This window comes from Paramisgurnus dabryanus, chromosome 6 (genome assembly GCF_030506205.2).
Source record: "Paramisgurnus dabryanus chromosome 6, PD_genome_1.1, whole genome shotgun sequence".
Lineage (NCBI taxonomy): Eukaryota > Metazoa > Chordata > Actinopteri > Cypriniformes > Cobitidae > Paramisgurnus > Paramisgurnus dabryanus.
In genome coordinates, this window is record NC_133342.1 from 27,850,862 (window position 1) to 27,979,130 (window position 128,269).

Sequence of the window (128,269 nt, forward strand, 5' to 3'; positions counted from 1 at the left end):
GTAATACATTTATAATACATCCAAAAAAATAAAATATTTAAACCCATGACCAGGGCTAAAAGCCCATTTGCGTAGATAACACCATGCTCTTCCACTGAGCTGTACAGAAGAATTTCCTTATTCATTTATTTATTTATTTACATATTTTGTTAGTCAGTCAGTTAGTCAGTCAGTTAGTTAATACCTTGCATTAGCAATATTTATGGGTGCAATTTATACTAAAAAAGAAACTCTGAACACTCTGAAAACAAATGGTGCTTAATAGCACAAGTGGTTAACTGGCTCTTAATCATAGAGGAACCATTTTAAGTGCCATATGGCACCTATGTAGCAAGCAACTGTGTAGAACCTGTGTATGGTGCTCCGTAGAATCATAAGTGGTGCTATATTAACCAATATGGTTCTTCGTAGGTGGTATAGATGCTATGATTACGAGTTTTAGTGTAATTTAGCACCATTTTTTTATGTGTGTGTGTGGCTTAAAAGCAAATGCCAAATGCATACATTTGTTTGTTTTGTTTTGTTTTGTTATTTAAATGTATGTTTTATTTTATTTTGGTTAATTACAAATAGTTTTTGGGGTTTCTTAACTTTTTGTAGTGTTTAAGTTTGTTGAATGTTTTAAAGAAGAATAAAACTCAGTCATTTGTTACCAGACCAGAAACTGACAATCGAAATAACAAGTGAATTTCTAAAGCCTATGACCCTTGATTAGCTTTACTACCCTAAATTTATCATAAATGCTGATGACTCTCTGTTTTTATTAAGCAATTTTGGACAATAAGTTTTCGGCTTAAGACACTCAATGTTTTTTTTTTATTAACTGGGTTTACCCTTACGAAAATTAACCATGGTTTTATTATGGTAAAAGTGTAGTAACCATGGTTTTTTGGTGTATTTATTACTATCAGAAAAATCATGGTTTTACTACACTAACTATGGTTTAACTATGGTTTTTGAAAACCATGATTGTCAAAACCATGGTAATTTTGTAGTTACTATGGTTTTACTACAGTAACCATGGTTTTTTGGTTTTAACTGTAGTAAAACCAGGGTTAATTTTCATACCTCCTTAATACAGTTTAGGGGTTTGTTTTGCACTTTAATGTCACTAATCGCAAAGCCCACTCTTAATTTTCATACAGGGGAAAGTCCATTAAAATAGATTAGTGTGTCTAGATGGCATAATCTGATGGAGTCTGCTTAAACAGCATAATCCCTAAACCCGAAATACACTTCCCTGTGTATCCCCGGCCTTGGTGAAGCAGTCACAACAGCAGACTCTAGGTATGTGTCCTCCCCCTCACAGACAGCGTTGCTTCTACTGTAAGAGTCTGCCCTCAGGGCAAGCCAATATGGCTCTTTAATTAATCTGTTTAGTCCTCATCATCAGCAGAGTAGGCTACATGCTAACTATGGTGCTTTTAGTTGTGTTTTTACAGCATGGGGATTTCTGATCGACATTTTGTTGGCTGTCTAAATGCCTTTGTTATTTAATAGAGCTGAGTAGTTGAAATTGAGAGCCATTAAGATGAATAACATATGCATCAATGAGCATCACTCAGGCGCGAATAACAACATAACAAGCACCTTAAATAAAGAGATCATGTTTTTAGTTATTTTGTGTGTGAGTTTGTATGACATTGAAATGCTTGTAGTCAATATGCAACTTGTCAGAGTGTATATATATATATATATATATATATATATATATGCTGTACTATATTACACAATAATATATTTAAATAACATACCTACAATATCAAAATTAGGTTTTATTTGGATGTGCTTCAATATCAATTTATGGTCAGTGTCTATATGTTTCTCTATCCTGAACACAACTTATGACAATTAAATGATACAATTAGCGATACTTATACACTCTCAGAAAAAAAGTTACAAAAGCTGTTACTTTTAAGAAAAGAGTTCAAATTGGTACCTCAAAGATCCTGCTATCAAATGTATACATATCTGTACATAAATGGTACATATTACAACCTTTTTAGTTGTGACGCAGCTTTTATTCTGAGAGTGTTGAAGTTAAGAAATTATATATGCTTATATTTATTACATATGCTTATATATTTTATGTAAAATGTAAATCATTTACTTTTGAATTATTCTTTCTTATATTAATTCACTTCCATCCAGTTCCACTTGTTAGTGGTTATTGTAAACAGGTTTGTGTCATATTGCATCAGAATCACAGGCAGACATAACTGCACAGAAAATGAATGGTATATTTTTGTTGTCAAGTCAAGCAACAAATTCCATAAGACATGGCCCACCAGCTGACAATGGAAATCAGCCTTAATTCATTTAGTGTGATTCAGCACTTCACCAAAGCCTTGGGGCCCCAGCACTGAACTGGGCAGAGCCATAGAGTGAATGGGGTGCATGTCGTCACACTGCGGACTCCATTCATGGGAATCATGGAATAATCACACTAATTTAAGATAATTATTCTGTAAATGGTGTTCTTGGACAAAACAACATGGTCATTATCTTAATGTTTTGACACTAATTTATGCATTGCTCTACAGACGTCAACAAGACAATCTACAATATAAATAGATAGATAATAGAATAATAAGCTATTTAGAGGATGCTCTGGTTAGTATGCACACAGTGGTTCAGTTTTATAGGGAGCCCTAATATTTACCATGTCAACAAATTAAACCAGTGCCACTGCAAAAAAAATATTATTATTGTTTTTTCAAAGAGCATGTAGGCCTTATTAAGAAGTCAATAGACTGATCTGATGTTATATGATTAAACTCTGCGCATATTTTGATGTACATCATTATTAATGTTACTGTAATGTTAATAAAGTTACATCACCCCAACAGTTTAGCAAGTTTGTTTTCTGCTGCCCTCTATTGGTTATGATACATCTCAACCTGCAAATAGGGAGGTCACACATGTATCTTTATGGGGCGGTTTCCAAGACAGGGCTTATGATAGTCCCAGACTAAAATGAGTGTTTGAGCTGCCTTTAAAATCACCTTGTACTGACATATCTTAAAATATATCCATGCCATTGTTTGGTCTCAAGATGCACACCAGTATTTGTTGTAATGTTTGTAAAAACTACTTAAATGTCCTAGTAAGGCCTAGTCCAGGATTAATCTAAACTTTGTCTGGGAAACCACCCCTAAAGGTATACACATTAAATATAGCCTAAATAAATAAATTAAATGTTTCTTATCGATATGTAGGATATATCTCTGCCAGGTCCTCTTCTGTTGTACTTAATGTTGCTTAGTATGGATTACACTTTTTAAACCAATATTTGTTTTAACCCTTTTGCCTTTTTCAGACACTCAGAACTCCAAAACATCGTGATGAAGTAATTTTGGTTTTGTTTTCCTTAAAGCTCAATTGTGGATTCTTTATTTACATCCCAATTAATTTGTTATCGATAGGCACAGCAGTAATGAGAGTATCACAGTAATCCCTGTATTTACTAAACAGTGGAAAATGGGTCAGCAGACTGACAAGCCTGTTTATTGGCAGGCTGCCAATTTTTCCTTTCAAGTATATTATAAAAAAATGTCAATAATTATTATTAATACTTTAACAATTGTTTTAAACTTTACTAAAATAACTTAACAATATAAGTCAAACTTTTAGGGTCACCTGATGCTAAAATCTTTTGATCTGAAGAATGCTTAGATGTTTGACAGGTTATCTGTTTATTTTACAGAATTTTCTGTTAACCCTAAAAAGCAATGCAGGAAAAATTCAAAGTAAAACAGCTGTAAAATATCTTTTTCTGAAAATTTATTTTTCTATTTTTCATTTTTTTTTTCTTTTGATCATAGATAAGAACATATCCTTAAAAAGCATCCAAACCTCAAGAAGCTGGAATTTACAGCCAAAGGGGTCTACTTATAAAGATCCTATAACCCATTTTAATTGTTTTCTCACAATGCAATTCCCAAAAGTTCCATTTGTGCTATTCTGCAGTTATGTGTTCACAATTATGTGGATAATTAAAAAATGAGTAAGTGATCCTAAGCAAAGTGTAAAGGCGACACAGACATCATACCCCATGGGATCTAATCAGAGCCAAACTGGTTAAGAACCCATAACAAGACATGGCAGAGTCCTTAGAGAACACACCACTGGGAGGGAGAGCGGGCACTATTACCAACAAATGGCCTCCGGTGACATAAGCTATAAAGCTTCTGAATAATCAGAGAAATTAATTAGTTAGAGTTGGCAGCATATGACAGAGGTTTAAAATGGCATATGGCATAAGTTTGATTATTAGTGGGGCTTTAGTGTTACCCTGGAGAAAGTAAAAAACATCCAGACCTAGACAGAACTCAATAACATGTATCTCCTCTTCATGGGAACAGAGGCTTTGTTTGATCCTACTGATATTTTATGTTTTATAAAACTGCATAAGTTAAGTTTGGCTATGTCTGGTTGTTTTCTCTAGAGGGCAGTAACTGACCATGCGTGATATCTCTTTTTAGACTTTATTCCAATGATCTTCTAAAAAGTATTGTCTTGATTTATGTATAATAATCATAGTCATAGTCATAATGAAATGTGCTATTAATTTACAGTAGCTTGCAAAAAAAAAACATGATGTTAATTAAACAATGTTGCATCCTGGAGGATGATGTCATTAAGGAACTAGCTTTTGTTAGTTGTAGGGAAATTACTTAAGACCAAGAGATGATCAGAGTTTGTCTGGTTAAAACAAGTGGGCCCTTTAGCCACAGGCGATTATAAAAACAATATAAAAAATACTTCTTGTCTTGCAATTGGCAAGTGTCATTACAAACAAAACATTATTTACTGTATAATTTTTCTCTATGTAATTTAGGCGATATACTGTACCCAATACTCTTCTGTCCAACTGTGTGTTCTATGAGCCTCAAGGTCACAGTTCTGTTATTTCTCTATGAATGCGTATCATCCCTCTGGGAATTAGTTATCCTGTAATGCTTTAACATCAAACTGTGCCAAGAACCTACCCAATGAGCTGAGATCTGCTAAAGCTAATGACTCCTAAGCACAAAGTAAGTCTCCAGTGACTGATTATGAAAACAGTGTGCCAAGAGGAACGTAATTTAAATGTTGCTCATCGATGGACCCAAAGCTTTGTCACTGGGGGCTATTAAAGAGAAATAAATAACTGCATCTTCTCTGTGGAAGACTTTAAACTTTACTGATTGCACTAATTTAAGTGAATTCCTACCCAGAATAACACAAAACAAATATTTAATTTAAATTCTCCAAAATAAACTTAATATTAAATAAAATAATTAATTTTAAATGTTTAATTCTCCTCATACTGTAGAAATGCCCAAATGTATTGTGTTTGAATTCTGGTCCCCAGCACAGGATTTCAGTGTCCCTGTAGGGTTTTTAGTCAGTTTAACTGGGAGACAAAGCTAAAGTTTGCAATTCTAAAGCAGTACCAAACTAGCACTGACCACAGCAAAAATAGAAATAAACATTAATGTTGTTCTGCTTATTGTTGCACCAGTGTGTGCACATCTAGACTTAAGTTTAGTTTGGGACTTGCTGTTTCAAACTGTATTGACCTTTATTGATGTGGGTCTAAAAGAAGGAGATGTGTCCACCTCATTTGTGATGATGGACGCAATGTTCCTGTGAAGACCTATGTCCTTTTTGCCCCTTTTGTGTCTGACAGAACTGTGTGAGTCACACCCTTTGCTTGGATCCGATGAACTTTGGGAGCCTCATAAGACCTTCCAACATATAAATCCTACAACTATTCATGTGGACAGGGTGATTATTTCAAAATGCATAGACAGTTTACTTAAACTTTTAAAAAGTCTTTTTAGGTTAATGGTGACTGAAATGGTTTTCTCTCTCCAGCCACACAGTCTGTACTTGCTGCAGTTGTCTGTGATCACAGGTCTGTGGGAGAGAACATCAGACGCATGGACATTAATGCAGGCTGAGTAGGAGTAAACATCAAAGACAAAAATGAAAGTGGGGGAGAGTGACCTGGACTTGGCATTAAGGTCCAGTTAATTTAAAATGGACTTCCTTGGCTTTTCTAAGCACACAAGGCTCAACTTACTGAGAGACCACCTGCAAACCAACTCCTACAGCAATCTCACTGCAATATCTTGGAGAGCTGTGGTTATTAGATTAGTGAGACCTATAGTACTGCTTTTTGTTCAATGGGAATTTGTTTATTTTCCATAGCTTCAGTATTAAAGGGATAGTTCACCCAAAAATGAAAACTCTGTCATCATTTGCTCACTTTCATGTTGTTACACACCCATATGAATTTCTTTGTTCTGATGAACACAAAAGAAGATATTTTGAGAAATGTTTGTAACCAAACTGTTTGTGGACCCCATTCACTTCCGAAGAATACTAAGTAAATGGGTCCATGAATGATTTGATTACAAACATTTTTCAAAATATCTTCCTTTGTGTTTATCAGAACAAAGAAAATGTAGTTGCTAAACTGATCTCTTGAACAAATGCCTCATCGAAAATAACAAATGTTTTGGTTTCCTAGGTAATCTATGTGTTGTTTTTTTACGTTTAAAGTACTTTGTGGTTATTTATTATTAGCGGAGTTTACCGGAAGTTACGTGCGGACCGCGACAGCCGCTTGTTTATGTTGTTACTGCTGAAACCGTCTATACAGGTTTGTAACAACATGAGCCTGAGTAAATGATGACAGAATTTTCATTTTTGTGTGAACTATCCCTTTAATGCAGCCTACTTTAGCACAAATTACTTATAGGCATTGGTAACTAGTTCAGCTGGTGTGGTTTATGCTAACATTAAAGGTGATGTAAGCCTCAGGGATGAATCAATCCTTAAACAATAAACTTCTGTATTGAAATACTTATTTTCCAGAAGATAAGTTTTGTTTCAAGTTTAAATTGTCAAGTGTAAAGAGTATTTACATACAGTACAAGTAAATTAGCATGTAATGTGTGTGCAGAATGTCTTTACATGTCCAGATGTATACACTTTAAAAAGTGAAGTTGGTTCAATTGATAACAGCTATTAAATTTAGGTTTATTCAATTTACCTAAAGCCAACTACTAAACTCCTTTACCTAAAGTAAAGTGAAACTAAAGCAAAAGTAAAGTCACATTTTTAAGTGTTACCAACTGAAGTAATTTTTTTAAGTTGATCCAACTTTTCACTTTTTACAGTGTGTTGTCTGTTAAAAGTAATGAATGCAAATCCTGTAAAAAGAAATGTGATAAAGACATGGCTGTTTTAGTTTCTGGGCTATTTGATAATTGCATTTCTGAGTATACAGAAAAGGTGGACCTTATTTTGCATTATTAAATTATAAGCAAAATAAAGACATGCAGCTTTTATTCTTTAGTGTCAGTTTGTTTCTGTAAGCTTAAATTGAAGGATACAGGTCTCTGTTTTATCCCTAACAACAGATGTCACAATGAGACACTTGAGAAGGGTAAACATGCAATATTTTCTAAGCCAATCTGCTCCTCCACTTTTACTCAGGGAAGTCAACGTTACTCTCACCTACGACATTTCATCCCCAGAAGATAATGAGGTCTCTGTTTTATCTTGTGGGTATAAAGGTGACATTTATATTATCATGGCTAATGGAGAAGAAACACTTGGAGGACTACAGTGACACTGTTTTCCTCCCCAGCGAGCTCCTTTCACCAATGTGCCCTTTTCTCTCCTACAGAGCTGGACTCTCGCTGGACTTTACTCAGCTACCTGTGAAAAGAAAATCAATAACCCATAAGCAGCTCTGAAGCCCATAGTCACTTACTTCCGTTCAACATCAATATGCTACAGTATATCCCCCTACACACACACACACACACACACACACACACACACACACACACACACACACACACACACACACACACACACACACACACACACACACACACACACACACACACATACTTTAAGTGCAAAGTCAGTCAAAAATCAGTCAAATGTGTGTGTGTGTGTGTGTGTGCGTGCGTGCGTGCGTGCGTGCGTGCGTGCGTGCGTGCGTGCGTGTGTGTGTGTGCGTGTGCGTACCCTTTGGCTCCTATCAAAGGCAAAACCAAATGAACAGGAGGAAAACTCATTTCCTGATAACTTAGTGAAGGATGAAGCCTGGGCTGTCCCATAAAGAAGAAATCTCAAAGTAGAAAAAAGCTGACAGTCATCATGAAAGGTAAGTTCTAGATTTAGAGAAGCTGTTTTGTAGTTATGCATGTTGGTTTGAAATAGCTCATTTGTTGCCCACTGACTAGTTAGACCAACCCTTATGTAACCCCTGAATGCTCTAATATATTTGGTGTGGTTCTCTGAACTTGCCATACATGAGTGTGGTATTGTCTCACTGACTGAAGCACAGTGTATACATTAATGTGACTTCTATAGTCAAAGTCAAATTATTATGATAAAGATTTTTAAGGTTTCCTCTATATCTGCCATAAGTTGTATAGTCCCACCCAAATTTCATGTCTTGGTGCATTAAGGTGGCATTTGTATAGCTTTTTATATTTCTTTACATATTTAATAATCTCATTTGGTCAGATTTAGTCTTTGTCAGGTTTTATGGTTGACCTTTAACTAAAAGGAGTTTTGAAGAATCAAAAATAGTTTTTCTGTGGCAGTACCGCAAAGAACCATTTTAGCACCTTTTTAAGAGTGTAAGGGCTAGAGAGCATCAGTAATATGTTTTAAAGAAACAAAATACGTTGTTTCTGTGCCCTTTATGTAACCCCATAGTAAATAAAAAATCAGACAGTGAGTTTTGTTATTCATGCGACAGCTCAATGACAGCAGAGCTGATGGCCAGTCTGTTCTGACAGGATTGCTGAAGGTGTACTGTTGAATAAAATAATCTTTACATCATTGCAGAAAACGCTGTGTTTTCACAAGTCTGTTGGCTTTCATTCTCAGACCTCAGGTCTGCTCTCATGCGGACCAAGGGTGGGCTGAAAATAAACACATTATAGCCATTTTATTCCTGTTCTTCAAAGAACCATGACAGTATAAACTACTACCATGAACATCATCTGACTATGATAAGACTGTGAAGTTAGCTAAACTATATGGATAAATTGTGTGGTTAAGATAATGATATGGATTGTCTTCCCTTTAACCTATACATTCTTAAAAATGCTGGGTTGTTTTCAGCGTTGGGTCAAAAAGGAACATATATATGTAATTTAGCCTATGCTGGGTTGTTTCAACTCAAAATGCTTGGTTGTTTAAACAAATTGTTGGGTCAAATAGAAACATTTTCTGGGTTTTCCCTTTTTGACCTAACTCTGGGCTGAAACCCAGCATTTTGTGTATGATAAAAACATTGTTTAGCCACAAGTGGTGGCTCATAACTGCTCATTCGAGGGGCGCAAATTCAAAATAAGTGTTCGGAGTGTCATGTGTGTTTCAAAATATGTGTTTGTTGCGTCATGTAAACCATGTGCATCACATGTTATGTCAAAATAAGTGCCTGCTGCACACACGTCAAAAACTTTTATGATTAAAGAGATGCTCACGTTCACAAAATACACGCAAGACACTCCCTTAACAGTAAACTCTGATTACACATGAGATTATGTGAGGATCTGGCAAACACGAGCATCTCTTATCATAATAATAATAATAATAGATGCACATATGATCACGCGACACGCCAAACACATATTTTAAAATTACAAACTACACACATGACGGGCTATATACATGTTGTGACGTACTTCGCATCGAGCGCCCTCGAAAAAAGAAGTCACCGGCCGCCACTGATAGCCACAGAATATGTTATCTGTGAAATACCTTGTACAGCAAAAATGTTTCCTTATGACCTCAAATTCCCCTTACCGAGTGTTTAAAAAAGACGCCAAATTAAGTGATCTGCAGAGTAAGATCTGCTGCTACAGTATTACTTGGGCTAAATCACAGGATATATGTCACAAGTATTTTTTTATAATGCAAACAATGCTGCTTTACAAGGTGTGCAAATTGGTTTATGAACCTGTTAAGTTGTTTATGTGCTCAAAATTATCATAATTATAACTGCAAACATATTACTCCTGATGATAAATTGACTGACCAATGATGTCATCAGTCTTTCCCATCAATTCTTCTGGTTTGCTGTGTAGTTATTCCGGACGGAAAAGACTAATGGCTCAAATCGGCAGTTGCGGCATAAATGCTTTGCTGAAATATGTTTTTTGCTATGTGTAACAGCAACAGTTGTTCTGCATCTCCGTTTCTCTTTGTTGCTGATTAACTGATGTTTTCAAATGTTTACTGACAAGTACCATATCAATTCATTATTGAAAAGTGGACAATTACCTTCAATTACCTTTAAAAAATGTTTGTTTAACATTGTCCAGGTAATGACAAATGTACAGTATGTCAATTTAAATGGAGTGAGAAAAACACATAAGGAGCATCTATTTTGATCGCTTGGAGTGATGTTATACGAGTACGTTGTCACATAGGTGTTATATACTGGAAGCTTCCATTATATTAGAACCATTTTTGTTTCCCCAAAGAACCGTTCACTTAAATGTTCCTAAAATATTTTTTCTTACCTTTTAATAGTGTAAAGAGACATTTTTTTACTGTGAGAAATAGAAAGTTCTTCTGTTCTTATAACAATAGTCAAAGTTCAATTAAAAGTTTGTAAAATAAAATGTAAAATATTATTTTTGCTATTAATTATTTTTAGAGAAAATGCTTCTCAGAAGCCAAAAAACTGCTTTCTTTTTTGCCTTCTCAATCTCTCACATGAATAAGCATTGTTATTCCTGTTTAACTAGTAAAGCATTTACCATGATTGTAAATGTAAAAGTTGTGGGTTCAATTACCAGGGAACACACATATAGTACTAATAAAATGCATACCTAGACAGACAAAGCGACAGACAGATTTACCTTGTACCTGTTCTCATCCTTCCAGTGCAAAAGCACATGTCCTCACTACAGTTTATGACTCGTAAAATAATATAATATAATCAAATAATATGAGCAAGGGAAGGTGGGAAGCACGTTGCTGCCATATACTGTAGTAGACAGCGTATCACAGCCCCACACATATAGTAAATCTCTCTCACTCTGGTTTTTCTTCTTTCTCTCTTTCTCCCTGCCCGGGTGTGTGCCTTAGTCGTGGCTCTGGTCTGCATGCACAGCAGTAGCAAGGCAACTGTCAAACAGCGATCATCTCTGCTTAAGAGAAAGATTACCTCTGCATCAAGAGTGCTGTGTTTTACCAGAAACAGCACAAGCAGCTTAAAACCTGATGCTCGGTTGCCGCTGGATTATTAGCAGGATCATTTCTCCGAACCATGAGAAGTGATGCATGATGTGTGTTTCTGAAACATGACCTTTCTTCATCTTTGCTCTCAAAAGTGTCTCTTAATCCTTGCAGATGGCTCTATCCAAGGACTGCTTTAAAGGTGACAGCAGATTTGCTCTCCAGCATTCTTCAGAACAAGAAGAAACCATGAATTTCATCAAGGAAGATCAACAAATCAATTAGTTGGATGTCAGCTTAGGTGCACAGTTTGGACAGGTGAAGGTGTTCAGGAGTGTGCCATTGCAGGAGGAGTTGGAGAGCTTGGAGAAATCCCTCAAGCTAAAGGAGAATTTGGAGAGATGTCCAAACCTTCACGTCTGGTCAAACCTTCCAAGCAGTCCCGAAAGGAACCCTCAGGGAATCGATCACACATGCTGGTAGTTGGAGAAAGATTAATGAGGGCTGGCAGTGAGGGCAATTTGGTGAGATCCAGATCGTCCAAGCAGCAACAGCTGTCACCTAAAGTGGATTCCAATTCAGATACAGGTATTACCCAACATGTGTCGCATGCTTATTGCAAACTGTCATTGAGTTGTCTTTATCAGTGGCTAAAATGAATCATTTGATTCACAAATAGTTTGTCTTAAGCACCTTAATCTGTCACATTACTAATTATACATTTTTATTTTTATTATTTACACACATGACATGCATGCATACAACATGCTTAAAGCTTGTGTAAATCTAATGGGTGTAGTCTATCCATTAAATGACAGTACTGTGCTGTTGTATTGTATTTCTGCCTGCAGTACATAACTAGACTTGTATGGTTTGTCTGATGCCCTCTATATACAGGGGGATTAAAACTGTTCGCTCTGTGTAGTACATTCCTCTCATCATCAAATTCTCTCACATCACTTGATCTTATCTGTGCAAAAAAGCAACCCTCAGCTAGATTTACAAACTGTAAAGCAAGCCTAATCCAGCTTTCATGTTGAAAAAAGCACAGTGTTTTATCTGTTAGTCATTTAATTTTTAAGTCACAGTCATGTGTTTGAATCACTTTTACAATAAGTGGTTTTATTATGATATTAAAGCTACAGTCCTTAACGTTTGCCTCTCTATCGCCATCTCTGTTCAAAACATAATATTGCTGATTACTTCATGTCCTTGTGGTGGGTTGAAGCATAGACATTATATACGTAGACACCTCGTAGACTGAGCTGCCTATTGGAGCTGACGTATCGGGCGGTCGCCATCTTGGATGGGTCTCCAGTGCGCTCCCTTGCATTCATTTCTAATGAGGAATAATCATAACTCCCCTAATTTTTTACCGGATTTTAACACGGTTTGAGTTGTTATAAGCGGCAGAGATTTAGTTATGATACAGGACGCTGCCACACATTGAAAAATACTGTTTTCATCCTAAAATACTTTGTATTATGCTCTTTAAGTATGGCATATTGACAGAGGCAGACACTACTTAAGTGTTTTACTTTCTACATAAAAGTAAATTTTCAAGTATCTGTATTTTATCAGTGTTTATTTTGGAAAACTTATATTCCAAAGAATATTATCATAATTTTTACTCCACTACATTTCATAATTTCAATTTTTTGGTTTATATTTAATATTTAAGTACATTAAACATCTACTTTTTTACTTTTACTTAAGTAAAATATACTTTAGTACAAAATGTTTATGTAATTTTTACGTATTTGGGTATTTTATGTAATTAGGTATTAAATAAATGTTAATATGAATGAATTGAGAATGAATTGGCTGTGAGAATTTTCATTCCTATGGCGGTCGCGCTACTGAAGCGCCATCTAGTGGCTGTTTCCAAAAACGAATCAGAGTTTCCCCTCTTGTTCTTCTATGAGCTTTAACGACTCTATCAAAACAAAACCCTCGCGTTTTATAGCAACTTCCCATTGCCTCCTCATGCCTGTATCACTGGGAAACCTTCAAATCTGAAGAAAAAACAGTGAGAGATCATGAGAGAGAGTACCAGTTCCTGCTGAACATTGACATAATATTATAAATAATAACGTAAAATAACCAAAATGATTGTTCAATCTTACTTGTGAAATGTAATCCCATGTGATCTGGAATCAATACTGCGCCGGTTATTGCAACCGTAAGCTGCACAAAATACGGCCATAGTATGGCTTTCTTTCCGTTAACTCCCATTGACTCTGATGCTAGCGTACAGTGAGGAGACCCATCCAATATGGCGCCGGCGCTTGATGCGTTCCAGCACGTCATGAGGTGTCTACGTATATAATGTCTATGGGTTGAAGTTAAATGATGTCATACTGACATGTCCCATAAAATTGCTCAAATTAAGAATCATTATTATTAGCTTACAGAACTTTAATATCGTGAATCGGGAGACCGTTTTGAAGACTAACTTTTTATGTACTGAATTTTGCATGTTTTTATCAAAAAAGTTACAGATTGCATCTTTAATGTCAAAACATTAAGCAGGGTTAAAATGGGGTGTAATAAGTTTTTTTATTAAACGGCAGTTCTGGTTCTTCATTCTAATTGGTTGAAACGCGTTCTAAGCCGTGATAAAATACCCACGGTTCAGACCGCATTACATAAGTATCACTGCACCACTTTTGCTGCGTACTGATTTATGAAAATAAACACCACAGTCTTTAATCACATTTTTTATTTGTGTACAATTGCACAATTAATGGAGATATCCAGATAAATGTCAATAAATATTGTTGAGTCATTTCGTCAATAAAGAGAAAACGTTATAAAGAGAAACTCCCTGAGGAGTTTCTACCTGAAATTCATATTTCCGCTATCCACTGGGTGGCGATCCCAACTTAAACACTGACGCATTCACTCTAAACTAAAAACACTGTGTAAGAAGTTTTGATCAGGCTCTGAATCTGATCTCTTACAAAAGTTCTTCACAAAAATGGAATTATCTCCGCTTATAGCTGAAAATTTGAGAGGTGATAAGAGAACAAATTAAGGTAGGATGAAACAGGTTTTTTGTTGTTGTTTAAAAGCGGATGGTCTGTTCTTTCATTTGATATTTTATGTTTATTTAAAGAAGATAATTTTCTGTAAGGCATTAAACTAAAACTGACTGGTAACTTAAAAAAAAAAAAAAAACGCTGGAAGGGAAAAGAGTTCAGCATGCTTCCAACCATATTTGATCATCACTTCAACAGTTGCACTATATAAATGTTAATCTATAAATTAGATTTATAAAAATAAACACCACAGTCTTTAATCATATTTTTATTGTGTCTTTGCTGCGTCTGTGTTGGTTGTGAACTGCGCTCTGTTTCAGCCACACTTGATTCTGAGGAACTACTTTGTATGGCGGAAGAGTAATATTTGTACTAATATAATTACAACTTATTTGTGTTGTATTTAATGAAATCCTCCTATGCATATGAAATAACCGTTTTATAAACACAATAAGTCCCGCGAAGCAGTGTTACAGTGCATTTTATAACAGCTAAGGGGGTTTTAGGCACTCCGCTTCGCTCCACTCCTAACAACGCCCCTTAGCTGTTATAAAATGCACTGGTAACCCCACTGCTTCGTGGGGTTTATTGCTTTAGTTTACACTACCAAAAGCAAAAAGTTCCTAATGACGTTTCTGTGTTCTTATTTACATTTAAAATGAGTTGGTTGACTGTTATTTTTTACAAAAGCACTCCAAAAAAAAATCTGTGATGTTCAGAGAGAAGTAACATTCATGGGGCTGTTGTCTTAGAAGTTTTGACAGTTTGGTTGGGCAAATGTTCAAAGGAACTGTCATCGATCTAATTGGGACGGTCAAGAAACCACATGGTAGCTAATGGGCACATGGAGCTCTAGTTCACAATTCAATTTACATCAAATCTGAGAATGTTTTATTTAATAATTGTGCTGTACTTCAATGCACTTTAAAAATGTTGAGTTGTTGGGTAAATATCGCAAACCCAAATGAACCTAAGAATGTCCATATTTAACCCTATAATGGATCTTGATTATTTTTTATATTTTTTTATTTACTTTTTATTTGACATTTATTTTGTTTCAGTAATCGTCTGTGCATACATTCCCATGTTTCCATAACATGTACTGTAATTGCATTGTATGTGTTTAGTTGCAGTTATGTGTGATTTGTATATAGGGCTTATTTATATTATCAATTCCCGGGGAGCTTCTTTCTTATGAATGATTTTCTCTCACACTGCTCAGAGAGGTATGAGAGGCAGATTTACAGTCTCAGACTGAAGGCAAAGCCTCATAACCGCTGTACCCTGCTGTCACACATTCCCTTCATCAGGTCGGTTGTCCCGTAGACAGCATCAGTCTAGCAACACTGCTGTAGATATATGACATTTGCACAAGCAAAGAATCCAACACTACATGGACTCCTATACCCTAAGAGGGTCCAACGGTGCTGAAAAGATTCTTCTTAAAACCTGCAGCACCACAAGCCTAAATAAGCAACACCCAGAGCAACCTCATGTGCACTGAACCGCAGTTTACTACAGTTATAAAATTAGTTCCAATTGACATTATTTTGCAAAAGATGCACCAGTCATTATTAATGTTACTTAAGATGGTGCAAGTGATTTATGTTTTGAAATACTGAACAAAAAAATTGTTCTATTTCGTGTTTAATATCAGTAAAATTTGAGTACTGAGATATCTGTTTTATAACAGTAAAAGAGTCCAAACTTTATGGGTTGTTGGGGACGTTTTCATCCACTTTGTTTTTTTTTACCTTAATTTGGCCACAACATTTTCTGTGTTTCAGCAAATGGTTTTCATTTTGGTGTCAAATCTTATATTGAGACATATTTTGGGATTTTTAAAAAAAACTGTCATTATAATAAAATTCAATGGTGCAAAAACAGCCATGAACAGCAAATAAGGGAGAAAAAAAATAAAATATGATGCTGCACAAAAACTAACAATGCATCAAAGCCAGTGTTTTTACTAATCTTTGACATGCCCAAGACTGTGATTAAGTAGGTAATAGGTCAAAAAATCCAGTCCACAATCACTTTTTGGAAATTTTGTTTGTTTTTTGCAACATGATCTCACAAAAAATTTTGTGTTATAGTCACGCGTATTTGCCTTGAGCTCAAAAGTCTTTTTCTATAAATAGTTTCTCGAGTCCGTGGCACAACTTTCTTTTTCATGTCATTTTAAATGTTGTTTTCTCATTTCCCCCCTATTTTTGAATCATTGTCGCTTGGGTTTGGGGTTAGATTTGGGGTTGGGTTAGGATGTACTTTTATTGGTTTTTAACATGTTTTTCTTCCGCTTTTATTCTTGCCTCGGGTTGGGGTTATAGTTGGAGTTTGGGTTAGGATGTCAAAAAATGTAACAGAAAGTGATTCTAACCCCAAGCAACAATGGTAAGAAAATAGGAAAAAAACAATGAGAAAACAATACACAAGCGAAAAAGAAAGTCGTGCAACGGACATGAAAAACTTAGCCTGATCTCACAAAATACGTGAAATAGTCACGCATTATTTTGCTCAGTTTTGCGTGACATTGTCACGTATTTCCACCATATTACGTGCCCCTGCCACGACTTTCTTTTCCGTGACAGTTTCACGTATTGGTTACTCAACTGTTTTTCCTATTTTCTTACAATTGTCGCTTCGGTCCTCCTCTCCCCTTTGTATTGTAAAATGTAAATTAAATGGGTTAAATGGCATAAACATATAATATAAATGGTGTCCATGATAAAATCTAACATTGAACGGCATCTTTAGGCAAACTGCATGAGCATTTCGACACTTGCAGCTGTGTGCTGTGCTAATACCTTTCATTATCACAAAATACACAGTCTATAAAATATGGTTTGATGTTCTCCTAGATTAGTGGAAGGAATGAGAAATGTGTTTTAAAACAAAGTGATATTAATCATAATTATAGGTCACCGTTGGAGGAGTGTGTGTAGAAATGGCCTGCTTGGTTGGAGATAATTTAAATGGTGTGATTACATTGGCCTGCTTTTCAGCAGAAATAGGGAAGTATCCTCCATATAATTTTTCAAAAAATCTTAAAGGAACAAGTAGACCTTTTGGGACTTTAGCTTATTTACCGTATTAGAGTAAGATACATACCTTTTTCATCTCCGTACATGTCGTAACTCTGTCTGACGCACCCACCGCTAGCCTAGCTTAGCACAAGACTGGAAGTCTTCGACCAAGCAGCAGTGCTTCACCTTCGGAGAATATAGTTCCCAATAGGTATACAGTTAAAATGTGGCTGTGTCTCATATGACCTTATTATTTGTACATGCTGTATACAAATCACAACACATAAATAGGAAAATGTTGGTGTTATTTTGTCACTTATTGGGAGCAGTATGCTAGCTGGAGCCATTTACATCCAGTCTTTCTGCTAAGCTAAGCTAGCAGTGGGTGCGTCAGACGGAGGTAAAAAAGGTATGTTTGGACTTATCTAACTCTGAGGAATACGGTGAATAAGCTAAAGTCCCAAAAAGTTGGTGTGTTCATTTTTTATTTTTTGTTAATCTCTGCTGTTTTAAGAAATAATTTTCTTTAAGAGAGAGTGTTAAATCCACAGACTTTACCTGGATGAGACGCATAGCATAAAACATAATAACATCAAAGCTGGAAATTGCTCACTATCTGTCTTAGTATATGTTTAATAGAGACATTTTCATTCTGCAAGTCAACTGAACTTAAATTTTCATTAGTTATATAACCTCCCTGCATCTGTCTTTAAATCACTAATTTAATGGAGGAATAATTAAGCCAGATCTTTATGTGTCATTACATCAGCCTAATCTGCAGCAAGCGGTGCAGCTGACATCACTGTGATCTCACGCAGAATGTGTGCTTGTCTTGTCCCGTTCCTCTCAAATGCCCTGTCCAACCTCATTTTTGTCCCCTTCACCAGCTTGTCAGCTTGGTCTTGCTATTTTTCACATCTTTGAAGAAACATTTTCCACAACTCAGAAAACATCCACAGCACAAACTCTTCAACAAAAACACAAAGAGCTTGTTGGAATTGATGAAGGTGAATAATGAATGCAAATTTTCCTGCGTTGACACTAACATTCCTGTCATTTAGTGGCATGTTCTGCATGAAACAACTACACTGGACTGCTTTACACACAGGTTTCCTTCTGCTTGCAATTTTCTGATAGTGATTTGTTGTAATTGCTGCTTTTGGCATGCATTCAGCCTAATCCCTAATCTTGCAGGTTTTCCAGTAGAGTATGTTGTAGCCGAACACAGCAATATGTCTACACTCACAGCCATCAGAATAAGGCCTGATATAGTTCAGAAAACTTAAAGATTCAGAAAACATCAAACTGAGATTAATGCAATAATTCAACTCAAGGTATAAATGGGTTTGTGTAACGTTGGGTCAGATGTCAGCCTCCAGCTTTACCTCAACTCTCTCTTGAACACACGTACATTTATAAAGTTTGAAAAAATTTATGAAATATATGTTTTTCCTCACAAAAACCCATCAATTTGTCTCGTAAGGTATTAAAAGGGCACATATTGTGCAAAATTGTACTTTAAAAAAATCCACCCACTCTTTTTTAATCCCCATTAAACTAAAGCAGTGTCATTAGATATTTTGATTCTCTTGTTAATGTGACATCACACTGACAGTATGCTTACATATCTGTTGTCAGGCAGTCACAGTTGAATATGAGGAGCCAAATGTCTTCCTCATTTGTTAGACAAGCATTTTTACTTTGTAAATATCAAATTTAAGTAAAACAACAATATTCACTATCTTGTATTGTGTTTTATTTTTAATACTCCTTCATCTGTCTAAAATGATGAACCTAAATGTTATTTTTTGTGTTAATAACTTATTTATTGCATGCATTAAGCAGAGAAGTAATGTCATTTTTTATTTGACTGAATCTGTCCTTTTAGATTATTGTAACAAACTGTCAAATGACAAAAGCATCTTGTAATTATCTTTAAATGATAACACTTATTTGCTTTAACTTCTGCCAAGTATCCCAGATCTAAAGTCTTTGTCTTGAGCAAGCCACACCATTCTTTCTAGATGTTCGGTTTCCTCGTTTCTTGGTTCCAGCTTTTTTATTTATTGGCTCTCAAAACCTTCTTAACTGTCTTAAAAAAGGTAAAGTCTGGGTAAAGGTCATTTAATTGTGATACTTTTTAAAAGATATCTTTACTGTAGACACATGAGTCAAAGGGTATAATCACAGGCGTTTTTAGCCGGGGATAAATTCAGCTTTTCAGGATTTAAATCACGAGAATTGTCCCTAGGTTAATAGACTGCCCAGAATTGCTGGTAATTTAGTACACTGCCTATAAACAAGCTGGTGGGTGTGGTGTGGTGTCATATCTTGGCCAGGTTCCCTCCTGCAGGCTCTCTTAACCACCACCTCATCTCACACAACCCCATTTCACGTCTCTGTGCTTGTTTTACACTGTTGAACAAGGTCTTAGGCGTAAAGATCTTTCTCTTGACCATAATGAATTTTTCCTCTTCTATTCTGTGCTATTTGTGATGTGTGCTGTACGCCCTCACTGAGAGTTTAGTGAAGCATCAAAGCACAGCAGTCCAGAGGACCCTGCTCCAGGGCACAAGTGAACTAGATCAATCAGCTTGGTTTTGTCAACCCAAGAGATTTTTCCACCGCCTTCGCTACATCTGTGTCCCTCTATGCACTGTGCTGCTCTTCCTTAAAGTCATGCTTATAGGTGTTTTGGCAGCCTTTGCATCGTAAGAATCTTTTAGGTTTCCTAAAATTCATGAGACTTTAGTCTGGATTTCACAGACAGGGTCATATATCCTTTAAAAAGTGTTATTTCAGAAAACAAAAACATATCTGGACAGAATAGCTTAGTAACACGGATTTGCATTATCCAGCCAAAGTCTAAAGAAGTTTGGTGAGGATGCCTTTGTATCCTAGAGACTCTGGTGTATTTAAACCGTCAGCAGTAACCTTGGAAAAAGAACAGCGTTTGAGAAGAGCTCCCAAATCTGGCACTGACTGGTTAAATAAACTGACCAGTGCAGCACAGAGGTTTTTATTTGTGTTACTATTGTCTGTCTAATAGTGCTGAAAGGGAATTAGCTAAAAATGTTATGTCCTCCAGGCAGGCCTTCATATAAATGTCAGTTGTGTCCATGGACTGTTCATTTTGACTTTTGTTATCAACATTCTTTCTTAGAAATGTTAAAGGAAAACACCACCGTTTTTCAATATTTTACTATGTTCTTACCTCAACTTAGACAAATTAATACATACCTATCTTTTTTTAATGCGTGCACTTAATCTTTGTACAGCGCGTCGTGAATGTGTTAGCATTTAGCCTAGCCCCATTCATTCCTTAGGATCCAAACAGTGATGAATTTAGAAGCCACCAAACACTTCCATGTTTGCCCTATTTAAAGACTCTTACATGAGTAAGTATGGTGGCAAAAAATAAAACGTGGCGATTTTTTCAGCGGATAAAAAATGAGAACTATATTGTATGGGGGAAGAGCACTTAAGCCCAATTTATAGTCGTGCATAAGCTCTACGGCGTTGCCAAGTTGAGGAGTGATTTACCTCAAACTGCAACAAAAGTCACTGTTTATTTATTTCCGTCTTCTCAAATCATACACAAGTTGCTGTTTCTTCTTCGTTTGTGGGTTAACTTGTCAAGATGCCTCTTCATTGATGGTCACGCTGCTACTCTGGTTACACGCGTGGATACTGCCTACCAGCGGTCGGCGCGTGTGATTGCACGTCGATGCGGACGACGACGCAAATGAAAACTGACGCGGGAACCTACACCGTAGGACCTACGCAAAACTATAATGAGCCCTTTAGTCTGCAGCACTTCGATCTCAGCGCACAGTAACATCATCATTCCTGACTACTCCCCCTCTCGCTCAAACTTTCAAAGTCAGGCGTGATGATGTTACAGCGGCAGAGGTCAAAGTGCTGCAAACTAAGTGCTCTTCCCCCATACAATATAGTTCTCATTTTTGATCCGTTTTATTTTGTGCCACCATACTTACTCGTGTAACTACTCATGCAACAATAGCGAAATATCGAAAACATGGAAGTGTTTGGTGGCTTCTAAATTCATCCCTGTTTGGATCCTAAGAAATAAATGTGGCTAGGCTAAATGCTAACACATTCACGATGCGCTCTACAAAAATGTAGTGCACACATTTAAAAAAGAAAAGGATGTATTAATTTGTCTAAGTTGATGTAAGAACATAGTAAAATATTGAAAAACTGTGGTGTTTTCCTTTAAACGTGGATGGGAAATGTGGTTAGGTTAGAAATAAAACAAAATTTGAATTATTTGAAAGTGCAATTTAATAAAAAAGAGCTAAACATATTAAGGCTCTAAAATATGTTTTTCGCGGCCCCCCAAAGAACATTTGTGACAAAAAACTGTTCTAAAACTCAACATTTTAATAAAAAAACATAAAATTATACAAAAAGTAGTGCTTTTGGTTAGTAGCGTTATTTTTTAGGTTTAATCACACAGAATTCATGATAAATTAATTTATATCATAAAATGTCATAAAACTGGGGCCCCCCCTGGCACCATCTCGCGGCCCCCCTGGGGGCCCCGGCCCTGAAAACCACTGGCTTACTGCACAAAAATAATTTTTTATTGCTCTACACCAGGGGTTCTCAAAGTCCGTACTCCGGTCCGGACCCGACAGGAACTTGATCCGGACCCGCGTCCACTTCATATTACAAGTGCATTAATTTCTATGTGATTGATTAAATGTGTGCATTTGCTACTTTACAAATGCATATTAAACTTGTAAACCATTCGTTTAGTTTTTTTTCTTTTTAGATTTAAGAGTATTCCTGGTCCGAAAATAAAACGAATTATTTAAAAATTTTCTGTGTGACACTGTAGCCATCACACCCAGATATTATGAACAGCTACTTCATGTACTACGGCTTTTGATCAGTAAGTCCTTATCAATCTGAAATCACTGTTGGTTTGAGTCGTTTAAAACATGCATTTGAAAAAGCAACACTCGTCAAACATAATCTTTATACATATTCTTTATTATCATGAAAATACCTGAAAATGTTTGAAGAACAGCAATATTAATATATCCTTAAGACATTTCCTGGAGCTGCGTGTGTCTGGTTCTTCGTCTGCAGCGCATATTAAGTTTCTGCCCGAGAGCGCCCCCTGGCTTTTGGATGTAGTGGCATTTCACCGTAATTCATTGAGAAGCATAGCAAGAATCATAAGCCAATTTATAGGCGTACCCCTAATTTTGGTCAGTGTTTCTGCCTACCAACCACACATTTTTTCCCATGGTTTATGCATCTGATGGAGAACAAACTGTGCCATTTTTCTAATTAGGTTGCTCTGTATTTTGCACCTGGTTACTTTTGGCATATTTCTTGTGTTTATGTTTAAAAAAATTTTTTTACTTTAAATGCAAAATACACTTATGTTTTTCCCAAACTATTTGTGTTGATTTGTTATATAGACAAATGATTTACATAAAGTTTTTCCGGACCTATGAAAATGATGAGAATTCAGATTTGGACCTTTGAATGTAAACTTTGAGAACCCCTGCTCTACACTGTCAGAAATAAAGGTACAAAACTGTACCTTTTCTGTGACTGGTACTGTACCCTTAGTTTCCGTTTGGTACCTTTACAGGAATACATTACAAAACAGAATACAATTTTGGGTAGATTACCGTACATTTAGGACCTACATTGATAGAAAAAAGTCAAAATATGTACCCTAACTGTCAGTGGGGCAGCACCCTTTTAAAAGGTAATAGTATGGACCATTAGGTACAGATATGTAAACATTTAGTACCAATATGTACCTTTGAGATACTAATATGTATTTTTGAGGTACTAATAAGCTCTCTTTGGTCCCAGTATGTACCTCTGAGTTACTAAAATGAAATCTTTAGGTGCAAAGCTGTACTTTTTGAAAGGGTACAGACCCAGTGACAGAAAAGGTACAGTTTTGTACCTTTATTTCTGACGGTGTAGCAATATCATGTAATGTCATTCAAGCTTTTTGTAGTGAGTCTGTCTCATGCAATTCTGTATGTTCTGTGAAGATATTTGAGAAGATTCAGGCCCTTGGCCATGGCTTTGATAAAACATTTATTGGTTTCGTGTCAGAATAATGTTCAGAGTACTGAGCTCCTGATTTTGTAAACATAGTGTGCTGCAGTGTCAAAAACTAAACTCCAATGCATCTGTGTTTTTAAATTGCAGTTCTCACAATGTAGTCAAGTGTCAATGTGTTTATTTACTATTTGTACAGTTAACAAAGGCTAAAATAGGAGGTTTAGTATAGACAATTGTGCAATTGCAAAAAATATTGCACAATATATATATATATATATATATATATAACTGAAATAAAGTCAATTCATGAAATGTAAAAGCAGAATCAATGATGTGTAGCAACAATTGCTTGTTGAATCTCTCTTATTTAGTCTGGAGATGGACAGGAAGAGAAGGGAGGGTGGAGGAACAAGCTAAGGAAATTGGTGATTAACCGAAAAGCCTCTTCCAATTCCTGCAAACAATGGGCAGGTGTTGGAAACACATTATGTAAAAAACAAAGAGGAGTGGAACTTTTGACGTCGTCTGAGAAACATCTTCATTAAGGAGGGGTAAAAGGAGATGTAACACAATCTGTTCTCCTGCTTAAAGCATTGTCAAACATGCTGTTGAAACCTCTACTGTTGTCTGTTCGGGGTCATAGGCAGGGTTTGTTGCTGAAAAACGAACACCTCGATGAAAGAAACATGACTGAAACCTCTCCCGCCTCCTCTGCGCTCTTTGTCTTAAAGGTCTGATGCCGTAACCTAAAAACACTCTGGACCACAAACATAAACTTTGTTTCTTTATTAGTCTTCTGTGAACCCTGTCTTATAAAGTTGCTGATAGGTGAATGGTTTTGTTTCAGGAATGCAAATGACATTAGTCAAACTATAGACCCTCCTCTTTACTGCACCTCAGACTCACAGACACTCACATAAACTTCTGCTGTGCAGGGCAGAGAGGAGATGCAATGCTTTGAGGAGTGGGCGAGACACATTTAATATAGCGTGAGCTTTGCACCGAGCACATGCAAACTGATTCGGAGGACGTTATTGGGAGCTGGTGAGTGTTTGTAAAACTACCTCTATAAAAGTCAGGTCATTTATGGGAACACATTTCATAAAAATAGTGAGTTGAGACACTTATTAGGTTTGTGCTGCAGTTTGAAAACTATTTTGTAGTAAATTACATTTTGTGATGTGATTACATGTTTTAACAAGCTGAAAAACGTGTTGTGTTTGACAATTTAAAGCGCTGTTATAATTTGGGCTTTGCAAAGCATTCTGTTTTTGAACCACTGGTTGTATTTGTTAATGCATTAGCTAACAATATGTCTACAGCATTTATTCATTTTCATGTAATTTATAGCACAGTTGTAACTACTGTAGTACCAGTTAATGCAAAAAGAACTAATTATTATTAACAACTGTATTGGCAATAACTGGCATTAATAAAGATAAATTAATGCTAAAAAATATATATTGTTTATTAGTAGCTAATACAAACTTCTTGTAAAGTGTTACCAGATCTCTAATATATGATGTGTATGGCACTGATATCATTGTGTGACTTTGTTTTGTGCTTTAGTGCTACCTGTCTTGCTTTTGTGATTTAATATCCTGCTTTATGAAGTGTGGTCCCATCACATAAACAACACTTCAGTAAATTAAAGCTTAGAAATTGGATGTAGTATCAGTCCAGCAGTTTTATTAAACAGTATGGCAGTGAAATTAAAATTTGTCTCGACTGTAGACCTTAGAAAAGTTCTTAAGATACTGTGCGCTTGCTTTACAGTTTGGGTAAAAATCTCACACAGTTGAGATTTCGGTAACACTTTATTATAATGTTCATTAGTTAACATTAGTTAATGTATTAACTAACATGAACAAACCATGAGCAATACATTTGTTACAGTATTTATTAATCTTTGTTAATGTTAGTTAATAGAAATAAAGCTGTTCATTGTTTGTTCATGTTAGTTCACAGTGCATTAACTAACGTTAACCAAATTTTAATAAAGTATTAGTAATTGTTGAAATTAACATTAATAAAGATTAATAAATGCTGTATAAGTGTAGTTCATCATTAGTTCATGTTAACTAATGTAGTTAACTAATGTTAACTAATGAACATTATTTTAAAGTGTTACCGAGATTTCAATATGAAAACCAAATATCAAAAGTAATGTTTTTTATTTATTTAATATTAAATGCTGTTGAATATGCTCTTCAAGTGATTGAGGATTATTAAGCATACTGTACTGTACTGTGACCAACTCACCTAGAATGACTTTCATCATTGTTATGAAAAACAATAACTAAAACGAGTCACAGTTTGCGTGGATGTAAATGGATGTAAATACAATGATATATGTGACCCTGTCTGTGAAAACCCAAATGAAGTCATTTTTATATTAAACTGTTTTTACATAAATCATCCTATGTAATTTAAAGAATATTCTGTGAAAATATAACGTTGATATCTTTAATATTATATTAACTGAGTAAGATCATGTCGAAGATTGAAATGAAAGTGAAATCAAGTATTGGAATCAATGCTCCTAATAATAAGATTTTGAGACTTAAAGGGACACTCCACTTTTTTTAAATAGGCTTCCTATATACATTGTGTATTAAGACCGTTGGAATATTAAAGTTGCGATTTTTTTAGGCAACCATGTTACGGCAGGAAAGTCCTTTGACTATAACGTCAAAATGAGAGTATAGTTCCTATCCATATCTGCCTAGAAAATTGCAACATTTAATTTTCCATCAATCTTAGTACACAATGTAACTACAGAAGAGTCAAGTTTTAAATAAGAAGAATATTGAAACTCTTTGGTTATTTTTAGCGCGCTGCTAATGGTCTAATCAGATTCAATGGATTATGCTAAGCTATGCTAAAAGTGGTACCGCCAGACCCAGAGATCAGCTAAATGGATTCCAAAATGATAAAAATCAAATGTTTAACTGTAGGGGAGCTGGAAAATGAGTCCCTTTAAGCCAGGATTTCACAGACAGGAACACATATTGTCATAATTAACTAAATGAAGTATTTCCATTGACTTCTATTATAAAGGACATACTGTTTTTAATATGAGTTAGATGATCATTCTGTCACAGGTAAATAATAATAAATATTGCCATTAATGAGCTGGGTATGCTGGAGTAAACCACATTCAGTGTGTCACAGTATTTTGGAATCAAGGTTCAGGTCTTTTTCAGTTCTTATGAGACGCTTGTGCTACATTAACAGCGATTTGACTCCCATTTGTTGTAATGGTGTAGAATGCAGGGCACTACTGTGGGCCAGCTAAATGGTCTATAAAATAGCACTGGTCGATAAGGCTTAATTGTTGTTGAGGTCTGCTGAAATACTGATGGCCCTGCGTCATCCCAAATCCTTTGAGCCGAAGCATGTGTGTGATTGGGAGCTGGATGGGTTGCATTCCACTGCTTTGCTGACTAGGTCAGGATTTGCATTCGACGTAACTCTGCCAGTGTAAAGAGCATGGGCATCCGATATGACCAACAACAGGTGTGGGGGTTTAGACTGTGGGGGACAGTATCAAACTGTGATGAAATGTAACAATTTGTTAATTATGAAAAATGTATGTGTTCGCAAGTAATTTGTAAGTAGGTTTTCATAGACAATGTTACATTTGTTTTTAAGTTATGCATTTCTTTAATGCATGAACCTGGCTCACACTGCTTACACATTGATGAGTTTTGTGCTGCAGAATCCTGGCTTAACTCGGCTGAAGTCCACATACTGTACTGTAGCTGTATTTACGCTTCTGCTTTGACATTCTCATGTAAGCTTGCTGCATGAATCACACTTGTCAGGGAACAACACTGCAATTTGTTCTGAGTTTGAAGGGAACCAGATCTAATGTTTTTAAAATATAGAAGTAACTCAACAACACAGTAGATGAATGGTAAAATGGTGAGCTTACTGAAATGTCATCTTTGAGCTTCTGCATAATATTAGCAATTAAGCTTTCTTCTTATGTTGTCACATCTAAAAAAATACCGTTTTTATAAGTTGAAATAAAATGTTGAAAATGCTTGGTTAAAGTGAAATTAGATTTTAAAGGCGGGGTGCGTGATTTAAAAAAAACACTTTGGAAAAGGGAGTCTGGCCGACTACAACAACTCACTTGTAGCCACCAGTCAGCAGTAAGGGGCGTGTCTACTTACCGACATCGTTGCCTGGGTTGCGTATGTGTGGGGTGATTTGTCTAGGTGATTTCAAATGTCAACATTGGCTTTCAGAAATCATGCACCCCACCTTTAAATCCGTCTATTAGTATTAAATACAACTGTTTATAGATGGTTTCATCAGCATTTGCCACAGCTACGCACCTGGCCTGAAGTTAACTTCCGGTCTGTGTTTGTTTATCGGACTGGTTAGGGGCTAAACTGACCTCTGGAACAAATACCTTTTCGAAAATAAAAATGTTTTTCAGTTTTCTAAGATGAGGGGGGGCAGCGAGCATTGATCACTGCCGTGCAAAGAGAATTTCGGCAGCCAAGAATTCAAGGATCTGTAGCTAACATTGTACAAGTTTAATTTTACACAGTAACGTTAGCTCAGTGTAGTAGTTAATACGCTTTATCTCTGATTTGAACTAAGGTTATCTACTTGTTATTTATTTTGCTTGTTATCAGAAATAAGGCTCTGTTATTACTGATTCTTTGCAGAAGTCTACCAGAAGTTAAGTTTGTTTAAAAGCCATTTGTTAAATGCTGCCTGAAACGTCTATAAAATCATGTCTTAAAAATCTGGGTTTTATAAAATTTTTATAATGATTCAATTCAAATCAGTTTTAATTTATGTTTAAAGTACTTTTATAAAATGCTTTTACCAGACTGATCTCACGGAAAGTCGTGTAATAGTCACGCAAAATTGGATACATTTATTTGTGTCCGTGGCACAAAATTCAGCTTTTTTTGTGCACTGAGCACCTGTCTTATTTGTGTCACTCACACAAATTTCCATAAATAGTTTTTAATTTTCGTGGCACGACTTTCTTTTTCTTGTCATTTTATGTATTGTTTTCTCAAAGTTTTTCCCTATTTTCTTACCATTGTCGCTTGGGGTTAGAATCACTTTCTGTTACATTTTTAGACATCCTCCTAACCCAAACCCCAACTCTAACCCCAACTCCAGGCAAGAATAGTTTTTAAAGTGGAAGATAAAAATGTAGAAACCAATACATAAAAGTACTAACCCAAACCCCAAATCTAACCCCAACCCCAAGCGATGATGATTTAAAAAATAGGGGGGAAAATTATATTATAAAAAAATATTAATGGTAGACTGCAGTTTTAAAGCTGAATTGTTAGAGGAGTAAAGTCAGCATGGGATTTTACTCTATGTTGATAGTTTTTGGTGTGCTATGAGAGCTGTGTGTTAGGTGAATCTGTGTGTGTGTGTGTTCATGTATTTAAATTACAAAGAGGGCAGGAAAAACAGGCAAGGACAAATACATGGAAAAGCTTGGTTGGGGATTGGATGATTTCCTGTCTGGTGTTGATGGTGGTGTCCTGATCTGAATGTACCACAAGGTTAATAAAAGATTCCTATGCTCTTTACTCATTGAAACACAGGAAAGAATGAGAGCTGCCTAAAATGTAAACAGAAAGATTTTGTTTGTATTTTCCAACTATCTACTAAAACCACGGTCAAACCAATTTGATAAAACCCACCAATGATTACATTTCTATGACAACTGAGTTTCTGTGCTCATTTTAAAGATATATATGTATTGATCTCCGTACAGTCAGTTTTCTTATGCTGTAAGTCGTGATAAACACAGAGGTGAACATTCTGAAGTTTCCCAGCTTTCCAAAAAGTTTAAGCTCTGTGTGTTTGAACAGTGTGGATTGAATATGCTGTAGCTACACTGACAGATTGTAACTCTTGGCCAATTTAGCACTTTTTAAGTTTCCATGGACACTGTGTGCTTTAGACTGTGAGAGGGGTGAACCAAAATTATTGCAAGGTCAGAAAAAGCTTTACAAGGAAGGCACATTTTTAATAATGTGTCGAGCTTATGCAGATGAAAGTCTAACATTTCAAGCATTTATTATATTAATAAAAAAATCTGTTTTGTTTAGGCTTTAGACCTGCATTATCAAGTATTTTTGCATAACATAATAATTAATCATTGAATTTATGATTTTCTACCACAAAATAAAGTATTTTAGCATATTAAGAAACAATGAATGATCTGCTGTAGTGACACGTAATGAGCGGAAGCAAATGCAGGAGATAAATAACACAATGTTTATTAATAACAAACACAGAGAGATTATTGAGAGTCAATGCGGAAGTAAATAGTCCAGTGTTGTTGTTGTTTGCAATGGTGGCGAAGACTACGGTAGAGGTCTTCTCGGGTCCAAAGAAATGTACCCGACCCGAAATGACCCGAATCACTTCACACCCGAACCCGACGTGCATAAATAAAAAAATTTTAAAGAAAGACCCGACCCGAGACAAACCCGAGAAAATTAGACCCGAGTCCGACCCGAACTAGTGAAAAAAATTTTTTAACCCGACTGGAACCGAATGTAAACGGCACGGACGTGTGTGCATTCTGCAGACCCACGCGCAGCAGTCAGACAGAAAGAAACTCCGGTGGCCTTGCAACCAATTTGGCGAGCTGCTTCATTCGTTTTACTTTGTTATCTGACGACGACACCCACGTAACCGCTAAAATGTACATTTATAATTGACTGACATGTTTGTCTCAACGAAAATGAACCTTCTGACAACCACACAATGTCGCAAGCGCTCTTGGCAAACAGATGAGAGGTTTGAAAAGGACATTGACGCACACAGGCGAGAGAGTTCGGGTCTTCTCGGGTCCGTTCAGAAAAAACACATTCATTTTTAAATTACCCGAGACCCGATACCGCTATTATTGTACCCGACCCGTGTCCGAGGCACATGTGAAACTTTTAGACCCGAACCCGATCGGGTCTCGGGTCGGACCTCGGGTTTTCGGATCTAAGTGGACCCGTGAAGACCTCTAGACTACGGTGGAAGTTGGTGTTTGAGTGCGACGTTGGTGGAGTGGTGAGCAGTGGTGAAATCCAGGCTGAACACGGGAACATCCACACGAAGACGACGACAATACACATCCAACTGAAACTGTAATCCAAACGACACGAGACAACCAAACAACACGGAGCCGAACACAAAGTGAGAATCTGGCAGGGTACAGAAAGTCAGGTGAGTATTTATGGAGGTGATGTAATGATGAACAGCTGGAGCGAGACAATCAACACACAGGTGAAGGGAATCGCTCTAACGAGCACATGGCTGGGGTGAGTGAACAAACAAACACACACACACATGACACGGTGGAAACAGTGGATTTCCTACCGTGACAGTACCCCCTCCCCTAGGAACGCCCCTTGACGTTCCCAGCCTGCTTTACCTGTCGATTGTAGTCATCGATAAGGCGGTGATCCAGTATGTCTCGAGCAGGAACCCACCTTCTCTCCTCCGGACCGTAACCTTCCCAATCCACCAAGTACTGAAATCCGCGTCCCCTCCGTCTGGAGTCCAGAATACGGTTAACCGAATAAGTGGTCTCCCCATTAACGATACGAGGCGGGGGGGGAACCGGGGCAGGCGGATTAAGACGGGATGAAATCACCGGTTTAATTTTGGAAACATGAAAAACGGGGTGAACCCTCCTGTACGCCGGTGGAAGGCTCAGACGCACTGTTACCGGATTGATGATTTTGGTAACAGAAAACGGGCCAATAAATTTGGGAGCAAGCTTATTCGAAACGGAACGCATCGGAATATTCTGGGTTGAAAGCCACACTCTTTGACCGACGACGTAACTGGGAGGCTTTGACCGGTGGCGATCGGCCTTGGCCTTGGTGCGCGACCTTGCCTGGAGCAAAGCTCTGACACCTCTGGACTAGTGCGTGTGCGGAGGGGACCGACACCTCGGATTCCGTACTGACAAAATTAGGTGGTTGGTACCCTAAACTACACTTAAATGGAGACATGCCCGTAGATGACACTGGCAGAGAATTGTGTGCATACTCCACAATTGAGAGTTGCTGACACCAGGACGAAGGATTCTTGGAAACCAAACATCGTAACACCCTTTCCACATCCTGGTTGGCTCGTTCGGTTTGACCATTGCTCTGGGGATGGAACCCGGATGAAAGACTAACAGTCGCTCCTAAATTTGGACACAAATTGGGGACCCCGTCAGAGACCACGTCTGTCGGGAGGCCATGTATCCGGAAGACGTGGTCAATGACAGCTACCGCTGTTTCCTTGGCTGATGGTAATTTGGGCAAGGGAATGAAATGAGTCGCCTTCGAGAACCGGTCCACTACGGTTAAAATCACCGTATTACCCTTAGAGGGTGGGAGGGCGGTAATGAAATCTAGCGATATATGGGACCAGGGTCTCAAAGGGACGGACAACGGTAAGAGTAACCCATCAGGAGGACGATTGGAAGTCTTACCAGTGGCACAAACCGAACAAGCCAAGACGAAGTCGTGGACGTCACGAGCCATACCAGGCCACCAAAATTGTTGCTTGACTAGGAACCTAGTTCTACTAACCCTTGGGTGACAAGCAACACTGGAAGAATGACCCCACTGGAGGACGTCAGACCGTAACCTCTCCGGCACAAACAAACGATTCGGTGGGCACCGAGCCGGGGGCGTTACCCCTTCTAAGGCTGACAAAACCTTCGATTCGACCTCCCATCTGAGCGCGGAGATAATGATGGTCTCCGGTAAAATGGGCTCGGGAGTAGCAGTGCAATCGGAACGCTCAAAAAGACGGGATAAAGCATCGGGTTTGATGTTTTTGGAACCCGGCCGGTAAGATAATGTAAAATCGAAACGTCCGAAAAAAAGTGCCCACCGAGCCTGCCTGGAGTTAAGTCTTTTGGCGGTTCTAATGTACTCGAGATTCTTATGGTCCGTCCAAACAATGAAAGGTACACCCGACCCCTCAAGCCAGTGACGCCATTCCTCCAGTGCTAGCTTGACAGCCAACAACTCTCGATTGCCAATGTCATAATTAACTTCCGCAGGAGATAAACGGTGAGAAAAATACGCGCAAGGATGAACCCTTTCGTCTGAGGATGCGCGCTGGGAAAGCACTGCTCCTACCCCCACCTCTGACGCATCGACCTCCACTATGAATTGACGTGAGCGATCAGGGGTGACAAGAATGGGAGCTGAAACAAAGCAGCTTTTCAGTTTGGCAAACGCAGCCTCGGCTGCGTCCGACCACCTGAACGTCAAACTAGGGAAGTCAAGGCAGTCAGAGGTGCGGCTAGTTGGCTGAAATTGCGAATGAAGCACCGGTAAAAATTGGCGAACCCCAGAAATCTCTGCAGGGCCTTGCGAGACTCTGGGGATGGCCAATCCACCACACCCTTAACCTTCTCAGGATCCATGCGCACACCCTCAGTCGAAATGATGTGTCCTAGAAAAGAAACAGACTGTGCATGAAAAACGCATTTTTCCGCCTTGACAAAAAGCCCATTCTCTAGCAACCGCAGAAGCACTCGTCGTACGTGTTGCAAATGCTCCTGGAGAGACGAGGAAAAGATCAGTATGTCATCCAGGTAAACATATATAAACTGATCGATCATGTCTCGCAACACGTCATTAACGAGTGCTTGGAAGACCGCTGGCGAGTTCGTGAGCCCGAAAGGCATCACGCAGTACTCAAAATGGCCACGAGGGGTGTTAAAAGCAGTCTTCCATTCATCCCCCTTCCTAATACGGACCAAATGATATGCATTACGTAAGTCCAATTTAGTGAAGAGGGACGCTCCTTGCAACCTCTCGAAGGCAGAAGACATTAAAGGGATAGTTCACCAAAAAATTAAAATTCTGTCATCATTTTCTCACTCTCATGTTGTTCTAAACATGTATGCAATTTTTTTTACTGATAAACACAAAAGAAGATATTTTGAGAAAAGTTTGTAACCAAACCTTTCGTGGACCCCATTTACTTCCATAGTATTCTTTTATCCTGCTATGGAAGTGAATGGGGTCCACGAACGGCTTGGTTACAAACATTTCTCAAAATATCTTTCTTCGTGTTTATCAGAACAAAGAAATTTATGCGGGTTTGTAACAACATGAGAGTGAGTAAATGATGACAGAATTTTCATTTTTGGGTGAACTATCCCTTTAACGGCAAAGGATAGGTATTCTTTACCGTAATGTTGTTCAACCCTCGGTAGTCAATACAAGGTCGCAAGGACCCGTCCTTCTTACCCACAAAAAAGAACCCCGCCCCCGCTGGAGAAGAGGAAGGACGAATGAACCCCGTTGCCAGAGAATCAGAAATATATTTCTCCATGGCCTCCATCTCAGGAACTGACAGAGAGTATAACTTGCCCTTAGGCGGAAACGTACCTGGCAATAATTCTATCGCACAGTCATAGGGACGATGCGGAGGAAGAGAATCAGCCCGAGACTTACTGAGAACCGCCTTCAGGTCGTGGTACTCCGCGGGCACGTTAGACAAATCCACTGCTTCCCCCTGAAACACAGACTCAGAAACAGTTAAACAGGCAGAGACAAGACAGGACTTATGACACTCCTCGCTCCAGCTGGTAACAGAACCCAGTTTCCAGTCAACAGTGGGGTTATGGGAATGGAGCCAAGGATGTCCGAGAACAATGGGGGAGAGAGCAGTGTCAGTGATAAAAAAAGAAATTGTCTCTGTGTGATTTCCAGAAGTGATGAGTGTGATGGGTGCGGTGGTGTGCTTGATAGTGGGAAGTTGTTGTCCGTTGAGGGCGAAGGGCACAATCTGGTGGGTGAGAGGAATAACCGGTATCTGAAGCTTACGTGCCAGTGAGCTGTCGATGAAGTTGCCCTCCGCCCCCGAATCCAGAAGTGCGTGACCAGTGTGAGACTTGGTGGACCACCGTAGCCTCACCGGAAGGAGAGTGGATGTTGTCGAGGTCTTGCTGGCAGAGAGTAGCCTCAGTCTTACTACCGGGCTTGGTCTTTTACCGGGCATTGCTGACACTGATGACCCGGCTCACCGCAGTACAGACACAATCCCAGGGATCTCGGCCGATTCCTCTCCTCCCGGGGTAACCGAGCTCGGCCCACCTGCATGGGCTCCGGATCTCAGAGACCGCCGGCGGAGATTTCGCTGGGCAGATGGGAAACCCCGGTACTTGGCTGGGATGTGGCGGATGACTTCCTACGGGCGGCAATGGATAGTCGAGCGTCGACCCGGATCGCCAAATCCACCAGCCCGTTGAGCGCCGTGGGTAGCTCCGCCGTGACGATCTCTCGCTGGATCCGATCCGCCAACCCATGCAGGAAATGATCCCACTGCGCCTCCTCGTTCCACCTGCACTCCGCCGCCAGGGTCCGGAACTCGATGGAATAGTCCGAAACCGACCGCTCCCCCTGTCGAAGCTCCGTGAGGAGACGGGCGGCTTCCTTCCCAGCGACGGAGTGATCGAAGACCCTCTTCATCTCCTGGGATAGCAGGGTGAACGAGGAGCAGCAGATGTCCTTGTTCTCCCACACCGCCGTCCCCCAGAGGGCAGCCTTGCTGGTCAGGAGTGAGAGCGTGAACGCGACCTTAGTTTCCTCGAGGAAAAATGACCGGGGCTGTTGGGCAAAGTGGAGAGAGCAATGAGAGAGAAATGTACGGCAGTACTTGGGCTCACCAGAGTATTTTTCTGGGATGGGTAACCGGGGTTCTGGAAAAGAACTACCCCCTGGAGGTGAAGATGATGCGGGTAGCGTGGTGTGTGGAAATCGCTGGGAGAGCTCGGACACTTTCGCCACCATTGCATGGACGGCCTTCCGCATATCGTCAATGGCTTTGTCCTGATGATCCATCCTAGCCAACGATCGCTGGAGAAACTCTTCCAACAAGGATATGGGTTGTTCTCCCGCTGCTTCCATGTTGGCCAGATTCTTCTGTAGTGACATGTAATGAGCGGAAGCAAATGCAGGAGATAAATAACACAATGTTTATTAATAACAAACACAGAGAGAGTATTGAGAGTCAATGCGTAAGTAAATAGTCCAGTGTTGTTGTTGTTTGCAATGGTGGCGAAGACTACGGTGGAAGTTGGTGTTTGAGTGCGACGTTGGTGGAGTGGTGAGCAGTGGTGAAATCCAGGCTGAACACGGGAACATCCACATGAAGACGACGACAATACACATCCAACTGAAACTGTAATCCAAACGACACGAGACAACCAAACAACACGGAGTTGAACACAAAGTGAGAATCTGGCAGGGAACAGAAAGTCAGGTGAGTATTTATGGAGGTGATGTAATGATGAACAGCTGGAGCGAGACAATCAACACACAGGTGAAGGGAATCGCTCTAACGAGCACATGGCTGGGGTGAGTGAACAAACAAACACACACACACATGACACGGTCGAAACAGTGGATTTCCTACCGTGACATCTGCATTCCACAATTCATTTTTTAAAAATATGTTTTTCAAAAGAATAATCTTTTTAAACACTAGAGGGCACTCATATTTCAGATTCAATTGTAGTAACCAAAGAGATACAATATTGTAGTTTAGTAACTTAACTCCTGGTTTCAGTGCTTAGCTGTTTTATTTGAAATGCTATTGTGTCACAAGGAATGATTTACAGTTACAAATTTGCACTTTGTCTTAAATAAAATTGCAATCTAAATACCCATATATGTGTTTAAACAGGCCAACAAGTCATTATTTGAGTCCTTGAGAGAAAGGATAATTGTGTTAACTTTAACAAATAAAACAACACTGCTTACTTCTTAATTCGCGTTACCCTATAGGCTGTCAGGTATTGCATGTGAAAAGTATTGGTGACATGTACCTGTACCAGCTGCCCAATGTAAAATCCATATACCATCATTATTTCTTTTAATATGTAATAGATCATATTATACAGTAAAAGTAAACCAAACATTTTTGCATTGAATCTCTTATAATGCCAAGTTATTAACTTCTTATAAGGCAAAATTTCATGTTTGTCACACTGTATAAGCTCTATACCAGTGGTTCTCAAACTTTTTCTGCGTGCGGCCCTCCTAGTATACAGTGCATTGCTTCGCCCCCCCCCCCAATGAAAATTTATGAAAAAAACAGTTCTAAAATGTAACATTTTAATTAAACAAACATATTAAATTATACAAAGTAGTGATGTTGGTTAGTAGGCTTCTTTTTTTGGTTCAATTACACAAAATTTATGATAAATGAATGTATTTTATAAAATGTCATAAAACTGGGGCCCCCCTGGCACCGTCTCGCGGCCCCCCTATGGCTGTTTGTTTAACAGCACACACACTGAATGAATCTCTTGTGCTCTGCTAATGGCCCTATTTAAGGTGGATTAAGTTCCTGTGTACACGGCTCGTAACTGCTGTATTCTTAATGAAAAGTCTGGGACACTAACATACCTCTCACGAAAGAGGAATCCACATTTCATTTCTGAAGAAAAGCAAATATCCTTTAAACTATAAGCCTGTGAATCCTTCAGCTTCTTAAAATTGTCTAAGCTTGTAGCTTAAAATGGAGCGATGACGCATGAATCCAGCACAGATTTCCAGTTTGAACTCATCATACAGTTAAACTTCATATTAACAGACAAAGCAAAACTTTTAAATACTTGAGCTTGAATCATTCAACCAAAAATTGCATTATGTACTGTACCACCATATGTATAACTTTAACTGTGGAGATACATGTTTGTTATTGAGGCCCAGGTGCATAAGCAACATCTGTGAGTGGAGACGAGAGGATTTCCTCTTCATGAAGTCACTTCACATGCCTGGAAAATGACGTGCCTGGTTTTCCAAGGAAATGGAAAGATATAGTTTTTTTTATAAATAAGTAAATACACCACATGGAGGTGGAGGACATTAGAAGAACATTAAAAATGCATTTCAACACACAGTCATTGTGGAAAATGTTATGTAAGCACAAAAATGTCCCAAGGGGCTTTTTTAATGCCACTAGAGATAATGTTTGTACAAATTTTATTGAGCTGAAGTCATTAAAAGACAATAAAATATCAATCTAATACAGACAATGGATAAATGGATGGGTGGATAGATATTTAACATTTAATGCTCACATTTTTTAATTAAATTTAATTTTTAAATAATGTTAATATAATATTTAAAATCATATTGGTTCTTACAACAGACTGAAAAATGTAAAATTACAGAAACAAACTGTATTTTTGTATTACAGAAAATTTCTGTGACTTATTGTGCCTGTTATTTTACTGTATTTTCCCGGCACCCCAGCTGCCGGAATTTTACTTTTTTTTACGGATTTTTTTAAAAGTGAATAAGAACATTACCAAAACAAATGCTGAAGATGTACATGACAACACTGATGTGATCAGTTCTCTGCGTTCCTCAGAATAATTGCAGGGTTATTATTACTGTATATCTGTTTTATGCGTGATAGCATTAAAATGAGTATGATTGTTTGGCTAATGCAATAGAAACACAAATCAGGCATTCATGTATAATCAGCTGGACAACAGTTATCTATGAGCACTCAACAACATTAACTAGCCTTCCTCTCAGGGGCCGCGTTTTTCCCAACAAATGAGAAATCATCTTTCTTTTTAAATAATCGTCCTTTTTTGTAGTACAAATGTAACTTAAAACTGCACAACAGAAACCTTAACACTTTCTTCACAAAAATTAAACAAATTATAATTGTTATTTTATGGAATATATTTTAAGGAGAATATGTGCAAAGAAATAAAGGTTGGAAACATCATGCATTCTGATCCTCTTTATTCTTAATGACAGTGTTGTTTATCATGTCTTGTGAGAAATCTGACTTATATGACCCTGTCTGTAAAATCCAGGCTAAACTCTCAATCAAAGTTTGATTTCACATTGATTTTTAATATATATTTTTTAATATTCAGTCAATATTAATAAAAAATGATAAACGTTGTATTTTAACAGAATGTTCTGTATGATTATTTTATGCAGAAAACAATAAATAACACAAAATTACTTTAGCTGGGTTTTTACAGTCACATATGGGTGTATATGAACACATACATTCTAAAAAGCTGGTTTATTTCCTTTTTAAACCATGGTTGAATCATCATTTCCTTTGTTAGCTTTGTTCTCTACCAGTTGATCTACGGAACAGCTTTTCCTTTTTCCCAGTGAAGTTTATCCACAGAGGGAAGATATTTGCTCTGCAACAGATACAAAAGTTACTGCACATATACCGCAGAGTTTTGGCTATCTTCTGATGAAAGTTTCTCAGATACTATAAGCATTCAAATCTTCACTAACAAGCGTCATGAGACTGTATGGCATCAGCTGAAATGACAATGAGAAAGGAAATTAGATTATCGCTTGTCTCTCATTAGCTTCCTGTGATGAAATGCATCTGTCATAGCCAATAATGAGGGGAAAATGTCCAGTAATATTCTGGGAATAATCTTTAAGAGCTATGGGTTAAATCATTTTATTCTGGACTCTGTGATGTTTCTTATTCCACAACAGCTGAAAGAAATATAATAGAAATGTAGTTTGCTAAAGTAAACCTTCACAGAGTTGTGTGTAGTTTTTTTAAGCTTAATATTGTACAAGAAAATAATATTGTTGTAAATATATAGTATAATACTTTGTACTACTAATTATTAATCTCATATTAAGCTTGATATGATTATATGATTTGCACAACATGACAGATTATGAAAATGAATTAATTAAATTATTAATTGTATGTGTATTTCCAAATGTGTAAAGTATATCTGAAAGTACCATATAGTTCTGATCTTCTCCCTGAGCTCAAGTGTGTAATTGGCACATTGTGTGTGGAATTGACCCCTTATTCTGCTCAATGTTTGACTCCTCACTGGAGGGCCTCAATGCCATGCAGACAGACCAGACCAATAACAAGCCATCACACTCCACCGAGACTTTTTTGCAAAGTGCAAGCTGTTTATAGGAAATAAGCGGTCTGCTTGTAGCTTTGTTCAATAATTGCTCTCTTGGCCAGCAGATGACTGACTCTAAGCCGGTCATTGCCTTGACTGTGTCGGTTATCACACTAATTAATTGCAAAGTTCGAGCCAAGTGCAGCAGCCCGCTGAGTGTTCCTATCTAATCTTTATTCCTCTGTATATTTTCCTATGCCTTTAATCAAAGAGCCAGTGAAAAGCAACCAGAGGCCGAGCTCCCACGAGGATACAGACAGCCACAGCAGAAAGCAAAGCAGGACAGATGAGATCGATCAGTCAGAGCCCTGGTCTCCACGCCCCGTGCCAAGGAGACACACAGTAGGAGGGCCTCGCACCGCTGGGGATGTGATCGCTATGCAGTCGTACAGCATTGACCATAAGAGAGAGGCTTTCCTTGAACATCTGAAACTGAAGTATCCCAACCATGCCTCTGTCATCATGGGCCATCAGGAAAGATTTAGAGAGCAGGTTAGTTGATGAATTTTATATGAAATACTGAAGTCAAATATCAAAGTAAAGACAAATTATGTTAGTACTTTTAGAAAATGAATTGGTAGTTCTACTAAAAGGCTTGTTTCTGGTCATAGTTTTATCAAAAACACGCAGAAACAGCAAAAAGATTTACAATGATGGACTATAACATTTTAAACACCAATAGATTTCTGATGTTTTGTGTAAATCATTAGATCTGGTCGCAGTCAATTAATTACATTACATTAGGTCTTTTCTTTTTTTCTAGTTACATCAAGTCATTAGGGCTTGAGTAGATGCCTCACATAAAAGACTTTATTAGGGCCCGAGCACCGAGGAGCAGGCCAGAATGGCCTGCACCGAAAGGTGCGAAGCCCTATTGTTTTCCTTAGGATTATTATTGTTTTTTTTTTTATTTTTATTTTTTTTTAACACTTTTGGCCACTTTGGGTGCCTTAACATACTCGAAAACTCTTGAAATTTGGCACACACGTCAGAGTCGTCGGCCATCAGGTCCGGGCAAAGGCTGGACCACGGGCGTGGCAAGGGAGCTCTGTAGCGCCCCCTGTAATGCAAAAAAAAACATTGATGCACAGATCGGGCAAAAATTCACGCACATGTACGAGAATTGGTACGCTTATAGATCTCATCGACCCGAACAACTTTCGCCCTCTAACATTTAAGCTCCGCCCAACAGGAAGTCGGCTATTTTGGATTGTTTAAAAAATGCATGCAGTGAACTTTTATATACTCCTCCCAGGGGATTCATGGGATTGACACCAAACGTGGTGAACATGATGTCGAGACATTGGACTTGCTAAATTGCGAAGGGATTTTTGATATCTCGAACGGTTCTGCCATGGCGAGGCGACAAATTTATGGCGACATCAGAGAAACAGGAAGTGTCTAATATCAAAGGCAAAAAATTTCTTATTGTGATGACACGCGGTGTGTTTGTTCGTCTGAAGATTCCGATCGCATCGATGTGCCTATTGTGACTCCCAGGTATAGCGCCACCACCAGGCGCCAGGAAGTCTGTCAGTCACAAAGGTGGATTTTTTTTGACAGTTCCATGCGATGTTCTTTTAAATACTCCTCCTACAATGTTTATGCGATTGACACCAAAAGTGGTCAACATGATGCCAAGACATTGTAGATGATAAATTGCAAAGGGATTTTTGATATCTCGAACGCTGTTCCCATGGTAACCTGTCAAACTTTACTTTCATTTTAAAGGCATATTTAAGCCTTACAGTTCCATGCGATGCTCTTTGAAATACTCCTCCTAGGATTTTCATGCGATTGACACAAGAAGTGGTCAACATGATGCCGAGACATTGTAGATGATAAATTGCGAAGGGATTTTTGATATCTCGAACGCTGTTCCCATGGTAACTTGTCAAACTTTACTTTCATTTTAAAGGCATATTTAAGCCTTACAGTTCCATGCGATGCTCTTTTAAATACTCCTTCTAGGATTTTCATGCGATTGACTCCAGATGTTGTCAACATGATGCTGAGACATTGTAGATGATAAATTGCGAAGGGATTTTTGATATCTCAAACGTTGTTCCCATGGCAACGCGTCAAACTTTACTTTCATTTTAAAGGCATATTTAAGCCTTTTAGTTGACGCCGATGTTCTTTTAAATACTCCTTCTAGAATATTCATGCGATTGACTCCAGAAGTGGTCTACATGATGCCGAGACATTGTAGATGATAAATTGCGAAGGGATTTTTGATATGTCAAACGCTGTTCCCATGGCAACGCGTCAAACTTTTTACTTTCATTTTAAAGGCTTATTTTAGCCTGACAGTCGCATGCAATGTTCTTTTAAATACTCCTTCTAGGGAAATAATGCGATTCACACCAGAAGTTGTCAACATGATGCTGAGACATTGTAGATGATAAATTGCGAAGGGATTTTTGATATCTCGAACGCTGTTCCCATGGCAACCTGTCAAACTTTACTTTTATTTTAAAGGCTTATTTAAACCTTACATCTGCATGCAGTAAACTTTTTAAATACTCCTCCTGAGGAAATAATGTGATTCACACCAGAAGTTGTCAACATGATGCTGAGACATTGTAGATGATAAATTGCGAAGGGATTTTTGATATCTCAAACGCTGTTCCCATGGCAACGCGTCAGATTTTACTTTCATTTTAAAGGCATATTTAAGCCTTTCAGTTGACGCCGATGTTCTTTTAAATACTCCTTCTAGAATATTCATGAGATTGACACCAAAAGTGGTCAACATGATGCCGAGACATTGTAGATGATAAATTGCGAAGGGATTTTTTATATCTCGAACGCTGTTCCCATGGCAATGCCCCAAACTTTACTTTCATTTTAAAGGCTTATTTAAGCCTTTCAGTTGACGCCGATGTTCTTTTAAATACTCCTTCTAGAATAATCATGCGATTGATGCAAGAAGTGGTCAACATGATGCCGAGACATTGTAGATGATAAATTGCGAAGGGATTTTTGATATCTCGAACGCTGTTCCCATGGCAACGCCCCAAACTTTACTTTCATTTTAAAGGCTTATTTAAGCCTTTCAGTGGACGCCGATGTTCTTTTAAATACTCCTTCTAGAATATTCATGAGATTGACACCAGAAGTGGTCAACATGATGCCGAGACATAGTAGATTATAAATTGCGAAGGGATTTTTGATATCTCGAACGCTGTTCCCATGGCAACGCCCCAAACTTTACATTTATTTCAGGCATATTTAGGACTCTTGGCGTGCTTAGATTAACCTAAAAGTCGGCACACACATCAGAGTTGTCGGCTGTTAAGTGTGCACAAACAGGTCACACATAGGCGTGTCTCTTAAGTGGCTCACTAGCGCCCCCGTTTGTTTAAAATGTGGGGTTTCTTTTACCTACAGTCCTCAAATGGGTCAGTAAAAACATTAAATAGCCCACTGATATTTACCCACTTGATGCCCTTGCCCACCGTGCATCGTTTTCTCGGACGCACCGTGTAGCGGTAAAAAAACGTGCGAGGGCCCGCCATTGCTGCTTGCAGCTATATTTATTAGTTGGGTCCACTGTTACCAGCTTTTCCAGAGGAAGTTGCTAAAGGTGGAATGATTTGTTGCTAAAAGTTGTTAAATGACGCTGTGACGTCACTGCTTGATGACGTCATTATGTAATATCATCTTTATGTAATATACAAAATGCACCATGAGATTTCTTAAACTGACATGCCATCTCAGCAAAAACATTATTTAAAATATGTTCATTTAGATTTGTTTGAAAAAATGTAAATATATGGTAGGCTATTTGTAAAAGTAAAACAAACACAATACCTTTTTGATCAGATATTTTTATATTTAAATATGACGCTGATATTGAACAGCAACACTCTTTAAAAAATCATAGCTTATGGAGGTTTTTTTTCTTCTTTGTAACTTGTTAAATTAACAACAATTAAACAGCATATAAAGCACTGTATTGGTAGTTTATACATGCTCTTTAGATTTGAGTTACTTGGCAAAAGTTGCTAAAAGTAGCCAAATAAATATTAAAAAATTGCAAAATATGTCGCTAGGTGCTTTTGGGAAAAAATTTGCTAGGGTAGTCAGAAAAGTTTCTAAATCTAGCAACAAAACTGCTAAGTTGGCAACACTGGTTGGGTCTGTGTCCACACATGTTTATGGTCTCCCATATTTCATTTTTGCAGCACACTGAGTATCCCTGCTCTGATCTATACATATAACATCCAACTCTTGACAGATAAATGAGCACTGACATTTTAATTGCTGTTGGTTTCCGCTTGACATTTTCATTGCATCGTTGTTGTTGGTGGTTGGATAGGTTTAAGTTGGACAGTTATTCACTCTAAAAATGGTTTGGTCAAATATTGATAAAACCAACTGATGGTTTAACTTAACCTATAGAATAAATTAATTTGTTTAAACTAATTGTTCACTCTAAAAATGCTCTGTTATTTTCAACCTAGTGTTGTCAAAAAGGGGCGAACCCAACTTGTTGTGTTATGCTGGATTGTTTTGACCCAAAATGTTAGGTTGCTTTAACTCATTGTTGGGTCAGATCTAAACATTTGGGTTACTTTAATTCAGAGGCTGGTTTTATCCCTTTTTGACTTAACTCTGGGTGGAAAATAACCCAGCACTTTTAGGACTGTTGTTTATTTTGTCCTAATTGACCAAGCTATGGGTTGAAACAACACAGTAGGCTATTTATAGAGTAGCCTGTTGAAATGTATTAATTAAATTTGAATAGGCTATGTTTGAATAACAACTAGAATGAATAATAATTCATATAATAAATAAAAAATATATAATGATAAAACTATACCATCATGATATGATTTTGACGTACATGAATTTGGAAGCATATGATGATGTATGTAGAGAGGATCTGCAATACCACCGCATCTCCATATGACTGCGCTCAAGTACAGCTGACAACCAAAGCACTGACACTTTACATGAATTTGCCTTTAAAAATCTTGAAATCTTGTAAGAGTTGCACGCCTACTTAATATGTATATATTTTTTGTACTTCTGTTTTGATTTAATTCCGTATTTTTTTGTCGAATGTAGGCTATTTTTGAAAGCACCTTCTTAGTTTGATTTAGTTTAATTTCGTCACCAACCAAACCCCGAATTCCTTCAAATGTTCTCTCAGATTTCGTAAATAAGAAGCTAATATACATTTCGCAACTTGTTTTAGGCACAATTAGCAGCCTAACAAGTCTTTCAGGTAAGTTTATAAAGGTGCAGTGTCTTTGTGAAGATACCACTGGGTGTGTTCGACTTCATGGAGCCCTGCGCATACCATTCTGGTTATGACAGAGAGTATCGCGAGAGCCGTGCTTTCGAATCGCTCTCGCGGTGTTTTTCACGCGCCTGATTGCGCAGAGCCTCATGAAGCCGAACACACCTGCTGATGTCACGGTTCTCAAGGAGACGCGCACTTCTGCAGCAAACTGAGAGAGAGAGAAGTTTATGAACCTACGAGGATACTGGCTTGTTTTTGCTATTAAATATTTGGATTATGTCCTGATCATTGAGTGAAGTGTCACAGTGGACGTTTCGCATCCAGGGTACCGTGAATCATCGTAAATGAAAACTGTTTTGGTTTCAGCGCATCAGGTGGCGTCTCTTTTTACAGTAGACTTGTATCAACTCGTTCAGTAAAAATTATTTTAGGCTTTATTTTTGCTGTATGGGTGTTAAATGGTTTTGTAACGCATTAAATAAGACCAAAAGGTTCATTTTGAAGAGATTTTTTGATTGATAAACGATTTTTAACAAATTTTTGCATGAACTGAGAGGGATTGATATGAAAAGTGAATCTGTAAACAGAAAAGCTGTCATACCGGTTTTCTTTTGATTTTATGCAAAACAATTTGAATATTATGTGTAGGAATATTAATAAATAATAACTAATTATCTCAAAATATCTACTCTCCAGGTTCTTTCATCTTTATGTTATCATTTACCTATAATACTGATATCGTAATCTTTTCTGTCATCTTGATTTTGTCAGCCTCCTGGCACTGAATAAGACTCACCCCCCTCCAGAGAGAATGTTTTTATCCTAATTTCCTTTCCGATATTCTGCTTTTCCAGAAAATTAAAAGTACGATTTATCTGACCCTGCCAGTGATTTCAAAGGCCTGGCATCAGACCTGCTCAGATAAAGTATGGGTTCTTTTTCTGCCTGTGATTGGGTGCAGTGAACCGTGCGGGCTGCTCCTCTCATGTTGACTCTTATGCTTGAACCTGCAGTATTTTAGGCCTCTCTATTTCTCTGCATTTTACAGGTGACACATCAATAGCGTCCGAGTGCAAATGCTTTATGTGTGTTAAGTCTGTCTGTTTTTCACAGATTCAACAAATGTGGCTGTTTTTGATCGCAGACTTAAAAGTTGTGGATATAAAAATTGAGTATAATGTCTCAGTTAATGAGTAAGCCTTAGAAATGTATTCTTTGTATTTAATATGTTTAATGCACACTTGAATTATGCTGGTCTGGAAGTAACTCTATTCATGCATCATAAATCTGGGCACAGTTTGGTGCAGTGATCAAATGGTGATGATAAAAGGCTATTATTCGCTCCTGCTTCTGTGAACACCTGAGCGATTGTTAGCCAACCCACAATACAACACCTGTGCAAAGATAACGTCTAATTCATATTCATCAATGTCAAGTCTTGGCCTGGACCTTTAGAGTGGGGGGCTTTGGGATGTTTTGGTGACAGTGTTTGACTTTGACAAAAGGTTTTGCCTGGCAACGCCTTCATAATGGGCACATTCAGGCATTCATTGTCCACAAAGTTAGTGGATACATTATATGCATTCCTGTAAAGTAATGTAAAGGTGAATTTGGTGTCAAAGTAGAACCGAGTTAAGTTTTAGATTTGCATAACACAAGACATCAGATCTAAAATGTTTTGTATGGTAAACGGCGTGACACAATAGAGCATTGTTTGATCAAAACACACTTCAAGCTTGAGCTAATCTTCAGAGATGCACAAAACCTCTGTAAAATGTGATTTGAATTCTTTCCTTGGGTAATATAAAGGTGTTTACAGATGTGGCTTGAACCTCTTAAGGGAAATGACAGTCTCAGACTCAAAGCGTAAGGTGTAATTGTGTGCTGACCTCATACAGTACTTGTGGTGTCACCATAACCACAGACGAAAATGAGGCAGTGCGGTATAGAAGGATTAAGTTCCTTCGGGTCATGCAGGGTGGTAATACGGCGTGCATGTCAGAGCAGGTCAATGTGCGTGCTGCTTCCGTTGTGATGAGGCAAACTCAGTATATGTGGACTTTTGTCGGTTTTTCCAGTTGCTGAGAAGAGAACATTGACTTAACGCCTCAGGACAAGAACGCATCCTCAATGCACTCGGCATATCCACCATCCTATATGTGCTGTCTGTTTAAGCCCTAAGGGTTTTATTGGAACAAACATATGCACTACGGATGCACTACAGTTTGCAAATATAAATAGGCAACAGAAGGGTAATTTCTTTAAAATTGCGTCCCTTGTGCGTTGACTGCTTTTGTCAGTGGACATAAATCTTTTTTTAATGTGCGCTAAATTACAGAACTGAGCTGTAATTGACTTAAAGACATGTTGACAGTCGTATATTTATGTGTCATGAAACAGTAAAGTAGACCGCTGCCTAGCCTTTTTATATTTGTTGTTGTTGCTCTTTTATTAGCAGATAATTGTTTTCATTTTTGTACCTTTATGCACACAAATTGCAAGCCTGTGTGTGTACATGCAGAACTATAAAACTATATATTTTTGGCCACTTTATGGCATTACAAAATAGCATTTACCGACTCTCCACTTCACTCTCTGACCTTTCTGTTTACTCATCTTTTATTGACCAGTAAAGTTTATGACGGTACCTCTTCTCATATCTTGACATTCAGATTGACACTGTCCAGTAAAATTTAAAGCACAAGCTTATTCAACGGGCACCTTTAGGGTTTTCGCAAAGTAGGTTTATATTAGACACAATGTCATCTGTGAAGTGTTTCCTATCAGATCCAGTATTTGTCCATGGCATGCTGATGTCTTCATTGTGTTATCTTGTAGGTCAGGAGTTCTGTGCGCAGTGTGACTCCTCAGTCTGCTGTAGGGGAGTCAGGGGAGCCTCTCTCATTGGCTTGCCTCAGCTCTTTGGAGGCCATGTCGGAGGGAGAAGCTCTCTCCGCCTTCACCCGAGGGAGCCGCTCACGGGCGAGCCTGCCTGTGGTCAAGTCAAACAACCAGACCAAGGATAGGTCATTAGGTACGGTATTGTATCAGTGCCTTCACAACTTAAAGGGATAGTTCACCCAAAAATCTAAATTCTGTCATCATTTACTCACTCATGTTGTACATTCATGAGCCCCATTCACTTCCATATAATTATTTTTTCCTATTATTGAAAGTGAACGGGGGTCATAATTGGTTTGTTTACAAACACTCCTCAAAATATCTTCCTTTGTGTTCATCAGAACAAAGAAATGTATACAAATTTGTAACAACATGAGAGTGAAAAAATGATGACAGAATTTTCATTTTTTTGAGTAAACTATTCCTTTATAGGGGACATATCATGAAAATCTGACTTTTTCCATGTTTAAGTGTTATAATTGGGTCCCCATTGCTTCTATTAACCTATGAAATATGAAAACAAAACAACCCAGTAACTTAGTTATGGTAAACCATTCTCTGCAAAAAAATAGGTAATTGAAATTTGGCTCCCCTTGTGATGCCAGAAGGGGGATAATATGCCCCTTAATCTGCAGTATCCAACTGTGGCACTGCCATTTAGTACAGAGATCAAGTTATTATTAAAGGCCAGTCCACACCCAAAAACAGCAAATTTTTTTGGTCAAACCAACAAAGTGGCAATTTTAACTTGCTATAATAAAGTATCTATATGGTTTTTTGAGCTAAAACCTCACATAGGTACTCTGGGGACACCAAAGATTTATTTAACATCTTGAAAAAGTGTTAAAGGAATAGTCTACTCTTTTGCCATATTAAACTATGTTATTACCTCAACCTAGACGAATTAATACATACCTATCTTTTTTCAATGCGTGCACTGCACAGCGTGTTATGAATGTGTTAGCATTTAGCCTAGCCCCGTTCATTCCTATGGTACCAAAAAAAAGTTTTATTTTGTGGCACCATACTTACTGGTATAACTCCTCATGTAACAGTCTTTAAATAGGGAAAACACGGAAGTGTTTGGTGGCTTCCCTGTTTGGTACCATAGGAATGAATGGGGCTAGGCTAAATGCTAACACACTCATAACACGCTGTATAGAGCACGCATTGAAAAAACATAGGTATGTATTAATTTGTCTAAGTTGAGGTAATAACATAGTTTAATATGGCAAAAGGGTAGACTATTCCTTTAAATGTCCCCTTTACATTTTTTCAGATGGTTTTGTTGTTTTACATTATTATAAACATAGATATGTTATTGTAATTAAAAGCATATATAAGACTTGCCAAAATTAGTCAGAATAGATTAATGGAAATGCGTGATGTTATTAAACAAGTTCCAAAATATTTCTTTCCGCATTAATCATTAACCATTGTTTGTATTGTTTAACACAATGATTTAATATTATTGATGAAGTATAATTAATTTTAACCAGATTTTTTTCTCTTCACCTGGTGAATTGGTCTAACTATAGACCTAAAAGAAAATGCAGGTCACCATTTACCATTCATTCAATATGTTTATTAAGCCCTAATATATGCATTTAAGGAATATATATATATACAGGTTTTGGGAATTTCAATGGTAATGCACCTGCAAATTACCGTAAACAACTTTTGATACTAATAGTGAACTCTTATTTGGTGTATTTGTAGGTGTACTGTACCTACAGTATGGAGAGGACACCAAACAGATCCGAATGCCCAATGAGCTGACGAGTGCAGACACTATCAAAGCTCTGTTTGTCAGTGCCTTTCCCCAACAACTCAGTATGAAGACACTGGAGTCACCCAACGTGGCTATATACATCAAAGATGACACGAGAAACATGTACTATGAGTTAACTGATGTCAGGTGGGTGCTTTAGCAGACTAGCAGTCAGTACAATCCCTACAAAGATTTTTTGTTGTATGTTGTAGTATATTAAGTATGTCACAGTGTTTTGTAATGCAAATCATGCCCTTAATGTAACCCAAAAATATGCTTTTAGGGTGCATATATGCATATCCAGAGGCTGGATTTGATTTAGTTTATAAATGAAAACAATTGCACATGTGTGAAATTAAAGTTAAACTTGAACTTCAAGAATGGTATTGGGATATGGGATGCATCCTGCAAAATTTGTATAATGCATTTTTAGCCTGCCAAAATATCACAGATATTCCCTGTATGTGCAGTTGATACTGTGTGGCTGGCTTACTTGTGTTGGTTTTTAAGTGCAGAAAATTGCAGGGAGTGCTTGATTTTGAGTATGCACAGACTGTTGGGTGACGCCCTTGTACACACCCTACTCTGCACATGTCCACGACTCCCTAACTAGTCAGCAAAATCTGTGTGTGTGAATGCATGTGTAGTGCAGGTTGGACTAGGTTTCTTAACATGCTTTTGGGGGCTTGTGTTGACATGCTTCTAACATTTTGTCACTATAAGATGCAAATATGTGATCATGCTGTTTTGGCTTTGGATATATGGATTTGTAATTGTCATGTGCAGTGTGTAAACCATCACATTTGGATTTTCTTCAACTTTAATGTCCTGAAAATAACACTACACATACACTACACAAGGGAAAGCCCAAAGGTTGGGATATTTTTTGTTTTTAACCAAGCTGACACAGTGTAATATTATTTATACAGGAACATCACACCACACTCCTGCCTGAAGGTGTATCACAAGGATCCAGCCCAGGCTTTCAATCAGAACATAAGAACCAATAATGGAGATGCTCGGGTGAGTAAAAGAGCATGACGGCAGTCTTATTAAACTGTTTCATTTTTGTTACTCTTTGTGTTTGTTATTCAAATGATCTCTCTGCAAAAACAGTCTGGTTCTTTTCCGCACTGTATGCAGCTGGTTGTTGACTGGTGACAAGATTTTGAACTTGAAGGTTAAGATTTTGCATTTGTTCATCTCAAAGAGTCAAAAGTCAATTCTTGCCGCACCCTTCAATGTTGGACAGGGTCCCACTGTTTTTCACCACACCCGACAAAATAACACCACTGTTGCAAATATGACTACTGTAATGACTAATTATATAAAGTGCTCTTCTGCAATTATAATAATAGCTGGTCATCTTTAACAAAGGTCTCCTTCAGGTTGGCTGTTCAGGGAACTTCATAACTTCTTGTTTATTTTGCTAAATCTTCTACTAATTGACAGGGTGCTTGAATGACACCAGTGCTCTGATGATGAATAAACAGGACAAACAGTGAAAGTTATGTTATTACATACACATGACATCTGGATTTGGTTTTGCAGTGCATTCTGGGATTGTCTTTAACACAAAGGATACAAGAATGACCCTGCCATGCCTTTAAATGCTCACAAAATGTTGTAGCAAAGCCATGGTGTCACCTCTAACAGGATAACATTCATAGGTCACAGCTGTGGTGTAATTTGCTATCTGATTATATCCTTATCTCTAGTTCAGCAGATCAATAGACATTTAGTAGAGCATAATTCAAAGCCAGTGCTGAAATTCCTGAGTCGGGTGTGGGGATAAACATAAACATAGGGCTTTCTAGTAGTGGATGCACCTGACCTTGTAGTTCACTGCTGTAATAAGGGTGCAGAAGAGACAGATTCCTGTCTGTATCCAGCATGCTGTTTACTAGGCGAACTAGAACATTTGGCTTATGCAAGGTGACTAACAGTGCATGACAAGATATATAATTTTTTATCAGTATGGGTATCTTTTATCTTTTGTACAGCTTATGCTATTTGTTTGCAATTTGGTCTGCCATCCAGCTACTTCCATAATATCTCAGTGCAGTTATTGTAAATGTGTCTCTTTTGTTTTTGATGGGACAATGACCTGCATGAGGTGTCACACCCACAGTAGTTTCACTCGCACAGCTGTGAGTCCTAAAAACAATCGCTCTGTCCACATGGGAAACCCTTTCACCCCCCAACCGAATGTGAGATTGGTAGCATGATATGAGCTGGAAAAACAAATGGATGTGTAAAACAGGTCTCCCGAGAGTGTGAGAAAGCAAACATGCACAAACTTGTTTGTTAATGCGATGCACTTGTTTTGTAGGGCTTTAAAATTCATTTTCTGTACTGTTTGGGCTTGATGATATGCAGTGTATTGGCCTTTTGTTTTAGCAAAAAAAAAAACTTGAAAGTTAAAGCTTGTCTTTAATTTAAATAACTTATAGATGTAAGCGCTGTGGATAGTCTCACAAGCTTTTACATTTAAAGATGCATGTTTGGCTTTTTTTCTCATGTGACAACAGAAGCACTTTGTTTTGATGGAGATCTTTGTGTACCCATAAAAAGACACCTATTTTTATCCTAGATTATACAATAATGAACCATTTCTGCACCTGTTAAAACATGCCTGACTTTGGGATATCAGGAAAGCTTGGAAGAGCTCTAAATGTACTGTATTTTTATTAAACAATGACATACATACTTAATTGATAGAAATTACAGGATATTTGTAGTAACTTGCTTGGTTATGTCATGCATTTGGCATTACATTACAGATTATCAGACAATGCATTTAATGTAATTATATTTGTTGGGTTCTCTGTTGAATCTGATCTGAAAACTAGACTTGAGGTTATAAAGACAGGTTTGGAGAATGTTGTTTCTCTTTTTGGGCCAATTCAAAGAGTGTTGCTATGCTCTGAATGAGGGATTATTCACCTGCACGCACATTTTGTCTGTGAGCTTTTATTGCTGCACGCTTACGCATTACCACTGTACACCGACAGGTCTGGGCAGGGCTATTAAGGATTCAGTCTTTTGTTTAGATCTATGCGCTTTTCTAAACATTAATCATATCAACACAGAAAATACAATACAATTTTGTTTTTGGTTTCCTGACGTGAAATTTGTTTAGGGAAAGTTTTCTTATTTCTCCTGCCAAAAGCACCGTTTAATCCCCTTTTTCATGTTAAATATGTGATGAAAGCATTTTCTTCATCCTTTTCATATCTAATGACTTTCTGTGTCAAGTTGTTTTCTTAAAGGCAGGATCCATGATCTCTGAAAGCCAATGTTGATGTTTGAAATCAAACGAAACAAACAGGCACCTGCTCCAAAAGAATCTGGACCTTCTTTTGATAGACCCGCCCCACATATGCGCAACCCAGGCAACGATGTCGGTTGGTAGACACGCCCCTTACAGCTGATTGGCTACAAGTGTTATGGTAGTCGGCCCGACTCCCTTTTCCAAAGCTTAATTCAGAAATCGTGCACTTTTCTTCCGCACTGAGTGCCCGCCCCGCACTGTGGTTTTTCAGTGCCAACTGTTGAAAAATTGTAAATGCTCAGCTCGTCAATGTTACTTCTTACTCGGCCGTCCAATCACAGTAGAGGAGGGGCGGGGCAAATAAGGCAACAACTAACCGGCGCATTGTTCAATAAGCAAAAGTATCATAGAAACCAAAGCACTTGGCTGAAAAAAGCTCCTACATTCGGTTTCTGCCTGGCGTTCAGACGCGTTTAACCCCTTCAGACCTGATTTTTCAGGTGTTTAATCAGTGTGCCTTATTTTGATTGGTTGATCAGCATTTTTATTGGTTTGACCTCAAAACATGTGATGTCCATTCCAGTGGACGCAGGGTCTGAAGGGGTTAAAGCTTTAGTGTGCACACCCCTTTAGTAGTGTTCACAAACTGCTTTTTTTAAACATTTGTATTATCTTTGGTTAGATGTGTTTTTGGTCTGTCCCCAGACGACAAGAGAGAGGCTTTACAGTAGCAGACAGCAGCCTGGAAGTCCCATCAACTCAGTCCAGGGCTCCTTGTCACCTCCTACACCTCGATCTGTGCCCTCTTCCCCCTCCAGGATTTCTTACAGCCATTCAGTTTCCACCTTACCCAGGGAACGTATCCCGAGCGTTCCCCCCAGCCGCTCCAACACATCCTGCACTAGTGCCATCCTAGAACGAAGAGACGTTAAACCGGATGAAGATCTGGGCACTAAGAGCATTTCTGTATTTGCTGACCCGTACGCTACGATCGAGGCCAGGCTCAGCATCGCCTCTTCTCAAGGCAGCCATACTGGAGACACCCCAGACGGCGTGCCGTATATCCAGCATCGCTCCTCTATCAAGTCTACTGGCACTTATGCAGATGGCCAGGACCAGCACACCCTCTATAGACAGAGGTCCCTCAAGTACAGCGAGACCAAAACTCCACCGGCTTCACCCCAGCGGGTCAATGAGGTCAGAATGTTTGACATGCCCTCACAAGGCATGACAATTGAAAGGGCATCAGCAGTTAGAAGATCTTTACGTAAGGAGAGTAATGGAAACATGGACGTAGTGACCAGGGTGAGAGGCAATATGGCTTCTCCTGTTTTTGCTGACTTTCCACCTGGTCATGGAGACAGGCCGTTTCAGGGCGATCCTCAGAGGTGAGAGTCAATTGGAGGTTTTCATACACTTTCATATTTCCATTCAGTTTTAGTAAGCTCAGTGTTTCAAGGCACAGACCAGACCATTATGTTGTGCATGTAGAAAACAGATTTGAATCAGGCTTTTTGTGAAATTAATATTATAGAGAAAAAAGTAAACAAACAAATAAAATTATTTTGTGGTGAATGGAGATTAAGGGATTAGTGTAAAGTGCAATATAACTATTTACTGCTGTTTATGGTACCAATATAAAAAAAATGACACAGTTCTGCCCTTAAGAACGGGAAGGCAATAATATAATGCCTGTGTATTGTGTTAATACTCCCAGATCTACAGTTCTGTGGCCTGCAACCATTACATTTTTGGTGTCTGTGGGGTTGTTTGCTCTTTAATATTGTTAACCAGTAGTGATGTGGCTTTTGTTTTGCAGTGTAAGAATAAAGGCTATGGAGCAGCAGATAGCCAGTCTCACTGGACTTGTTCAACATGCTCTTTATAAGGGCACAAATACAAGTGCCAAAGAGACCATGAGGTAAAACTTTATAAAGCTTCATAATAACTAAATATTACAAAAAAGCAGTGTATTTAATGTTTAGATAGAATCATTTGCATAACCCAAATTTTGTTATCTTTTACTATAGTGAGAAAACTCTGAGGACGGCCTCTCCTGCTCATAACATAAATAGTGGTGGTGAGTAAAAATTCTTAGCAATATGATATTCAAATAAACATAAAGGTTATATTAGTGCTTTTGCATTCTATTATTATTAAACAAACAAACAAACAAACAAACAAACTACTGTTTATATTTTAAATCTGCAATACTTAATGGGGTCATATGACTAGGGAAAAGAAATCGAAAGTACCACGGTGTTGCGGTATTGCCATTTAAACACTAAAATGTGTTATATTCAAATGTTTGTGTATAAAAACATCAACTTTTCAACTAGACACAATAAATTGCCAGGTAAAATATAGCCTTTAAATTATAATAATCTTTTAGAAATATGTAATTGAAATGTAAACATGAATTCTATTACATGATTTAATTCATTTTGTGTAAACACAGTTCATACCTTGAAAACAGCATCACAGAACATTTTAGTGGTTTTGAAACCTTGACTCCTTAAAACCTCGGTATGCCTTGAAACCGGAAATCGGCCCATGCCTAATGACATTGCTAAAAATTTCATAATTTTGTGTATTTGGTGTAATGCAATGTGTTTACACGGTTTAAGGTTCAAAAACCCTTTATTTACCGTAGATTATTGTTGCTCATCGATGGCCCGCCTTACTGAAACGCCTTGATTTTTACAAAACTCATCGTTCTGAAAGGTGCCGTGTGCTCTGATTGGCCAGCTGGGGCATCAGTGGCTCAGTGGTTCATGTAGGTTGTTTACAAAACGGAAGGTTGGTGGTTCAATCCCCAGCTCCAACTGACCAAGTGTTGAGGTCTCCTTGAGCAAGACAACTAACCCCAGCTGCTCCCAGCGAGCTGGATGGCGCCTTGCATGACTGACAACACCGTCTGTGTATGAATGAGTGAATGTGAGGCAACTTGTAAAGCGCTTTGGATGGCCATGGGTCTGTTGAAAGCCCTATATAAATGCAGTCCATTTACTATTTAGCTATCAAGTGCGTTGTGATTGGCCGAATACCTCAAGCATGTGACGGAAATGTTGCACGCACCCCTTACCATATTTGGAATATCAGCTTCCAAAGCACAGCGTCTCCACGACATGACGGCGGCAGCAACAATACTACCACAAAAATAAAAGCTACGACTTATTTCTTTGCATATACATTTGGGCGGTGTTATGCAAATCTTGAGACTTTAATCTTTGCGAATTTACGGATCTTCTGTATGAAAGAGGAAAACAAGAAATTGTATTATATGACCCGTTTAACTTTTCTCTCTTTCACCATTTCTGTTTGAAATATGAAAAGACAAAGAAAATATGAATTGCAGTAAAAAAAAAACAATTGAACACAGATGGACTTATTAAATAACAGTTTTTCTTTATTTTCAACGAAAAACCATACAGATTGCAGCTTTCATTTAATATCATAAGTAATCACTTGCGGTATTTCATAAAATGTGACTCAGTTTGTGAAAACCCAGCTAAAGTAATTCTTTGTGATTTACTGTCTCTACTGTACATAAAATCATGTAAAGAACATTCTGTGAAAATTTAACCTTGATGTCTTTAACATTGACTTCATGATCTCTTATTGAAATCAAAATGAAATCAAACTTTAATGCTCCTATGCTTATGAATCTTTAGCCTGGATTTCACAGACAGGGTCACATATTTATCTTTGTAAGTCTTTAATCAAAACAATGTTTGTATGTTCTTTAGGCGTCTATGCTGTAGCATCATCTAAGGACCCAGCTGTAAACACAGACCCCCTTTCATCACATGCTCAAGTCCCTGTCATAGACTCTGCTGTAAGCCCTCTCCTCTTCACCTTCAAAAGAAATGTCTCTGACCTCAGACTCCAACTCTACCAGCTCAAACAGCTGCAGGTACATACACTGTCATATTTCACACCTGTATGCAGCAGGTCATATTAACCTGTATTATTAACTACTGTAACCTTTGCTTGCATATGTAGCTACAGAACCAGGATACCATAAGAATGATGCTACGACAGGCAGAGAAGGAGATCTCTGGAAAGCTTTCGGTGGCTACACTGCGTGCTGAGGACCCTGTTCTCAAACAGAAAGTCCAGGTGGAAGAAGAAAGACATAAGTATATGTGCATGGAGGAGAACGTTCTCTTGCAGCTTGGGTAAGGGAACAAAGCATCATGATTCTTATGTGGCTAGCGTGATACTATTGAGCAGTGGCGGGCGGTGACTTCTTTTTTCGAGGGCACTGGATGCAAAGTTGGTATGTATTATGTATTTAGCCCGTCATGTGTGTGGTTCGTCATTTTAAAATATGTGTTCTGCGCGTCGAATGATCCTATGTTCATCACGTGTCTTGTTCAAATAAGTGCCTGATGCAGATGCATCTAAAGGGTTTATGATAAAAAAGACGCTAGCGTTTGCCAGATACTCTCATTCGTAATCAGAGTTTACGGGTAAGGGAGTGTCTTGCGTGTATTTTGTGAACGTGAGGGTCTATTTTATCATAAACGGTTTTGACGCGTGTGCAGCACACTGCAAACAATGATTTTCAAGAAAAAAAATGTTTCTTGTTTACAGTAAAATATCTAAAAATTCTTAAATTAAGATGTTTTTTCTTGATGAGGAAAACAACCCAAGAAAATAAGTCTAGGTTTTAGACCAAAAATATATAATTTAAGTGATTTTGTGTATAAAACAAGCAATAAAATCTGCCAATGGGGTAAGCAAATTTTCTTGAATTTAGTGTTTAAGAAAAATATTCAAGATTTTTTTGCTTACCCCATTGGCAGATTTTTTTTCTTGTTTTATGCACAAAATCACTTAAATTTGATATTTTTGGTCTAAAAACTAGACTTATTTTCTTGGGTCATTTTGCTCATCAAGGAAAAGCATCTTAATTGAAGAATCTTTAGACATTTTTACTGAAAACAAAACAAAAATACTAAGATTTTTTTTCTTCTTTTTATTTTCTTATGTTGACAAAACACTTAATGCACGTGGTTCACATGACGCAACAAACAGATATTTTGAGAACACGAGCAACACACATGATATTTTGAATTTGCGCCCCTCGGATGAGCAGTCACGAGCCGCCACTGCTATTGAGAATCCATTAGGGATTGATCATCTGTCAAGAATGCTTTAGACAAACAGAGCAGCATGCTTCCGTCTAAAAGGAAAAAACAGAGATTACCTTTGATTTTAATGAACCTCTCATGTTTAATCTAAGTAAAATTCCAAGCAATATTTTGCACAAAACTATTTTAAAGGTCCAGTGTGTTTTTTTTAGCAGCATCTAGCGGTGAGATTGCAGATCAACCCTTAAATTTGAAATGCAAAGAGAAGCTATGGTAGCCACCAAAGGACAAATATGTCAATGTCTGACACAACGTAGGGGCGAAATGCAGTTTGTCCATTTAGGGCTACTGTAGAAATATGACGGCAAATGGCATGTAAGGGGACCCACGGTTTATGTAGATAAAAACATTTCTCATTTTAAGGTAATTAAAACAATACAGTTTATTATGGAAGGTCTTTATACAGCACTGATAATATAGTTGTGTATATTATATTGCATTTCTGTCATGAGATCCTTCTAAATGTCCCACATTGCACCCTTGAGTTTTCAGTCAATGCTAAACACAGGCTTTAAAAAACAAAAAACAGAAGGGATTCCCAGTACAACGTCTTTAGTGTACCAGGTATTGTTCTATTTGAATGTGTAGACCTTGATTGAAATAAAACCAAGTCATGCCATTCTTGGGTGGAGGCCTGGATGATAGAATGAAATGACAGATCCAGTAAGTCACTGTCCAAACCTGTCTCAGATGAATAAGGCTTTGGATGTTTTTCTGTCTTTCCTGTGACAATGAACTCTGTGTACTGCTAAGGAAAAATAAGTACGGTTACTTCAGAAAGGTATGGGTACTTAGGCTCAGTCTACTGCCGAACATCAAAGCATTTTATTAATTGACCCAGATCTATCAATTCATACCGATACTAAGAAAAAAAGGAAATTCATGTTATAACTGGCTTCAGTTCGATTGTGGTGCGGTTAGAGAACTTGACATCTTGCATGGGAAAAGCCTTCAGGTAAATTTACTATTTCCCACAGATGCACTACTTCAACTGTGATCTCAGAGCATGAGAGGTGGCATGCAGTTTTTCTGCTACTAACTTGTTAGCTGAATTGCGTTAACTGCACAAAGGTCACAAGTTCGTTCCCAGAGAATATACCTCGTGATAAGATGCATAGCCTCAATGCACTGTAATTTGCTTTGGTTAAAAGCGTCTGCTAAATGCATAAATGAAGTGATGTAATGGAGTGCAGTTTTCTGTGTGGTGGGCCCTGCTAAAGGCTTTAATATACAGGTGCAGCTCAAGCTATGATAATCAGCTGCCGAGATTTACAGGTCTTAACCAAAGAACAGGAACAGGTCTGAGACAGTGAGAAAAACGTAGGTTATGATCCTCTGTAGGTATTTGGCTGGTAGCTGAGTTTTTGTTGCAATCAACTGTTCCAAACGTTTCTTATATGTCAACTGTCAGTCAACAAACAGCCTTAAAGCGTGTCTAACAGGTTTTCAGCTTTTAGCAGGTCTCACAGTATAACTTTCTTATTACACAGTATTAGGTTGTCACTAAATGAAGCAAATGCTGCTTTAAAGAATTAGTTCATCCAAATATGGAAAATTCTCATAATTTACTCACCTGCATGCCATCTTATGTATATGACTTATTTTCTTCACACAAACCATTTTAGATAAAAATTCTTGCTCGACTAGGTGTCATGTGCATATTGCACCATGAAACACGCAAAAACCAATTAGATTTGTTATTGTTGACCTAACACCATGCATCAATCGCTAAATAAGCTTATTACATGGCTCGTTGGAATGCTTGATTCTGATTGGCCGGTCGTGACATTTGCAGGTTTGTTGTTCTCACATAACAACCACTCAAAACTATAATAGCACACAGTAACCGGGATGCTCCAAATTATTTTGACAGGTACAGTTTAATTTTACAGAAAATTAAATGTAAATGTCTTTTAATAACATATATGACATTATGTTTACAAATGATTAAAGCATATAGTTTATTTGTGACATTTAAATGTCTTATGTTAATAAGAAAATAAACGGGTTTTCCTCACAGAAGGTTGCATTCACTAAAATTAGCAAATAAAATATTTTAAAAATATATTAAATGTTCCTTACCTTAATTATGAGGTAATTAGCAATGCAATAATTGTTATTGCGAAACAATCCCTTTTTTAAAGGCGGGGTGCATGATCTCTAAAAGCCAATGTTGACATTTGAAATCACCTAAACAAACACGCCCCTACCCCAATACAATCTGTGACGCAGCCATCGAAGCCTCCGTGTCATCATCGTACAGTCCACATGCTTGTCGTACCCAAGTTTAAAAATCCACGTCACACAGTGTGATAAGGTAATGATCTTATTATAGGAGTGCAAAAATCCTGCAGTGTATTCCGGGCTTAAAGGGGGACATACGTTTCACTCAAAAATTATGCAAACATTTTTATTGAAATTTTTATTACATTAATACAATTTTTTAAAGAATCTTCGCTACTAGTATCAGACCTACTTAATACTTACCCTGTTTTATATAGTGTATTATTATATTGTATGTTTGTTATGATATGGTACAGAGATTTGGAGAACTATGTTGAGAAGATTAAGAGAAAATCCACCTCCGACACGGGCCATCAAGCAGTCACCCTGAAGGATGTAGAGGAGGGTGCAGTCAATCTACGCAAAGTAGGAGAAGCTTTGGCAGCACTCAAAGGTGAACAGGATATATATTTTCCTGCCTGTGGAACCATGTCAGTTTTATATCGGTGTAATCATTTACTAAAATGACTGATGCATGTCCTCAGGAGAGTTCCCAGACCTGCAGACGAAAATGCGAACGGTGCTGAGGGTGGAGGTGGAGGCCGTGCGTTTCCTGAAGGAGGAGCCTCATAAGATGGACAGCATGCTGAAGAGAGTCAAAGCCCTGACTGACAATCTCAGTGCATTGAGAAGGTGAAAAACAAAGAGCGCTGTGTTTGCTGTTGGCAGTATTAAGAGGAATCTGTTTTATGTTTCAGTAGGTTAACAGTTATGCATAGTAGTAGGACTGCCAAGAATCGGTTCAATTCATATAGAAGAACAAAAATTATACTTATGCATAATATAAGCTGCTTTGAATTTGAATCTGTATAAATGTAAAATTAAATTGTGAAGAGAATTATAAGAGTTTTAACCTATTTTTAAAGAGACTCAGGGACCACCATTCACACAGAATTTCGTTTAAAGGATTAGTCAATTTTCTTAAAAAAAATCCAGATAATGTACTCACCACCATTTCATCCAAAATGTTAATGTCTTTCTTTGTTCAGTCGAGAAGAATTGCAGTTTCAAAGGACTCTAAACGATCTTAAACGAGGCATAAGGGTCTTATGTAGCGAAAGGATTGTCATTTTTGACAAGAAAAATAAAAAAGATGCACTTTTAAACCACAACTTCTCCTGTTCCTCCGGTCGTGTGACGCGCCTGCGCAACCCTAGTAATACGTCATCACATCACAAGGTCACGGATGACGTATTGAAACTACGCCCCAGTGTTTACAAGTGTGCAGAAAGGATGAGGAATGATAGTAATTAATGTCTTTGTGTCAGTTTATTGTTTAAATTGGTCCGCAAATGTGCGTTTCATATATGTAACACGTGACCCTTCGACGTCATTACGCGAGGTCGCGTTTGCTCGTCAAACACCCGGAGGAAGACGAGAAGTTGTGGTTTAAAAGTGCATTTTTTTTCTTGTCATAAATGACAATCGTTTCGCTAGATAAGACCCTTATGTCTTGTTTGGGATCGTTTAGGGCCCTTAGAAGCTGCGTTTAAATTGCCATTTTAAACTGCATTAAATCTGTTATGTGTTGGGGTCCATTAAAGTCCATTAAAATGAGAAAAATCCTGGAATGTTTTCCTCAAAAAAAACATAATTTCTTCTCGACTGAACAAAGAAAGACATCAACAATTTGGATGTCATGGTGGTGAGTAAATTAATCTGAATTTTTAGAAAATAGACAAATCCTTTAAAGGTCCAGTGTTTTAGGGGCATGTAGTGGTGATATTGCAAAGAGAAGCTACGATAGCTTCCACAGGACAAACATATAGTCTAAGACAACGTAGGGACGAAATGCGCTCTTTAGTACAATTTGTCTGTTTTGGGCTACTGTAGAAACTTGATGGCAACTTCCATGTAAGGGGCCCATTGTGTATTTAGATAAAAACAGCTCATTCTAAGGTAATAAAAACTGTGTCATTCATTTTGTAAGGTCTTTATACACCATATAGTTATGTATATTAGCCTATATTACATTTCTGTCAAGTGATCATTCGAAAAGTCCCACATTACCCTTTTAAGAACATTAAATAACACTATATGTTACATAATGCTTTACATGTCAAAACTTAAAATTTCATAAATAATATCTTTTCTTTTGTAGACTCCCTGCAGTATCCTAAAGGGCATTTTTTCTTGTCTTTTCTGTAGATATGCCACTGAAAGCCAGAATCATCAATCTGACATAGTCCCTGTAAAAACAGTTACTGATAATTCTATCGTCTTCACGGAGGGATGCGGATCTCCCAAACCTGTCCGCAATTTTCCCGCTCCACAGTCAAGATCACCTACAAAAGTCAGCACCTCAGAGCCCACACCCTTATCCCCCTACACGGTGCACCGGGTCTGGAGCCCTCCCCTCACACCCATCCACACCCGGGACTCTTCCGCTGTGGCGTTGGTCAACCCCAGGAGCAGAGAAAACAGCCCGGTGCCTCAAAAAAGAGTCGCTCCACAGGGTCAGGAAGCCCTGCCGAACACTACCACCAGCACTGGATCTTTCACACAAACAGAGATCAACTTCAGTACAAACAAGAGCACGTCTGAAGAGGTAATGCTCAACTCTTCACTTTTGGTTGGTTAAGATGAATAAACTGGCACTGACACGAGCGTTGTGGTTATTTACCTGTATGTACCTGTGTTATGTAACTATTAATATCTACTGGATATTCAACGTCCTCCAAATTTACTTAGGGTAATTAAACAAATAGGCTGCATGATGAGACGAGCCATAAAACTTTAGGTAATAAAACATTTATTTATTTAGCTTTTATTTCGCATTCATTTATCAGTTGGCAAGCTCTACCAGCTACAGAAGCAATATAAACAAAGGAGTAATTTCACATACAGTATCTGTTTCGCTCTTCACAGGTCTCAGAAAGAGCATCAGAGTACAGTTCAAGCCTGGTTCATTCTCCTGGAAGAAAAATGGAGAAAGAAATGGACAGAATCCTACAGCATACCCAAGCCAACCTTTTGAAGGCCATACCTGACCTGGAGTTGAGCAAACAGGAGTCCTACCAACCAGCCAGCAGCCTGCCAGACAAGATGGAAGTGGTTCCTATGTCTCCCCAGCCTGGTATGTCCATCTACTCCTGTTGTGAATCTGCACACCACAAGTCATTCATTCAAACTACAGAAGTTGCTGCGTAACACCAAATCGAGATTTATTGGGGCATTTTGTGTTCAAACAGAAGCCACACCACAAGATGGACCCAAAGCAGAAAAACCTGCCCGGGCCAGTTTGGAGAGACCACAGAAGCCGACCATGGAAAAGCCCCACAGGGCCAGTGTTGACAGAGTAAAGCCCAACCCGGAAAACGCCTGCAAATCGCCTCCCCCTCCTCCTCCACGCAAATTCTACACCACAGGAACCGGGCACACAGGAGAGGTTGTCTTCACCACCCGGAAAGAGTCCACTAGCGCTCAGGTGCGTGCGTTGTGCTTTTTCACGTAAAACATTATTTTAGGTGAATTAGATCTTGTTGAACTGCATTCCCAGACAGATGCTCTCATTGGAAAACATTCCTGCACTTGTGCTTGATACTGTATGTGCCTGTATTATGTGCTGTTTTCGTAAATAATAATGATGGAGAGTCACGGTATAGATTCCAGCTGCTCTTGTTGTTTAAAAAAAATAATGGTGGGTGAGGGTCGGTCACACTTGGCTGGTTGTTTTGGCTATAGGAGGCTGAGGAAGAAGCCCCGGAGCCCAAACCCCTGCGCGCGCCCCCAGAGGTCAAGCCCAAGCCTTGCTCCCCTCCCCCTGTCAACACCTCCACCTTAAAAGATGAAGAAGATGAAGGAGATAAGATTATGGCAGAGCTACAGGTGAGCAAACAACAGGCATCCTCTCAGGAGGCTTACGCGCACATTCTTTATTTTACAAGCACAAATACTGTACGAGGGAAACCTGTGGCTGGTGAAGGAAAAAGTGAAAGTAAGGAAAAAAATTAGCATGAAGGTGTTGAGGGACACTGAGCCTGTATGAACATCAAACAGCCACACCAATGTAAACATTTACACAATGCACTTGTGATGAGGTGAATGGGACAATTTGGCATGTTGGGTTTCTCGGAGGTTAGACTTGTGCTGCCCTCTAGAGTTCAGAATAGGTAACTACCTCTGTTGTCAACATAAATCCAGGGCCGTTTCTAATAAAATAAAGCATATAGAATAGAGTACCAAAACGTATATGGACACTTAAGGACACTGTGGTTTATCTATAAAAAAATTATAAGATAAAAAAATTTAATGTAATTGCTTGCATTATCAAAATATATAGACAGACATGTAAAGTAAAATAGAGTACATGTGCTAATAATAAGAAATAGATACTTTGGACAGCTCAAAATATTGTTTTACATTTTTAAATATACAGTACTGTGCAAAAGTCTTAGGCCACCATGCTACCATTAGATGTGTTGTTTTTGCAATTGTATAGTGATCATATATAAGTATTTCTCAGTATCTTTATTAGAATACAACCAGACAATACAGGAAATGTGTATGTAGTATTAAAAACAGTATAAAAATATAAGCTGAAGTGTCAAATATTTAGGGTAAACTCCCCTTTCACTTGAGCAATAGCAGGCAGCTGCAGGATCTCTTAAACCTAAATGAAATTAAATCCTAATTTCTAATTCTAATTGAATGAATTCAGGTCTCCTCAAAACAGCTTAAGATGTGTTTCGTGCCAAGAGACGTCACACTAAATACTGACTGATGCCTGAAGATCCATTTAGTTCTGAAAATTGTATTGTTTTTAATAGGCTTTATGCCCAGCTGCACTACTTCCTGAACTTCAGCCAGCTCCTTGTTTCCTGTCTTCCTTTATTGGACAAACTGATTAATCCAGGTGTGCCTGACCTCAGTTGTCACAACAACGATAATCAGACACACCTGGATTAATCAGTTTGTCCAATAATGGCAGACAGGAAACAAGGAGCTGGCTGAATTTCAGGAAGTAGTGCAGCTGGGCATAAAGCCTATTGTGTGTACATATTTCCTGTATTTTATGTTTGTATTTTTAAAAAAGAGTGAAAAATAAATATGGATTACAACTTTGCTAAAACAACAAAGCTGGTGATGGTGGCCTCAGACTATTGCAGCAGTACTGTATATCTCACATTTTTTGTACCAATTTTCAAACAAAAAGTGTTGGACTTTATAGTATTTAAATTATGGAGCTGCCGAATGCTTTATTCTGATTGGTTGAGAAATGTTCAATGAGGGTATGCATTATTTTTCGATAAAAGCACCAGTGGGGCCCAGTGACTTCCAAGGAGCGCAAAATTGTAAAATATTTTATTTTACAATAAAAAAATTAAATGTAAAATAAAAAGGTAAAAAATACAGTAAATAGTCCAATAAAAATGTACTTAATGTTATGAACTAATGTTTTGATTTACAGATCTACACTCTAAAAAATTTTGGGTTGTTTCAACTCATTGTTGGGTCAAATATGAACAAACCCAACTATTTGCTTATAAATAACCCTATGCTGGGTTGTTGTAACCCAACTATGGGTTAAAACAACCTATCATTTAAATATAAAAATATAAATAAATAAACATATTATATATTAGGTATTATCTACAGATAAATACTTAGCTAAGTACTGCAAGAATACAGCAAAAATACTGCAAAGTCAAAAAAGGACATAAACCTCCACCATGTCCCCCATTACCCCCTCAGGTTTTTCAGAAGTGCACAGTTAAAGATTTACAGCCCAGATACATTGTTGATCTCACAACCCATGAGCCCTCAATCAATGAGAAGGAACCAGGGTTTTCCTTCTCTCACCACAAGGTAATGGATGTGTTGTTGTGTGCTAACTACCCATTCGCAAGTCTCACATCCCATAACCACCTATTGTACCAGCACTAATAAGTAACATTAATACTGATGCACGCTGATGCCTGACCATAACCCCTCCCTCGTTATAATATGTTTGAATGTGTGTCTAACACTGCTCTGTCACTCACAAATCTCCCTCCGAATGCTAATAGATACGGCCATATAAGAAGGGGTGGGTCTGAGTGACTCGGCTGCTAAGAGGGTCAATTAGTTCAATTTGACTTTTGACCTTTTTCCTTTTCAGCAGTCAGACTTTGAGAAAAGGAGAAGGGATATTCACTCTAAGGACATTTTTAAGCAATATTAGTTGATGTTTGTCTATTAAGACAACAATTGGATACACTTACAGTATAACTTTAGTTTCATAAACAGTTTTACTCTATCAACAAAGTTATTGTTTAAGATATAGTTTACCCGTTTTTTCTTTTACCCTCCAATATCATTCTTTGTTTTTCAGAACCAAAGCGCAGGTTTTTTTGAACAGAAGTGTTGTTTTGTGTTTTATGGTTACTAAGGGAGTGGATGGTGACCACCTTCAAGCTTCAAAACGACCATAAAAGTGTTAAAGCTCACATTACACATGCTGTTTTTGCTTATATCATGTTAATCTCGAGTACGTATAGAGTAGTATTACATCCTTCATATATCTAAACAGTCTTTAGTTATATCAGATTAAGAAAAGACAGGTCAGCTGTTCCGATTTTTTTCAAAATACGACCAACCACCTCGAGGCATACCATGGCTGGAGCGAATCACGAGCAAGCAACACACACAAAAAATTATCCCACTATGTCTGGATAACTTAAAATTCATAACCCTGTTGGGAACGCCCCATATCAACGAAATCCAGCATTAAACAAACACACACGCACCACTCTGCTGCTATCCTGGATAAACAAACTATTGTTTCCATAATGTTGGGTTCAGCTGAACAAGCTTCAATTTCCCTCACAAATAAAAACACACTTCTCTGATGATGTCGTTAACTTAATTTCATGTTAGCTCTTGTTTGGGGTGTGCATGCTCAATTCCGGTTAAAGTGCCCATATAAGGACTTCCACTGTACTTCCTGCACTGAATTATCTATAAAAGAAATAAAGCAAGATTGTTACACATAAATCTTTCATGGTCGAAAACTGGCCGAAACTTGTACGAACCCTAGCGAAGCGCATTTGGCACAGAAATACTCTGTCAAACTGCTTTTTTGACACTTTGCCTATGTTTCACATGAGGAATCCAACTCTCAAACGGTGACCATAACTCAAAATGTATGAAATAGCTTTACACCCCCTCTTTAAAGGTCCTGTTCTTTCTGTGTTTTTGAAGCTTTGATTATGTTTACAGTGTGCAATATAACGTGTTAATGTTTTTTTTTTCAATGTCCTAAAAACGGGCTGATGTCTTCCTTGTTCTATGAAGTCTGTTCGCTGTAGGCTTTGAAAGGGGAATTCTGTTAAAGAAAATATATCGCCTGGCAGTAAACTTTAAGCTTTTTCATTTTACACATATTATTTATGCTATTATAGCAACATTACACACTAACTAATGTTTAAAAAATGGGATCAAAAAGAACGTGACCTTTAAACAAATAACTCCACTTGACTCATGCCGTATATTTTAAGTGTCCCGAAAGGCGTCCAAAAGGGTTTGGTTGAAAACAAACTAAAATATAATCATTATTTGATGAAAGTCTTGACCTGTGCCTCTTTTTCAGCACACATTCTCTGTAGTTTTATGATGTTTACTTTTAAATAATGTGTGTAATAATTGAACTCAACAATGATATCCACAGCCGAGACGGTCACCATTCACACCCATAGTAAACAGAAAACCCAAAACAACACTGTTTGTGTTTGGTTTCTGAAGAACAAAGAAAGACTTTAGGATTTAAAGGGGACATTTCACAAGACTTTTTTAAGATGTTAAATAAATCTTTGGTGTCCCCAGAGTATATGTATGTGAAGTTTTAGCTCAAAGTACCATATAGATAATTTATTATTGCATGGTAAAATTTACACTTTGTAGGTGTGAGCAAAAATGTGCCATTTTGGGTGTGTCCTCGTAAATACAAATGAGCTGACCTCTGCACTAAATGGCAGTGGAGTGGTTGGATAGTGCAGATTAAGGGGCGGTATTATCCCCTTTCTGACATCACAAGGGGAGTCACATTTCAATGAGCTATTTTTTCTCATGCTTGCAGAGGATGGTTTACCAAAACTAAGTTACTGGGTTGATCTTTTTCACATTTTCTAGGTTGATAAAAGCACTGGAGACCCAATTATAGCACTTAAACATGAAAAAAGGCAGATTTTCATAATATGTCCCCTTTAAACAAGATAAGGGTGATTAATCATCATCGTTTATGGGTGAACTATCCTTTAAACAATCAGGTTAGATTATGTTTGTTTAAGCTGTTTTCACTCAAACCAGGAGCAGTACTTCAACATTCTGGATCACAGAGCGTCTCTACAAACATTTTATTCCACTAACACACTTTCTTTTAAAAATGAACAAATCACATTCAAAGCATTTGCACACAAGTCTCTCCCCCAAACATCTTTGCATGAAAATCCTACAATTTCTCGCAGCACTGCTTCACAATATACTGTACTACAGATGAGTTCGATTTAAAGGAGTTACATAAGGAAGACATCTCTAGATGGCGCCATTGATTAGTTTTGCTTCTTAATACGTTTACTTAGTGTTATTTAATCATGTAAGCAGCTCACGTTAGGAATGACATACACTGACCCACCTCAATGTAATGACTCTGTGCTAACAAACTGTCCTAGCAGACCAGCACTCATCTATCCGAGGAAGGAACACTATCGGAAAGTAGAGAAGGTAGTGGAACACCTGCCTCATCTGGGGTAAATATTATTTGTTTTTCAGATAATATCATATATGTGTTAATACATTATGTTCACTTTGCTTTAAATGTGTTGTTGTAAGTTCGAATATTTCTCGATTTCTTCATCAGGTGGTATATTGCATCACCGGAACGACTACAAAGACATATGAAGCAGATGACCTAAAGGATCCCGCAGAAGCCACTTTTCCTTCTTCCAAGGTTGCATCTGAGAACACTTCTGACCTTTCCCAGCGATCAAACTTGTTAACATCAGATGATGTATCTCTTACTTCCTTTAACTCAGTCAAGGAGATCCAAAGCAAGTTTAGCAATCCTCAGCACTCTGTTAACTTTTCCAGGAACGGCCCCGGAGCTTTAAAAGAGATGTCACTTATTACTCCCATAGAGTCACTTAGGCATGTAGCACCTACAGCAGCTTCTGAGAAAGTCACACCTGTTGAGACATCAGAGCAGCAGATAGTCTATACATCTAACATGCAAGATCAGGAGACGCCAGTAAAGCAAGGACAAAGAATGACTACTGTTGAAGTTACGCTTGTTAGCAAGAGCGCTGAATATCAGGTTCAAGCACCTGTCAGTCAACCAAGCTCTGACCCATTATGGGCGTCTCAGCCGTGTGATGACAGTGTTACAAATATACAAGAAGTTATAACGAGGTCATCCCAAAGTCAGGACAGATACACCGAAGACGCTAGTTTAAGTCCAGACCTACCAGGAGAAGAAGCCCCCCCTCCGCCAAATAACATCGCTTTTAGGATCACTAAATCCAAAGTACAGGCTCTGTCGACAGGAGAGTATCAACAGCTGGTAAACAGCAAAGGCACGGATGTCCAGACTCTGAGAGTGGGCTCCGAACCAAACCTATTTGCTCCAGAGGACCCTGGATATGATAAGAAGCCGGTTATCATCATTTTTGATGAGCCGATGGATATCCAACAGGCATATAAGCGGCTGTCCACCATCTTTGAGTGCGAGGAAGAACTGGAGAGGGTTCTGTCAGAGGAACGGATCGATGAAGAGCCCGAAGAAGAAGAAGAAGAGGAAATGAACTCAATGGTTCACGCCAGTCAGACAACACCTAGAAATAATCTCATAGATCCATGCAGGACCGAGAACAGGCTTAACAATCAAAGAAGTAGTAGTGTCGGAAACGCAGCATCTCTACAAGTGGAGAACTCATTTGAATCCTCTCTCGATGTTGACGACGGAGACAAAATAGGATCTTCAAAAGATGCGAAAAAGAAATTCAAGTTTAAGTTCCCCAAGAAGCAGCTCGCCGCTATCGGCCAGGCCCTTCGTAAAGGGGATAAAACAGGGAAGAAGACGCTGCAGGTGGTTGTGTACGAGGATGAAGAGGAACCGGATGGAACCTTGACCGAGCACAAAGAAGCCAAGAGGTTTGAGATAAAACCTTCAACAGACCCAGAATCTACCACCTCTCCGTCTTTATCACAAAGCCCGACCTCCACATCCCAGTCCGCCAAAGATAGAACCGAGGAGATCCGTAAGACGACGTATCAAACGTTAGATAGCCTTGAGCAGACCATCAAACAGCTAGAAAGCACCATAAGTGACATTGGACCTGCACTGTCATGTGAAGTCCCCTACAAAGACACCAAGCTTAAAAGAAACTCCAGTCAAGTAGAAACAGAGCAGGACAGTCCCACAAAAACACCACCTCCTCTGAAGCCAAAACCCCACAAGTCATCTCAACATAAGAGACCTAAATCACAGTCTCGTTCCTCCACGAGCGCATTAGGCTCCTCCAGTTCCTCCAGCTCCAGCAGTAAACAGGTCTCTCTTCGCTGCTTCTCTCCCCCCGTTGGCTTGGGTTTGTTGGCTTGGGTTTGAGCCTGACTTTCTATCTAACCACTGACTGAACTGTGAATGTGTTTTGTAGGCGTCTGGGGTCGAGCACACTTTAAGGGCTTGTCTTGGCTGGATGATTCTTGTCCCACTTTTACTGTCTACTTTAACCGTTCAGACTTTCAATGAGGTGGAAACATTGAAGTTTTTTCTCCGTCGCTGTTATGGGTTAATAAACTGCATGTACTTGGGAAATTGGTGGTGGAGTTCAGCATGTTGCCTTTAGTTTTCTATCCACCCACAAATCTCTGTTTTTAGTCTGTCATACACTTAGTTTTCTTTATATCTGACATTATTCCCTTGTGTATCTTTACAGAGCTCGCCAGGTGACTCGCCTGCTTCAAGTCGGATTTCCTCGCCGAATTCCCGCCAGAAGCCGGTGATTGCGGAAAAACCTGCAAAACCCGGGAAACCCCAAAAGCTCCAGGATTCTCAGAGGCAATTCCGACAGGTTGTTCTACTGTAGAGCTGCCAGTGTAAGAGATTTCCTACGGTATAAAGACAAATGAGCGTCACACCCTGTAAACCCGTGAATCCGTTTTGTTGTGGACACACATGGATCCTTGTACACCATTGCAAACACCTGCTTGTGCATGATTGTCATGTACCACAAAGGATCGGACTGTGTAATGTGACTGTGTTGCTTGAGGAGGGATGACTGGATTTTCATTCAGTTGGGAAATGAAAACATTTAAAAGTCGTCCGGTTCTGCATAGTGCCAAAATTCCTTCTTCCCTTTATCCTTCATGTGTAAAACAAACTTTGAGAGAAACACATATGTTGACCCATATTATGCTGTTTGTTATAAGAGCAATATTTTTGTTGGTGGTTTTATGAATATAGAGCTCTATATTTTCACGTATGTTGACTTTCCATGTCTTCCGGCATCTTTGTTTCCAAGCTAACAGGATTGCCTGGTGCTTCCCTTACTTTGCCGCCTTCTAAGATCCCAGCCTTTATACCCAACTCATGGATCAAAGCTTAACCCATGCTCCTAATTCAAACACATCTAGGACTACTAATCAAACATCTTTCTCTTCTTCTAAATCCTTTGTACTCAGTCTGAGACACTGGCCCAGTGGTAGACCCCCTAACCCTAAAAATCAAGTTCTTCTACACACTCAAAATCTCCAGTCCTGCTCGCTGTCTTCATGCTTTTATTCCCACTCATCTTCCTCCAGGTTCCCCCTCTTTCTCTCCTCTATCCCTCAATGCCATGCGTCAGGGTGGCCAAGCTGCACACATGGCTCTATCGTCATCATCATCAGTCACCGGTCTTCGAAAGCCAGCAGTGGCAAAGCCATTCGCACACCAGCATCCTCATCTGAGGACATGGCATCTAACTTTCCTGTTTGCACTCATGCGGGAATTAAAAGTCTGCTTTTAATGAAAGTAGAGACACTGGTTTTGTTATGCTGTGTTTTTGGGGTGGTATTATTTTCTTTGTGCACTACTTCTGAAATCGTAAGAATTCAGCTAAATAGATTTAGAGTCACATACGGTGCTTTAAAAAATTGACTTTTAAGGGGTTTTAATTGTCAGTGTTGGCTTTATGTTTTATAGGTGTGACTTGGAAATATTGTTTAAACTTTACATGGACTATATAAGATTAACATTTTCAAAAGATGGAATTGGATAAATACAGAATATTTAAGTCCGTTTTGTATTTTATAAGTTGCCATATACAGTGGTATTCAAAAATCTGCGAGCACTTTAAAGGTGCATTGTGTAACTTTTAGAAGGATGTCTTAACAGAAATGAAATATAATATACAAAACTATATTTTCAGTGCTGTATAAAGACCTTACATAATGAACTGTATTGTTTTTTTTACCTTAAAATGAGTCGTTTTTATCTACATACACCGCGGGGTCCCCTTACATGGAAGTCGCCTTCATGTTTCTACAGTAGCCCTAAACGGACAAACTGCTTTACAGAGCGCGTTTCATGCCCATGTTGTCTCAGACGATGACATGTTTGTCCTGTGACGGCTACCATAGCTTGTTATTGCATTTCGAAATTGAGATCAGTTGCAATCCGCAATCTCACCACTCGATGCCGATTAAAAACTTTGAAAGTTTTTGTGAAAAAAATATGGGAATAAAATAAATAAATATTTGATATAATTACTAATGTGCAATAAAATTAAACCAAATTTGTGACCATGTTAACCCTTTTGTACAAAAGCTAGATCTCTGTGTTTATATTGGAACGCTCAGATCTTGCTTCAGTTGAATCGCACTGTAAGTACACACCAAACAATACAGCTTTTCATTTAAACAGTACAGGTTCAAAGTAAAAAATACAACTATTTTCAGTAGTTCTTAGATTTTTGAAGCCCACTGTATATCTCTATAAGAAATGTGTTAAACAGGTGTGTTGGATTTGATAGTTTGAACGGGATTGAACTACTAAAGTGCACTCACTGCCAGTTTTAACTAACAATATGCAGCCCATGACCTGATTTGGATGTTTAGCAACAACATTTTTGTTCATTAAAGGTTAAACATGATATGTATATAATGTGAGTGGATAACATACAACCATTACAGTGATAGTGTAGCCTAACTTTGTGTTACAACAGTCTTGTACTCCTTTACATAGCTTTTCAAATGCCAAAAATAATAGTGGTTTACATACTTAAGTATTACTCAAATATTGGGTATTAAAGCTGTTGCCAAACTTAGCTCCTATGCATGCTTTTAATCAGAAGAATTATGCTTGAGAATTATGGTTAATTGCTGTAAATAGTATTATTGATTTTGTATAACTTGTACAAATATTGTGTGAAACGAAAAGCTTGCTAGAGACATTTATCAAATAAAGGGCTGCCAGTGTATTATGAAGTTTTTAATGTTTTTTATATTTTAGTGCGTTTCATTCAAACCAGCTCAACCTCAATGCTGTTTCATAGACCTGACCCTTTTATTTATTCATAGCATCATTTTTTGGCTTCCAGCTCTTCAGTATTGTGCTGCAGAAAGCAGCAATGATGTAAAGTAATAGTGAATGAAATAATCACACAAAAACTGATTTATAGACAGGCGGCATGAATACATGAAAACATTTTTAAATTAATTATTTGTATCTTATGCATTTTTATAAAGGCACCTCCTTCTGTCTTTGTATCTTTATATCTAAGTATTTATAAAAACGTATAAATGCACATAATTCATCAAATCACACTGTGAAATACTTTGGGAAATCATTCTGTCACACTGTTATCATTTAAGTAAAAATTTAAGAAAGGGTATATTGAGATATCAGCGATGAACTGAAGTCAGTGTCTTAAACAAGTCTTATAAACTGGTTTAAAAGCCATTTAAGAACTGTGTCTGTGCCCCTCAGCAGTAATTTCATCATATGAGACATGCAAGCAATTAATATCTGATTGATGTATAAGTCATATCTGTTATGTGGACAGCAAAACTCCTCCGAGACAAATGATTGGCACATCTATTAATTTGGACTTCTCCTCTGTGCTTAGATGTGGGTACTTTTAATGCCAAGTTCAATTCCGTTTTCAAAAATTAATTTACTGTGTCGCTTCAGTAGGTGGTCAGCTGCTCTGAAGATTTCGTCTTCCTGTGATGAAGTTATATTCTTATCTCTCACATGCAAAACGCTATAGACAAGTATTTTCTAAAGGGATTTAAAATGTTTCTGTATTTATCACCATTTCTGGAAATTCACAACAGCACATTCACAAAGAATTATGCCACGCTTCAAATCGTCACTATATTTGACACTAATTGTAAAACAGTAGAAAGTCTGGACAAAGGAACACTGCTGCGTGTTCAATTTTAGGTCCCCATCAAATGTATAATTAGCCAGCTTTAATGAAAGATAATTAGCTTGTATGCAAATTTGGGAATGTCTGAATCCCTAAGCTTTGCACTATTTAATTAGCATGTAATTTGTGTATTATAATACATTTACTATTAAGAAGTGATAAGTCCAAATGCTAGAATGCTTTAGAGAGGGGAAGAGTAATTAAAACACGAGTCCTTTTAGCATTTAAGATTAATTATTGTGTCTCCCGATGTTTTATAGTACAAGAGCATCAACAATGTAAATCTTTGAGGACATTAACAAACCAACAAGGAACTTGTTTAAGTTAATCAAAGATCTGGTCACTAATTTGCATTTTTAATTCAACGCAATTAACAAGAGTCTCAATTAGATAGGAAACCAAGCAAGCTACAATAGCCGTTCAAGCTAATGCAGTTTGTTTCAAGGCACTAAACACCTATGAAAATCTTACACATCATTTACAAGATAAGTTGCATAACTAGAGCAGTAGCAAATTATTACTCTGAAAAAGTGACAGAAAGGTGTCAAGTTAAAATTGAAATTTGGCAGATGAAAACAATTTTTATAGTTTGTGACTAACAATTAAATTATTTTAATGTGTATATGCGTTCCTGAGAATTAAGTCCATGACTTTTGCACTGATAATGCAATGGTCTGGCAAAATCTGAAGTACAGCAATGTGAAGTAGCCTAATTTGATATATAAAAAGCTTAGTTTTATTTCATAATACTGGATGTTTAGTCTGTTTCGAATGGGGGATACCCGATATAAGGAATATACTCATAGCCTTTTTGGTTAAATACCTGTATAAATGAATGAGCTTAAAAGGTTTTTTACAGTTAACTTATGCCCTTGAAAAAAAATTTGGTTCCCCAAAAAACCATTCAAATCATTTTATAGTCCCTCAACCATACACACAAGCAGTGGCGGCCGGTGACTTCTTTTTCGAGAGCACTCGATGCGAAGTTCGTCACAACATGTATGTAGCCCATCATTTTTTCAAAATATGTGTTCTGCGCGTTGAGAGATCATGCGTGCATTACGTGTCTTGTCAAAATAAGTGCCTGCTGCAGATGCGTCTAAAGGGTTTATGATAAAAGAGACGCTCGCGTTTGCCAGATACTCACATAATCTCATGCGTATTCAAAATTTAATGTTAAGGGAGTGTCTTGCGTGTATTTTGTGAACGTGAGCGTCTCTTTTATCATAAATGGTTTTGACGCGTTTGCAGCAAGCACTTATTTTGACAAAACACGTGACGCACATGGTTCACATGACGTAACAAACACATATTTTGATAACGCAAGTAAAACACGACACTCTGAACACATATTTTGAATTAGCGTCCCTCGGATGAGCAGTCACGAGCCACCACTGTACACAAGTGCAACTTTAGGTTAGTAAGTCCTTGATGTAGACCCAATCAGCATAGCAGTCTTAACAGTAAATAAACAGAAACAGATACTGTATGATACATTAGAAGAAACCTTTCTTTCACACCTTTATGGAACCTAAAAAGCCATTGGTTCTTCTTGAAATGCTAAAGTTTCTTTTATGGATCCCTTCAGCCAAAATGGTTCTTCTATGGCATCATGAAGCACCTTCTTTTCTGAATGTGTGTAAAAACACTGAAAGCAAACGGCGAGAACACATTCGCTATTTCCACACTTGTGCTCTGAGGGTGAACCCAAACCTATCGCTTTCCCTGTTGCATTTCTGGCACATGACCTTGGCTGTGTACGTTTTAATTGATCCAATTTTAGAGGGCATTACTGCCAGCTCTTCTCTACCACCCAGCTCAGGAGCCAGGGGATCACCCCAGGCGAACTGTCTGACAGCACACAATTGCCTTCCACCGGTAAGTACTCCAGCACTTCATTAGCATTTAATTGAAATTTGTCTATCAGGAATAATGCTTTTAAAAGAAAAATGCTTCAATGAGAACAGAGCACTCTGTGTACTCCCTGAAGCCTCCTTTAAGTGGAAACAGATGATTAGGAGCAATTACGTAAATATATGTTTTGTGACCCACCAAACACGGTATTTGATGTCCGACAGTTGATCACTTTTGGTTCAGAACGAATAAAAATTGTTTGTTTACCCTTAACGCCATAACAGCATTTATATTCATTACGCGAACTGGTTAAAGGAAAACACCACCGTTTTTCAATATTTTACTATGTTCTTACCTTAACTTAGATGAATGAATACATACGCGTTGTGAATGTGTTAGCATTTAGCCTAGCCCCATTCATTCCTTGGGATCCAAACAGGGATGAATTTAGAAGCCACCAAAGATTTCCATGTTTTCCTTATTTAAAGACTCTTACATGAGTAGTTACACTAATAAGTATGGTGGCACAAAATAAAACTTTTGTTTGGAGCCATAGGAATGAATGGGGCTAGGCTAAATGCTAACACATTCAAGAAGCGCTGCACAAAGATTAAAAGTTATGTATAAATTCATCTAAGTTAAGGTAAAACATAGTAAAATATTGAAACACGTTGGTGTTTTCCTTTAATCCATACACAAGTTAATGCACACACAATGGCAATTTGGCATCTCTAATTCACCGAACAGGAGTAAACCCATGCAGACACAGGGAGAACATGCAAACGGAAAGGCCACCTGACCTAGCCAGGGATCGAACCAGGGACCTTCTTGCTGTGATGCTACCCACTGAGCAAACCCAATAAAAGTAATTATACTGTTTAAACTGAAATTATCCTCAATGTATAAAGTAACATTTAATCAAACTCATTCATTAACGGACGGCGTGTGGTTCATATTTAAAATTTAAATCGCAACCCAATTTTATTCCAAAATCATAAAATGGGCAAACATTTATCACAGTAAAAACATAGTTTTGCCTTAATTTAAACAATTATTACAAATAACAGTATTTTATTTAGGTTCACTGTTACTTTGTTTACAAAACTTGTAACAAATGATTTATTAATCAGGTAATAAAATACAAACATTAAAACGTAACATGACTGTACACTAAAATCTAATAAAAGCATTTAGAGCTTTGATTCAGGAACAGGGCACCAGCAGTCATAAAATACGTCCTCACAAGGACATCATGTAAATTTATATGTAAGATTGTTAAGGAGAACAATCTAGCATAATACAGCGTTTTTGTTTTTCGTTTTTTTTTCGTGTTTTGCATTATAAAAACATTTAGACTGCACATTTATCTAGCAATCGAGACAGCAGGCTCACAGCTCAGGTGAAATATAACTGCATGTGGCACTACAGATTTACTGGCAGCTGATTACAGCAGTTTATTTGTGCAGAAAACATTATTAACAATCAACAAGATCTAAATGTCTATAAAGATCAGAGCACAGCGCAAAACCGAACAAATGTTCAAGAATGCCTGTTTTTCACTTGTTAAACCCTGTGTGCATTTTAAAAGGATATGATTCGTAGTCCAAACTCTGAGTCAACACCCCTGTCAATATCAGCTCAGCATTGTGAACATCTGAAAAACATAAAAGACATGAAGTCACATTACAAAAGCAGTTCAATTAGAAAATAAGTTTTTTTTTATCTAAGACTAAAATGTAAATGGAAACATACATATACATGCTGTCCTTTTTTATTCCTTACCAATGTTCTTCAAGAAGTACTCGCGACACAAATGCAGGTCATTGTCACAGGATATCAGAATGATCTCTGGCAAATTCTAGTATAAACACAGATAAATCAAGTGTGTCAGTTAGGATTAGACATACAACCACCAATCAAAGGGAGTCTAGTAGTAATTATGATGTTTTACATGTAGTCTCATGCATGCTTAAACACATTTACATTATTTTCTAGAATAGTTGAGATTCATTGTGTTTAATGCATTTCATATACGAAGTATATTTTTTAATTTGGAGTGCTCTGAATGAGCGGCCGTCTGGACCGGGTTAGTAATTTGCATAATACATGCCAGACTAGGTCTATATAAGAGCTTTCCCTTTAATATGCCACCAAAGCAAAAGAGCAAAAAATGAATCACTTTTATTAGCTGTCAAAAAGATCTGTTGGATTTTGCTTTGCTTTTGGATCCAAGAGATAACGAAGTATCAAGTGATTGACATTTGGACTTCTCATTACATTTACAGTTTGGCATCAAGCAGATGCTTTTAGACTTAAGTTAAAAAGTAAAAGGTGAAAGACTGTCATCAGGCACATCTTCTTTATGTCCAAATAATACAATATAGAAGAGATATGTCAATATTATATATCAAATTATATAATATTACAAACAATATAATTATAGTATTAGATTATAGCGAAAGAGACTATTACATACGATACATGTGGTATAGTTTTTCTTGCATTTTTTTGTACATTTTAGTACGAACGTTTTTGTTAAATCATGATATTTTTTGAAGAAAACGAACCTATGCACATTTTACGCACAAATGTATGCATAAGGGCTGCACGATAAATCACACAGGATTATCACACGCATCTTGTCAGTAAAGCCGGTTTCTTGATAAGTAATAAATCGCCATCAGCTGCTTTAAGATGGAGCGGCATTTATTACACAAAGCTGTAGTTCACCTAAAAGCGGAGAAATATCGCATTCATAATCACGGATGAATCACCTGTGAACTACGGCTCTTTGTAATAAATGTGGACTTTCGTTTTAATTGGATATCTCCCGGGGGCTCACAATATAGTATAGTAAAGTGCCCATTGAATGAACACTTTGTGATCTTGCCGGAATTTGTAGGACATCAAGGTAATTTTTGCCCACTGCTTTTCGCCTAGGGCCGTCACAATTATGACATTTGGCTGATGGTAAATTGTTTAATAAATTGTGCCGATTATGACAATTAATTGTCTGTTTTATTGCTTTGACATTTAATTCTCATACTTTTTTTGTTTGTTCATGAAATCATTTTCACACATTGTTGTGATTATTTAAATTAAATATTTTGCAAGGTTAACCTGGCAGTAAATATTAAATACACAACACATATTTCAAAGTAATTATTTAATGAATATATCTTTCAAAAACGGAAAATTCTTCATAAAAAATAAACACAGTAAAGTGTCTGAAAAATAAATGAAAATAAAAATGCAGGCCTTAAATAGTAGCCAATCCTACTATGGTCATATTAGTACTGGACCACATGGCGGCACTCAAACTACAGGACCACTACCCGACGGTTGGAAACTTCTTTAGTTTTGGCCGATAGAGGGCTGCAAAGCGAATGTGAAAGTCCCATTCACCCTTTTTTGAATGGATGAACCACTGAAACTTTTTTGGAAACGTTATTTTAAGGTAAAAAAAACTATTTGGTGTTGCTTTAAATGCATTTTTTTCCACTGTATTGAATGGCTTTGCAATCTATCGCGTTACACTGTCAGTTAAGGAGCGCCATCAGATACTGTCTCATTTATATAGGCACTGTAGCTCCCCCTTGTGTTTTTAAAGAGATATGCAATCATTGTGGTAATCTGAAATCATTGCGATGATGTCAAATAATCAAGATGAGATGATTATTTAATCATTGTGACAGCCCTATAAATTCGTCTACTATATAGTGATTGACTTGTTCTCCATTTATGACTGCGTTAGAAATTGTTACTAATATTTCAGGTGATCATTTCAGTTATTATGCATAACTCCCCTCTTAAACAGTACATCAAATTCACATTTGCAACGGTGTAATTATCACAACCATAGAAATAAAGACCTGAAAACCCCACAACAACTGTGTTTGCTGGCTGTAAATAGATGTTCATGAGTTGAGAGAGCAGAGTCTGGCACAGCATCCTCATCAATATATCAGCCTCACATACTCCCCAAACAGGGATTTGATTAGTGTACCTTGTTTTGTTTGTGCTCCATGATCTTGCGGTAGGAAGGCTGCTTTGAGAGCACTTTCCCTCCGGCGCTCTCCACTATAACTTTCATTGTGCTGAGGCTCGGACAGATTCCTGGGGTTATGTAGAAATACTTCCCCTGTTAACAGAAGAATGATACGACTGAACACACACCCATCAGTGAGACTCTTCTCTCTGACATCCAATTAGGCCGCATGTCAGCACTGAGATACGCTGAAGACACTGTTGTTTGGCCTATTGTTCTGCGGTCACCAACACGAGTGCGGTTGTGTCCGAGTGGGGACACACACTAAAGTGGGGAAGTGATGAAGTGGAAGGACTCTAAATGTCCTCAGTGAGACTAACCTTGAAGAGTGGTGCTGCATGAGCTCTCTTTAGCGACTCCTCCAAACTAAAGCAGAACAGCACCTCTGCCTCGGCATCCCTCAGCGTATAGCTCTGCTCATCTGGAAACACACACATCAATTTATAACTATATATTGCATTGTTTTGAAGTATGATTTTGCTATTTCTGTTGCATGCAAAATTGTCACTTTAGGTGGAAAAAAACATATACACCCTTATAGCTCAGTGGTAGAGCATTGCATTAGCCGCACAAAAGGTCATGGGTTTAAACCCAGGGAGCACAGCACATATACTGATAAAATGCAGGGCCGGCGTCAAGGGGGGGCATTCGCGGGCAGTGCTCCCCCCAAACAGGTCGTTGTGCCCCCCTACAAAGTTTTTTATTAATTTTATATATATCAAGAATAATTAAAATAAGTTAAACATTGAATGTTTCATAACTTGTAATGTAATCAAATGAGGAAAATATAGTTGATATAGGTTTTCTTAATTAAAATAGACCAGTTTCTCTGATTGGATGTCTCACCCGTCTTACGTCTTTAGCATATTTGTGACTTGATACTAGCAACGTGTTTTTTCGCGGCATTTTATGGATCGTGTTAAATATGGATATTAGAACATTTAGAACGAACCAGCACCACCTGCTTCATCTGACTTCATGCAAACACAGACTGGCTCAAACTCAGAGATTAGAGGTGGAATTTACAAATCTACAGGACACTGTTTTAAGGAAGTTTTAATGTTCGTACACGGCGTCTTCAGCTATTTTAAAGGTAAGCTAGCGTTGTTTTAAATTATGTAAACTTAAATATGAAGTCTGGCTATAGACCGTTAACAGCATTACGACGTGATTATGGTAAAGCGGCTTTTTTAAAGCTAGGACGCGGTGTGAGCTGTGCTATGAAACCCATTCATTTCAATGGCTTGCGCAGCGCGAGGGCGGTTTGTTGTTGTGTCGAGCAAAGCGCGAGTGCAGCGGAGCTCAGCTTGCGCTCACGCCGCGGTCGAAGTTCAATAGTTTTGCGCATAGTTTGTGGTCTTTTGCACTTTATACGGGAAATGAGCTGACAGTCTGTACCAGTTGTATGAGTGTGTGCTTGCACTGTATTTGTTGTTTAGATGTCTTGTTTTTGCAAGTTATTGTTGCTATTGCGTGTCCCCCGTTGGAAGCCAAGTGCCCCCCTGTTAGTTATGGTCTGGTGCCGGCTCTGATAAAATGTATACCTTGTAATGCACTGCAAGTAAGCGTCTTTCAAATTCCTGTACAATGTAAATGTACAAAGTAAATCAAGCAACATGAGGCAAATATTATAATTATTGCATTAACAGTAACAATGCTGACATCGCGGGCACAGGCGTCGAACTTCTGGGTTTCATCCGGCTTGTTACTTTAAGATGCGTGTCATGTAATATCCACTTCTCGCCACATGGTTGTAGTTTTTTACTAAATACTACAATAAATACGTGAAGAACCACCAAAGCGTTTGATATTTTGGGCATTAAATCCTGAGGTGTTTTTATTTTCAGCAACTGTTTGAAAATTTGTGTCACTTTCAAACAGTCAGTGTGCTCCCGTTAAGACTCGGGGCACAACTGAAAAGAAGAGTTGACAAAATACATATATATCTTTTATCTTGGTACGGAGAAAATTTCACCGAAGTCTAGGATCCGATGGGGTCCGAGTCTGAATATGCAAACTAATTCCAACTAGAACAGTAAATGTTCATGATTTCATTTGAAAGAACTAACAAAATTCAACCGTCTGTTCAAATTTCATGCAAATATCTGATGAAATGAGAAAGTTTCAAGCAAAAACATGTGAATAAGCAGCATTTTAGGTAACACGCCTTCGTTGACATCCATACTTAACTTTTTACTCTGATTTATAATATTAAAAATATCATAACTTTCTCGATCCTCAACAGATTTTTACAATACATGTATCTTGTAAAATGGGAATTGTCTGCTCTAGTCATGCGATACATTTTAACCTTTGGGGTGTTTTGACATTTTTGTCATTATACCTAATTACAGATATTTCTATATTAATTTTTGTGCAGTGTTAAAAATGAAATATATTCAATTCCATGATTTCATTAAATTAATATTTTATTTCTTTATTACAAAACGTCTTGGCAGGGATATGAAGCAAGGTGTCAGAATAGATTAAAAACTAAATTAGACTCCATGCTGGCACTACACATCCGCTCACCTACGAATTTCTGGCTTTTCCAGCTTTCGTCCAGCCAGTCGGGAGTGACTATGTGCTTAACCACAGATACGGCAGTGAGGAACTTCACCGTTCTTGTCACTTTGTTCGCAACCAGATGAGTGCACTTTTGAGTGCTGTCAGCCACTTCCCCTCCAAGATCATACAATTTCTGCAGCAGAGAGGGAGACAGAAGATGAAAAGATATAGGGGAGGGCAGGCAGCAATGCCGTGAGGGTTACAATCTGAATCAAATGAGCAATACTTTTTCACAACGCTCTTTAACAGTTCAGAGGAAATGAACCAGTGATTTCATTTCTATGAGTGCTGCCTGCTGGAGCGGAGAAGCCACGTAGATGTGCCGTGAAAGCCCATTTCGGCTTTCAGATGGACAGGTGCCTGGTGATATTAAATGGTACTTCCTTTTGAAAATGCGTTTCCAATGTGCATCAGTTTTGTTACCTTTATGTACTGCTGGGCCTGCAGCGGTTCAAAGCCTGTGAAAATCACATAGGGTGTAGACTCAGGCGGAAGCTTTTTGGTGGGTGTTGGCAACTCTTCAAGTCTGCAAATGAAGAGAGTAGGAATATGAGCCATCTGATGTTTTAAGTGTGGTAACTGCACAGCCAGATCTTCAACAATCTTTTATCATGTAAACTTACTTGGGTTTCTTGTTAGGCGGCTGCAGGCTAGCATCCGTCTGTTTCTGTTTCTGCTGCAGACGTAAGCTCTGCGTGAGGCGACAACAGAAAGATGCTTGCGTAAGTCTCTACACTCACCCCGTTAAAGCAGTATAAGTGAAAGTCCACTGCAGGACTCATGCATAACAAATAAGACAGAGCAATCACAGAGATTGTCTGTGAGGGCACCCACTCACCGCCAACGCCTCCGGCGAGATCTTCACAGGAACGCGCCAAGCACCTGACCGAAAAAATGGCACATTATGACCCGTCTACTTCACAGCTTGGAAAACCGCCAGATCTAGCGTCGTAATTTAACTTAATATCTCAAAGATACTTTGCTGACTTTGGGGATGAAACTTACTCAGAAGATTGTGCACGTAAAGTGGGTTGGGTGCCAGTGGTTCAGGCAAATTGAACTGAGAGTATCTGCTGTGCTGGATTTGCCGCAGAGATTCGAAGTTTCCCAGTAAAATGTCACACAGCCATTGGGCGTTTACACATGGGATCCTCCATTCCTTTGCCTTTTCATATTTCAACCCACTCGGTCTGATAGAATTAAGAAATAAAGGCATGACATATTAGGTAGCAATAAAACCACTTAATATGAACAACAAAATTTGAATTTTTTTATGCTGAGCGGTAAAATTCAACATTTAGGCACTTGATTTACACACATAAGTTCAATAAATCAAGAGTAATTATTTATGTATAGTATTTAAAATTCTGTATTAATAATTAAAATAACCATTTCAAGTTAATCATTTTCTCACAACCATGCAATCCGGTTAACAACAATACTTAAAGGTGCAGTGTGTAAATTTTAGCGGCATCTAGTGGTGAGGTTGGGAATTGCAACCAACGGCTTAAGCCCGATTTATAGTCGTGCGTCAGTTCTACGCCGTAGCTATGGCGTAGGCTATCTATAGCCTGTGCACCTCGCAAAAATTGTAACAGCATGTCAGATCTACGCGGACCACAAGCGCTGTGCTTGGTCCACCAGAACCCCTTCCGTCAGGTAAAAAAACTGCGTCAATGGTATTTCCGTTTGCGACAGTGAAAACAAAGATGAGCCAAGTGGAGGAGTGATTTAACTCAAACTTCAACAAAACTCGCTGTTTATTTACTTACATCATTGCGGGTCTTCTCAAAACATACACAACAACTTGAAGTTTCTTCTTCGTTTGTGGGTTAACTTGTCATGCTTCTTCTTCATTGATGGTCGCGCAGCTACTGTGGTTATACGCGTGGATACTGCCAACCAGCGGTCTGCGCGTGTGTTTGCATGTTGACGCAAAAGTATAAATGAAAACCGTCGTGGCTACGCCTTAGGACCTACACACAGCTCTAAGGAGCCCTAAGTCTGCTCACCCCTCACTTTTGAAACACAGAGAAGCTATGGTAGCCGGCACCGGACAAACATGTCATCGTCGGAGACAACTTAGTAAAAAAATTTGTCCATTAAGGGCTTCTGTTGAAAAATGGCGGCACAAAATGGCGACTTCCATGTAAGGGGACCCTCTGTGTATGTAGATAAAAAGGTCTCGTTCTAAGGTAATAAACACATAATGGTTCATTATGAAAGGTCTTTATACACCCCTGATAATATAGTTTTGTATATTATTTTGCATTTCTGTCAAGAGATCCTTTTAAAAATTACACACTGCACATTTAACAATAAACTAGACTTGATGTGCTAATGTTAACCAAAGTGAAGCTTTCTTAAATTAAAATAGTCTTTCACAAACTTGACAAGCACAAAATCACTAGAAGACAATTCAAGATGAATGTGTCTTTGAATTAGACAATGCAACATACAAAGAGTCCTGACAATCACCACTGAAAGAAAGGAGAAAGCTTTAAAGTGGGTCTACTTCATTTTTAGGATGACAGCGCATACAATTAATGTAAAATGCTTCTATAGCTGCCATAACCTTTTACGTAACCATACAACAGTATTGATAGCACTACAGAAAGAAACTTTCAGCTTCTTTGAAAAAAATGTTTTTTAACAGCATTTTCAAAATTGCACTTTCTCCAGCCGATTTCAGTTTAATGAAAAGGACCTTGACAAAGGTTCTTCAAAATCTGTCCTTCATTCCTATTGATTTTCATTGTAACAGTATAGTTCAAGAAGCGAGATGCAATCTAACAGCCTTCAGTCAACCTGAAAGTTTGAAGGCAAAAATAAGATACACAGCACTTGTTCTTACTCTTTACAGATGAGTACAGTGTTGCTTCGACACAGATAGCCTGTGTATCGGGCTCCTGTTAGGTAGGCCATGAGCTTCAGGTCATCACGATCACTTTCCACGAATCCAGTCACGGAAATAATCTGAATTACAAAGAACCAAACACAATTAGACACGGTGTCTAATATTGTAAAAATCGCAATGCAAATGTAGAAATGATTGACTGTGATGATGTGCTGTCCGACTGAGGCTTCTTACATGCTGTGAGCAGGGCTTGGCACCCGGAGGGAAGTTAAAGGGAAGATGAAGGGTCCTGTGAGGGGGAACCATTTTCTTCTTTTTGAGAACAGTGTTAAGCCAGTGAGCCGTCACACATCGCTTTCCCTCTCTCAGAGCCTGGTACAGGAAAACAGTTTGCATAATGATGGCTCATTAGTAAATGTCATGCCTAAGAGTAACCTTAAAAAAGACACATCACACTCAAGGCTTTCTTCCTTTAATTAAACAACTATACAGTATACTGGACAACAAGCTGATGGTGATAAGGTATGATCCATTTCATACTGAATTATTTCTTGTATTACCATAAAATAGGCATTGTCACATGGTTATTTAAAGAGATAGTTCCTCAAAAATCCTAAACCTGGCAAAACCTGTATGGAGGTTCTTTATCATGTTAAACACAGTTGATGGCAGCCACTGATTTTCAAAGTATTTGTTTAACATACGATGGAAGCCAATGTCTACCGTTAGCTGTGTGGTTATCATCAGGCATTGACAACATGAGCATGAGTAAACCATCATAGAATTTTCATTTTTCAACTAACGCCTTAAACTATTATGATACACCATTACGTCATTTAAAATCACTTTTCAATCGTACTTGCAGGGTTTATTCAATGCTTACCTGGACATACGTATTGCTGACTTGACTCTCACAAAGTAAATGAGTGCAGCGACTGAGAGTGGAGTCCACAGTCCCTCCATATGTCTGAATGATCTGTGTGCAAAATGATAAACAAGTTATTGACAAACATCAAGAGAAATGTTCATGTCAAAGAGTGGGTTTTACACTTGTACCTTTTTACTGATATGTTAAGTTACTATTTAGCCATGTGTTGGTCTCTTTCTAATCGACTTATTGTTATCCGTCAATGGTTGCTGCTATATGGAGAAACAATTCGTGCCTTAATCAATGGGCACCTTTTTACCATCCACTGGTGACTGTTTACATTACTCTTACATTAGAGAGCAATACATTCACAATATAAAATATGTGCAATGCACCCACTGTGAAAACTTAAGTGCAATTTTTGTTCATGTGCAAAACAGTTTTCGTATAATTTTGTATATATTAAGTTTATATTATAAATATAGCGAAAAAATATTGACTCTATTGACTTCAAGATTATTTTCAGATTTGTAGGTATGCATTTAAGTAATGAGATCTTTTCTTTATTCTGTCAATGAAATGACAAAATTTGTGCCAAAGCATTTATTTATACAAACTAAAAAAAAAGATGCAACATTCAGATCTTGGATACTGCGGCATGCACATGTTTGCTAATGCTGAGATGATAGTAGACAGGTGCGTTTCTTTTGTGTCCCAAGTTCCCGACAACTTAATAGAAGGACCACAACAGTCAATTGAAATGCATTGTGACATTGCTTCACCCAGTTTTTGGCATTTATGCGAGACAGCAGGTATAGGGGTGGTGATGGCACAGTGAATAAGACACTCGCCTTTGGTGTGAATCCACCATTGTGTCCCTGAGCAAGACACTTAACCCCTAGTTGCTACAGAGGCGTGCGACCTCTGACATTTCATGTATGTATCCTCATGAAAATTAGGCATTATACTAGCTTAAAAATAAAAACATTAGAATTATAGACAAGATAATGTAGTAATATGTGTTCAGGAGATTGTGATTGACTGTTAAATGTGGGATACAGCATGCTGGGAAGATGCGTGTTAGTAAAATAAAGCCAGAAATGTTCACCAAGTTGTCTACTCTGTATCATTATATATATAAAACTATGAGACCTTTTTAATTTTTACTATTATTTTGCAATGAAATAACAAATTATGAATGATCGCCTAATAATGCGACATGTTTATTTCGTGCTGTGTGCCTCGATCGCGGAATCGCAAAAAACTATAGGGACTGATAAAACTAATGATTTACATGGTTTAGGAACAATTCAAAAATGTATATTTGATGTAAATATTAAGCTTTTTAAATGACACTTTACTTAAACTTTTTGTTCATTTGAATGTTATGGATATTCTTGGACTGATTTGTGGTAAATTCACTTACTCTCTTCCATGTGGCCAGCAACTGTTTATCTGCCATCTGCTCTGGATAGTCAGCAACTGCAAAGACACAGCCGGCCAGGAACCCATCTTCAGGGACTAAATAGTAGAATAGTCAATGTTAGTATTTTACTGCCATTTTCTCAGTCAATTTATTCAGGAGCAATCAATGTTTCAGCTGAGACCAATTCTGATCAGACATTGCAACAAATGTCAAACATTAAAGGCAGGGTAGGCAGGAATTATCTAAAAAACTTTTTTACAAATTTGTTTAAACTGTCTTTATATACAAATACATAATTAAAATGTAAGTACTCTGAAAAAGAGAGTATAAAACTCAAGTGTCTGTAGACCTCTCACAACTGTTTTAAACACAGCTAATTATTTCCATTCGGGACGAAACAAATGATTAGCTTGCGCGAATATCACTCTCTCTCGCTACCATGGCACCACCCGTTGCTATGTGATCTGCCCAGACATGCGCACACCCGATTGATTTGAACGTGCACGAGGCACTCTAGAAAGAGCACAAGCATGGCAGAGAAAGTGCATTCAGAACTCCCAGAAAGTGAATTCAGAAGTCACAGTACCTGCATATCCAGTCAGCGAAGGCAAACAAGTCAAAAAGGGAATAAACGAAGCAATCAAACGAGAGTAAATATCACGTGGCTTTTCCTCGAGTCGACGATGCGACGTAGCGGTATTGTCTCCGGAGTGTAGTCCTCATCAGAGTCAACAATGCTTTCATCACGGAAACTCTTCCATGCAAAACACTGGCTTAATAGGGAGTACTAGAAGGCATCCTATCTGTTTATATTCCTACTAATAAGTTAGGTGTATTATTACATGTGATTGTGACATGATGTTATTACATGCACCGCGCTCTTTCCTCTCCGCTTGTCTGAGGTAAATCCTTCTCTCAGCAAAGCTGTCGGTGTCTCGCGTTCATGTGTTTTGGGGGCGTGGCTTTAGAAGAAACCCAGAAGGGAGGGGGTGGAGTGAATGGAAAAAATGAGCTGTGTTTAAAACAGTGGTGAGAGGTCTACAGATTTTTATACTCTCTTTTTCAAAGTACTTACATTTTACTTATGTATTGATATATAAAGACAGTTTAAACTAATTTGTAAAAAAGTTTTTTTAGATAATTCCTGCCTATCCTGCCTTTAATATCAATGACTTATTAAACAGCCAAACAATACTATACTTAAAAAACAGCATTGCATGTCTTTGTGTTATTGCTGAGAAACAGCCATTGCACTTACTCTCTTGCCCTGGTTCATGCCCAAACAGTTGATGTGCTTGTGCAGGCATCTGTGGAGGTTGTAGTGTGTTCTGGGTCTGATGCTGAGGACCGTGTTGGTTCTGCATCTGTTGTTGTTGCTGCTGCAGCTGTTGAATGTGCTGCTGCTGCTGTTGCTGCTGCTGCTGTTGTTGAAGCTGCTGTTGCAGGAAATGCTGCTGCTGCAAATGCTGCTGGTGCATGTGCTGCTGGTTTTGCTGCTGCTGCTGTTGTTGTTGTAGTTGTTGTTGTTGTTGCTGTAGTTGTTGGTGCTGTTGTAACTGCAACTGAAGTCTTTGCTGCTGTTGTAAATGCTGCTGCAAGGCATGCTGCTGTTGAGGCTGCAAGGGTGGCCTAGGGAGCTGCTGCGGTCGCATTTGTTGCTGTGGGAATGTGTGCTGTTGCTGCTGTGCATACATCTGCTGATGCATCTGTTGCTGCTGCTGCATGAACTGGTGAGATTGCGGAGGCACCTGAGGGAAGCCTTGCTGTGGCTGCTGTTGTTGTTGTTGTTGTGGTTGCTGCTGCTGATGGTGGTGCATCTGCATGACCTGCGGCTGAAGATGCATCATAGCATGTTGATGCGCCATCTGTTGTGGATGCTGCTGCTGCTGTTGTTGTTGTTGTTGTTGTTGTTGTTGTTGTTGTGGTAGCTGATGCGACTGTTGCTGTAATAATTGCTGCTGTGCTTCAGCTGGTAGCTGCGGCTGAGTCTTTACTGAATTAAACAGAAGCTGGTTGGGAACACCGGGCTGGCCTTGAACTCCAAGGTGCTCCACACCTTTAGAGGAGGCTGAGAGACTCTGAAGGATCTATAAATAACAATAATACAAGATTCTCAAAATAACAGGGAAAAAGACATGAACAATTTACTTTTTGTAACATAACAGAGTCTTATGGTATTTTAAACTTGTAAATGAACTGTAAATGCAACAATATTACCACATAAACTTTATATCTTTATATAAATTCAGCATAAATGGCTATACCATCATATTACACAACCCTGTTACCAGACAATTTAATGCTATATAAAGTTATATAAAATTATATCCTTACATGTGCCACATTTGAGGGTCGTGAGGCCTGTTGTGTGTCTGTGTTGTTAGTAATATTCCTAAGAGTCCTTGCAGCTGGATTCCATCCACCCATCACCTCCGATCTCTCTACCCCAAGAGGCACACCTGTGCCGCCTATTCGAGCATCTGGTGTCCCAAAGCCTCCAGGTACAGGTGGAACATTGGCACAGAGATTGATCAAACCCGTTTCCTTGCCAGGCTGTAGTCTACGCTTGCCGGGACCTGGCTGTGGCACTTCAGCTGGGGTCCAGTTCAGATTTCGGTCTTCCTTCTCTGGGGACGAGTCATCGGAGTCGTCAAACATCAACTCTGATTTCCGCTGTTTTGACGAAGGTGAACGGCTACGCCTTCCTGCTGGGGAAGCATCACGGGATGATGTAGGGCTGGACCGCCGACTGCGAGGTGAACGTCTATCGCTGTAGCTCCCATCAGAACTTCCATATTCGCTACCCTCTTCCTCAGGTGTCTCGTATAATGTAAGTCGTGGATGATATAAAGTCTCATCCTTCCTGGTTTTGTGTTTTACAGAGTCCACAATCCATTCGGGGGTTACAATCTTAATGTTGCTATGCCGCAAAGCACACTCATACTTCGCCTAAAACAGACAGAAATATCCAAATAAATAATAAATTATAGTATTAGCATATTACAATAATACCTGTTTGACCTGAAGTCCTTACACCAAAAAAAAAAAAAAAACAACCCTAAAAGTCAAAGACAACTGAAATATACTGCAGTGCCAATATTTAATTTCTCAATTAGTGTTGAACGATATTTAGTTATCTGTCTACTGCACATTTACAAAATTAAAAAACAATGTAGACATACACAAGGACAAGCTATGGGTGTATGGTCCAAATTTGTGTCAATCATCCAATATAAATTTCAGGTTTATGACACATCACTATTGCATTACCCAACCAGTTTACTTCCTCCATATTGATTTTTCTCCACAAGCCCTGTTCTAAATATTATGCACTGGATCAAAAAGGTTTCATTATATTGACAAGATCCTACAAATGTTTGTCAGTTGTTTGTTTGATTAACAATAGGGAAAGTTTTCCTACAACAGCAAGCCCTGAAAACAGAGATGGTAAGGATGAGGGCTATAAAACTGATGCTCTTTTGAAAACAGCATGTAGACATCACAAGTCTCAAAAACAGGGCCCATAAAACAGACGAACAACCCAGCCCCATCCCTCAATTCATCCAGCAGCAAATTACCCACAGACGTAAACCTACAAACAATGACCTGCAGCTAGCATCAGTTACAGGCACTCTATTAGCCATAAACTTAAACCGAGCTGTTCAATCTCACACCTCCCCCACTTTACTTTGGAAAGAAATGGACACCATAAGACTTGTTGTTGTTCTTGTTGTTGATGCAATATGAAACATTCCACATAGCACACTACATATGTAAAATTAACCAACTGCAACCACTTATTATGTATATAAAGACAAAGAGACATTCAGGCACTTACCCCTTTTGGTTCAGGTACAACCAGATGCGTGCATTTCTTGTTGAAATGAAGCTGACAGTCACCTCCATAGAATGTAATAAAGGCCCAAAGAGTGTTAAGATCATCTGAAAGCTTTAATTAACACAGTGACATCAAAACGTTGCCTAATAGACAACAATCCACACTGGCAACAGTTATTATGCGCAATAATACGCAGTGAACACTTACATGTGACAGACAAGCTGTGACACCAAAGAACAATTGTCCAGATTCTGGAGAAAATCCTGTAACTCTGATTCATTAGTAGTCAAGGTTAAAATCAAACAAACACATCTAAACACAAATAGTGATCAATTCCCAGACAGGTTAAGAATGAAGACGTTTATAAAAAATATTAAAAAATGTGTGCAGGAACAGTGTCCTGTCGTGAGTGTACATTTTGTACACCCCTTAATCATAGAAGGATACGGTAGCAGGTCTCCACATTTTACAGACAGTATCACCCAACTTGGCTGAAACAGAAGTAAATGTCAATATTAGACTTTGCAATATACTTCTAACAAGTAATAAGAGTAGATAATCAGACAGTTTTAAGTACCACTAGGTCAGGCCTAAATCTCTATTTGTAATTTACATTAAGTTTACCTTCACAACAGGCAAGTTAAAGACCTCTGTGGACTCTCCGACCTCAGGATTATCCCCATCTTCTGCTATAATGTGGGTGGCAAATGCATTGTAAGATACCTCTTTGCCTTTTCCCGCTTTCAGGAGTTGCACAACCTGTCAGTGAATATCAACAGCTGATCATCACCATTTCATAAGGTATAAACAAAATAAATTCTTACAATAAAACATAACTACTGTAAACACTATTGCTGCCTTATCTTGGTTGTTTATCAAGATTACATTGCTAACCTAAACATGCAAAAACTAAAATTTCACAAAACCAATAAAACAAAGGGTTAAGGTGGTCTATGAAGTGTAGAGATGAGACATTTTGCCCAACGCACAGTTCTCAGATGCTAATGTTATTAAGTTAAAATGTGCTTTCTGTTTAAGAGTGATTATATGCACTGTCAGAGAAGTGTTTATTTACATCCACATACATTAAAACGTTAACAAATCACTACTTCAATTAATAGCTGACCCCCAAAGTGATAACAGACGCATTGTTGTCAGTGATGAGAGCAGCTGGGCTAACAGACTGTAGCCAGGACATTTGCTAACAGTTGTTAATAGTAAAATGACTACAAATGCAAGAGAGGCTACCTAAATAATTACAGTATAATATAATCAGACGTAACCCTAAATGTGTCTTGCTTAAAGGTATCCCATAGTCCTCTAGTCTTAAGAATGAATCTGTGAGATAGCCTTCATGCTAACAGGAGTCACTAAGCTACTAGCAAAGAGGCTAAATGGAAAGCTTACAGTTTGACAGTTTTACCTTTTGATCAATGTCTCCCACCACGTAGAACTTCACGTCCTTGAAAAGCTCTTCCGGTACTTTTAAGTCGTCTTCCGACATCGTTTTGAGTGCTTTAAATTAGTTTGCAGAGATAAGTAAGCATTATTTGGCTGTCAGGTTAGCGTACTACCGGCCCCTCACAGAACTGGCTGCTAGCAAGGGTAGAGAAGCGCCAAAGCGGATTCGGCGGGCTTTGGACGCTTACATATTTCTTACAGGGGGAGATTCATCTCTTACAATAAAAATATTTGCCAAATGGAAGTAATATAGAAAAGAAATTGTATATTTTTGTATATAAATACGAAGTTATGTTTGAGATAATTGTTTGAATTTAATTCCTGTCTTTGAAATGAAAATGAAATAAATTGTTAATTTGGGAACACCCCTATAATTGAGGAACGTGCCACATTTGTGGGCGGCGCTATAACTTTACGCGCTTATTTACATAAAAAAGCGCCAAATATAAATCATCCTTTGTAGTGTTTCAATTCTGAAAATGTTCAATTGGAAAGACATGTAATTTAAACATCAATGTGAATTAATTGCAGTATGAATGCTTTGCAGCTTTCACGTGTGTTGACATCATGCATTTTGCTTTATACAAGTCTACCATATGGCACTAAACGAACATACATGTTCACGTTATCACGTTTTTATATCACTAAAGAGACAGGTTTGTTTATTTAGTCTATAGTCTTTTATCCGTTGTGAAATATGCAATATGTCGTTGCAAAGACAAAGAAAATGAGTCTTCATTATAAATCAATACGTGCACACATGTCTTTGTTTTGTTTTTCTTCCCGTACAATCGTGTTCCCGCGAGATCTCGTGAGATTTCATGGGTATTATTGAGTGTAATTTTTAGGGTTTGTTTATTGGCTACTTTTGTTTATTTATTTATTTAGCGTCTGTATTCATATTTTAAAGTGACTTGATTAGTGCATGTACTAAGAAACACGCTATATAAGTAATTATCCTGTGTAGTATAAGTCATTTATCAATGACTTATCTATTATTTGTTTATTATTAAAAATTAAAAATAATAGACATTGCCGTATTTCAGAAAACATCAAACGTTAAGCACAACGCCTCCCATTGTGTCACATGGATTTCATATGGTAGCACAATGTCCCTCGACCTTCTATCAGACAGTGTGATTTGCTCTTGAGAAAGCTGCAGTAAAGCACTCTTGCTGCCTGCCTGTCTGACAGGCAGAAACTGACCGACTTCCAACTCAGGGAATTGTCTCCTTTCCTATCTGAATGGGGTGATTCTATCTTTCCTAGAAAAAGTCTTCCCAAAGGTAAGTAGAGAGATACAAATACAGAGCTTTAAGGATGAGATTAAATGTTAATGTGCGCTTTAGTGTCTTGCGCTGCAGAGCAATAGAGTAAATAAATGATGGTGTATTCGCAAATATGTCTAATAATTTTTTTTATCAGATATCATGTATTGTATGGATGTTATATGAGCAAAAAGCTCCTGTCTTGCGCTCTATACCCTTACTTTAGGTGACTTAATTGTTATGCTGTCCTGCGTGACTCTTCATTATAAACTGGATGTAAATGGATGTAAACAATAGACAGGCGATGTGCATAGAAATTTAAATTAATGTATGCCCTTGGACCTTACTTAATTGTGATAGAGCTTGAAAAGCAGCTTAATAAGGCTGCAAGGGAGACTGTATGGAAATCAATGCACAACTGACTTCACATATACAGTAGGCTACATACAGTAATGTATAAAAATACTGACACATTCATGAACCTAAAGTTTAAATGTGGAAAGCTGATGAAGTTTGTCATGTTACAATTACTAGCATTGCAGGCACAAACCATTTGGTTTTCTCCCGAGTGGTTTACAAGCACTTGTCCAAAACTGTGCTGGTTGAAATACAGTGAAATGAACCATTATCATTGGCAATGAAATATAATCATCACCGATTTTATTAATCTGTCATTGATTATCCCATATTGAATAACTGTATAGATAAATTGATTGATCTGAATGATGAGGTGTTTATACTCCCTGATGCTGTAAAAATGCTGGGTTGTTTCATCCCATGTTTGAGAAAAATATGGACATTTTCTAAGTTAATTTAAACCATCTTATATTTGCCCAAACTGTGGGTTGAAACAACACAATATTTTTCAGAGTATTATATCAATGACTAGAGTCCTTTCTTACGTTTGAAGGATTCAGCTGTAAAGAGTGAACAAGTGTCATCAGTCTGATTAGGATGAGTCCTCAGACGCTACACTGTTTTAGCTGTCATTACAGTAATAATTCAAGAATAAGGGCTATGTGAGAGCGGTCAATATGCTCTTTTGATATCTCATGTTTAAGGAAATTATGCAGTTTATGACTTCCCACACATGCATTAAACTTATAAACAGCCATCTCTTGTTAAATAATTTGACACTTTTAGGGAATTTAATGATGTTTGATCATTATCAAGTGTTTGTGTGTTTCACATGCACCAATTTGTGATCCTTGCTGTAGTGGCGGCTGGTGACTGCTCATCCGAGGGGCAAAAATTCAAAATAAGTGTTCGGAGTGTCATGTGTGTTGCTTGCGTTTTCAAAATATGTGTTTGTTGCGTCATGTGAATCACGTGTTTTGTCAAAATAAGTGCCTGCTGCACACGCGTCACAACCCGAGACGTTCACTTTCACAAAATACATGCAAGACACTCCCTTAACAGTAAACTCTGATTACACATGATGAGATTATGCGAGCATTTCTCAAACGCGAGCGTCTCTTTTATAATAAACCCTTTAGATGCATCTGCAGCAGGCACTTATTTTGACAAGACACTTGATGCACACAGGATCTCTCGACGTGCAGAACACATTTTTAAATAAGGAACCACACACATGATGTGACGAACTTCGCATTGAGCACCTTCGAAATAAAGTCACCGGCTGCCACTGCCTAGCTGTGAAAACCCAGGTAAAGTAATTTTTTGTGTTTTCTCCATAAAATCATCCTATAATCCTTTTGGCATCCCCTTGCAGACCACTCCTGGAAAGAAAATGTATGACATAAAACACGCTGTTTGGAATTCACCCTGTATACCGATAATCAAAAGGGTGGAAAAGTTTGTAAGCTTTGCACTTCTAGTATTTCTGTCATGGTTTACAGAGAGACGGGACCCAAGTGCAGGTAATGTTGAACTCAAGGGGGGTTTAGTAACCAAAAGAGCCCACGAGGGGCCAAAACAATAACTTACAAGACTAAGACAAGAGCACACTATGACAAAACTATACAGGATTAGACTTTCTTGACTTGACAACTATGTTTAACATAGCAACAAACCAGAACACACAAATGATACAAAACAATTCAGCACAGGACAAGACACACTGGGGCCTTAAATAGGGAAACTAAACAAGATAACAAGGGAAGCTCAGGTGCGGGGAGTTAACTATTAATGAATATTTAACGAGGAGACAAGGGGCGGGGACAGAGACAAGACACTGTCACACAAAACATGGGTACCGCAACGATCCTGCCACATGACCATGAACTACTATGAATAACTAAAACAGACTGGCAGGATCATGACAATTTCATGATATTATAATTAGAAACAAAAAAATCATTATCTATCTGTATAAATATATGTCCTTCTAAGTAATCGAATATTGGTATCAGCACAGACATTTTGTATCGGTGCATCCCTATATTAAAATGTCCATTGAACACAAGAAGATCTAAGAGTCTTTAATCTTCTGTGCCCGTTTTGCCTCTTAGATTTAACCTGTTTGTTGCTACTGTTCTTGGGTCCTTCAAGCAAATCGTACTTGAATGCTTAATCGCCTTGGCCAGCGTTTCACACAGAAACACAATTACGTGTTACAACAGACCCAACCTAAATGGATTTCAGCTGCATATTCATTATGCAGTCACAAAGCATAGTGGAATATATATTCCATCATGCTTTTGTGACTCCATAATGAATTTGATGATGATATAGGACTACCTGGTCTAAAATAAGGATTAAAGCTTTTCACACAAATGAAATATTAATACTTTTGCAAAGACTTCATTAGATTCTGCTCCCAGCAAGATGCACATCCGAATGCAAATACTTTGCTCATTAAAATAAAGCAGGTGATGTAAAGAGCAATTAGGCATCCACAGTCTACCCAGAATCTAATTTATGAAAGCAGAGCGTTATAAGCGGAGCTATTTCAAACATTTCACATTTATAGTTTTCAACCTAAACAGTGTCTCCCTGACGTATCTGACATTTGCATTAGTCATTTATTTATTAGCCTATAGGTTTCTTCATCTTTGAGAATAGCTATTTTAAAGGGGACATATCATGAAAATCTGACTTTTTCCATCTTTAAGTGCTATAATTAGGTCCCCAGTGTCTCTATCAACCTAGAAAATGTGAAAAATATAAAACCAGTAACTTAGTTTTTGCTAACTATTTACTGCAAGCATGTGAAAAAATAGGTCATTGGAAATCGGCTCCCGTTGTGATGTCAAAAGGGGCAAATACCACCCCTTAATCTGCACTAACCAACCACGGCAGTGTCATTTAGTGCAAAGATCAACTCATTTGCATTTAAAGGACACACCCAAAAACAGCACATTTTTGCTCACACATACAAAGTGGCAATTTTAACATGTTATAATAAATTATCTATATGGTATTTTGAGCTAGAACTTCACATACGTACCCTGGGGAAACCAAAGATTTATTTGACGCCTTAAAAAGGTCCCCTTTAAATGTATCAAATTTAACAAGCTGAAGTTATTGTTACAAAGCATTCTCCCATTAAGCATTCAGACATCTTTCCAGTCTGAAACGTCATTTTTTTAGAAGAGACAGCGACTGGCATGTTTTCTTTGGTATGTCAGTATGTGTTTTTATTACACTGTGCCAACAAACAAAAATCTGATAAGGCATGTGACAAAAGCAATACAAATGATGCTGATGCAGTTTTGCATGAGTACAGTATATTTACAGTGTCACTATATTTCTATTAACAACATTGCGTTGTATATCTGTCCAGAAACTGAATTATTTACTTATTGAACTTTGTTCACTTTCCTTACAGCAGTAGCAGTCAAAGGAAGTTGTTTCTCGATCATTTCTAAATGAACAAAAGCGCTCTCAATACCATGGCTGATGTGAGCCAGAACAGCTCCTTAAATCAAAGCTCAGATCATGGAAACATCTTCAGGCCGCAGACCGTGTTCAGCGTCCTGACGTTCACCTTGCTCGCCATGCTTGTGGTAGCTACGTTCGTCTGGAACATGCTCGTCCTAGTCACAATTCTCAGAGTCAGGACCTTCCACCGCGTGCCCCACAATTTGGTGGCCTCCATGGCCATATCTGATGTTATGGTTGCTGCTCTGGTGATGCCTCTCAGCCTGGTGCACGAGCTTAACAGTCGACGCTGGAAGTTGGGCCGAGCTCTGTGCCAGGTCTGGATATCTTTTGACGTCCTGTGTTGTACGGCCAGCATTTGGAACGTGACCGCAATAGCGCTTGACCGCTACTGGTCCATAACACGGCACCTGGAGTACACCCTAAAGACCCGCAAAAAGATCTCCAACGTGATGATCGGCCTGACCTGGCTGCTCTCTTCCATTATTTCCCTCTCCCCGCTGTTTGGCTGGGGTGAGACATATTCGGAAGAGGACATGGAGTGCCAGGTGAGCCAGGAGCCATCATACACCGTCTTTTCCACATTTGGGGCCTTCTATCTGCCTCTCTGTGTTGTTCTGTTTGTCTACTGGAAGATATACAAAGCTGCTAAGTTCCGTATTGGAGCTAAGAAGACCAACACCATCACTCCAGCTGCAGAGGCTGGGGAGGTAGTGATAACTTTTTTTACTTTATGACTGGTAATGTACCAGTATTGTGAATATTACGTCCTGTACTTTAGATGAAGTTGCATGGAGAGAATTTATTGAGCAACAATTACGGCAAAACTTGTCTTTTTAGATCAATCTCCTCGTGTCCCAGCAATCATTTTTCTAAAAAACAAATTAGACTTCAACTCGATAGCCGATTGAACTTGAACATTCCATTAACATTCCCTATTAACTTTAACAGCATAGTATAATTTTTGAGCATGTCACAACACTTTAGTGAATAGTAATCCTGGCACCCTTCCTAGATTAGTTTCACATTATTTTTCACTCCATTACTACCCTGTTCTACCTCAGTGGGTTTTGGAGTGATTGGCAAAGTATGGGTCTGACAGAACTGATGGGGAAACTTTAAGGGTTTAAAAGCTTACGCTTAAAAGCTATTTTCTCATTCATTCCAATAGATACTACTGCAGAATATCACTGCACAAGTTTTAAGGAACTGCACATTTTGTTATGTAGCCACTAAGTCAGCTTAAGGTCAAACACTGTTGTTTATTAGACCTTAATCTGTGCACCTGCACTGTAATAGAAGCTCCGAGGCTGAGAAAACCGTATGCAACTTTAGGTTTACTAAACTTTTGAGGCCAATTTACTTAGTAATGTCTTTAAACCTCACTACAAGAAATGAAACCAGTTAAATGTATAATACACATATTAACACAATGCTCTACCACTGAGCTATACAGGATTACAACAGTTACATTAAGAATATTTATTAAAGGTCACGTTCTTTCTGATTCCATTTTTAAACCGTGTGTAATGTTGCTATAATAGCATAAATAATACCTGTAAATGATAAAGCTCAAAATTCACTACCAGGTGATATATTTTATTTAACAGAATTCAAAGCCTACAGCGAATGGCTGGTTTGGACTACAGCCTTCAACTTTCCCCTAATGACGTCGGTAGAAGAGTTTTTTGACTAAACTCCACCCACAGGAATACGTCAGTCGCCAGCTAAGCTAACGGCAAGCTAAGCTGCTATTGGATCACAACACACTAAACAAACTACACAATCAGAACTATACAGTAGCGCTATAAATTGTGTGAAAAATACCACGTTTTTTTTTACACGTAAAACATAAACACATGTTATATTACGCACTGTAAACACAATAAAAGCTTCAAAAACACAGAAAGAACGGGACCTTTAATAATATTCAACCCTAACATTTTACATGCTGCAATGCATGCTGGGAACTTTAAAACCCTTGTTAAATGTAAAATGGGGGGTTTGAACCCCTGACCTTTTCTGGTGCTAACACAATGCCCTTAGCTTTACAGTCGTAACAATAGCATAACGAATAGTTATTAATAAATTTTAAATGATGAAATGCATGCTGGGACTTTGAAACCCTTGTTTAATAAGCAATTGTTTGGACAAACACTTGAGTATTTAAGTCTTGTCAACAAACTTGTTCCTGGAGGGCCGGAATTTAGCTGAAACTTCCCTCAACACTGCTGCTTAAAAGTTTGTAGTCTGTGGAAAGCTCAAAAATGCTACGTTTGAAGGCAGTATTCCAAGGCAGGAAGGCATCAAGGCACATTCAAATCCGATGTTTGATTTACTTCCTGTCTCCTGAGATACCTTCATCATCTTGTCCCACAAGTGGGACAGGGAATATGATTGGCCGAGCCTGGTCGGGTTAGAAAAAAAATAAAATGGTGGCCAAGAAAGCGGCTGGAGCACAAATTTTGTGTAAATAAAGTTTTTGATTGCATTTTTAGCGAGAAATTAGTATTGTAGTTTTCAAATATGCGATTAGTTATTACAAAGGTGCTCTCTGTTTATATTTCAAACAGAATTCTGTATTCTGTCTTTGTCTCATGAGGCAGCGAGGCAACGAGTGAACTGCCTAAGCTTTCAGACGCTGCCTTGAGTAAGACCTTGACTAGCTGGATCAGGTGTGTTTGGTTGAGTTGCAGAGACACCGGCCCTCCAGGAGCAGGATTGGACACCCCTGTTTTAGGTACTGATATGTACCAGCGGGTACCTAGAGGTACCAACATATGTATACCAATGTTCAAGTTACTTTATTACCTTTTTTTGGGGGAGAGCATTTTGTAGTTGTATTTTTACAGTGTAGTTTGTGGTGTACTCAAGAGCTTCTAATGGTTTTATCACTTCAGGTAAAAGAAGCCTCTAGGCAACAGCCTCAGATGGTGTTCACCGTGCGTCACGCCACGGTGACCTTCCAGACCGACAGTGAGACGTGGCGAGAACAAAAAGAGAAGCGAGCAGCTCTTATGGTTGGCATCCTAATCGGAGTGTTCGTCCTCTGCTGGATCCCATTCTTCCTGACTGAACTCATCACACCGCTGTGTTCCTGCAACATCCCGCCAATATGGAAGAGCGTCTTCCTCTGGCTGGGTTACTCTAATTCATTCTTCAACCCTCTCATTTACACAGCCTTCAATAAAAACTATAATAATGCTTTTAGGAATCTCTTCTCACGACAGCGCTAAGCCCCAGCGCCCGAGAGATAGCGGACAGCTCAGCTTCTTCACAAATGTCATTTTAAATCACTCTTAGGATTTGAAAAGTGCGTTATCTGAACGCTTCAGGAATCAAAAGTTCACAGTGGGAAACACAAAGGCTTTGACTGAACGATGTCTGACTATTTTATTGCCAAGCAAAGGGATGATTTGATCCAGAGTTTTTGAAATGTCAGTCTGTCCTCTGCATTCAATCAGATTGTTAACTGCTTCTGTACTTTAGCCAGAGAGTTAATATCAGTGTATATTTATGTAATGTAAGGTTTGTTAGTTTCAACTGAAATCATTTTACACATCTTTTGTGCATTCCTTAGTAGCATAATATCTTTAATGCATCAAAGTGTCTCTCTATTTTATCAATTATTTAAAGGGACATTCCACTTTTTTGAAAATATGCTCATTTTTCAGCTCCCCTAGAGTTAAACATTTGATTTTTACCGTTTTGGAATCCATTCAGCAGATCTCCATGTCTGACAGTACACTTTTAGCACAGCTTAGCACAATCCATTGAATCTGATTAGACCATTAGCATTGTGCTAAAAAATAATAAAAGAGTTTTGATATGTTTCCTTTTTAAAACTTGACTCTTCTGTAGATACATTGTGTACTAAGGCAGACGGAAAATTAAAAGTGACATAGAATCATTGAACGGAGTTTTTATCCTTGTTCTGTGATGTGACATGTAGAGAAATTTTTTTTGTTTGGGTCTGTAATGCCTTAGAAGCTTTCTAAAAACCTCTCTCAGATAGCTCTATTAGGGTGGGGGATTTTAAACAAGTGGTTTTGCACCTATTTGGCTCCCCCTACTGGCTTAACTTGCAATCTCATTACTGATTGGCTGACTTTGCTGCCACTCAAACAATGTAGCCAATTATTTTAAAGTGGAGGGGCAGTGAGATGCCTGTGATGTCATAAGCATCAGTTTTTCAGATTGGGCCGTTTTCTGGCTGACATTTCTAAAAGAGGAATTTCTATGAGACTGAGATGTTTAGCATGTCTAGCACTTTTTGTATGTTTGTGAATCCGGGTAGACTACCATTATTCAACAAAGACAAGGTAAAAATGGTTTTTCATTCTCTGTCCCCTTAAACAGTTGTGATTTTCTAGGCAGATATGGCTAGCAGCCGTTTCTCAATGTCAAGGAAGGATCCTCAGAAGCCAGGAAAGGATGCATATGTGTATCCTTCGCGCTCTTCGCAATCACCCACAATCCAATGTGCGCAGCCCTGAAAGCACACCTTTCATTGACGCAATGACGTGCACTTGCTAGCCTGCTCCATTTAACGTGTTCTCTGAATCCCTAAAAGGAGCCTCGCCTAGCCTCTGAAGGAAGTGACTTGTAAGGACTAGTCCTGCCAAGGAAGTTTTCTTGACATTGAGAAACGGCCCTTGACTATTACGCCATAATAAGAGTGGTAGCGCCAGACCTGGAGATCAGCTGAATGGATTCCAAAACGGTAAAAATCAAATGTTTAACTCTAGGGGAGCTGGAAAATTAGCATCTTTTTTGAAGTGGATTGTCCCTTTAATAGTATTATGACGAGATTGATATATACTTATATAAAGAGTGAGAAGATGAATAGGGAGAAAGGATTTATAGCTACATTCAAATCACAAATTGCTTGCAAAATATTGGGGCAGGTCACATGTATCAAATGAAAACTCCTGATAAACATTAATACACATTCTTGTGTATTTTGTTTACCACTAAATTGTTTTTTTAACACTGAATTAAAGGAGGTTATATAACTTTATATCTCCTTTAGGATAGAAAACACCAAAAAAAAGGACCACTTAGTTGCTGTACATCTTTTTGACAATACATTGTTTACATTTATGCATTTGGCAGATGCTTTTATCCAAAGTGACTTACAGTGCATTACTGTACAAGGTATACATTTTTCCAACCAGTTTTCCTTGGGTTCGCACCCGTGACCATTTGTGCTGCTAACACAATGCTCTACCACTGAGCTATAGAGGAGCATAATTGATAATGACTTTAAAGTAACTCTGGGTGACATTTGAAGGAAAATAATTTAAAAAATCATATTGCTCACATTTGGCCTTTTAGTGTTGTTCATCATTACGTTGATTGTTCCTCATTAAAATGCAGACAGACTCAAATGAGCAGCAGATGGTTTTGTGGTTGTCTGTGTGCTAATAATCTGAAAGAAGTGATAGATAAAAAAAAACTAGAATGAAAGGATTGATCAAATGTATTTTTCATGTTACGAAAAAATTATTTTGTATATCTCTTTGAATTAACTTAAAGGGACAATTCACCCAAAAATGAAAATTCTTTAATTTACTCATCCTCATGTTGTCTAAACCTGTATGAGTTTCTTTATTCTGTTGAACACAAAATTAGATATTTTAATAAATGATGTTAACCACATCTGATGGTACCCATTGGTTTCCATAGTATTTGTTTTTCCTATGATGGAAGTCAATGGGTGGTCACAAAATTTTTTTTTTTTTTCGGTTATAAGAATAAAGAAACTCATACAGGTTTAGAACAACATTAATGAGAGAAGTTTCATTTATAGATGAACTATACTTTTCAGGGGCAGTTTTACGGACAGTGTTTTAATCCAGGACTAGGCCTTCGGACATTTAGGTATTTTTTACAAACAAACCTTAAAAACAATACAATGTAAAACCTAAAAAGTGAACTCAACTCAAACCATTTATGGAAACTGATTGCCTAAAGATATTTAAGTTTTAAAACACATACAAATAAGTACTGTAAACTTAAATAAATTGAGTCATACATGTCAAAACTTAAATGGTTAACTTATTAGGTTTTACATCTTAAGAAAAAACAATGGCACTGATATATGTTAAAGGTGCAGTGTGTAAATTTTAGTGCATCTAGTGGTGAGGTTGCAAATTGCAATCAATGTTTCAGTCCACCGTTTACCAAAACGCATAGATAAGCTAAGGTAGCTATCGTCAGAAAACAACTTAGTAAAAACATTTGTCCTTTAAGGGCTTCTGTAGAAACATGGCGGCACAAAATGGTGACTCCCATGTAAGGGGACCCTCAGTGTATGTAGATAAAAACTAGGGATGCACCGAAATGAAAATTCTTGGCCGAAAACCGAAAATGAGGAAACCAAGGCAGAAAAACCGAAACACTGAAATAAATTATTATGCCAATTATTAGTACAAATGCATTTATGGCTATCACTGTGTACTAACTGTACTAGGGGTGTGTGACAGATCAGGTACAGAAATCGAATTAAATGAGTCATAACACTGTCTTTATTGTATAAATTAAATATATTATTATTTTTAGAGCTATTTGTCTCTTTGTTAGACTTAAGTAGGTTAATTGAGGTTACTGTCTCTTTAAATAAGCAGAGACTGTTTTATGACTGTAATCTATACATACACTTAAGACATAAACAAATGTTTTTATTAGAAAAAGAATACTTTGGAGATAATTTTGTTTATATGTGCCCTGTCAATAACAGAAAGATTTTACGTTCGCTTGTTTGTGTCTCACTCATGTGTGCACTATTGAGGGCACTTAAACGCGCGCGCACACAGAGAACGAATCCCAAACAGCGCAGCATAAAAACGTTACGTTGTTTTTCATTGCTTTATTCGGCACATGTATGTTAATGAACTATACAGTATGAGACACATTTGCGCGACTATCTCTAAAGTTTACACATCAAGAGTTCTGATCTTTGAAGAGCGTACTCACTGTGATGATTACGTCTGGACCGGACACAACCGCATGTGCCTCTATGCGTACTTTAGCGCCTTTTTGAGGTCAAACACATCCACGCCGCATACATGTTGCTTCAGACAAGCACGTGCAGGTCGCGGTTTCTGTTTGCGTCATCACAACATTTCGGCCGTATTGTTTCGGTGATAAAAGTCTTCCGGTGGCGGAATTTTCGGTGGACGAATATTCGGTGCATCCCTAATAAAAAAGTCTCATTCTAAGGTAATAAAAACATAACAGTTCATTATGTAAGGTCTTACTACACCACTGATAATATAGTTATGTATTTTATATTGCAATTCTGTCAAGAGATCCTTAAAAAAGTTACACACTGCACCTTTAAGATATGTCAGTACAAGATGTTTTAAAAATTAATGCAGCTCAAACATGCATTTTAGTCTTAGAAAAGCCCTGTCCGGGAAACCACCCCATAATGTTTATTGTGTCTAATATTTTTTTATGTGGCTTACTAAAAATTTAATTTTCTTAATGGTACATTTGCTAATAAATTTCAGTTCAGAGTTATAGTTCTATAAAAAAAAAAAATTTTAACTTCTGGTAAATGTGATGTCATTGCAGATGAAATCATGTCTCTTGACAACTTTAGAGGCCATTGATTTTCTTCATTCAGTATGTCTCATACTTGTATGATCAAATGCAGGAAATATCAATACAAATATAAGTAATCTTGACACCAAATACTCAGTTTAAGAGTGGTAGACATATTTTCTAATATTGGGGCTTAGCAGAAAGGGATTCAGCAATTGAAAGTATTTTTCTCTAACAGCACTCTGCTCTTCAATGAAGATGCTTTGATCTTCTGGCTCTGAGAAGCTTCGCATCAAATTAAGATGTCTGCATGAATCAACTATAACTGCAACTTATTTTACAAAGCTGTTCATCCTATCATGCTTTCTATCACATTCAGGCATTAAAGAATGCTTTTGAAAGCAAGAGACTGACAGACCAAAGGCTCAGATGGTTGCAAACAGAGGTCTCTAAGTGTTTTTGCATTCGTAGCACAGTTACAAAAAGAGATTTTTCAGGACTAATTGGTTCATAAAGTATCGTGTAAAAAAATTGTTGCTGAAATTGAGACATGAATAATGGATGTGACACCTGGCTAAATGGCATGTTCCCTTTTAGTGGAGAAAGAAAAACACCCTGCATCAGACTCACTAAAAGCAGATACAGTATCTTTCTTTTCTATTCCAGAAACTTTCACATGCACACTATATGGGAAATTATATAATTGCAGGTAAATTTGGTGTCCAAATTCATAATTTTGTGACACTTTTTTTAAATAGACTAATTCGTGATTTTCATCTAAATAAGTGACAGTACAAATTGTTATATCCTGATTTTAGATCAGAAAGCTGTGTGTGTTTTTTTTAGAAATTAAATTTTATTTACATTTATTCATTTAGCTGCTTTTATTCAAACCGACTTACAATTGCTAGATATGTCAGAGGTTGCACGCCTCTGGATACACCATTGTGTCTTGCTCAGGGATTCAATCAAGGTCCCTTACATCAAAGGCGAGTGTCTTATCCACTGCGGCATCACCACCCCATAATCTGTGTATGTCTTCAAGTTTTATAAATAAAGAGAAACACAAAGAGCTGGATAAAATAAGTCCATTGTGCAAGGTACATATGCTGTCTGTTTAAATAGATAAGGCACATAGTCTTGAGTTTTTTATTGAATGATGAGAAAACCACAAAGGATCAAATCCAATCTATTGAAATATCACATCTGACATTCATTCACTGTGGATTACAGGTCGCCACTCTGTCTGTGGTGCCAGTGTCTGAAAGAACCCACTTGCATACAGTTTAGTGCAAAAACAACAAGAAAAACAAAAACCCACAAGGGGCAACACCACATGAAACTAAACAAATACAATAATAACAGACTTGACTTAACTTAAATAAACAGCCGAAGGGTACATACAATAATGGGATAGTTAATGAGGAAACAAGGTGGCGGGGCCAAGACGCAAGACCAGAGAGCACATGGCACACAGAAACAAACAATGGCCATGTGCTTCCACATATAACATGTGGGACTGCCTTGATCCTGTCACAATAAACAAGAAAACAATAACAGGGAAGACAGGATAATGACATAACCAGGAGTTTCAGAAGTTTTTGGGGACCAAAGTAATTAAGGGAAAATTGGTTAAGGGGAAGATATGTATAGCAGGGGGAGCAAATGGGAACAAGGCAGGATTCCAGGACTGAGAGGGGGCAGAGCAAAACAAAGGGTATGGTCACAGGAGGACAGAATGGAGCGAATGCGAGTGGACCTAGGCTTTGAGAAGGTCTAGGGCTCCCTGGGAAAAAGGTTGAGTCCAAGAAGAGAATAGAGACGGAAGAAGAGGAGAGGGCCCAGGGAACACTGGCACTGGAGCATGATGGTCCCGGGTGACCAACAGGCACTGGAGCTGGTGAGAACTGTGGCTACCTTCTTCCTCCTGGGATGGGCTGTTAGGTCACAGCTGGCTTGGGGAGGGGATGACATTAGGCCCCGCTGCCTCACAGGTGGATGTGTCCGAATCTGACTCTCGAGAAATCCTTTAAGCAGGAGTGAGAAGGGCTGGGCAGGATCTCCCAAGGATATGACAGGCAGGAAGAAATCCTCGGGGGCTGAGGGCAACAGAGCAGGTGGGGAGATGGATGCCAGCAGCACAGGTTCACATTTTCAATAATCTCTGCTTGAAAAGGGCTTTGGTTTACTGTGCAGTGCAAAAAAAGGCATTTCTTAGAGTCGAGAGGAATCGAGGAATGCCGAAGAAAAATCTGATCTTATGCTAATTGCAATGTCATTAATATATTGCAATGTGTTATTTCCCTAAAGATATCAGGCAATTAATTTTTCAATTATTTTCCGAGCATTTTATCACAATAATTTCTCTCACATAGCTTGATTAATGAGCAATATTCTCTAGTTTTTTAAATTTTACACTAGCAGATGTAATTGATATTTTTTGACTCCCATCCTTTGTTCAACTATTACTTGATTGAATTTTTAACTACATTACAGAACTTTAATAAGCAAATCCAATATAATTGTATGACAAAATTGCTTCTGAATAATGTACCCATAATTTTACACAAGTACATCAGTTTTCAGTCCACAATATTGACTGGACTTAAGTTCATTCTTTATGAATTTTGTTTTTATTAGTAACACAAAGTTTAATTTGCTGTTGTGTTATGCAAACCTGCCCTCTGGTGTACACACATAGGAAGCACATTGCCTGAGGGAACACTGCTTTATTGGTCAAAAATAATTAGGACAGCCAGCAAATATATACATAATTTTAATACACAGTTCTCATTACTGTTTTATTAAAATGTATTTGGTTAATTAAAAAAATTATAATAATCTAATACTGGTAAACAAATTACTAAACCAACCCAGTAGTTAATAGCCAGCACTTCTATTTTTGAGCATTTTCTGAAAAACGACAACTCCAAACTAAAACGTCTGCAGCTCTTAAACCCTATGGTCTATATTCATAATTCTGGTCTTGTTTGAAACTAGACACTTGACATATTGTTGCCTAATAGTCATAACAACTCAGAGTAGTAAAGAAACAGAGTAAAACAAGGTAAAATATACATTAAATGACTTCCGTTTTTCTTTAAATAACATTCACTTAGCAAAAAAGGTATGAAATGGTCATCTGAGACACCTGGGGACACCATATAGGTAAACTGAATGTCTGACCATGCTGTGATTCAAATTTGAGAATGATACTCCAAAAAATGTTGTTTCTGTGAGCTTTTATTTCAAAAAAGTCCAGGCGTCCTTTCAGAAAAAGTGCACTTGGAAACTCCAAATATACACATGATAACAAAATGACATGATTATCAAAAGAAAATGAGTCAGGACTACATATTACATGATGTATATCAATTCAGAACTTCTCTGCCCACCAAAGCACATAGAAAAAACTATTTCAGAAAAAAACATTTGCACATTATAACAAAATACTTGCTATTTTGAATGTGGTCGCTCATGAATGCACTCCAGATTCCAGTCCTCCTCTGGATGTCAGCTGAAGACCTGTTACATCACATCACATCACAACACAACACAACACAGACACACACAAAGCAAGAGAGGATTTTAGTTTGAGTCAAAAGTTAGAGACATACAACTATTTGTATGAGAAACTATGATGTAATATACATGAACATAATACATACACACATACACACATTACATGAATATATTTATAATTACAAATATCTTATGTTTGCCAAATAACCTATATTTCTCAGCTGGTAATACTCATATTTTCCACCACATATCTTGTTTTTAGTTTGTATATTCTGTGCATTTGATTCATATAGCTATAAAAATGATTCATTTATATAACATGTCATAGAAAATGAAACCATGTAAAACTCGTATTTTAGTCATCTCCACTGTTACTTTATAATCAAAACAGCTAACAAGAAACTAGAAATGTAACGTAAAATAACTAATGAACAAAAGAATCCACTTTATCCAAGCGAGCGCAGCTGAGCTCATAGTCCGGTCCATCTCTCGTCGACGACGCGGTTTCGTTTATATCCAATCTTGTATCTTTGCTCCGCGATCATGCTCTTTATCAACTTCTCCAAAACACTCTCAACACAAACAAGTCCTCTGCAGTCGACAATCCACAATGGAGATGTTATATCTAACCTTTGAGACAGGGACGTGCACAGGAATTTTTAGGGGCAGTTGCTCTGACCTAAATAAAGGGCACCCCCCCCCCTAAATATTTTTTTAAACACGGCCTATATGAAGGATTGAGAATAACAGGGTCTTTATTAAAATCAGCAAACATGTTTGCCTAATTCCTACCAAAAAAATTGTAGCCTAGGCTGCTTGTCTGCAAGCTGTAGCTAGCTGCTATCTGTCTGATTATTTAAGCTTAAACGAGGCAAACTCAGCCTAGATTCATGAAGATTTTAACAGAGGTGGAAAGAGTAGCCAAAAACTTTACTCAAGTAAAAGTACAAGTAACTAAATAAATAATTACTCAAGTAGAAGTAAAAAGTATGCAATGAAAATAATACTCAAGTAGCGATTTACTAGTTACTGATGAAAAAATAAATCTAGATATACACGGGCAAACACACACACACACACACACACACACACACACAATACAGTGCCCTCCATAAGTATCAGAACTGTAAAGACAAGATTTTTCTGTTTGCTGTGGAGACCAGAAATTGGTAAGATAAATATCAGTATGTCAGAAGTTTAGAATGTCACATTTTATTAACCTTTGTTTATGTTTCAACACATACATGCTTTAACAACAAAGAACAACAGCATTAAATGCTGACTTATGTATGTTGTACACAAATGCACATACGTGAATCAAACTGATCCTACACATTTTATGCTTTTCATGTGTAAACAATCAGGACACAGCTAAGTGACCATTAAAAAATAATGATGTGACAGATTCTGTACTTTTGTCTCATGTTCATCTTTTAATGTTTAGACATTTCTTGACTCCACAACAAACAGAAGAATACTTATGAAGGGCACTTCTACAGTATGTGTAAAACTGCAACATACACAAACAGTACAGAAAAAAGAATACAAACACAGAATAGACAAGCATTTCAAATTAACAAATTAACTTTAGTCTTAATGTTGATGTAGCTTATAGCTGAAATATCAGACAAGTAAGTTGACAACAGTTTTGCATATGTATAAAGTTAGAAATCTCCTAAGATGGTCTGAGGACATTGACAGTTTACACTAACATAAAAATGATTTTAGACAAAACTCATGTTTTCTTACGTTGTCATGTCACGTGTGTTTTGTGAGAATCACTTACATCATATACAGTACAGTATACAGCGAATCAGACGTCAATCATCGATGGATTTTCTTCAATCTGTGCTACAATGCGTCTGGAGGTTGCACGCGTTTAACTGTGTCTGACGACGAACAGGTCGCGTGTATGTAATGGCGGGTACATGTGTACAAGTTTTGCTTTTAGTTAAAAGATTGGTAAATTCATTTCCACGTCACCCAAAAATGGTTATAGTCTGCGTGTTTCTACATAGGTTACGAGTAAAACAGCTTTGGACGATTCCGTTTTTGCAGCGATCTGAACAATTCATTCAAACTGATTCGCGAACCAATTTAAACGTTTGGCCCATTCGCTTTGTAAAGAATCGACTCAGAAGACTCGTTTATTTGCAAAAAATGTAAGGAATCGACTTAAACGAGTCATTAATTCGCGAATGCGCCAAAAACACAAGATAGCAATTTAAAAATAAAATACAAATTTCGTAATTAATTAAAATACAGTAACGAAGGAACGCTGCATAGTGTAAACGAAGTAAAAGTACAATTTATTTTTTTCCACCTCGGAAGGGCAACTTGAGTCGAGAAGGGCATATGGGCAGTTGCCCGTAGCCTGGCTCCGCCCTCCTACGTGCTTCCGCTTATTTTTCATTTCGCTTCAGCAGTACGTCTGGGATTTCTCTATAGAGTTTCGTTTTCTCCTGCAAAAATCTGCAGGACCAATCAGCGAACAGATGGGGGTGGCTAAGAACAATGACGTTGAGGTCGTGCGTCAGTTTGAGTTGTAGTTCAGTAATGGCAGCGGAGAAAGACGTGAGAAAAGCTATTCGGTCCGTTGTTGCAAAACTGCCGAATATACACAAGTTAAAGCCGGAGCAAGAACCAGGTTTGCTAACTTTTGTTTGTTTGATTATTCTGACTTGTTGTTTCCAGACGGTTTCGGTGCATGATATACGTCACGACCACATGTTAGCGATTGGCTTTGGCAGATCCTGAGTGACTCTGGGCATATCCAATAGTTTTAAACTTCAACAATGGACCCTCCTTAACGGAAGTAATGCTTTGCTATGGAGCGTGGCCAGACTCTCTGTACAAATGAAATGAATGTACGAGAGTCTGGTTATACCAGGCTAAGTTGCCCGGGCAACCTGAGCAACCCCCCTGTGCACGTCCCTGCAAATGCACATACGTGAATCAAACTGATCCTACACATTTTATGCTTTTCATGTGTAAACAATCAGGACACAGCTAAGTGACCATTAAAAAATAATGATGTGACAGATTCTGTACTTTTGTCTCATGTTCATCTTTTAATGTTTAGACATTTCTTGACTCCACAACAAACAGAAGAATACTTATGAAGGGCACTTCTACAGTATGTGTAAAACTGCAACATACACAAACAGTACAGAAAAAAGAATACAAACACAGAATAGACAAGCATTTCAAATTAACAAATTAACTTTAGTCTTAATGTTGATGTAGCTTATAGCTGAAATATCAGACAAGTAAGTTGACAACAGTTTTGCATATGTATAAAGTTAGAAATCTCCTAAGATGGTCTGAGGACATTGACAGTTTACACTAACATAAAAATGATTTTAGACAAAACTCATGTTTTCTTACGTTGTCATGTCACGTGTGTTTTGTGAGAATCACTTACATCATATACAGTACAGTATACAGCGAATCAGACGTCAATCATCGATGGATTTTCTTCAATCTGTGCTACAATGCGTCTGGAGGTTGCACGCGTTTAACTGTGTCTGACGACGAACAGGTCGCGTGTATGTAATGGCGGGTACATGTGTACAAGTTTTGCTTTTAGTTAAAAGATTGGTAAATTCATTTCCACGTCACCCAAAAATGGTTATAGTCTGCGTGTTTCTACATAGGTTACGAGTAAAACAGCTTTGGACGATTCCGTTTTTGCAGCGATCTGAACAATTCATTCAAACTGATTCGCGAACCAATTTAAACGTTTGGCCCATTCGCTTTGTAAAGAATCGACTCAGAAGACTCGTTTATTTGCAAAAAATGTAAGGAATCGACTTAAACGAGTCATTAATTCGCGAATGCGCCAAAAACACAAGATAGCAATTTAAAAATAAAATACAAATTTCGTAATTAATTAAAATACAGTAACGAAGGAACGCTGCATAGTGTAAACGAAGTAAAAGTACAATTAATTTTTTTCCACCTCGGAAGGGCAACTTGAGTCGAGAAGGGCATATGGGCAGTTGCCCGGGCAACCTGAGCAACCCCCCTGTGCACGTCCCTGCTTTGAGAGGTTTCTCAGCGGCTCCGGAGAGCCTAGCCGGCTGCTATGCTACCCAAACAAACAAACGCGCAGGGAGGGGGCGTGGGCATTCCTCTCCATGCGCTTCTGTAGATTTGCGCAGAAGTACACTTTACTGACGTAAGTTGAATCCTTGTAATCGTTTCATGATTGGTTACTACCCCTGCCCATCAAAACTTTGCTGGCTAAGCATTGGCTGGCTTTGTTTTGGCGTAATCCAGTCAAAAGCCTATGGTTATAGTCTAGTAGCCAACGAGGTGAACCCGGAAATGTTTAGTACACCAAAGTTTGATTGCAGAAATGTGAAGTATGGGTCCCCAGCATACAGAAACTACCGGATGCTAATTTGCATATGCTGAGCAATTTGCAAAATTTGCATAATTTGCAATATTAGCTCAATCGTCCATTTTGACCACATATTTTGCACTGAATGGCCAATTTCTAAAATATGTGAGTGGCTTTAGAGGTTTAAGAGGATGCTGATTTCATTTCTGGCATTTTCAGATGTCAAAGACCTAATTTTATTCCAAATTTTGATTTATTTAGTCAATTTTTTTATTACTTTCAGTCATAATTTAGATTATTTTATGGTAAATAAAATACTCTAACATTTTTAGAATAATGATTGCTCTTGTGAATGTTGATGCATTGTTTACAGGCTGTAGTGATGCTGAACCCCCCCCCCCCCGACACTTTTAAAGATTCAAAATTGCTTTTTGGATAAACAATGAATCTTTGTTAGGCTTAATGTTATGCATTTCTGGATGAAAAAGCAATGTGGTATTTGACATAACTTGGATCCTGCAACTGTATGATACATACTAACAGGTTAGGTCTTTAAAACACCCAATGAGATGACATCACCTAAGCCCATCACCACGTCTGATCAACAAACTATTTACAAATATACACTATATACATGCCATACAAGACAGGTCTCGCAAGTCATTAATGCAACAGCTGAATGGCATAATGGTTGCCCAGGTTGGTCCCCAAGTCACAAGATCCATCGGGGACCCAACTAAAACTTCGCCAGACGCAAGGCTAACCAAGAGGGCTTCACCTCCGCACCACGGCAAACTTGTAAATATACAATACATACATGCCACACAGGACAGGCCCCGCAAGTCACTGGGGCCATGCCAGAATGGCAGAAGGGCTTTCCAGGTTGGTCCGCAAGTTGCATAATCAGTTCCTCTCCTTCCTTTAAACCCATCTTCTTGTCCCAGGCTGGTCAACTGATTTCCATAGCAGCACCTGTAGGTGGGCACGTCTTCCATGAAGGCACAGATTTCGCTCTGTAGGAGGTAGTGCTTTCAGTACTGGGGGCCTTTTGCGCTTTCGGTAAAGTTCATACCAGGCTCCATCCAAGGTTACAAAGTTCCTCTGATTGTAAAGAGCCAGAAAAAAAGCCCTTGTTGCTTTTGTGATCTGTAAATCTGTGCCTTCTGCCTCTCAAATACAGTGGAGAAGCTTACCAGGTACGACTCTCATGGCCTAGACTCTAGAGTGCAGACACCTTTCCCTTCCCGACACGATATGAGGTCGTATCACATCCCGAAAGAGCATGCATGGCCATTGTCATTTGGTTTACTAGCAGTTGCACTTGAGTAAATAGATATCTTCCTGAAAGCATTGTAACACCTGGAGTGATACTGAGCATCAGCTGCAGGTAGGCCATTCACCCGTAGCTTCACAACTTCTGCCCAATCATCCTGCTGTTCATGAATCAGTTCACTAAGCTTTGGAACAATGGATCCACAGAGAAATGAAAGAATAGGTTGAGGAGGTGGGAGAGGAAGAGGAGGAGGCAGAGTAGGAGGGAAAGTAGGAGGATGTGGTGATGGAGGAGGAAGAGGACATGGTGAAGAAATAGGTAGAGGAGGAGGAGGGAGAGGAAGAGGAGGAGACAGAAGAGGAGGGAAAGGAGGAGGACGTGGTGAAAGAGTAGGAAGAGGACATGGTGAAGGAGGAGGAAGAGGAGAAGGACGTGGTGAAAGAGGAGGAGGGAGATGAAGGGCAAGGTGACCAGCAGTCTCAGATGAAATTCGAGCCACTCTAGTTGACCTTGTCCTTGGTATGACTATGAGAGAGGCTGAGCAACGAGTAAAGCCTAATTTGAGTGGCTTCACTGTTGCCTCCATCTTCAGAGCCTTCAGGGAGGAAAACCGATAGATGTACTTACAGTAAGACTGCTCTGTACATTAACTTTAGAGTGCATACACGGTTGGACTATTCTACTGGAATAAAGAAATACATCAAATTGCCTTGCATACAGATAGACATATTAGTAGATGGATGCCAGGGGTGGATCATATTTTACCCTCCCTGTTTGGCTAGGATCAATATAGTCTGTGATGTGGATGAGATTCTCTGGCCTGACCCAAAACAAAGAATCCCGTCTTGAGGCAGAATATTTTTTTTTTAATATACAGTTGTGCTGTGTAGCACATGAATGAATAGAAATGTGCTAATGCATACATTTGATTGTGTCTTTTTTGGTCATGTGAAAAGGTTTTTGAGGAGGAGAACAACAAGCAACTTACCAGTTTTGGATATATTGTTTTGAATTTATTGCACCAGTGTGTAATACTATGTTGTTGTGTGTGTGTGTGTGTGTGTGTGTGTGTGTGTGTGTGTGTGTGTGTGTGTGTGTGTGTGTGTGTGTGTGTTTTTTTGAAAGCTTTTGTGTGAAGTCTGAGAAAAAAGTTGGGTTTTTCAGTAAGAGTGAATGGTTTTGAGTGTAGAGCTTCATTTTGACCTGAAAATATGATGTTTGGAGTATTGGGTGAGATGTTATGGAATTGTGTTTACTGTTTTGAGAATATGAGGCATAGTTTCAAGAAATGTGTTTAAGCAACTGAGAAAAACTGGAAGCCGATATAAGAATATATAAATATCTGCAAGAAAAATTTCGACTTTAAAATTACTATGCTCCCTTGCTTTACAACACACTTATTATAACTACAACAGCTCACTGCAACAGATTATTTGCATAAAAACATGACCGGACCTCAATAATTGTAAACAAATTGAGGTTATCAACATTTACACCAAAAGAGCATGAGTTCTTGTGATTCTGAAATGTAAAAATATTGTGTTTGCCATAAAATAATCAAAAATTTGTCCGATATTAAATAAAAAATGTGTCTTAATTAATCAAAATCTGTTATAGAATTACCATTTTGAAATCTAAAAATGCCAAAAATGAAATCAGCATCCTCTTAAACCTCTAAAACCACTCACTTATTGTCGAAATTGGCCATACAGTGCAAAATATGTCGCCAAAATGGACAATTAAGCTAATATTGCTAATTATGCAAATTATGCAAATTGCTCAACATATGCAAATTAGCATCCGGCAGTTTCTGTATGTTGGGGACCCATACTTCACATTCATGCAATAAAACTTTGGTGTACTCAAGATTTCCGGGTTCATAATGGGGCTCTATGGGCTGGCTACTAGACTATTAGCTGAAGGACATCTGTCTGGGCAAATCGGTGTTCCCGATTCATTTTGAGTTGTCAAACCTTATCTGATTGAACAAAACAGAAAAATAGGGCGGGATATTTATCGGAAGAGTCTAACGAAGCAGGAAGAGATGGATTTTCACTGATAAAACTCGATATTTGATAGAAAATAAACATGATCGATCATACTTAGCGGAAGCGCGGATGTAAATAAAGGAGGGTATTGCTGGATTTATCACTATTTTCCGTTGTTTTGGATTAAAACGTGGGATGCTTTTTGAAGAGTGGACCCTTACGTTGCAATGTACGTTGAAGTTTTTGGGAATTGTCAGAGATGATCAGAACCATATGGCAAGACATGTGAGTACCCACAAATTTTTTTATATGCATTCCGTCTGCATTTTATTTAATCTTATCCACACCAGTGTATTGATTGCAAAAATAAGCTCAGAACATGAATTTTGAGTGTTTAAACTTTCAAATAATGCAAAGTTTATGATTGTTGATTGAATATTTGATGTTAAACAAAGTACAAAAACACGTTAAAACGCCCCCTAGGGACCGCCGCCGGGCCGGTGCGTGTTAAGAAAAGTTGAATTTCATTTACAACCCTGCAATCTCTTTACTACCATATTCTGCGATTTTATCCAAGTCACTTCATCTTACCACCATTTGTTACTAGTTTCAAGCCCTATTTTACCCTTTTGATTAAAAAATGCCTGATTTAAACATAACACATGGACTTTGAAGGGATATATGCCACTGTGTCGCTGTACCTGCCTCGAAAACATTGTATATCTCACTTTGGTGTAAATAAAAATACACACTGCCTCTCCATGCTGTTAGGTGGTGCTGATGTTGCCTTCCAAAGCAGTCATCACCTGTTGTGTCCTCTTTGTCCTGGTGAGGGCACACTTGACAGCAAAACAACAAACCATCCAGCACTCCATCGATAACCTCTAACTATACTACAGACTAAATATTGGAAGTGCTCTTGGCTTACATTTACTTACTATGAAAAAGCATTAGTCACATATGGTAAAAATACACTGATGGAAATATATATGAAGTGAATTCAAGTAGATTGGGACACATTTTGACCTCCATATCATTGTCAAAAAGTGTCTCAAATACCTGAATTTGTTTATATATCAAAATAAAGATATGCCAGAGTTGAGTACCACGGTTTTATGGTCAAAAACATCAACATTAAAAGACCTTGACAAACTCTCAAACGTGTCCAATCGAAAGCATAATGAGATCATTTAATTGACAGCTAGATTCAGTGTGGCGATGTGACCTTGTGACCTGAGAGAATTAGGTTTTGACATCCCCTTACCTGACTGTCTGACACGGCGTGACAGATTGATTAAGACCAATTTTACCCATGTGGTCACATGTGGCTACTTGCTTTCCAGGTGCATCCATCACATCTGTGTACAAGCTTTCGTTTTTTGGAAAATAGTCAGTGTTACAATTGCTGTGAAGGTTTTCATTAATTCATAGACAAACATTGAGAATCCTTCATTTTCTGTTATGAATCGGCCGGTTGATGTCATATTCCAAAAAAAATGCGAGCCTGGGAAATTGTAATGTAAACATGGGCTCCAGAGTCTCCATCAGCACAAATTAGTCATGATTAAAGGTTAACAGCTAATGAAGGACAGATCAAATCACTTGGCAAGACAGCAGATTATAACACACTATGACATGATGAATTAATTCTGATTGAGATTAGAAGTGTTGTAATATATCTCTGATGTCCTAAAAGGTATCTAAGATTAATGGTATATGATAAATTCATTACTGCCAAAAAGCATTTGCGTACTTGGTTCACACTTTACATGGCAGAGTCCAGCTGTTTTGTCTTGGTTAAAATATCTTTATTTACTGTAATGAAGACATTAAAAACAGCATTTCTTAGTGCTGGACAAAGATTAATCGCGATTAATCACATACAAAATAAAAGTGAACATTTAAATGTATTTATTTATATTTTTATATATTCTATATTATATATTAACAATAAAAATGGATATATACATAAAAATGTTCTGAAATGTATAGATGCGCGCGCGCGTGTGTGTGCGTGCGTGTGTGTGTTTAAATATACATAATAATTACACAGTACAGACACATATATTAGGTAAAAATTCACTTTTATTTTGTATACGATTAATCGCGATTAATTTTTCCCAGAACAAATTTTGATACATTATTATTGTTCAGTAAAGCTACTTTGGTACTGAATTATTTAAACTTGATCAAAGTCATAAAGAAATATTATTAACCGCATAATAAATTAAAATCACAGTTAATTTAATAATCTATCTGAGATGGAGGGTTTCATCCATTCTTTTTTTTTTTCAAATATATTTATTGGGTTTTTGATTGCATTACAGAACAATTTAAACTACTGCAACACATCACAGATAGAACTAATAACAGTCCCACATGCACACACACACAAACTCGCACAATCCATATTTCAATGTATAATTTTGTAAAATTAAAATCAGTGCGAAATTTTGAAATAAAATAGGTTTCATCCATTCTTTATTGTGCTTATTATGCATCAGCATGCAAAAGGTAATGAGTTCGAACCCATGGAACACACATACTGATGAAAAATGTCCACCTTGTAATGCACTGTAAGTCCTTTTGTATAAAAGGATCTGCCAAATGCATAAACGTAAATGTAACACATGACCGAATTGCAAGCACACTACAAAGAAATACAAATATTTCAAGGCATACTCTAAAATAAAGTATCAGGTCCACACAAGCTGATCAAAAACAGTATGGACTAGACCTTGACATTTCACTTGACCACTTACTTTTTTATTACAAGATTGCCTTATCCAATCTGCAGATGTCTCTTGAAACTCACTCTAAAAAAACAAACGGTGCTATATAGCACCAAAACTGTTGCTTTGGATCGTAACCATAGAAGAACCGTTTTTAGTGCCATATAGCACCGGTGAAGCACCTGTGTAGCACCTGTGTAGAACCATATAGGGGCCATATAGCACCACTATAGCACCACATATGGTTCTACAAAGAACTATATGGTTCTACACAGGTGCTTCACTGGTGCTTCACCGGTGCTATATGGCACTAAAAACGGTTCTTCTATGATTACGAGCAAAGAACCACTTTTGGTGCTATATAGCACCGTTTGTTTTTAGAGTGTAAGGTATATAAGCAATACAAATTTATTGACTTTAACACTGTCGGTTTGCCTCATGCTCTCTCTCTCTCTCTCTCTCTCTCTCTCTCTCTCTCTCTCTGCCCAACTCTATCTTGTTAGTGCATGACAGAAACATTGGCACACATCCAGCTCTCTCAATGTGCCCAGACTGCTGCTGTGACACGCCCAGTATAACAATCAAGGAAATGTATTCGGGTGTCATTGGCCAGACTCCACGCCACTGTTTGCAGACAGGATACGAAGGTGCCCATCCGGCAGCATCATGGGAACTCCCACCACCCTTTGCATCTGTGCCTCTACCCAACATCCACCAATTATGGGCGAAAACGGGGGGTAGAGGAGGCACTGAGGAACAAGAGGCTCAATATCAGAGGATGAGCACATTGGCACGCTCACACCAGGAGGCCACATTGAAAATTCTGCCTTTCACTTCCTACACAGAAATATTATCTCAGTCATGCTGATTTATATTGTTGACATGTTGACACAAGCCTTATGTGGACACGTGAATATGACTGGAAATTAGAAAACAGAAGTTTCTTAAAAACTTCAAATATTCCACACTATAGTTGTTTTAAATATTTTGATTATCATAAAATAGTATTAATATACACAATGACAAGTAAGTGCCCTATCACGACTTTGATGTCTTAAATATGAAAAAAGTCATCTTTCATCATTAACATTTGTAATCTTTACAGACATCCTGTATTATTTAATTACTTTGCTTGTAGCATCACCGACTGCAAGACCGAAGAGAGATTTATGCCATTCTGACATCATTTAAATCAGAAAGGCGTGCTGCAAAATTGGACTTGGAACGAAAGCACTGTGTCTTCCCTAAAGGATTTGTGCATCAAATATTCATTTCTTGGCATTCATGTGATATTACTTTGAATAACTAGACATAGAGCAATAAAAACAAGTGCGTATCAGGGGATCTGACAGAGAACAATTACATCAAATGACTTCAATTAAAAACCAATGAAAATATCATGCAATGCCTATCACCTCTCCTTCAGAAGTGTGCTTGTTGATACCAACCTTAAAATATTATATAGTTAAATTACAATCCAATGTGTTGGAAACATCCGTTTTTGACCCAACACTGGGTTAGAAATAACCCTGCAATTTTTATATAATTGTACTAGTTTAAAATAATATATTTCTTTCAAGGTATCAAAGAGACTATGATTCTTTAGAAATAGCATGTGGGTATATACATTTTCATTGAAGTGAAACACCATGCCCAAAGCCCTCCCTGTTTCCTGTCCCACCCCTCACAGGCCAGACACCCTCTATCTATTTGCACACTGTCAGTCTCAAAAGCAAGTGGCCCTCTCTGCTCCTCCTGGGCAAGTCCCTCCTGAGAAGCAGCCATTCCGGCCTGCTGGGATACTGACAGTTAACCTTTTGCTCAGATTTCTGGGAGCTTCGCCAAAATTTCCCACCCTCCACTTTTGAGAAAACAATGCTTCCCTAAAACATCACATGTGCCCATACTACTTACCTACAGACAATGACCTCAAACTTTGATGATCATCCTCTTTCTGTAGATATTGATGGCCTCGCCATTCTCTTTTGCTGTTGCCCGTATCTTCTCAATAGACCTTGCAGTCCATGAGATTATGCCTTTAAATGAAATTATCATAACAAACAAAACATTATGAGGAATGTTCGATATGATCTTACTTCTCCCTGCTGCGAGTCAGCTCCTGCACACAACATCAGCACAATAGCATTGATCGGTCAATGGACACATGAATGAACATACTGTCATACAGCAGCAAGGCACATCAGAAAACATCTCTGAAGTTTTCATCTCATCTAGTCTTGATAGATCTATTGTTGAGCCCAGAGACAAATTGAACAATGGTGATTTGATGCAGAGAGGCTGGGGTACAGTATGAGTGTCTCTCGCCCAGTTGGGTAATTAAGTGGGTTGAGTGCCAGGATGGGCTCAGCAGGGGTGGTAAAGGGGTGCTCAATTCACTGCGGGGAGTGCAGGAGATCACAGAGAGCCACAGACAGACACCCCACTAAGAAACCAGGCTGCCTCCACTCACATGCCAGGAGTGCGGATGTGTCACCATGTGCATATTCGGGACTGTCTTACTAGCAAAAACAAAGTTTCAATAGTCATATAGTAATAGCAAACACTTAGGTGGGTTATGTATCCATACATAATATAGAATAGAATAGAATAGAATAGAATAGAATAGAATAGAATAGAATAGAATAGAATAGAATAGAATAGAATAGAATAGAGAAACAAGTGTGACAGGGATTATGTGGCAATAAACAAACAGTTAAATACAGATTGCTGAATGTTAAAATATTAACATGAAGCCAGATCATATGAAACTGTAGGAAAAGCACTATATAAAGTGACACACAGGATGATGAATCTGTATTAATTTGCCTGTATATTTGTCTTTCTAGAAACGCAACTGAGAATAAATAACATGACAAGAATTATAAAATACATTTATCTATATAAGTCTACCTTCTAAAAAATGCTAGGTTGTTTTTTACCAAGGGCTGGGTCACTAGACAGAGCACTGCTGGGTTAAAATGACCCAAATAATGGGTTGTTTAACCCAATTGCTGGGTTGTTTCAACATGGTTGATTAACAATAACCTAGTTGGGTTAAAACAACCCAGTAATGTGTTCTGTCCAATAGTGACACAGCTCTGGGTTAAAAACAACCCAAAAATTGTGTATTAATAAAAATGTTGCAAAGTGTTCACTTATAAATAGTCCTGAATGAGTTAAAGCCCAAAGAATAATTGTACACTTTCAGAAAAAAGGTACAAGAATGTACAAAAGTTGTCACTGATGCAGTATATTTTCAAAAAGTACATTCTGTGCCTAAAAGGTGCATATAAGTACCTCAAAGGTACATATCTGGAACAAAATGGTACATATTAGAACCTTTTTAAAAGGTACCGTCCCAGTGACAACTTTTGGTGTATAGGTAAATGACACTGTGCAACTATTACAAAGCTCATCATGTAAGTAATAAAAGTGTAAACCATTTATTTTAATATATATATATATATTTTAACATTTTTTATCACAAACAAACTACTTTTTGCACAGATGCAATAAAAAAGGACATTGGTTCTTTCATTATTTTTTCTTGTGAAATTAAACAGAATTTTATAAGCACTACAGGGCCTGTTAGTTCAACAGTTTTTGAAAATTAAATTAAGGGGTTGCTCCCTAAAGAAATTGAGATCATATCATTAGGACTATTATTCTTTAATAAAACGACATTAATTGAAAACCAAAAAGTGACCTGCTGGAACACACTTTCCTCAGCAGTGCCTCTTACCAAAAATGCCCCTTGGGTTGATTTACAGTAGTACTTACATTAGGAGCTAATAAGTAGAGTTAAACGAAAAACGGGGCAACGTTTTTAATTAGGGCAGTCATCGCTAAGAACAACATTGTTTTAAGTTGATGAGTGAGATTACCATACCCAGAGTGCAAGGTATTGTTCTGGTTCTGACCTAAAAAAATTACTTATTGTAAGGTCAAGGTCGAATATCATCAAAAGCTGTAGGGAAAAACTATGTATATGCGACAAAAATGTTCTTCATAAACTGACCCTTTAACCTCAAATACAAGAAATACTGCTTGCACTTTTGCAGATAAAACAAAAAAGCAGCATATTACACATGCAAAAACATTTTTAGTAGTAAGATAATAATAAAAACAGCAGGTATATCGAATAAGCATTTGCGAAGGACCATTACCCAAATCCCCAATTGAGAGGGTTTTTAAGAAGCTTAAGGGCCTTCTTTCTCATAAGAGAGAGCGTTCAGCTCTGCTGAGCCTTTAATAAGTGAGATACATCCCTGTCCCTCACTGCACCTCTGCTTAAGTTAACTCACATTTCAGCTATGCCTTCCGCGGGAGACACTGCTGCTGCTAAGCAAACTTCATTTTTACCTCTAACTGAGGTAATTAATGTCATGCATGAAATATGTTGCAAATATACATTTTATGCATCTGGCAGACACTTTTATCCTTTCTTCGAATGGGACCCATTCACCCAAAACGTGGCTATAACGCAATGCTTTACCAATTGAGCTATATGAAAAAAACAATGTATAAATAACATATAAATGTATTGCATTCTATCACAAACGATTAAATTATAAGTATCTTGCAGAATGTTATGCAAGTTGGACATCATGTAAAAGTTTTACGTAAAATTTCTTATTGTGACATGCAATTGCAAAGAAAGTCACTGTATGGTAAGTTTTCGGCTGCCGTTATAATTTAATGACGTTTAAATACAGAAAGCTTACATATTATTAATTTTTTTGCGGGACATTGTTTTTGCATATAAGACCTAAAATCATATAGCAATTTGAGTTGGGGTTTTCCAGATGAGAACATCGACCCATATGGTCGTGAACCACCATTGAACATGGTACATCCCTAAATGCATAATGTCATCTTAAAACAAAGGAAATGAAGTCGACGCACCGCTGATGCGTTTCTCTGCAGCTGGCAAATATCACACTGAAGTCATTGAAGTTCCGCTCTCTAGTCACACTAATGAGGCCAAATACAAACTTTTATGTCGTTTCTTTTTTTAGCTAAATGTAACTTTATTATACCCTATTTATTTTTTTCCTGTTAACTATTAGCACTCAATAAAATAAAAGAATGTGCGAGATTCACCATCGACAGTAAATCAGAATAAACTTCAATGTAAAAAATGTGCTGTAATTATGCAGCTGGTTGCCAGTACCTTACTGTAGAAGATAAAGACTGAAAATGTTTCATGTTCATTTAACTTTGAACAAACTGTTGGCAGTAAAAAAATAAATGTAAAATCTACAGTAAGTTACTGGCAGCTAGTTGCCAGTAATACCCAGTAATACTGTCATTTCTACAGAAATCATTTACAGAGTAATTGTACAATATACGATTTTTTTTTTTTGAAATGCATGAAGTAAAAACATTTGCTGAGGACTTTCATGTAGGCTAAATAGTCAGGGTTATTTTATAGTTTACTAAAAAAGTTAAAGTCCGTTGCACAAACCACCATAAAGTCAAACATATGAGAATTTGTAGCTGTCCTCTTTCGGATGAATAAATCAGTGATGTGGAAATATTATCATATAAGCCTGTCATCAACTTTGTTTTACTGGCTTCTTTTACATCTGAGTGATAAGTTTTAATTTCATTCGCAAGCTTAATATCGAATTTAAATGCATATGCTATTACAAGTGACACCCATTAACAAACACTTTAAACATGAGATGTAATAAGGTTTGGTAATATCAGAAAATGTGATAAATGCTTAAATAAAGATTAATCTTGAAGGAGATGAAAACGTATGCAACTTTGGGCAAATTGGACATAATCCATCTTCATAATTATTTAAAGGGAAGAGGAAAAAGTAATCATTAAACTCGCCCACAAAACAAAGCTTATAACCCACTTAAGGGAGAATAATTATTGCTTTGTTGTCATTGTTTTGTTTTGCTAGTGTTTTTATAATTCTTCCCATGAGATACGCATGGATTTTTCTGTAATTAAAATGTAAAAATTAAAGTTATGAAATAGACATAATGTATATAAGGCATATATTGTTGACTACAACGAATCATAATATCCTATATTTTAAAAAAGCCTAATAATAATTATTATTTAACACGTTATTTTTCGTATTATGTTGACACGCTCTATCCTAAATGCTACAGTATAGACCTGCCTCTGTTTTCAGCCTCGGCTCATCAGTTCATTCACTCATGGCACAATGACGAGTCATAGCATACATTTGTCGCGGTTAAAGAAAACTCTGACAAGAAAAGTTGATTCTTGATTCAGTCAAGCAAGAAACCTTTTAACCGAGACATTTTAGACAACTGGGATTACTTTAATGGTGGTTTGTGATGTCACAGTGCAACAGCCAATTATAGGCTTGTCCCTGATGACATTTTGACAGTGCCAACCTTGCATGACATCTTACAGACTAAGGTACATTATGTCACTTGACCATTGTTTTTTCCATTAATATCAAGAGTTTGTCGATTTTTCTTAATATTCAAGTTATTCTTAATATATATTTTTCAACTGAGAATTTAACTATCATTTATCTAAAACGTGACTTCACTCGGAGAAACGTCATTTGTGGTCAGTATGGAATAAAATGTGTTATTTTGATTATTTGTGAGAACTGTTAAACAAAACAGTATTAGTAAAACTCAAAGTGATATTTTCGTTCACAAAAAACCCGTGCAAAATAAATACATTGTTAATTCCACACCGATTACTTTAAAAACAACTAACTAATTAATTAACTATAACAAACTAAGCGAATAAATTATTATTTAACAAAGCCAAGGGAAAAAATTGTGGTAACTTATGAAATATCCGTTTTTACACTGACAGAGTTTACATTAGGTGGTTTAGGCTTAAGTTTAAAGACTGTTCAACTCTGCTCTGTTCACAGTGCTTGAGCCTATGCCCCTGTGTATTTTCGCTACGATCACGCCATGAATAATATAATCCACAGAAGCTACACTGAACCCTAAGGTATAGGACCTAACCCAAATCAGAATATAGTTTCTGGTACCAGAGCAAAGTAATGAAAGAAAATATACAATTTGGTTAATTGAATTAAAAACCATTTCAATAAAAAATGTGCGCAGGCGCAGTTTCAACTTTTAACCTAAAAACACGAAACTAAATTAAACTTACGAACTTTTCGAAGTTACCCAGTCTGTTTGTTCTGGTGGTCTCTGGATCAAATATCAATGTTTGTTAGAAGCTTCGTGTCATAGAAAGGCACTGGTGTGATGTTGTATGAATGACATGACCATGTCATTTCCTCCCCATTGAGACTCGCTGAGTCCTTTCACCGATATTATTAGCATCTGGGTCGTCATTATTGTAGTCTATACCAGAACAAAACGAACGAGGGGGAGACGGAGACAGAGCATTTCCTCTACTTGCTTTTCTGAATATTGATCTGAAATACATTAATATAGATGTTGGAACGGCAAACAGGACTCTGTATCACAAATGCATTTGAATCACGCATAATACTCAGGAAGAGAGGCTTTTGAGCTAAAATTACTGTAAAGAGGCACAGTGAGAATCCGTCAACCACTGCAATAAAAGAGCCACTTTACGTCACAGATATTTGTGAATTTAAACTTGGATAACAGACAAAGTAACAAAAACAAAACTGAAACTTTCTATTTTATGTGCTCACGGAGCGTTACCTCTATTGTGCACGAGTCGGTTATGCCTGACCTCAGACTGACAAAGACAAACTTTCACGAAACAATAAGGAGAAGGGATTTCGTGGCGCCAAGTCCCCAACCTTTACTTGAACACTCTTTTCACTTTTCAACTTCCTTTCGTCGTGCTCTTTTTCAGCCTAAATGCATACACACAATATTTTAACCCTCAAAAAATCCATACCTTAAAATGATTTTAAAGAAAACAAACGCTAGGAAGTAGATAAAAAAATATTTTAGTTTCAAAGATTACGATTTCTTTAAGACAAACTTTATAACAACAAAACTTGTTATGATGACAGATAAATTCAATGCGACAAACGTAAAGTTTTGACAAAAGACAAATATATAAAACATATACAATAAAAAAGTACAGTTGTCCAAAACTTTATACATTTGACACAACATTTACTGTCCATTTATTTCGTATAATCAGTATGTCTTACAATCTCAAAGCATTTAATTAATTATAATAATAATTTATTTTTAAAAGTCTAGTAAATAAAACTTCAGCTTAACTTTAAACTAAACGTTGCAATATTTAATGTGTAGAAGTAATTACAATTTTACCTGTAATTCTTTAATGATTATTTTGTAATAAATGCAAAAAAGGTATTATGGTTCAACATTTTTTTATTAAATATTAATTTATTGTGGGTTGTAACAAAAAAAAATCGTATTTCATCAAGTTATGCAGAAAGCTTTTTTATTAATATTTTTACTTTCTGGTTTTCCTGTAGTGCAACTAAAACTGTAATAACGTCAAAAAAGCAATCTTTGCTCCTCGAAAATGATAAATGAATGTAAATCCTGCGGCTTGTTTAAA

General features: G+C 37.9%; 3 protein-coding genes and 1 long non-coding RNA gene across 10 annotated transcripts; 2 read left to right on the top strand and 2 right to left on the bottom strand.

The window, feature by feature from the left end:
* The first annotated feature begins 24,265 nt into the window (after window positions 1-24,265).
* On the top strand, window positions 24,266-71,653 carry kiaa1217 (KIAA1217 ortholog). 6 transcript variants are annotated; one of them, XM_065276426.2, is made up of 20 exons: window positions 24,266-24,385; window positions 39,508-39,788; window positions 47,389-47,584; window positions 49,171-49,369; window positions 50,152-50,245; window positions 53,202-53,884; window positions 54,316-54,417; window positions 54,527-54,576; window positions 56,246-56,412; window positions 56,502-56,677; window positions 60,196-60,332; window positions 60,424-60,571; window positions 62,087-62,486; window positions 62,807-63,014; window positions 63,130-63,365; window positions 63,623-63,766; window positions 65,633-65,746; window positions 68,587-68,664; window positions 68,775-70,460; window positions 70,849-71,653. In XM_065276426.2, exons 2-20 carry the CDS (start codon window positions 39,675-39,677, stop codon window positions 70,996-70,998), a joined length of 5,082 nt encoding a protein of 1,693 aa, XP_065132498.1. In that variant the 5' UTR covers window positions 24,266-24,385; window positions 39,508-39,674; the 3' UTR covers window positions 70,999-71,653. The 6 variants fall into 6 exon arrangements, with proteins under 6 accessions (XP_065132498.1, XP_065132504.1, XP_065132499.1 ...); XM_065276432.2 differs by having other exon boundaries at window positions 68,775-68,864; XM_065276427.2 differs by having other exon boundaries at window positions 68,590-68,664.
* Window positions 71,654-77,160: 5,507 nt separating this feature from the next.
* On the bottom strand, window positions 77,161-93,378 carry paxip1 (PAX interacting (with transcription-activation domain) protein 1). Of its 2 annotated transcripts, XM_065276434.2 has the most exons (21): window positions 93,208-93,378; window positions 92,409-92,543; window positions 92,232-92,275; window positions 91,992-92,055; window positions 91,785-91,895; window positions 90,281-90,895; window positions 89,205-90,033; window positions 87,947-88,041; window positions 86,536-86,628; window positions 85,887-86,024; window positions 85,650-85,771; window positions 83,801-83,985; window positions 83,634-83,677; window positions 83,419-83,486; window positions 83,219-83,321; window positions 82,760-82,928; window positions 80,548-80,648; window positions 80,186-80,320; window positions 77,962-78,037; window positions 77,769-77,833; window positions 77,161-77,441 (listed from the first exon to the last, which is right to left on the bottom strand). In XM_065276434.2, exons 1-21 carry the CDS (start codon window positions 93,286-93,288, stop codon window positions 77,430-77,432), a joined length of 3,285 nt encoding a protein of 1,094 aa, XP_065132506.1. In that variant the 5' UTR covers window positions 93,289-93,378; the 3' UTR covers window positions 77,161-77,429. The 2 variants fall into 2 exon arrangements, with proteins under 2 accessions (XP_065132506.1, XP_065132505.1); XM_065276433.1 differs by lacking the exon at window positions 77,161-77,441 and having other exon boundaries at window positions 77,485-77,833.
* Window positions 93,379-98,367: 4,989 nt separating this feature from the next.
* Window positions 98,368-102,020, top strand: htr5aa (5-hydroxytryptamine (serotonin) receptor 5A, genome duplicate a). The gene is made up of 2 exons (XM_065275398.1): window positions 98,368-99,066; window positions 101,257-102,020. Exons 1-2 carry the CDS (start codon window positions 98,368-98,370, stop codon window positions 101,590-101,592), a joined length of 1,035 nt encoding a protein of 344 aa, XP_065131470.1. The 3' UTR covers window positions 101,593-102,020.
* Window positions 102,021-109,132: 7,112 nt separating this feature from the next.
* LOC135764516 (uncharacterized) lies at window positions 109,133-110,061 on the bottom strand. Its single transcript, XR_010540068.1, has 2 exons — window positions 109,875-110,061; window positions 109,133-109,432 (listed from the first exon to the last, which is right to left on the bottom strand). It is a non-coding gene; the product is annotated as an uncharacterized lncRNA (long non-coding RNA).
* Between the last annotated feature and the right edge of the window lie 18,208 nt (window positions 110,062-128,269).

What these genes read in the sequence shown, in the direction of transcription:
- kiaa1217 (XM_065276426.2), top strand. Translation starts at nt 39,675, where the DNA reads ATGCAGTCGTACAGCATTGACCATAAGAGAGAGGCTTTCCTTGAACAT. An exon ending in AGATTATGGCAGAGCTACAG is followed by an intron (nt 63,767 to 65,632) that starts GTGAGCAAACAA and finishes TTACCCCCTCAG; the next exon opens with GTTTTTCAGAAGTGCACAGT. An exon ending in GAACACCTGCCTCATCTGGG is followed by an intron (nt 68,665 to 68,774) that starts GTAAATATTATT and finishes TTTCTTCATCAG; the next exon opens with GTGGTATATTGCATCACCGG.
- htr5aa (XM_065275398.1), top strand. Translation starts at nt 98,368, where the DNA reads ATGGCTGATGTGAGCCAGAACAGCTCCTTAAATCAAAGCTCAGATCAT. An exon ending in CAGCTGCAGAGGCTGGGGAG is followed by an intron (nt 99,067 to 101,256) that starts GTAGTGATAACT and finishes TTATCACTTCAG; the next exon opens with GTAAAAGAAGCCTCTAGGCA.
- paxip1 (XM_065276433.1), bottom strand. Translation starts at nt 93,288, where the DNA reads ATGTCGGAAGACGACTTAAAAGTACCGGAAGAGCTTTTCAAGGACGTG. An exon ending in TCACAGCTTGTCTGTCACAT is followed by an intron (nt 91,896 to 91,991) that starts GTAAGTGTTCAC and finishes TGTTAATTAAAG; the next exon opens with CTTTCAGATGATCTTAACAC. An exon ending in TGCTGGCCACATGGAAGAGA is followed by an intron (nt 86,629 to 87,946) that starts GTAAGTGAATTT and finishes TTTTGCACACAG; the next exon opens with ATCATTCAGACATATGGAGG.